At 38.7% G+C, this 121,207-nt stretch overlaps 3 protein-coding genes, 1 long non-coding RNA gene, 1 other non-coding gene and 2 pseudogenes across 12 annotated transcripts; 4 read left to right on the top strand and 3 right to left on the bottom strand.

Annotated features, from left to right (window-relative positions):
- Nucleotides 1-12,260: 12,260 nt before the first annotated feature.
- Nucleotides 12,261-26,882, bottom strand: FBXO43 (F-box protein 43). The gene is given in 8 exon segments (XM_027063531.2): nucleotides 12,261-12,713; nucleotides 12,817-13,020; nucleotides 17,088-17,190; nucleotides 19,950-21,420; nucleotides 25,841-25,869; nucleotides 25,871-25,909; nucleotides 26,112-26,401; nucleotides 26,499-26,882. Coding segments are annotated over 8 exon segments (2,769 nt in total). The 3' UTR covers nucleotides 12,261-12,464.
- A 3,844-nt stretch (nucleotides 26,883-30,726) lies between these two features.
- POLR2K (RNA polymerase II, I and III subunit K) lies at nucleotides 30,727-33,367 on the top strand. Its single transcript, XM_015078037.3, has 4 exons — nucleotides 30,727-30,880; nucleotides 31,471-31,538; nucleotides 32,261-32,353; nucleotides 33,161-33,367. The coding sequence occupies exons 2-4, from the start codon at nucleotides 31,478-31,480 to the stop codon at nucleotides 33,181-33,183; spliced, it is 177 nt and encodes a 58-aa protein (XP_014933523.1). The 5' UTR covers nucleotides 30,727-30,880; nucleotides 31,471-31,477; the 3' UTR covers nucleotides 33,184-33,367.
- A 4,504-nt stretch (nucleotides 33,368-37,871) lies between these two features.
- On the top strand, nucleotides 37,872-107,070 carry SPAG1 (sperm associated antigen 1). 5 transcript variants are annotated; one of them, XM_027064129.2, is made up of 19 exons: nucleotides 37,872-38,011; nucleotides 40,607-40,748; nucleotides 42,545-42,704; nucleotides 49,151-49,276; nucleotides 53,150-53,214; nucleotides 53,814-53,923; nucleotides 54,528-54,633; nucleotides 57,935-58,065; nucleotides 60,079-60,185; nucleotides 64,685-64,844; nucleotides 75,527-75,901; nucleotides 76,225-76,324; nucleotides 81,648-81,800; nucleotides 86,155-86,321; nucleotides 89,480-89,612; nucleotides 91,497-91,623; nucleotides 100,369-100,524; nucleotides 101,496-101,867; nucleotides 101,970-107,070. In XM_027064129.2, exons 2-19 carry the CDS (start codon nucleotides 40,609-40,611, stop codon nucleotides 102,099-102,101), a joined length of 2,820 nt encoding a protein of 939 aa, XP_026919930.1. In that variant the 5' UTR covers nucleotides 37,872-38,011; nucleotides 40,607-40,608; the 3' UTR covers nucleotides 102,102-107,070. The 5 variants fall into 5 exon arrangements, with proteins under 5 accessions (XP_026919930.1, XP_053064383.1, XP_053064384.1 ...); XM_053208408.1 differs by lacking the exons at nucleotides 42,545-42,704; nucleotides 53,150-53,214; XM_053208409.1 differs by lacking the exons at nucleotides 42,545-42,704; nucleotides 53,814-53,923.
- TRNAR-CCU (transfer RNA arginine (anticodon CCU)) lies at nucleotides 54,705-54,777 on the bottom strand. Its single transcript has one exon. It is a non-coding gene; the product is annotated as a tRNA-Arg (tRNA).
- Nucleotides 57,505-70,145, bottom strand: LOC128312866 (uncharacterized). Of its 4 annotated transcripts, none has more exons than XR_008292718.1 (3): nucleotides 69,998-70,145; nucleotides 57,868-58,057; nucleotides 57,505-57,743 (listed from the first exon to the last, which is right to left on the bottom strand). It is a non-coding gene; the product is annotated as an uncharacterized LOC128312866 (long non-coding RNA). The 4 variants fall into 4 exon arrangements; XR_008292717.1 differs by having other exon boundaries at nucleotides 70,003-70,143; XR_008292719.1 differs by having other exon boundaries at nucleotides 57,868-58,014; nucleotides 69,998-70,127.
- LOC106980017 (39S ribosomal protein L39, mitochondrial-like) lies at nucleotides 60,888-64,678 on the top strand (annotated as a pseudogene).
- A 122-nt stretch (nucleotides 107,071-107,192) lies between the features above and the next one.
- Nucleotides 107,193-109,263, top strand: LOC128312815 (40S ribosomal protein S2-like; annotated as a pseudogene).
- Nucleotides 109,264-121,207: the final 11,944 nt, after the last annotated feature.

Genomic DNA, 121,207 nt, shown 5'->3' with positions numbered 1-121,207 from the left:
CAAGGGACTCAAGCCAGAAACCCCGTACTAAGCCAAGTCTACATTGAAGCATTTCTGGAATCCGGAGTCTTCTCTCCACTCCCATGAACAGCAATTGCCTTAGCACAGGCTCCCGTTTGGAGTGTTGTAAAAACTTCCTAACTTGTCCCTTGTCCACTGTTTCCTTCCAGTGGAGTTCCCCTTAAATCCCTTCCCCATGCTGAAAGCCAAGCAATCTAAATGCAAATATGACCTATTTAAACTTTCAGTGGCTCCACATTTGCCTCCTAAGGCGGTATGGGGGACATCCAAAGCCTGCCAGGGTCCTACAAGTATGAGAATGCTGAAGCAAGCAAGGAGTCAGACAATGGATGCTTGTAGAACAAGGAACCATAACACCTGCCTAGCTATATTTATTCCCTTTTCAGTAGTACATAGGCAAAGAGAAAAAACTGTAAACCACTACTTTGACCAACCAAAATCAGAGGGCCAAATGAAGTCAAGGGTGAATAAGTAAATAGAAAGGTAAAGGGAGGTGTGAGGCAAAAAATCATGGAAGGGTTTTGTCGGGTTTTGTCAGCCCTTGCAAGGACCCCAGCTTTCATTCTGTCAAAATGCAAACCATAGAAGTTTTAGGCGAAGTATCATGATCGCATTTTTATGTAAAAGGATCACTCTGGGGGCGGTATAGAGAACGTACCTGAGCACAGGTAGAAGCGGACAGGGGCTGATGGTGGCTCAACCCACGGTGGTAGCAGTGACAGGTTTGAGAACTCAGATTCTGCATGTATTTTAAAGGTAGAGCCAAGCGGATTTCCTGACAAGTTGACTGTGGGAATGAAACAAAGGAAGTAGTTGAGAGTAACTCCAAGGATTCTGGCAGGAACAAACAGAAGGATAGAGGTGCCACCACTGGAGATGAGGAAAGCTGTGAGTGGACCACGTTGTGAGGGAGAGTTTAAGAAGTCTATGAGCCATCCAAGTGAAGATTTTGAACTTGCACTTGATATAGAAGCCCGGAATGTAGGAGATGTGAGTTTGAGAGCTGACATATAAATAGGCTTCTTAGGCATTTGCCTGCGCTGTTTTTGCTGCTAGGGAAGCCTTTTGGCCTTTTTCAAGCAAAAATTTCTCATTCTCCAATAGTAAGCTTGAGTGTCATCTTCTCTAATGTACCTTCCCATGAATTTCTTTCACTGGCCTCTCCTATTGTTCCTGTATCCTTGGTAAAAAAAAAAACTCGTATCTCAAAAACATACTAATATTAAAATAATCTGTACAGAGAGGTGCACCCTCTACCTTCAGTGTCACCTAGCAGACAGTAAACTCCTGGGGATTGAAAGAGATACATCTTATTTCACCCCCAATCCCAACCTCCAACTCACTCTATGGAGTGCTTGCCACTTTGTAAATATTTGTTGAAATATCTTCTCTGCATTGTAGTTATTCTGCACTGTGCCCTGTTCACAGAAAAGATTTGTTTATCCCTGTTTCAGATAACCACACCAATGGGAGGTCAATTGTTGTTTTATCATCAAGTGTGGCTAACACTAATTGCACACTTACTATAGGCCTCTAACAATATCTGTAAGAGACTGGTATTATTCCCAACAGTTTAGGAAACTGAGTCTTCCAGAGGTGAGATAATTTGCTCAAAGACAAACAGCTTTAAAGTGTTCAAGCCGCAAGCTGATCCAGGTCTGATTCCAAAGCCTTGCTCTTTTACAACCATGCTATGTAGACTTTCTTTCTAAAAATAATCTCATGAGATTTAAAAAACAACCCAAGAACGACACTGTAATTTGAACCCAAATGCATAGGTTGTAAGTTATTCTAACGTTTTGGTGATTTTATTTTTCTAACAGCTTTATTAGATGTGGTTCGTATATCATCCAATTCACCTATCTAAAGTGTATGCTTTAGGGGCGCCTCAGTGGCTCAGTCAGTTAAGCATCTGACTCGTGATTTCAGCTCAGGACATGATCTCACGGTTCATGAGTTCAAGCCCCACATTGGGCTCTGCGCTGACAGTGAGGAGGCTACTTGGGAATTCTGTCTCCCTTTCTCTCTGTCCTTTCCTTGCTCACTTGCTACCTCTCTTGAAACAAAAAAACAATAAAACTTTAATAAAATTTTATAAAAAATAAAGTGTACACTTCAATGATTTTTAGTACATTCATAGTTGTGCAACTATCAGCAGAATGAATTTTAGAACATTTTTATTACCTCAAAAAAGTCTCATACCCTTTAGCTATTATCCCCAATTCCTCCTTCCCCCACCCCTAAGCAACCAGTAAACTACCTTCTGTTTCTGTGTATTTTCCTATTCTAGACATTTCATATCAATGGAATCATACCATATGTTGGGCTTTCATGACTGGTTTCTTTCACTTAGCATAATGTTTCTAAGATCCATTCATATTGTGGCATGAATCAGTGCTTCATTCCTTGTTATTGCTGAATAATCTTCCATTGTGCAGATATATCACAATTTGTCCATTCATCAGTTGGTAGACATTGGGTTGTTTCTACTTTTTGGCTATTATGAATGATGCTTCTATTAACAGTCATGTACAAGTTTTTGCGTGGACATATGTTTTCATTTCTCTTGAATATATACCTAGAAGTAGAATTGCTGGGTCAAAAGGTAATCCTGTGTTTGTTTGGCAACTCTTTGTAATTTTACTACCAGTAGCGGATTGAGGGTTCTGGTTTCACCGCATCCTCACTAACATTTGTTATCACCTTTTTTATTACAGCCATTCCACTGGGCGTGAAATGGTTGTTATCTCTTGGTAGGTTTGATTTGCATTACCCTGATACTAGATTTTATTTATTTTAAAAATATTTTATTCTGTCTCTACTCCCCAAACTAGCTAGTTTTTCCAAAAAGGCCTTTGTCTACAACTAGTCTGTTTCACTGTTGAAAACCAATGCAGTCCCAAACCCAAAGTTTATAATGGGAATTACATCTACATAAATGGAATTAAGTTTCTGTTTACTCTGATTCTGCACATATTGTTAGCAAATTTGAAGGATGTGTTTGAGATGCCTTTACTTAAAAATAGACTTTGCGGGGGCACCTGTGTGGCTTAGTCGGTTGAGCATCCAACTTCGGTTCAAGTCATGATCTCGCGGTCTGTGGGTTCGAGCCTGACATCGGGCTCTGTGCTGACAGCTCAGAGCCTGGAGCCTGCTTCCGATTCTGTGTCTCCCTCTCTCTCTGCCCCTCCCCTGCTCATGCTCTGTCTCTCTCTCTGTCAAAAATAAACATTAAAAAAATTTTTTTTGAAAAATAGACTTTGCAGTATACCTGTAATTCAATTTGGGGAACTCTGGAGAGCATCTCAATCTCCCGGTAAAACAGCTAAAATTGTAATGAGAAGCCAACATAACCATGGAACAGAAGTGATGTCATGTTAAGCTGCTGTGGACAAAGAAAAATGATCAGGTTTCAAATATGAGGCCCAAACCAAATGTTTCAAGGGCTGACCTAAATTGCAAAGATTAATTTACATAAAGGCTACTCTGTAGCCTGCTCAGGGGGAGAAGGTACAAGGATTTATTCAGTGATTTTCCCAAGTACTGCTGGAGAGATGTGCTAGGATGTGTATGTGTATGTGTATATATATCTCCCTGACAATCAAAAGTAAACTTTCAGGCATCCTAGCTGTTTAATGATTTAGAAGGACTACTCCTTTCTTGAGTTTGGTGTGGTTAGGTCCCACTTAAGCCAATCCTAAACTTTGTTGAATGTGAACAGGAATAGCACCAAAGGCTAAAATTTGTATTATCACTGTGATTTTAATTCTTAATAGTAATGAGATTTTTTTTTAAATAGCTGAGAGTCTGAATATACAAATGGACAATGACCAGACCATATATGCCAATAGAACTCTGACTCAAACCCCTGCAGCAACCAGTCTTAGAAGCCAGATAACAACCTCTGCAGCAGTAGACCCCGAATGGCCAAGACTTGGTCAGTAACTGCCAGTTTCCCTAATCTTTGTCCCTATTTCCAATTAAGAACCAACCAGAGAAAACCAAGTATGCTTTCCAAACCTATCACATAGGATGCCCTCGAGATTCCAGCTAGCTTGCTTCCCTCTCCCCCATGCCAACAACCTCCAATCAGAGCATACCTGAAGTCTTCCCCCTTTTTCACTGTATAGCTTTCCCCCTCTCTTGCTTGCCTTTGAGTCTCTACCAAATGCGTGTGATGGTGACTGACTCCTTTGCCATATATGTAAGCTCTGAATAAATACCCTTTGCTTGTTCTTATTTGGATTGTTTTCATTTATTTCCACATGGCTAAAGCATATTTTTAATTTTTACACACAAATGAAGCAAAATGACAGAACAGTGCAGTAGATGTTTTCCCTGGCAGCTGGAGGGCAACATCTAATAACTTATGATACCAACCCCCACGGCAGTCCCTAAAGTAGCTGCTGTTGTGGCAAGGAGATCAGAAACACAAACTATAAAATTTATATTTTGTTTCTATTTATATTCTTTTTGATAATAATTACCTTTCCTTTTTATGACATTACATATCTGTATTAGATAACAACTATATATCCGTATCACGTTTAACTGGAAAACAGCGTTGTTTTTCTATTTCTTAACAGTTCATGATTTTTCGAAGAAGGAATATAATTAGTTTAATACTAGGCAGTTTATTAACTTATCCAAGATAACTACCATCTGGACTTGCTGGTTTAGATTTATTATAATTATCAATATATTCCATTACATGACTTTGCTTCTTGCACAGACTGATGAGATCATTCAATTTTTAACCCTTCCCCAGTTAAAGTTTTAAACTCTAATATTGCTCTAGGCTATTGTAGTTTTTACAAACAGAGGATATAGTTGACACTTGAACAACATGGGGGTTAGGGAAACCAACCCCCTGCACAGTTGAAAATCCATGCATATCTTCTGACCCCCCCCAAACTTAACTCCTAATAGCCTACTGTTGATCAGAAGCCTTACCGAAAATATCAAAAGTCAGACAACACGTATTTTGTATGTTATATGTATTATATAATGCATTCTTACAATAAAGTAAGCTAGGGAGAAAGTATTAAAATCCTGAGAAAGAAAATACACTGGGGTGCCTGTGTGGCTCAGTTAAGCATCTGACTTCGGCTCAGGTCATGATCTCCTGGTTCATGGGTTCGAGCCCTCATATGACTCTGTCCTGACAGCTCAGAGCCTGGAGCCTGCTTCAGATTCTGTGTCTCCTTCTCTCTCTGCCCCTCCCCCACTCACACTCTATCTCTGTCTCTCTCTCTCTCTCAAAAATAAACATTAAAAAAAAAGAAAGAAAATAAACTGACAGTACTCTACTGTATCGAAAAAAATCTACATACCTACATATAAGTAGACCCAGTCAGCTTAAATCCATGTTGTTGAAGGGTCAACTGTACTTGAAAGTTGCTTAGAGAGTAGATCTTAAATGTTCTCATCACAGAAAAAATGTTAACTACGTGATGGGATGAAGGTGTTAGCTGATATGATTGTGGTGATCATTGTGCAATATAAAAGTGTATCAAATGTTGTACACCTTAAATATGCACAATGCTTTATGTAAATATCTCAATTAAGCTGGAAAAAAGGGAATATTACTTTTCTTCTTTTATTTTAATATTAGTACAATGTCTTGAATATATATTTCCCTCTTTAAAAAATTTTTTAAGTATTTATTTTTGAGAGAGAGAGAGAGACAGAGCGTGAGCAAGAGAGGGGCAGAGAGAGAGGGAGACACAGAATCCGAAGCAGACTCCAGGCTCAGAGCTGTCAGCACAGAACCTGATGCGGGGCTGGAACTCACGAACCAGGAGATCATGACCTGAGCCAAAGTCAGACTGTGCCACCCAGGCGCCCCAATGTATTTCCCTCTTTTGGTACCAACGCAAAAATATCTCGGCTGCCCTAGTGCATAAAAATGTGAACATCATGTTGTTTGCTTTCTGCATGTGTAATTTTTTACCACTTAATTCTAAAATGATGCATATTTCACCTCCAAAGGCCAATATCTTCTACCCCTAAACACCTAATGTGTGTATACACACACATTTTAATTCAGCAAATGATTATCATATGGTTCATTATCATATCATGTGACAATCATTATTAATACAACAATTAATGTTTGCTCCATCATCTATCATGCACAAGACATTCTGCTAAAGGAGGTGGAGGGGTGAGTAAAACGGTTCTACTCTTAAGGAACTGTTGCTAATGGTAGAAAACTACAAGAATTTAATACAAATTAAGACATGCCAGAAACACTACAACAAAGGTATAAATAAACACTAGATTCAAAGAAGGTAAAAATTTCATCTTGTTAGAGAGATCGTTGAAAATGACTCGTGGAAAGAAACTCAGGATTAGCTGGATTTGATGGGATTTGGTATAGCAAAGGAGAGGGGAAGTGGGAAAAAGCAGAGGGGAGATTTAGGAAACCGTAAGGAGTCTAGTTTGGCTGGAACAAAGTGTATAGAGTGGAATAGTGAGAGAGATTGCTAGAAAGTTAGGACCATTAGGAGATCCTGAGTTCAGCTACATTTTTAATAGGAAGCAACATAATTGGAGCCACATTTCAGTACAAATTACCTGGCAATGGCTATTTAGGACAGATTTAGATGGGGAGGAAGTAAAAGCAAAAAGGCCTGTTAGGAAGCATTTACAGAAACTAGGTAAGCTGTGATTAGGACCTGAACCAAGCAAGCTCCACCTTCCTGCAGAAATGAGAATACCAAAGGGAAATAATTGGTAGCACACCACTGTTCAAACCAGGACTCACCATCATGGCTCTACTGCTCCTTCCACTCCTCTGGCTCCACTGTCCATGATGAGGGAGCCAGGAGGGCAGAGCCATTGGGCAAGTTAAGTACAGACGGCCAAGGCAAAGACCCAGGTGCTAACAAGGTGTTCTAAGTCATCCCAGAAAACAGTGCACTCTTGCAATCCAGCTAAAATATTTTAATTAGCAACTCTGAGTAATAACTATTACCTAAATTTATTATACATGCATTTTTAAAGTTAAGTCAAGGAACATTTCCCCTATCTGGCAATGTCACATTACATCAACGTGAAATACATAAAAGTGAAATGAACTTTTTCAAAGGAGACCCAAAATCACCATAAATGAGTCTTTGGTGCCCCCTTGTGGAATGTTTAGTGTGAGCTTTGAAGTAAGTTACCTTCCACACAGAAACACTAGTGGGTTATTTCCACCTTTTAAGACATTTAAAGTACTTTCTATATAGGCTACATTATTTTTAAGAGACACAACTTAAAATAAGGCCATATAGGGGTGCCTAAGTGGTTCAGTCGGTTAAGCGTCCGACTTGATTCCAGCTCAGATCGTGATCTCACTGTTCGCGGGTTGGAGCCCACATCAGGCTGTTCACTGAAGGTGCAGAGCCTGCTTGGGATTCTCTCTCTGCCTCTCTCTCTTTCTGCCCCTCCCCTGCGTGCATGCACTCTTTGTCACTCAAAAATAAACAAACATTAAAAAGTAACTTGAACTAAGGCCATATAAATAACCTAATTCAAACAAGAAACATAAAAGATCATATGTTGAAAATGTTCAGTACATTTTTGTCCTAAATTTACCATTTGTGTGTGTGTGTGTGAATCATAAATTAAGAAACAGTAATGGAAAAACTTAGCTTTATACGGGGCTAGGTAAGTACCAAAACTGTTTTCTCAATAGCACTTCTACCCTCAACTTTATTTATTAAAGTATTTAAATAGCTGGAATAATTCTTAACATCCATATTTATGCCCATACAAATGTTAGTGCAAAATGATCAGATAACTCTTAAAATGTTGTTTCTCCAAAAAAAAAAAAAGAGAGGTTAGAGTGGGAGAGAGCCAAAACATAAGAGACTGTTAAAAACTGAGAACAAACTGAGGGTTGATGGGGGGTGGGAGGGAGGGGAGGGTGGGTGATGGGTATTGAGGGCACCTTTTGGGATGAGCACTGGGTGTTGTATGGAAACCAATTTGACAATAAATTTCATATATTAAAAAAAAATGTTGTTTCTCCTTATATCACTTACCATAAGTTTCTGACCATTTGTTTTCCAAACCAGGGGATCAGAAATAAGAAAGTCCTCTCTTTACTGGAAATAGGTAGAAGCCAAAAAGAAAAATAATATTCCTGTCCATTGGCTAACAACGCTGTTGAGGGGGCAGACCATTGTGGGAAAAGATTGTTTCCTATCCTAAATCAGTAGAAGTTAAGTACTTGTTGGTTTTCCCCAGATTTAACACGCATTTTTCCCTTATGTCCTTATTAAGCAGAAAAAAATTTAAAAATAAAGTGCCATTTTTAATCATCTATCTTGTTTTGCAATCTTTTGAGGAACACAGAATAGACCTATCAATAATCATTCGGTGAAATTTTACTTGTTACTTTCACTCAATAATCAAAATGTGTAAGAATATAGTAATTACTGGAATGTGTTAATACTTATTTTCATGCCTTGTGTCTTTAGGTTGCAAAGACCTTAGACTGGAACAGTAGCCTTTCTCTGGAACTGAGTTCTCAGATGATAGTATATTCACGTGGTTCATTTAGTTTTCCAAATTATAAAGTTGCAAGGAACTACCAAGATAAGGAACTACTTCATTCAGGCAGAGTTGTTTTTAAATTAGAATTTTTCCCCCAACATGCCAATAGACTTTTCTCTTTTTTTTAAGCTTATTTATTAGTAAATAAATATTTCTTATTTTATAGAGAGAGGGAGAGAGAGAATTCCAAGCAGGTTCAGCGCCGCCAGAGCAGAGCCCAATATGTGGCTTGAACTCATGAGCCATGAGATCATGACCTGAGCTGAAACCAAGAGTCAGGCACTTAACCGACTGAGCCACCGAGGTGTCACTAGATTTTTCTTTAATGGCAAAACAATCTTCCTTTTAAGACATGGTAATTATATGCATATTGAATTTATCACCGGGATCCTGCAAAGAGTTTTGTCATGTAAAAGTGACAGACTCCCTCTGGTGGAATCTCCACTTGTTGCCTGTGTGATCTTAGATTATTCAACCTACTTCTTGGTTTACCTGATATATATAAAAACATAAGATAATAACTGCCTTATAGAGTCACTGTGAAGAATAAATGAATTAACACATGTAAGGGATTTAGAACAGTCCCTATACGTAGTAAATGCTCAATTTAGGATTGAATTTTTTTTTTCCAAGCAGACATCTTTTACAAGCAAGTTAGAGGTTGACTTTATAGTTTCATTCAGCATAAATACTAATGATATCAAGATCATATATTCTATCCTCATAAATGGTATCTTGTCTTATTCTATTCATATTTAGCCAAATGTGTAGCTATACAAATTAGTACAACACTTTTAAAGAGTTTCAACAGTGATTTCATCGTACACCATTTATTTTCATTTCTCTCTTTCATTTCTCTTATAGATAGAAGAAATGGGTTCAGAACCAATAAGTAACTTGCAGAAGGGCACAGCTAGTAAGTAGTTCAGGATATCCACTCAGGCTTTTTGACTCCTAACCTAGCACTCCTATTACATTGTAAGGAAAGTAGCTTCAAAAAATGTGTAAACCAAACAAATCCACTGATTACATGTTTGAAGCTACTTAAGAAATCATTTAGATCCCACTTTTTTGTATAATGAAGCATTAATCACTAAGATCAAATATTAAGAGATTACCAGATCATTAGGATAGAGTTGTAATGATTTACTTGATAAAAGTTGCTAGTGGCACTAAAAAAAATCTACTCGTTCAATAAATATTTATGGAGCACCTTCTACTTGCCTGGCACTAGGCAAGGTCCTAGGGCTGTAATAGTATTTAAATGAAACATGATATAGTCCAGGTCTTCACAGAGTTTATAATCTGATGCAGAAAAGAAAATTAAACAAATAGTTTGAATAAAGTAATCTAAGTACCATCCTATACACAGGAAGCACAGGATGCTATGGCAGACACCATAGGGTAACTGCTCCAGTGGGTTACTGTAATACCTAATAATTTACAATAATTAGGGTGGTGGTGATTATTTTTTGGATAGTTAGAGCCTTTGTTTAATAAAGTTATTCAGGAATACTACATGATTTTCTTCCACTTAACCTACCCCTTAACCTCATTACAAATATAAAACCTACCAATAAAAAGCTTATCTTTTGAATTCCTACCCTGATCTTTTTTTCTTAAGAATTGTTATTATAAAATCATTAAAATATGTGGTACTAAGCCCTTACACTATTTTCCTCATAACTACTTGACCATGATACTCAAATCCCAATTGAAACCAGAGATATAAAAAAATGTGAAACTTCATTGCTAACAGTACCTGTAGTAGACAAAAATACATGTAGATTATTGATTTCTAAAACTAAATGTGGTAAAATCTATGTTTTCAAAAGCAGAGTAAGATAAAATATTACACTTCAATAGACTGGGCAGCCACAAGACCACAAAGGTGATCCCATGGAGAGGGCAATGTAATTGCAACACATAAGACAACTACAAAGTGCTTCCTAATGGACAGGAACTAGGATTCCAGATTCTTACACTGCACTACTTACAATTTCAAGGATAAAGAGGCAAAAGAAATGCTTATCCTTCCTTGTTCATTTTCTGTGATAAAATAATAAAAATCAGTAAGATATGGGGAAATAAACTTTTAAAATTATATAGAATAGAAAATCTTGCATTTCAGCTTTTAAAAACATATAAAATTGGATCTGTGTTTTTTAAGGCTTAAGAAGTCACTTCTGAAAAAAAAAAGGGGGGGGATGGGGAGTTACTTCTGGAATGGCATTTAAGCTAGGAAGAAATTCAGAGCATAAAATAGCAAAAATGTTCATATGACAGAAGATATGATTTGATCTGAGCCACAGAAAGGGAGGTCAAAGACAGATTAAATCAGAGTCATCTTTTATTAAAAGAATCAAGACTGGGAATAAGTTTCCTAAACACAAAGAAAATTCAATGAGGTTAATTAAATGATGTTAATAAGTATATTGATCCTGATGTGGAAGATATCTCAGGAAATTACATAGACACTGAAAACTAAACTTGATTCACATCAGTCAGAAAATGTGATATAAAATTCATGGACTGTGTAACTTATTAAAGACAAGTGACAATTTACTTATATTTATATTTAGCCTCCAAACATTCTTTGTGGAATTAGAAGGGTTATAGATAAAATTTAATATTTAGAAGTTAATTTTTTTAGTGAGTTAAACAACAAATTAAAATTTAGAACAGATTTTTGCAAATATCTCTCTAATTCACACTTTAAAATCGTCTTAAAATAATGCGTAAGAAGAGCTTCATTTTACATCTCTGTGTAGAATGTGTACACAGACATATACACACATCAGTTTCCTAAAGACAAAGAAACTGTGACACTATATTCAAATTTTCCCCTCGTTTTAGTAATTTGTTCAACAACAGAACTTACCTCTTTCTTGTTGCTATTCTACAAATGGAACATCCCACCTCAAACCATTTTTGGAAAGAGGTACATTATAAACAATTTAGTAAATCTGATTATTAAAAAAACCCAATCTTGTCCAACTAGTCCGAATTTGTCACAATACTGATGCCCAGCCTAGATAAAACAAGTGGAATCTGTGATTATGGTTCTGGAATTTTTACGTTTATTTTTATCTACTTGGAGAGATAGAGAGCAAGCAGGGGAGGGACAGAGACAGGGAGACAGAATCCTAGGCAGGATCCATGCTGTCAAGCTCAGGGCCCGATGTGGGGCTTAAACTCACGACCCGAACCGTGAGATCATGACCTAAGCCAAAGTCAAGAGTTGGACGCTTAACCGACTGAGCCACCCAGGCACCCTCATAGTTCTGGAATTTAAAAAAATACTTATGTGAAATGCATGACTTTACTAAGATTCTCATTGTGAATAATCACGTCTAATAATTTACTTTTTATGTCTTCTTAGAAATCAATATGAAGTAAATTTTCTTTAACCAGAAGTCTGCTCAAATATGACACTAAATTGAAAGATTGAAATTATTGAGTGAATTCAATAGAACTTCTGAAAACGTTTTATTTATATTTCATTTCAGATACTCATTTTCCAAATCTATAAGGCCATCTGTCTCAAGTTCAAAATTTGTAATATTATTTGGAAAACTATTTTTAAAAAGTGATCAAAGAACATTTCAACACATAGTGATGAAATGCACAATTTTTAAAGGTTACATAAACAGTTAAATACATACATAAGATAACATTAAAAATTCTTTATTTAAAAACACTGTTATTAAAATGGGTAAATATGACACAGTAAAACACTTTAAAGAAAACAGACATGGATTATGATATATACAAAATAGGAAATAAATCATCATCTGTCATTAATGGGAAAATTTGCATACTTTCAAAATATTCATAATTTTAAGTCAGACAAAACGTTGTTTAGAGGGAATACTTCTTTTATATTTAAAGTCTCTTTAAAGGCGTTTTAAATTCCGCTTACTCTGGGCACTTCCTGGAAGAGCATCTTTTCTATTTCTTGGCTTTGCTGCTCCTCTGCTACATTCTTCAGACCCATGATAAGCACACAAACATAACACACAAAAGTCAAAACCACAGGCTGTGCGGCTACAGAGTCCCCTTTTCTTATATGGCTGGTACTTAGCAGGGGATTGGCACCTCGGGCAAGGTTTTAATGCTTCATCAATAAAAAGTGTTTTGGCAACCTGCAGTGAAAGCATACACACTAAATCTTCCAGTTTCATATAGAGAAACACTTTATGTCAAACTCTGAGTATTTATTTCTAATAATTGATGATAAATACTCACCTTAACATATTCTTCCTGTTTACTACTTGAGTGAGTAACAGAAGAGCTTGCTACAGGTGTCAAAACTTCTCCCCAAGGAGAACGTGTTGAAACTTGTTCTCTCTGAAAACCTGGTATCCTAGCCTGAGCTTGTACAGATCTTAAAGCTGATCGATTTAAAAGATGGAGCCTAGTGGCAGCGTCCTCAACATTTAATAGAGCCCCCTGCGGCAAAAGATGAGAGGGGTCAATACGGTAATATCAAAAGTTCCAGAACAGTTTTCTGATGCACATGTATTTAAATGTTGAAAGTGGTTTCACACTAAATTCCACAAGAATTTTCTCCCTAAGCTTTCCCTTTTGGAAAATTTTTTCTCTCTCATCTAACATTTAAATGTCAAAGAAATATAAATGAACAAAATTAAAACAATAAATGTTAGCTTTAAGTTTGCAAGATTGGTTATTTTTCTCTTTAAGGCATGGGTTGGCAAACTTTTCCTGAAAAGGGCCAGATGGTATATATTTTACATTTTGCAGGCCAGATAGTCACAGCTACTCAACTGCCATTTTAGCAAAAGCAGCTGTAGAGATATGTAAATGAAAGAGCAAGGCTATGTTCCAATGCAACTGACTTTAAAAGCAGAAGTGACGGACAGGATTTGGCCCACAGACTGGTGTTTGCCAACCCTTGTTTTAAGGCAAGGTTTAAGAAGAGGTGAATCTTTTCCAAGTTTGCCACGGGATATCATGGAATTCTCTGAAGGTTTCTTACCTTAGCCACACATCAGAAAAATAATGGGCCTGGTTAGACCATGAAATCCCATTGGCTTGGCTAGTTTTTACATGTAAATACTGGAGTCATTTTTACACTTACATTTTAAACAAGGAGGAAAAAAGGTACCTCTTATCTGAACCGGATTTCCATATTACTTCAATATTCAGCCAAGAAATATTTTCAGTAAGCCTTCTATTTTGTGAAGGTTGATAATTGGCATTCTTAACCAATTATCAAAATACAATGTGAAGCTCCTCGTGTGTCTAACTAAAATTGTGTTTCTTCTCCCTTAATTGTCTCCCTTTCTCACAATTGGCTCCTAACAGTGAGAAGAGTGAAAATATGAGAAATTATAGTAGGATAAGTATAGGAAATAAGGTTAGTTGATCATGAAAAATTCCGTGATTAAGTTTAACAACATATACATAAGTGTGAAGGATAAATATTCATTTTCTGAAATTAAAATGAATACAACTGAACTTTTTCAAGGACTCGATGCATCTCTTTATAGTACATTTGTATAAATAATTTGCAGGCTAGGCCACAAGCACACAACACTGGAGCACACCAAAATTCTGACAAATTTTGATGCAGTTGGTAAACACAGTGTGCATAAATTTAAAAAAATGAAGAGAGATACATTTTTGAAACACATTTCAGCCACAGATTAAACATTCATTTATTTAATAAATATTTCTAGAACTCCTAAAGGTACCAAGTGAATAAAACAGTGTAACTCCTGTCCTCCTCGAGTTAAAATGTGTGCTGCCATCTCGGAACAAAAGGAGGCAAAGCAGTAAACAAAGGCACATGTTCGTGAATGCCAAAATTTTTCAAACATAGTCACATCATGTTGCCAGAAAATATTTAAATGTGAGAGTGAAGTCACCATGTGGTTGTTCATTTCCATGATTATAAAAGAACAGTGAAGAATACAGTAAACTAAGAAATGCGATGGAAAAGGTGTGGTATCCCAATTCTTATGCTCATTCTTATGGCTGCAAAGCAAAGAGATAGAATTGTGATCTTAATACACACAGCTGGTGTGTGCCTTCCAATTTTCACACATAAGGAGCTTTCAGAGATATTACACAAGTATGAGGAAAACCACTAAACAACTTTGTTTTACAATGTTTCTTTTTGGGTTAACGATACACATTAGGATAGCTCAAGTGGAAAGCAACTAGTCCATATCAGAACAGGAGTGCAAAGTGCACAGGGAAGAATGTTTCTAGGGACAAGAAGGAACAGGAAGAATACCTGATTTGTTTGGACTTACACAGAGGAGATTTCCAGTTCTGGTGGATAATAGGAGATGAATCAGGGATCTGTATAGAGAAACACTAAGCAAAACAAAAGAAAGAAACTGGGCAATTATTAACTCTGGAAAAAAAAATGTTATATAGGAAAAAAGGTGTATTCATAGTGTACTGCATGTTACACCTGTCAATAACTCATAATAATCTCGACACATTCTTCATAATGTCAGCACCTAATTCTGACCGACTCCCACATGATGGTGTGGTTACAATGGTGAGACAGGAGAAAGGAATTCAGAGAGACAGGTGGGTGGGTAGGTAGTGGTAGTGGCAGTGAGAAGTTAGAGAACAAACACTCTCTCTAAAAAGTCAAGAAATAGCAGTAAAGGTGTGCTATTTAGAAATGTGGAGGTAAATCTCAGGAGGAACAACTGAAGAGTTGGAGGTAAGTGACTTGGGCACAAGAATCAAGAGTGAGAAGGGATAGGCAGGAGAATGTGTTTTGACCTAAGCCTCACAGTCCAATTGGACTTTTTAGACCATGTACTTGTTTTACTCTGAAAAAAAAATTAAAAAGCAAACGAAAATAAGAAAAAAGTTCAAGTAAGGAAAAAAAGTATAGTCTTTGAGAAACAAAGTTAGAAAAGAAAAGTGGTGGCCAGGATATAAAGACAGAATATTTTATCTAGAATTACCTGAAGTGTTGCAAAACCCAAGCAGGTTTCTTTCCCTGTAGGATGTACAATGTAAATGGAGCTAACAGGTTAATATTATTAGGTGTTTGCTTAAAAACTGTTTTTTTAAGTAGGTCCTCAGCATATAGAGCAGCACTCTAATAAGATAAGAAGAAGGCAGTTAATAATTTCACTATTATAAGCTCCCAGGATCAGAAGGCAGCAGTAAGTAGCCAGGGAGGGGCTGTGAATAAGTTGTAAGGCAATATCATAGGTAAGAAAGTAAAACTTTTCTTCAAAGTCAAATAGAAAGTCAATGTTTAAGTTAACTCAGTCCCTAGTATTTCATTGCTATGAGAAACCCACCAATCTGCGTCTAGGTGTTTATATCTGTTTGTACCATGCTTCATCTCAAGTATTGTATTTTGTCAAATTAGAAATTTACATTATTTATGTTACCTAATGAAATAATAATTTATTAAATACTTTTTACTAGAACAAGAATAAGAGCATGAACTCACAGTTTCTTTCAGTAATGATGGGTAGGAAAAGGTTAAAAGTTGTGTATATAATACATATGGGTGCCAGAGTCATTAGATGCATTACATGAAGTTGTGTCCACAGGAAAAATTAGTCAGCTTCTACAGGACTTTTCCTGTACCCTCAAAGCTGGTCCTCAAATCTTCAAGAAAATATAAGCTTATGATACTTTACCAGTCCTAACCTGCCACGCTGACTCACCTCCAGGCCTTCCTGGATGCTAAACTCTCAGCTGAAACACTCTTCCCTGTCTTCACCTGGCTAACCACTCATTGGTCCTTCGGGTCTCAGTTGAGTTGCACTTTTTCTGAAAAGCCTTCTGTTGATTCTCAAGCATCAAATACTCCGTTTAAATGTTCCAACAGAGGGGCGCCTGGGTGGCTCAGTCAGTTGGGCGTAGGACTTCTGCTCAGGTCATGATTTCATGGTTCATGGGTTTGAGCCCCACGTCGGGCTCTGTGCTGACAGCTCAGAGCCTGGAGCCTGCTTCCGATTCTGTGTTTCCCTCTCTCTGCCCCTCCCCTGCTCGTGCTTTGTCTCTCAAAAATAAATAAGCTTTTTTTAAAAAAATGTTTTTTTAATGTTCCAATAGAACTAATTCTGGCCTTCCTCTAACACACCCATATTATAATCACCTGTTTACTTGTAACACCCACAGGGCATGAGCTCCAAGAGAGCAGAGATCATTTCAAAAAGGTTCACAATTGTAATCTGAGCAATTGGCACAATAATAGCCACTCAAAAGGCTAAATAGAAAATGCTATAAGGATATCTAATTATGAATAAGACCCAGCATAGCACCAGTATTCAAACACTGCACACACACCCAAACAACATAATCCCACAAGACACTCTTGATGTTAGGTTATCTACTCCACTTATGGACTGGAAGGAAATGGAGTTGGGGAAAAGTAAAACATTCGTGAGTGAATGTTTGGTAAATGGAAAAAGTTAAAAGATAGCAGGAAAACCAAATTAGGCTGTCCAGCAATATGAGATTATTATTTTTACAAATCCATTTGAGAAAAGTATTATATACGTTACCTCAGAATCTGTTTTCAGTTGTGAGATGTAAAATTTCCTCCTCCGATTTGCGTTTTTATCTTGAACAATAATTTCACGCCAATTTCTGCTTACTTTCCAAACACTATAACATAAAGGTCAGTTTTATATTGTATATATTCCACAAAATTAACTTTTTTTTTTTTTTTTTTTTGCCAAAGGCAATAAGAAAAACTTAAAGATTCTGGACAATAAATTTAAACCTAAATATTTACATTACAATATGATTTGATCTACATTGTTGTTTCATATTATTTCACCATATGAAAGAATTCCTATTAAAACATTAAATATATGCCAGCATTATATCAATAAATTATCTTATAAATGGTTAACAGACAAACATAGTTTCGTATAAGACCAATATGAGCCCACTGAGAGACTGATTAAGAGGATTTAACTTCAAATGTGACCCAACAATAAAAAAATTAGAACACAACATGCAGGAAATGATTATCATCTATACAGTCCAAGAGGTTTTTTATCTGTTTCTCCTATTAAATCTATAGGAGGAAACCTACCATTGTTGATTAAACAAACGTAAGAACTATCAATAATTCATGAGAAGTAGTAGATGCAAAATAACGATTATTATGATGGCTAGCACTCCAAAGTTCCTATTTTATAAACCAAAGTTTATGAGAATGAAGCAGCTAAAGAAAAAAAACCCCAACTTACAACCAGTGGTTGCCTATTGTCAATAACTTTGGCTATACTAATTATTAAAGAAAAATAATCTTTCAAGTGTTACTCTGCTCTTTTTTTACTACTCTAACTTAAATCACTCAAAGGGAGTAAGACCAGACAGCTAAAAAAAAAAAAAAAAAAAGTCCCTTGTTGTTACAGAGGTAATAAGTACTTGAGTTGTTAAGCTGGAGTACTTCCCAGCTGTCATGGCCACTTCAGTTGCCTTGCCTCTCCCCAAGCCAATACATGGGTCTTATAACAGATTAAGGAGAGAGAAAGGCAGCTAGACACCTATTAATGGGGAAGAAATGAACTATATAATTGGATACTTGCCAGTTATTTCAACTGACCATAATCTCTCACATTACCAAGAATAAACACTACTAACATTATACATGCATTCTACAGTACAAATACTATAAATCTGAAGGGGTTGGGAGAAGAGGTAATTATCAAAATATGATTGAATATCAACTACTCCCACAAATGAGCACCCAAAAGTATTACTCATTTTTTAACTGGTCTATATCCAAATACTCCAGCATATAAAAATAAAATTCCTGTATTTCAGCCATCCCTTTGATTTTATTAAACAACTATCCCATTTGAACATTTTTTTAAAGGCACATACATACAGGTACACTAATCTGTTTATTATCCTACTTGGGTTACACCAAGTACGTTCCTGATCAAGTCTATTTAGAAAGGCCTTAAACCTTAATGTGAGTTTGTGGGACACTATTGAATTAGAAATCAGAGGGCTCAGTTATAGACCTAGATATATTCCTATGTCCTTGAATGACTGCTGGCAGATCACTTAACTTCTCTGGAACTCAGTTTCCTCATCTGAAAAATATGTGACTAGACTAGATGTTTAATGACTAGACTTCCATCTATGAAATTCTATGATTTTCTACAATAGCCTACAATTAATTTGTGGAGGAAAGGTGAAGAAGGGTTCAAATAGAGGTAGTGGCCATAAAAACAGCAAGGATTCTATGAACCAAACTTTTGACATATCCCTATGGAAAAACAAGTTTACAAACTCTCCCACACGTCCTCCCCCAACTGCCACTTGCAGAAGTCCTGTTCCACAAGGCTTCCCTCCTTCCGGCCATGGCATTCCCAAGGGTCTCGTCTTCTGATAGTCCTGCAACTCCCCAAAATTACCAGTATGAACACAGTCTCACTTTAGTCTTTGTAACCCTAGTTCCCACCCTTAATAATCCTAAATATCTGTTTCTCTTTAATTATGTAGCAGCATTCAACATACTGAAATTTCTGTTAGCACAAATTCTTGTTTCTAATTCCTTGAAATTTTCAAAAGCAATTACCTTCCATGGCACTGTTGGCAATGAAAATGAACTAATCCGTATTCCCTTGGTCTCTAGAAAAACTAAGCCCTAAAATGAAAGCTAACCGTCATTTTGTATTCTAGAACTTAGATTCAATAACTAAATGGTATCCTTTGTATGTTGCCCTTTCTTAGTCAACATGACATTTTACAATATTTCTGACCAAGTGTCCTAACATTAATCCAATTTGCAATCTGACAACAGGATGTGGACTATTAAATCATCAAATAATTTTCATGGAATAAAGCTTGCCAGTCTTGAAAATTTAAAGTTCGACTTTTAGAAACTCTCTTCCCAAATGACAGTGCCATGAACCTTACCCAGAAGACTATATTGACGCATCTGAAACAGGATTTAAATTTTTTTTTTAATGTTTATTTATTTTTGAGACAGAGAGAGACAGAGCATGAAAAGGGGAGGGTCAGAGAGAGGGAGACACAGAATCTGAAGCAGGCTCCAGGCTCTGAGCTGTCAGCACAGAGCCTGACGCGGGGCTCAAACTCACGGACTGTGAGATCATGAGCTGAGCTGAAGCCAGATGCTTAACCGACTGAGCCACCCAGGCGCCCCTGAAACAGGATTTTAAACAGAAGGAACCTATGTTACTAAGCTCTAGTAATATAGTAACTTTAGGGAAGTTCACTAAACCACCTTTGATAAAGTGTGAGACAACCAAAGAGAGAGATAATAAAACAAATAAAAAACAGGACAACTGTTCAACTCATAGAAAAGCTTTCCAATTAAAAAAAAAAAAAGTGATAAGAAGGAAGTTTTATTTCAGAAAAAAAAAATTATTTCTTACCTGAATAGGCTTTCTGCAGTCAAGGAATCTAAAACCATAGCAAGAATATGCTTTAAATTTCTGTATTTTAATTCTGTTAAGACGTCCAGTTTCTCTATACCCATTTTCTTGCCAATCAGTCCTGTAAGTATACACTGAAGCACGGCTATTTGCCCCCCATCCCTTTCTTCTAAGAATTCATGTGCACCATTCTGCTGGAATCTTTTTCTTTTGTTTCTCATGAAGAGCTCGTGCACTAACTGCAAGGCTGGGGTCTTTGATAAATTCTTAAAGCTTAACATCTTAGTGTCACTGCTCAGCTGACTCTCTGAGGGGTCTGAGGCAGCTGCTGGTGTTGTTTTAGAGTCAGAGTGGTCAGTCTGCTTTTCCCCTTCTGTCTCAGATTGTGAGCCATGCTCCTCCAGGGTGGACAATCTTCTCAGCCTTCTAAGATGCCTTGACTTTTTTATGGTGCTCCCCACTCTGACAGTTCCCTTATGTTTCTGAAGTTCTTGAAAAGAACCCTCCTGGTCAGAGAGGGAATCTTCTGATTTTTCCAAGCAAAGTGAGTTAAAACCACTGTCTTCAGGTGTTGAAATATTGCCCCTCACTTTAGTTGAAGGGGAGAGCCTTTGACTTGCATTAAATTTAATGTTTGCTACAAGATTACTTATTGGAGTCACACGTATGTCCTCATCTGTCCCACAAGTTGTTCCACTAACAGAGGAGCCCAGAGGTTTGGGATATGTATTCTCATCATTAACAAACAGACTGCTATCACTAAGGTCATATGTGATAGAGTCTCTAAAACTATTGCCCTGAATCGGAGATAGACATTCAACTTCAAACAGGCTACAGTCATCTTTGGAATCATCAACCGTGGAAGTCTTCTGTTGAGAAAAATTAAGTCTCAGTTTTTGACTGCTAGAGGTTGCTTCTTCTGTCTTCAAAGTACTAGTAACTAAAGGACTAAAACTGTTTTGCCGTGGAAGACCTGAAACATGGCTTGGAATATTTTTTTCTAAGTTGAGAACTTGGTTCATACCACTTTCTAGAGAACCATTTTGTGATTCAAAGTCCCCTGTTAGAAGAGAGAAAGATATGTCCAACCTTCTGCGCTGCAAAAATTTTTTCCCACTGAGTTTAGGAGTTTCACAAAGTTCGGGGCTTTTCTCCTTTTCCTTCCTAGAAAAGACACCTCTCTTTTTTTGAGTTGGAGATTCTAAAGGATGAGTCAAGCCCAGATCTGAAGTTTCAGGATGTTCATGGATTAATGGTGGGCCTTTTCCTTTCTTTCCAAATAATTCTTTACCTGTATTCTCATCGTTGCAAGGCTGTAACAACTCATTGTAGCCACTGTCTTGAAATGAAGATGTAGAACAGTAGTCTCTGAAGCTGGAATACGTGAAATTGACAGGAGAGTCCACCTCATTTTCTGCTCCAGGGCAAGTCTGACCTAAATGTCTCTCTGACATCTTCAAAAGCTCTGTTTCTACAGAGGAAAACAAATTTTATTCTTCCTTTGAAATGAGGAGTTTGGCAGCTTACACCAAAATACATTTGTTAGGACTATAGATAATAATAGAAAATGCTATGGCAATAAAAAAAAGTTACTTTAAAAAACAAATCTACTCTAATATATACTCAAGTGTATCTTACTTAAGCCAACTTTTAACATCCTAAAAACCAAAACTTTTGGGTTATACATATTCACAGATTACTTGATAAGCTTAGTCTAAGCACCATGCACAAATATTTTCTTGAACTACACTTGAGAAAAAAAATCTAACGGCATCATTTTTAGATAACCTCATATTAACAGCATTGATGTGCATAATTATAGTTTTAATATTTTAGCTATTTATCTTGGCCTATATCTAGTCAGTTGGATATTTCCCTTCAAAATTCTGGGTTATAAGTAAAGCTGCTTAAACAAACTATATGCTAATTTTTAAACACGTGTCTGGAAAGGTGTCAAATGAGTGCTGTCACTAGATTTAACTGCAATTTGGCTAAGCAACTCCAGGATAATGTTATTCATACTTGTAACATAGGCCTGTCACAGAAATCCAGTCCCCATGACTGCTCTCAACGTCTGAATTTCCAGACTTACTACTTTGAAAAGACTCCCTGGCTTATTGATAAATTACTAATACATTCTTCTTGAGCTATCTAAAATGAACCAGTGCCACATAGACATAGGGCCATTACAAACTTGGCGTGTTATGCTTATTCATGTGTCATTTTGTAAATATTTTGAGACATAACATCCACTTGCAGGCCTGATTTCACAGATAACAGACAACTATTTATGGGAAATGCACCCTTTATAATATTCTTGAAATTGCAAGGACAGAATTCAAGTAAATTACTTAATAAGTTACTCAGTAATTATATTTGTAAGAAACAACACAAGGAAATACTCTATTCCTTAACCTTTTTAAACAGTATTATCACATTCCTTCTTTTTATAAACGCAAATCTTAACCCAGAGGGCACTAAGGGAAGAAAATCATCACAGTTTCTGGTATTTTTCCAGATTATTCAAAGGACACTAAGAAAACTGTCATTCTTTTAAAGTTTTCTCCAGACCAAATGCATGGTTTTTCTCTATTAAAAGATCCTAGGAAGAAAAATTTTAGTTGACTACAATGGGAAAGGAATATATTTATGCCTAGGTTACACCAGTTAAGTATACAAGTGAATGAGTTCTTAAAAACAACAAATCACTACTCCAACCACAAAACAAAACAGTTTCTTTATGGTAAAATGATCACTGGAAGATTATTACTGGGCAAAGTATCTATGTGGTTTTCAACCTTTTAAACTTACATTCAATTTTGGTAAATTTGATACATGTTCTCTTCCCATCTAGATCCCCTCAGATCATGAGAATGGCTGCTATCTTCTGTACGTGCTTACCAGCCAAGATCATCAAACTTTGCTTTCTATAATTTGTATTATATTTTCAAACAAAATATTAAGTTAATGACATATAATGAGCTACCAAATTACACCTCTACCCATGAATATTTCCCCCTGAGAATCATTCTATTAAGTTAAAATTAGGTCGCAAAATCCTTCTAAAAAGAGCAAATGTAACAATTCGACGTCACCACTAGGTGTCTCACAGTGCTAGAATCTGGGAAACCGAGGCAAATTGTTAGAAACAAAATGGGGATGCAGATATAATCCTCTCCCCCCACCAACCATAGGCCACTTGATACAAACACACACACATACATACATATACATATATATATATATGTATAAATCTAATTTCTTCTGTTCATCTATACATTCGAAGTTGCCTCCAATGTGTTTTTTTCTCTGCTGTCATCATGTTCATCTTTCCATTTTCCCAAGATGTTGGTCTTAAGAAAAACTTGGCTGTTCAAAACTTAATTTTTAAATCTTTTAAACAGACATGCAGAATTATGAAATTCCCATTGACATATTTAATTTTACCGACTCAACAGTTCACTGATTAATCAAATGAGCCTCCTTAATACTCATGTTTAAAAAATTGTTAAAGCTTATTTATTTATTTTGAGAGAGAGAAAGTGAGAGAGAGAGAGAGAGAGAGAGAGAGAGAGAGAGAGAGAGAGAGAAAGTGAGCCAGCAGGGAACAGGCAGAGAGAGGGAGGGAGAGAATCCCAAGCAGGTTCTGTGCTGTCAGCACAGAGCCCAATGCAGGGCTCGATCTCATGACGATCCGTGAGATTATGACCTGAGCCAAAATCAAGAGTCAGAATCTTAACCAACTGAGCCACGGAGGCACCCTCTTTGAATGTTGAGAACATTTATCTCTACAGTGCTCTCAAGAAAGAAAAAAATTGGCAAGGATGGGGAGAAAAGGGAACCTTCATGAACTGTTGGTGGGAATGCAAATTGGTTCAGGTACTATGGAAAACAGTATGGAGGTTCCTTAAAAATTAAAGATAGAACTATCAAACGATCTAGTAATTCCGCTTCTGGATATTTATCCAAAGAAAAGGAAAACACTAATTTGAAAAGATGTATGCACCCCATGCTCATTGCAGCATTATTTACAATAGCCAAGATATGGAAGCAACCTAAGCGTCCATCAATAGATGAACTAATAAAAATAAGGTACATATATGCAATAAAATATTACTCTGCCATAAAAAAAAAAAACTCTTGCCATTTGTGACAACATGGATGGACTCATAGGGTATTATGCTGAGAAGAATGAGTCAGACAAAAACAAATACCATATGATTTCACTTATATGTGGAATCTAAGAAACAAAACAAATTAACAAACAAAACAGAAACAGACTCATAGAGAACAAACTTGTGGTTGCCAGAGGCGATGAGTAGGGGGTGGTCTAAATACGTGAAGGGGATTAAGAAGTACAAACTTCTACAGCGACATGCAGAAGAATGAACCTGGACCACTTTCTTACACCATACACAAAAATAAACTCAAAATGGATGAAAGACCTAAATGTAAGACAGGAAGCCATCAAAATCCTCCAGGAGAAAGCAGGCAAAAACCTCTTTGATCTTGGTGGCAGCAACTTCTTAACATGTTTCCGGAGGCAAGGGAAACAAAAGCGAAATTTATTTTGATGGGACCTCATCAAAATAAAAAGCTTCTGCACAGCAAAGGAAACAATCAACAAAACCAAAAGGCAACCGACAGAATGGGAGAAGATATTTGCAAATGATATGTCAGATAAAGGGTTAGTATCCAAAATCTATAAAGAACTTATCAAACTCAACACCCAAAAAACAAATAATCCAGTGAAGAAATGGGCAAAAGACTCGAATAGACACTTCTCCAAAGAAGACATCCAGATCGGTAACCGACACATGAAAAAATGCTCAACATCACTCATCATCAGGGAAATACAAACAAAACCACAATGAAATATCACCTTACACCTGTAAGAATGGCTAACATTAACAACTCAGGCAACAACAGATGTTGGCGAGGATGCAGAGAAAGAGGATCTCTTTTGCATTGTTGGTGGCAATGCAAGCTGGTGCTGCCACTCTGGAAAACAGTATGGAGGTTCCTCAAAAAACTAAAAATAGAACTACCCTACGAGCCAGCAGTTGCACTACTAGGCATTTATCCATGGGATACAGGTGTGCTGTTTCCAAGGGACACATACACCCCCATGTTTATAGCAGCACTATCAACAATAGCCAAAGTATGGAAAGAGCCCAAATGCCCAGTGATGGGTGAATGGATAAAGATGTGGTATACGTATACAATGGAGTACTACTCAGCAATCAAAAAGAATGAAATCTTGCCATTTGCAACTACGTGGATGGAACTGGAGGGTATTATGCTAAGCGAAATTAGTCAGAGAAAGACAAAAATCATATGACTTCACTCATATGAGGACTTTAAGAGACAACACATGAACATAAGGGAAGGGAAACAAAAATAATATAAAAACAGGGAGGGGGACAAAACAGAAGAGACTCATAAATATGGAGAACAAACTGAGGGTTGCTGGAGGGGTTGTGGGAGGGGGATGGGCTAAATGGGTAAGAGGCACTAAGGAATCTACTCCTGAAATCATTGTTGCACTATATGCTAACCAATTTGGATGTAAATTTTAAAAAATAAAAAAAAATTTAAAAAAAGAGGTACAAACTTCTAGTTGTAAAATAAGTCATGGCAGTGTAATATATGCCATAGGGAATATAGTGAATAATGCTGTAGCAACTTTTTATAATGACAGATAATAAATAGACCTATCAAGGTGATCACTTTGTAATATATAAAAATATAGAATCATTGTGTTGTACACCTGACACTAATATTGTATGTCAATTATAATTCAATTTTTAAGAACGCTTGTTAGAGAATGAAATACTACTTAACTATATAAAAAACAAATTTTCTTCATTTGTTAAATTGGAAAATCTTACCATCAGTAAATCTTGAGCTCTTAGATGTCAGTTATGAGGGCTTCCAAACAAGAAAATCTTTCACTCTGCCTTTAAAATTCATGCCAGAGTAATACCACTTAAAGAGAAACGTGCAGCAGCACGTGGCTGCTAAAATCGGAAAGGTACATAAAACACATGCTGCAGGGATTATTTCTAACATATGAAAAGGCCTAAATCACTTCGAATTTCCTCCAGCTTTCCAAATAATAGTAATTTCAATATCCTGGTTTTCTCCAGCTAGTCTCGGAACTGAGGAATCTTCCCGAAATCGGGTTTTTGAAAATGCAGTGTAAGCCGCAGCGCTGTCATTGACTTCCCCAAGGTGCTATCGGCGGGTGGGTGGTTAACGGTCTCACCAGGGCGTCCTTTGGCCCCGCTCGTCCCTCCCCGACCTTCCCAAGGCCAGGCTGGCGGCGGCCCGGGGTCGCCTCGGTTCCGCCGCCACGGCTCAGGACCCAGAACGCCACCGAGAGGCCGAGGGCGGGTGGGCGTCACCAGGGGCGGAGCGAGCGGGCAAGAGGCCGGCTTCGGGGCCCCTCTCTAGTCCCAGCACCTAGAAAGCAAAGTGGGCCCCGGGCCGGCGGACGACCAGAGGCCCGCTAGCGGGCACACACCTGGGCCCCCCACTCCCGCCCACCTGGAGACCGAGGCGCGCCCGCACCGACCGGGCCGCGGGGCCAGGCGGGAGGGGAGACAGGCAGCCGCCGCTGGGTGCGTCAGGCAGGAGCCGCCGCCTCGCCCCCAGGGATGCCCGGCTATGGCAACCCCCACGCCACGTTCGCGTGGGGCCGCCGAGATTCCCTCCTTCAGTTTGAACTGCCCGCCCTGAGTAACCGCTACGCGCCGCCGCGCCACCGCGCCGCCCCGCCTCGCCCCGCGCCGCCCCTTCCTCCAGCTCCGCGACGCCCCCGCCGGCCGCCCGGCGATCCGCAGGCTCTGGTCCGGCTTCTCCCAGAGGAGTCTCGTCCTTTTCCCACCCTTCCACCCCCACCACAAGCGCAGCCGGGCTTTCTAACTTCATGGGCTCTGTCTCTCCCCATTCTCACTTTGGGAAGCATTGTGTATCCAAGCTACTAGGTCCTGCAGTGAGATGCCAATAAAAATAATGTAGGTGAACGTTTGCTTGACAATGTTTCCGAGATAATCAGGTATAAAAAGCAGGTTACAAACCAAATGATGCCTTTTAGAAGTATAGATACACACAGGATACAGATATACACAAGATGAGGTCGGAACGGTATGACTTTCCAGTATCTCTACACGGGATTATGCTTGATTATGCTAGACGGGATGTTTTATATTACTCATTGGGCACCTATTCTATGCCAGGCTCCATCCTTCTGCTCTTGGCAGCTTCATACTAGTCTCCTTTATCTGGCTGTTTTCCCCTCTGCCTTTTCCCTACATGAGGCATCCTACCTCAGCATTTTATTTGGGGGGGGGGGAGGCTTTACCATTATGTGCTTACATAATTCTCATGCAGAGTTTCACCCATTACTTTTAAGCCAGTAATAGCAGCTACCACCACTCTCCTCCAACTGGACATTTCTGTATCTGGATGCCCTTTAGCCATCCAAAATGGAACATATCCAAAGTCAAACTCACTAACACCTATTAAGCTCTGCTCTATGTGCCAATCACTGGGCTAGGTACTGGGAAAGCAAAGATGAGTACACCACAGTTACTGGCCTTAAGGGGTTCACAAGTGCTGTAAGGGAGGAACAGTAGTAGTACTAAGGAAAGAGGACCAACTAACCCTAAGGAAGAAGAGGGGGTGGAACTAACTTTATAAAGACCATGACTTTGGGATGGGTTTTGAAGCACAAGTGGCAATTTAAAAGTCAGACAACAGGTGATTGCAATCTCAAAACAAAATGTACAAGAGCAGGAAAACTGAAACAGTTGGGAAAACTATAGTTTGTTATAGCTAGAAACTAAGACTTATTTGAGGAAAGACCGAAGAAAATTCTTGAGAAGGGGAAGAAGCCAAGTCATGGAGAATTTTGGATGCATTTAAGAGAAGTTTATCCTCTAGGCCATGCAGAGCATTTTAGAAAGATCACTCCCATGGCAGAGTGGAGAACAGAAGGAAAAGAAGTGAGGGTGGTTGCAAGGAGACCACTTAGGAAGCTACTACATTACTCTGGAAGCCAGTGGGGCTGAAGAAGCTGAATTCAGCATATTCAGTCAACAGAATCAACTGCATGGGGTGGGGGGAGCACAGAGAACAGGTTTGGAAGAAAATAAATTGAATTTAGTATGTGGTTAGGGGACCTCGGTGGCTTAGTTGGTTAAGCATCCTACTTCAGCTGAGGTCATGATTTCACAGTTCATGGGTTTGAACCTTGTGTCGGGCTCTGTGCCGATAGCTCAGAGCCTGGAGCCTGCTTCGAATTCTGTGTCTCCCCCTCTCTCTGCCCCTCCCCTGTTTGCACTCTGTCTCTCTCTCTCAAAAATAAACATTAAAAAAAATTTAGTATGAGGTTGTTAAGTTTGAGGTACCTGTAGGACTTAAGATTAGGAATTGATGAATTACATATGTTTCAAGATAGCACCTGTCTGAAGCTGCCCCCATACACCCAGGTAGAGTGAATAGTGCTCTCTCTAGCTCTTCAAACAAATCTCTATGACAGCCATTTTGCCTTTCTCCACACAACATTTGCAATCCTCTGCTGAATTTTCTCCATGTAGTTTATCACCTTCTAAAATACCATATTATTTACTTATCTTGTTTAATGTCTGCTCCCCACTCCTACTTTAATGTAAACAGGGCAGGGAATCTTGCCTATGGTTTTAAAAAATTCACACAGTCCCAAACACCATTTAAACGCTGCCCTTTTCTTTCTCTATTTTTTTTCAGATATTACGACTGAAGAGCAGAAAAGTATATAACTCCCTTCTATCATTCAAAGAATAATCTTTACCTCCCCCCCCCACCAAAAGTGCAAAAAGGAACCGAGTTACATGTAGCTTGTCCTGACTTTACTCACATACCCCAAATATAAATCACTCACATTTTCCTATTCTTTACCCACCACAGTCCTTGGCCTTTTTGTTTCCCTTTCTGGATTGGATGTCATCCCATTTCTTACCTCAGTAGTCTAAACCCATCTATTTCCCACAAGATCTAATTCTTCTTTTGGGGACCATCCAGCAAAACATAATGAAAGACTTTTCCAATCACCAAGACATTCAAGCTATGCAGGTATATTTAAAAGAATACGATCAAAGAAAATGAAAAACAGAGATTCAGGAGGAATATAGCAACTTGCATCTTCATAACCATATTACGAGGAGTTAAAAGCACTAGTATCCAAGATAACAAGACATCCACCCTCATTGGGAGAAGGCAGTACAGCGGTATCTGGCGCATATTAAGTGCTCAAGAAAAGTTAGCTGTTACCAATGATAATAGCTTCCACGCTCCCTACTGATCCTAAAACTATCGGTTCCTGCTAATTGGAAAAAGGGTGTTGGAGTGAGAACTAGCATCTACATGGACTCTTGTTGAAATTCTGGATTTCCTTGACACCACTTGTAATTAATCTACCCTTCCATAGGGTCCCAAGACCCATTTGTGTTCTACATGTGTTGATCCATTCTGATCTCCATAGACTGTGTTATGTGCCAGAATCATCTTGATACCTCAACTGGAGAGTCAGAATCCAGGAAAGTTTGCAATGATTTGTTAAACTTTCTGGATCAATCCATTATCTTTCTCTTATGATAACAATAGTTTTATTTAACAATTCTTGTAGTAAAGCCTATTTTGACTGTTGTATTGAATTACCTTCTTCTCTTTGGTTGAGAGGAGGGATATTTTGTAAGAGAGCTAATGGTCAAAATATTTATGCTGTATGTCATCCTGTCTGTGAAGGAAGAAGCAGGAAAATCCATTGTTTTCCTGGAAATTAAAAAACTGGCAGCCAGGAAGACTAGGAATATGAAGTAGTTGTATCCCCTATGCTGGTCTGTAGAGGTGTAACCAGTTGGAACTCCTCAAAGCAAAAGGTGAAGCTCAAAGTTCTCACGTTGCTGGGTGGAAGACTGGAAAGCAGTATATTCTGCTTAATAACAAATCAAAGACAAAATAAATCAAAGATATTAACCTGTTTCTCTGCTGAACTATAATCGTTATTAACAACTGATCATCCCCTAGATTTTAGTTACTTCATTTTCTTCCTCCTTCTGATATAAAACGTCTGCTATGAAAGAAGCAAACGAATGTAAATGTTGTGAATCAAACTGATATTAATCCCATGATATTTTGATCTCTCAAAAAACACACCTCCACTGAGCAGATCGTTTGTTTCATCTAGGGAGGAATACATGAGATGGAAGGAAGGTCAGTAAATAGTTACTGCTACCAATATCCCTTAGTTTTAGGTAGAATTAGTTGGTGTAGCTGCCCTCATACCCACCTTTGCTTTAAAATGAGTAAAAGGAGTGGGTCATGACAAAAGCCTATGAAAGTTTCGAAGAGCAAAAATGAAATTATGCGAAAGATAGGGGCAGCTGCTTCACTGGTCCAGCACAGGTATCAATCCACTGGAAAAAACGTAATTTGAAAAGTGCTTTTCTACGTGAAAATCAGTGATGGGAGTTGTTGCCGTTGTGTACCTCTGAGTAACGGCTAACCTAGGATTCCAGGGGCACTTGGCATTTTCTTTTAACCCTCAGCCCTCCTGGAAAAGTGTTACTTTCTACTGACTTCCTTAGAGAAACAGACTTCCTCCGATTTGAGGAACTATTGGAATGCTTTGCTTTCCTTAAAAACGAAATAAACTGGGGCGAAACAAGAAAGCCGCAGAAACTAACACAAAAGTTCAAGCTTTGCCGCCTGTATGCAATCCGGGTTCTCGGCCACGCCTGGGACGGAAGGGGCGGAGACTCCATGCATCATATGCCAGCGCCGGAAGTTGGTTGAGACACAGCGACGAGCCGTAATCCGGTTAAAGCGCGGAGTGCGAAGCTTCGCCGCGTTACGTGCGTAGGGAATTGGCTGGTTGGGATTAAGAGGTGGGTATTTGGGTTGAAACTGGAAAGACCCTCAAGGTTAAAAAGGTCCGGTATGGAAATCGGGGGAAGCTGGAGATTGAGGAGTGAATGGTGTTAGTACTTTGGTTTCGTTCAGTTTAGTTTGGCTTTTGGGAGTTACTCTTCTTAACTTCTGTTCGCATGTTTTCCTATTGAGGGATATAGTTTTTTGCTTTCTGCTAAAGTTTGGAAAAACAGGACTTGTGTTAGTGGAACGCGAGCTTTGCAGTCAGATTCCAGTGCCCCTGCCTCTTAGTAGCTGCATGATCCTGCGCAAATTAATTTACAAGCCTGGGTTTCTTCATCTGAAAAGTAAGGGCAGTACCTCCTAGGATTGTTGTAAAGATTATAATGAAATAACATGTGTAAAATGTTATCGTGTCCGGTTTGGGGGTTAGCGCGCAATACATTGTGTTTTTGTTTTGTCCTTTAGCTCTACCTATACAGTTTGAAAAAGTACAGGTTAGGAATTGGGACTTTTTTAGATTTCCCTGAGAAAAAATGAGGTATGGTTGGATTTGCAAGGAGCCCCTTTGAGATATTCAATATTTGAGTCTGTGATTTGATTTCAGACTATCAATGGATACTCAGAAGGACGTTCAACCCCCAAAGCAGCAGCCAATGATATATATCTGCGGAGGTAAGGGCACTTACATACATAAAGTGGGAGTGTTTTACTTCAGTTTTGAAATAATTACATTATACTTAGTCTTAAACAAGTCTTTAAAGTTACAAAGCAGAACACCAGCAACCCTGAAAAAACCTCTCATTAAGAGCTCATTTACTCACCAAGAAAAAGTGCAGCGCCCAGTACTCTTTTTTCTTTCCTCCTTAATATGTTGGTTGTTAAATAACAAAAGTTCAACTGAGTACATTTTAAAGATGTGATAGGCTTTATTAATCCATTCATGAATCTGGCAGCATCCTGTCTAGCAAGTAGATGAGAACTCCAAAGGGTTACAGAAAAGGAAAGGTTTGTAAAGGTAGAGAGGAGTGGAAAAATGAAAATTATTAGCGAAGAATCCTGTGTTTAAGGTAAGGTCACCCTTCTAAGAGGAATGGAAAAATCAGTAAATTTCCTAGCACTGACAAGGAAATTCCCATATTGACTGGTCAAAGGTTGCGTTTCTGCAGGGCTGAAACTGCAGTTAGGTTAGGTGTTAGGTCTTGGTTTACTGATTTGGGGCCTCAACCCAAGTGAGGCCATTTGGGGCCTGTAGTTTTCTTTTTAACATGGCCACAGCACCATACTCTTGAGATTGAGTACATTTTAGTGCTTTGGGTGAAAAATACAGTTAAGATAATTTGCTTGTCTGTAATATTTTTCCTCTAGACATTGAATAAACATGCTTTCTTTTTTAGAATGTCACACGGAAAATGAAATAAAATCCAGGGATCCAATCAGATGCAGAGAATGTGGATACAGAATAATGTACAAGAAAAGGACTAAAAGATGTATCCTTTTAACTTGTTAAATATGAAGTAGATGGAAGTGAAGAATAATGCTTGGGTTGCTAGTCAAAGACTAATTTCTGGTAAATGGTAATGATTTTTGGTCTACTTACCAAAAAAAAAAAAAAAGCATGATTAGGATTTTCATAATCATTTTTATTTTCATAATAATTAATTCAGATGCATATACTAAATATATACTAGATTTTGGATCTCATAAGTCTATTTTTCAGGCTTCTATATTTAACTTATTTTACTTATACTCATTTTTGAGTTTGAGTTCATGGACAAACTAAATTATACAAAGAGAAATACAAATACTGTATATGAATGCTACCTTATGGAAAAAGCGAGGCTTACACATTGGCCATAAGACTGAGAGTACATTGTTATGTGGTAACTACAAATACAATATTTTTTAAACCAGTAAGTTACCTTGCCAGCATTGCTTTAGTGTTTTTTGGTGCATTGATCTTTTGTATCATGGAAAGGGGACTAATGAAAATTGAAATCTTTTTTTGTAGTTCTTTTCTAGTTGTTATAGTAAATAGTGAGTTCCGTTCTTTTGTGTATTTTATTTTATTAAAGTTATTTATTTAATCTCTACACCCAACGTGGGCCTAATTAAGCATCACATGCTGTTCCAACTTAACCAGTTAGGCACCCCCCCCCTTTTTTTTTTTAAGTTTATTTAATCTCTGTTTTTTGTATTTTAGATCACATAACTAGCAAATAGAAAGTGACTTGGAAGTGTTAATCTTTCATGTAATTTTTAAATATGTGTTTTGTCCTTAACTCAGTTTAATACAGTGGTGGTTTTTGATGCTCGATGAAACATGGAATTCAGAAGATTATCTTTATTTGGACTTGGACTTGCTGTTAATGTTGTATAGCTTTTGATGAGTGTATTTATCTTTATGAATACAACTACATACACATGATTTCGTTTTAAAATTCATCTTATATTTAGGGATCTATTAATAATGTCTATAAAGAAAAATTCTTTGTTCAATTACATTATTTATAATTTCCTTTTTTTTTTTAATGTTTATTTTTGAGAGAGTACGAGCAAGGGAGGGGCAGAGAGAGGGGGATAGCATATCTGAAGCAGGTTCTTGGATCTGTGCACTGACAGCAGCAAGCCTGATGTGGGTCTCAAACTCAAGAACCGTGAGATCATGACCTGAGCCCAAGTGGGACGCTCAACTGTTTCAGCCACCTGGGCACCCCTAATTCACTTTTATTGTATGTGTAATCTGACACATAGGGAAAGTTAAAAGTGCTTCCCTAAATCACACTTTTAATCAAGACCTAGAATCTTGTAGGGGCCTTGTTGAGAATGAAGTTTACCAGGGCCCTGTGAAGGTCTGATTAAGTAAGTTCCTTGGAAACTACTGTTTGACATCAAATTTGTAAACCCTCCAGCATCATTTTGTATTGAGTATACCAGTGTACTTACTGTCACACATATAATGCATGCATTATTTTGAGTTATATTTTTCATTTGTTACTTGGTATAGGCCTTCTGATAAAATGCTTAACTATTTTTTAAATCTTGGGTGAGGGAAAAGAAACTTCAATGGTTGTTTCTGTAAGGCAAAGTCAACCCTAAGTAAAGTGGATGAGGCAGACTATTAAGGTAGGTGTAGTTTCTGAGGTGCAGTCATTAAGGTAAAAAATTCTGCTTTCAGGATATTAAAAAAGGGACTAGTTTACACTGAACTGTGGTTGGATGTTTAAAACTTTTGCCTTGATCTTAGGGATATGGATACTCAGACACTCCATCTGTTCCAGGATTCCATCACTATGGAATGTCCTCTGATAATCATTTCAAAGAGTAGATACATTCCACCTTCACTAATAGCTATGTGTGTCTGAAATTCAAAATCTTCATCATGCCATTTAAAAAAAAAACCCCCTGTGTTTCTACCACCGTCTTTGAATATTAAGTTCTGTAAATTTATCATGTGCTGTACAAAGTACTACCATGCTGAAATTTTTAAAGAGTGCTTCCTAGGTCTAGGTTTTCTTTAGCCATGGCTTTCATAATTTTGTAATTCTGCTATGTTCCTTGACCTTGTCTCTTTTAGATAAAAGAGTCCCAATAAATATGATACGACAGTCCCCTAAAAAACTCCCAACACTTTGGATAATGTTGCTGTTAACTTTTTTATTTCATCTTAGGTCTTTTACATATTGTTAGTTTAATTGAATATTGTTAGCTTGTTAATTAGACAGTGGTTTAATGGAAAAAGTATTACCACTGGAATCCAAGACCAACATTTCAATCAGTCACCTCTTTGTGTCCCTTTCATCTATAAAAATGGAAGTAATTTTACCTCTTGCCTTTTTAAGGAAAAAAAAAAAGACAAAAGATATATAATTGCTTTAAAAGATTCTTTTGAATAGTGATGTATAAATATAAAAATCAGTAAATCTGAGCTTAAAGTTGACATATAACTTGTTGCCTACTTAAACTGCTTACCAATGACTATGGATATGTATGTTCATGAAAAATGCATGGAAACAGGTTCAAATCCAGCCTTGCTACTCAGTGACTGGCCAGTTCATTTAACTTCAGCTTCATTGTCAAAATGGAGGAATTTATGATGGTCAGTACAGTGCTTTGAGATTCTGAAGTTACCTTCAGAGATTGAAGTTATGAAAAATTTAAAAATAGTAGATGAAATCAGAAATGGCCACTCTTAATAAAATACATAAGGTATGAAAGTGTAAACTGAGAAGATGTAAAAATGAGTTGCCTCTTCACATATACAAATCCATGGACACTTCCACCCCTCCTAGAACAATTCTGTGTAGAAAATTGGTCAAGGGGGACTGGCTCTGTGAGCAGAGGGCTGGAGGATGAGAAGGAACCTGACATAGCAAGACAAGAGGAAGGAGTATCCCTGAAATTGAGGAAATAGCCAGTATAATGGCTCAGGGATTGAAAGTAAGCTTGCCTTGTTCACACTTCAGAATGAAGCCCTTGTGATACACACTTTGAGGTAGGCAGGGAGGCCTGCTCACTTACGGTCTCGTGATGGGAGTAAGCAGGAGAGTGATACGGATTAAGACTTAACTTGAGCTGTTCTGTAAGAATGGACAATGTAGGAATGGGTGATGGATGGGCAAGCTAGTTAAGGGCCACATGTAAATAGTTCAGGATAATAATGATGGCTGAGCCAGGGTGGTAGCTGTGGAGGGAAGTAAGAAGTACTTGGTTGTAACATAACAAGTTGAGGTTAATGAGACTTATTGGTTAGTACTTAAGAGCTTAGTAAACAGTATGGACTTGGTAAAAGGCTTTGGGTTCAGATATCCACAGTGTCCTTTATTGACTGGCCGTGTGACTTCACCAGGATTCGCTTTCCTCATTTGTAGTATAGGCATGAAATAATAGCACCTACCTCAGAGGTTAGTTGCAAAAGAAAATCCATAAAAGCTTTTACCCTAACAAATGTTAACTATTACCACCATTACTGTCTAAGTATTACTGTTTTCCACAAAGATGATTTTGTTAGTTTTAGGATTAGTCTTCCAGCTATGGGCCTTGCTGTCTCCATACTCTTGAGATTGCTCTTTCTGAAATACAGATTTCATGGCCCTGTCCTGCTGAAAATCCTCAGTAGCTCTCCATTTTGATAAAGTCAAAACTATTGGGAATGGTATATTTGATTCTTGATAATATGACTCCTTTTCTATCTCTGTCACAAGTTCAGCCCACTTAAACCACTTAATCTTTTGGTTCTAAGGAGATCTCTGCAGTTCCTTAAGCAGGTAACAGGACTTATTTCTTTCTTATCTGTCCTTTCCCATGCTTTTCCCCCTGCGTTGAAATGATCTTTTCTGGTGTTCTTCACCAGCATCAGAATTTTGAAGGATTGTTTTATAGTCCACTAGTTTCCAATATCGTTGAGAAATCCAAAACCATTCTTCTATCTAATTCTTTGTGTGTGATGGCTTTTCTTTCTGGAAAATTAGAGTTTTCCTTGCCAGTGTATCGAAATTTTATAATATGTGCCTTGGTATGGGGCTCTTTTCCACTGTTCTGGTCACTTGGGTGGGTACTTTCAACCTGGAAAGTAAAGCTCTTCAATTCTGGGAAATTTTCTTGAATTGTTTAGTAACTTCCTGCCCTCGATATTTTCTTCTCTCTAGGTCTTTTTTTAAAAATCTAATATTAGACTTCATTGACCTGACTTTCTCATCTTTCCTTTTCCTTTGTTTCTTTGCTCTGTAAAAGGTGCCTTCAATTTTTCTTTCTTTTTTTTTTTTTTAAAGTAAGCTCTACACACAACATGGGGCCTCAATTCATGACCCCAAAATCAAGAGTCACACGCTCCACTAACAGCCAGCCAGGCACTCCTCAATTTTAGTTTCTAATCCATTTATTGGGATTTTCATTTCTGGTATAATTTTAATTTATACAAGGTTATCAGTTTTTCTTTAAAAATATATTTGAATATATATACATTCAAAGAAAAAGTATATATCCATCCTTGTTTCTTGGATGCAAGTCTTTATGAAGATGATAGTGATAATTTTCTTTTGCCTACATAGTCTATTCCAGTCATTTTACTTTTTATCCTACTTGTTTATTCAGCATAAATGTATATACATAATTATAACCAGAAGAAAACAGTGAAAAGAAAATTACAGGGCATGTGGAATTACAACCATTTCACCGAATATTTAAAGGATTTCTCCCATGCTGGAAGTTAGAATAGCCAGTGTTTTAAACCTAGGACATAGTTTTGAGTGAAGTTTGTTGGCTGGAATGAGGTGTGAAATGATTATGCATGAATTGGGGCATGTGATGGCGTTCTCCATGACAATTTAATAAAGCTTACTAAGGATTATGCTAAAGTTTGAATCTGTCTATAAATATCAAATTTAACATTCTCTAGCACTGGCAATGGAAATAATAATAAATGTATTGTTAATCATGTTTTTAGCAGAGTTTTTACCACTATTGGTGCCTGCTAAAGGACTGTAGATTTAATTTAAGTGCAGAGAGGAGGGCGAATTGTATTAATGAATTCCTGTTATGTGCCAGGCACTAATCTGAAATTATAAAGTGAAATATATTTCCCCACAAATGATATCTATTGTTTTATTCATTTGGATTGTATTGTGCCTTATTTGCTTTTGTATCCCGGTGCCCAGTACAGTGTCTGACTCAACCAGCGCTCAGAAAATGTTGAACACCTGCAAAGGAAGGCAGAATCTTTCATTTACTCTTTTGTCTAAAGGGGAAGGGCTAAATCTGGATTGCCTTGTAGATATCCTGAACATTTAATTATATCTCTAAAATTGAAATGGAATGGTTATCAATTTACAGTTCTTGGTAGTTTTAACTATCCAGAACTGTAACGGCGTTTTAACGCCATCAAAAACGAATGCAAAACAGAAAGGGAACCCTCTCACTTGGACTCTTAACTTCTCCCTGATGATCTGTGCCGGTAAAGCTGGGCGCGGAGGCCAATCGGTGCGGCAGATCGAGGGCCAGCCAATCATTCGCAGAGGCTCTAGTCCCGCCCCCGGCGCTCAGCCTCTGGCCTTTGGGTACCCAGGCGGGGCGACACTCCCCCCATATCGGCACCTGCGGTGAATTGTGTAGCGGTCTCGTCCTTCCACAACGCTGGGTCTGAGAGCCAGGTGAGTACCTGCCGGCCAGGAGTAAATTACATCTTCCCATCGCAGTTCCCTCAGGGAGCTGGGGTGAAAGGCGGACCCTAAGAAGCAAATGTACGGTCGGACTCAACTGAGGGAGCGAGTTATGGGATGAACAAACGGGCTTTAGTTTCCTGCACGGTGGCCGATGTTGGGACGGGGGTTGCTGGGGTCCGCCGGCGGCGACCAGAGCTGGGGAATGGGGAGCAATCTCAGTGTCCTCAAGGGTCCGTTGACCTTTGGGTTGGCTGTAGAGCTGAGGGTTCCCGGCCTGTCCCTGACCAGCCTCCCCCGCCCCTCGGCGGCCGCGCTGTACACAAACCGTTGCTATGGCTGAGGAAGCCATTTCCTTTCGGTCTCCGCCTGCAGGGGGCGCTCGGCCCTGTGGTTTCTGGAAAGAAGGTGCCCAGGTGGAAGAAAACCGGTTTTCTTGTTGCGCATCACACTTTGCACTGGAGGTTATTTCTGCCCGCTGATTAGGGAATATGGGAAATGGATGTGGATCAGGATGATGATGAAGAGATTAAATCCAACTAGGACCGAGGTTTTTCCTAATCAAATTCCAAACAGATGTGGAAAGGTTCAAATGAGAGCGAATATTGTATGACTTCCTCTTTGGCACTTGAGAATTAACATTTAGTAAGATGCGCATTGTGCCGGAAAACAACCCAAACAAACATGGTAGTTTTCAAAAAGGATTTTCAGGGAAATGTTAAAACTGTGCAGAATGAAATTCATTTGCTTAGGTAAGAGATGGCTCTGCTATTTCAAATGCTTTTCACTGCGATTTCTTCAAATCGTGAAATTTCAGGGGTTGCAAGATAAATTCAATTTGAGATCATGTATTTTAATCCTGTTGGATGTTTTTAAGTTTCTCCCATGAAAGATCCTCCAACTCTTTGGAAAAATTCTACTAATGCAACCCATTCTTTTCTGGGCAGCGGCAATCATTTAAAAGTTCTTCATGTTGCTCTCCAGTAACTTCTACCCTTAAGGCTGTCCTTGGGACGGGACATATTCATCATCCTGGGCCTTGCCAGTATAGTGTGCAAACCATAATCTCAGTTCTCAGTTGGATTTCATCCAAGAGCTGATGAACTGTCAATCCCTTTTCTATGCCCAAGTCAAGGCCAGCAGGAACATGGAGGACCAGAAGCACCTCTCTTTCTGCAGAGGTCTGATGTAGGACCAGAATCCCAGAGGGCAGGCATGCTGGAGGAAATACTCCTGGTGAATTAGACCCATTGCTACTTAATTGTTTTAAAATTTATAAACCAATATGTTTTACTGCAGTGTTTTTAAACATTTTTGACAATGACTCATGATAAATTTATTTGCAACATGTGCATGTATTTCCACACATTTGTCATTTGTATAGACATGAAATAAAAGTTTTTACAAAACAAGTATTTACTTTAATGGTATGTGAAGTAGTCAGATATTTTTGTTGCTGTTCTGTTCTGTCGCATTGTAAGACAGTGCTAATCGCAACTCACTAAATTGATTGCAGGGGTTGCCACCTGCAGATGAAAAGCCTGGGTGTGATGCTAAGTATGTAGGCTCTGTAGTTGCCAACAGAGATTCAAATCGCCAGTTCACTATTTAGTAGTTACATGACTTCGAGCAGGTTACTTAAAATACCAACTTCCTTATCTGTAAAATAGTAATTATTAATTCCCCTCTCGAGAGTGGTTTTGAAGATTATGTGAGATAATCCATGGCATACAGTAACTTAGATCCCTAAGTGTTAACTGTTATTACAGCACTTTACTTAAAATAAAACCTACCTGTTACAGTAGTTGAAAGATTAAATGAGGTAATGTATGTAAAGTTCTTAGGGTGGTGCCCAGCACTCATTTAGAACTGTGTATTTTTTGCTGTTATTATTATCATCATAATTAGCAGCAGTATCCTTAAAGTGAAACTGTCCAAGGCCCCCGTTCCCATTTCAGCTCAGCATTTCTTTTTTTTTTTTAATTTTTTTTTTAATGTTTATTTTTTTTGAGAGAGAGATAGAGTACGAGCAGGGGAGGGGCAGAGAGGGAGACGCAGAATCCAAAGCAGGCTCCAGGCTCCGAGCTGTCAGCAGAGAGCCTGATGCGGGGTTCGAACTCGTGAACCATGAGATCATGACCTGAGCTGAAGTTGGACACTTAACCAACTGAGCCACCCAGGTGCCCCTCAGCAAGTGTTTCTTAAAGGTCTAAGGCACTACTTATGTTAGTCCTGAATATATGATGATGAATAAAGTAAGATCTCACAGTCTAGAAGGGAAGACAAAAATACATAATTAAAATACATGCCGCGAGAAAGGTATGGGCACAGTGCCATTAGAACACAGATCTGGGAGCTGTTCGTTGATGTGACAGCAGCAGGGAATGTAAAGGCAGGGAATGACTTAACTGTTGTTATCAGGGAGAGAGAGTTTAAAATGAGCAGCCTTCCTTCTTAGAAAAAACACAGCTCCTTTTCCATAGACTTGAAAAATAAATGTTACAGAAATGCCTAGATGGTTACTACTATCCAAATTAAGTCTTACTATGTATATACTTCATAACTTTTTTCTGTGCTACATTTCAGCCATGACTACCAAAGATTATCCATCATTGTGGGGTTTTGGAACAACAAAAACATTTAAAATTCCCGTTGAACATTTGGATTTCAAGTATATTGAAAAATGTTCAGATGTTAAACACTTGGAAAAAATTCTTTGTGTGCTCAGGTAAGCATTCAAAAATCATTTTATGTTTCAGTGTGCCAATTATATTGTGCCTTCTGAAAGTTGAAACTCTCAGAAATATTGCAGAAATTTTTCAAACATTGATGTTGGTTTTTTTGTTTTGTTTTGTTTTTCCCCCAAGTTAGGTTCCAAAATCATTGTTTTGATCCAGTGGTTAGTTTGGAGGGTTCTGGCTAGGTCTACTTCCAGCATGCCATTTAGGCTCATTAGTATTCAAGAGGATATTTTTCTTGCTTCCTCCACGTTTTCTAGGAGAAGGTAAAGTAGCCGTGGGAGTAGCCATTAGGAGATAAGGTTAGCTCACCAGCCTACCGGTTGATAAAGTTCTTTGGTACTCTCCCCCTCCATACTATCTGCCAACAAAGATGCCAACTTACTGTGAGCTGGTCACAAGGAGAGGATGACGGGAAGATCAGGAAGTAGGACCAGAAGGCAGGGGATCTGGGCCTTCTCAGGGGGAGGACCCCGTGGTGGTGATTGTTAGACTTTAATATACATCAGATATGGTTGTTAAAAATGCAAATTTGAGGGTCCCATTCCCAGAGATCCTGCCTCAGGAAATCTGGAGTGGGGCCCAGGAACATATGTTTTTAAACAAGTGCCTGGCTGATTGACATGCAGGTGGTCAAGGGAGCCCATTCCAAGAAACACTGCCCTGTGGCATACCAATCTGTGCCACCTATTTTGGATGTCATGGGGGGTTTTCCTTTCCTTCCTAATATTGCAGAAGCACTTGTGGAGCAGGAATTACTCCTTTTGAGCACATCAGTAGTATTGCTTTTGCTTGGTGGCAGTTCTGTATTTTTTCCCTTGTGACCCCCTTCCTCATCACTGTGTCCTCTCCTTTTTTTCTCTGTTAACACCTTCAGCCTCCTGTCCTCCCTAAGCATCCCTGCTTATGCCCAGGCAGAGTAGATGTCATAACCTCATCATTTCTGAAATGGAACGATGAAAGATATCATATTTTTCCTTTTTTTCTCAGCAGTGTATGCACCTTTTCATTTATGTTTGGTCAAGGACTGATAAAGCAAATGAGAAGTTTGCACGATGGAAGAGTTTAAAAGCCACGTTATGTTGGTTCTAAGAAATTCTGTGAATGGCTTAATTAAATTACATTGCATTGGTTTGGAACTTATTTTAAAAATTTTAATTTGAAAGTGGGATTTTTTTTCAATTTTTCTAAAAATTTAAAAGTAAACGGACTTACAAGAGAAATGGAAAAGATTGATTTTCCTTAAACAGCCATGAACAGAGTTTTCCATTTAACTCTCTAGGAGTGAATTCTGTTCCTGGAATGGTTGGTTAGAGACGTGTTGTTCTGAACCCTTCCTTCGCCATTTTCTTCCTATCCCTTTGGGGGAAAAAAATTGAGCTACAAACTCCTCCTTGGAAGGGAAATCCAGTCTCACTGTGTGCCTATCTCTAATATTGAATTTCCATTTGTAAGTTAAAATTATCTTATGTAACAAAGTGAACACATGTTACAGAGGAGAGAAAATGTTACTTACTCAACTTTCAAAGTGTGTGATGGAAACTGGTGTCTTTGGGGCTCCATGTTTTCCTTCGCAGCTTCACTCCATAGAGTAACGTAAAAATGGAGGTTGTGCTGGTTGAGGAAGGGGAGTGGGGAGCCCACACTCCGGCCCTCATCCCTGTGCAGGGGCTGCCCTGGAGATCTCCACAGAACCCCTCTGCTCCACAGAGCCCAGCCTGTAAACCACCAGACTACATGATCTCTAAATAAAGTGGTAACTCCAAAGTCTGAATTTTTTTTAAAGGTCTGGTGAGGAAGGATATTATCCTGAACTTACGGAATTTTGTGAAAAGCGCCTTAAAGGCTTGGCTCCTGAAAGTAGAGCTTTGAGGAAAGATAAGCCTGCAGCAACAGCATCCAGCTTTACAGCAGAAGAATGGGAAAAAATTGACGGTGATATAAAGGTATAGAGTGACCCCGGTTTTTGTGGGTTTTGTGACATTGTCACATTAAATATATGTCCACTTCACTTTTCCAAAATCGTAGACTTCTTTCCTTTTTTGTCAGTGAAGGGCTTTTAGTGGCAATCACTTACGTAGTATTGGTTGCTTCTCATACGCAGGAGAATATTGTGAATGTGTATGTTTGTGTCTGTACATCCACGTGTGTATTTTGTTTTATTTTATATATTTTTTAGTGTTTATTTATTTTTGAGAGAGAGGGAAAAACAGAGCACAAGTGGGGACGGGCAGAGAGAGAGGGAAACACAGAACCTGAAGCAAGCTCCAGGCTCTGAACTGTCAGCACAAAGCCCGACGCGGGGCTCGAACTCTCGAAGCAGGAGATCATGCCCTGAGCCAAAGTCCGACACTTAACTGACTGAGCCATCCAGGTGCCCCACGTGTGTATTTTAAATGGCTGAACAAAATTCTATCCTATCAAAGAAAAATAATTCACTCAGCTTCTGTAAATAGAGCTCTACAAACATGTTGATTTATAATTTCTTTTGTACCATCCTGGTTATTTCCTCAGGATAAATTATTAGTATTCAAGCTGCTTGATCAAAGGATTTGAATAATTCTAAGACTGTTGAAACACATTTGCATATTCTCAGAAAAGTTGTGCCTTTTTGCCAACAGTATATAAGAATGCCCGTTTAAGGCATTCTTCACGGGGGCCCTTGGGTGGCTCAGTCGGTTAAGTGTCTGACTTTAGCTCAGGTCATGATCTCGTGTTCCGTGAGCTTGAGCCCTGCTTTGGGCTCTGTGCTGACAGCTCAGAGCCTGGAGCCTGCTGTGGATTCTGTCTCTCCTTCTCTCTCTGCCCCTCCCCTGCTTACTCTCTTGTGCACACGCTCTGTCCCTATCTCTCTCTCAAAAATAAATAAACATTAAAAAAAATTAAGCTCTTCTTCACTGGATACTGTAATCATTTTTTAATCAATTAAATAATTGAAAACATGATAAGGATGTATTTGATTACTAGCAACATTAAATTTTTTTATCAGTTGAATTTCTTCTTTTGTTAATAGCTATATCTTCAGTGATTTAGCTTTATTGAGGTATAATTTACATTCAATAAAAAATAGCAATGGTCTACATTTCACTGAGTTTTGACACATGTATATGCTATAAAACATTTCTATTAGCCTAAAAAGTTTTCTTGTGCCCCTGTGTAGTCAGTGCTGACTCCACACCCTGGTCCCTGGTAACCGCTGATCTGCTTTCTGTCATACGGATTTGTCTTTTCTAGACTTTCCTATAAGTGTAGCCATACAGTATGTGTGGTCTTTTGTGTCTTCTGTCATTTGGCATCATGCTTTTGAGATGTGTCTACATTGTTGCATGTTCACAGCTGGTTTCTTTTAATCGCTGAGTAGTATTGAATTGTGTGGGTATCTCACAGTCGTTTATCCACTTTCCGGTTGAGCAAAATGTTTTCCAAAGTGGCATTCCTGCCAGCAGTGTATAAAAGTTCCTGTTGCTGGGGTGCCTGGGTGGCTGGCTCAGTTGGTTAAGCGTCTGCCTTCAGCTCAGGTCATGATTTCATGGTTCGTGAGTTGAAGCCCTGCATCAGGCTCTGTGGTAACAGCTCAGAGCCTGGAGCCTGCTTCGGATTCTGTGTGTGTCTCTCTCTCTCTCTGTTCCTCCCCCACTCATGCTGTCTCTCTCTGTCTCTCGATAATAAATAATCATTAACAAAAGAAAAGTTTCTGTTGCTCTGCATCCTGGTTGGCAGTTTGTAATGCCAGTTTTGTTAATTTTAGCTATTAAGTATGCCGTGGTGTTTCATTGTGGTTTTAATTTCCATTTTAATGACTGACTTTCCTGAGTGTCTTTTCATGTGCTTATTTGCCATCCATAGATCTTCTTTTGTGAAAAGTCTTGAAATCCTTTGCCCATTAAAAAAAAATTGAATTATTTGTGTTCTTATTGAGTTGTAACACGCGTATCTTTCATTAGATACACCTTTTGCAGGTATTTTCTATATCCTGTGGATTCCCTTTTCATTTTTTTAATAGTGTCTTTGGAAGAGCAAAGGTTTTTAATTTGATGAAATCAATTTTTCTTTTACAGTCTGTACTTTGTGTCCTATTTAGGAAGTCTTTGTCTAATAATCCCAGATCCCCAAGTTCCTTCATATGATTCTTCTAGAAAGTTTCTAGCTTTAACTTTTAAATTTAGTTCTAGGATCAGTTATCATTTTTGGATACACACATACAATATAGGTATTCAAGGTTTCAAGCACCATTTAATGAAAGATTATCCTTTCCCCATGGAACACCTTGGTAGCATTGTCAAAAATGAATTGACCGTGTATGTACGGATCTATTTCTAGACTCTCTCTATTCTCTTTCATTAATCTAAGTGTCTCTCTTTACTCCAGTACCTCATTCTCTTGATTGTGGTAAGGCTTATATTAAGTCTTAAAATTGGATAGTACAAGTCCTCCAACTTTGTTCTCTTTTTTCATCGTTGTTTTAGCTCTTGTAGGTCCTTTGCTTGCCAGTTACTACAAAATAACTTGCTTGTCTTTGGGTTGGGATTGTGGTGAATTTATGAATCAATTTTGGAATAATTGACATCTTAACAATATTGAAATTCTCTGATCCATGAACATCATATGTTTTCTGTTCATTTAAGTCTTCTTTAAAGTTTTGTCCCAGTATCTTGTAGTTTTTTTTAGTGTGTAGTTCTTGCATATTTTTTAAATTTATTCCTAAGTATATAATATACTTTATGCTATTGTAAAAGTTAATGTTTTTTATTTTTTAAAATTTTTAAAGTTTTATTTATTTATTTTGAGAGAGAGAGAGCATGCGTGTGGGAGGGGCAGAGAGACAGGGAGAGAAAGAATCCCAAGCAGGCTCTGCTTTGTTAGTGCAGAGCTTGATGAGGGGCTTAACTCACAAACTGTAGGATCATGACTTGAGCTGAAATCAAGAGAAGGATGCTTAACTGATTGAGCTGCCCAGGCACCCCAAAGTTAATGTTTTTTAATTTCAATTTTTTTTGCTTATTCTAAGTCACTCTAGTCATGAAATTTTATGTATGTACTATGTATTTATTTATTTTTGGTATGATAAAATACATATCACACAAAATTTACCATCTTAGCCATTTTTAAGTGTACATTTCGTTAATGTTATATTCACATTGTTATATTCAGACATGAAAAAAAATTCTTTAATTTTTTTAAAGTTTATTTATTTTGAGAGAGAGAGTGTGAGCATGAGTGGGGGAGGGGCAGGGAGAGAGGGAGACAGAGAATCCCAAGCAGGCTCCATGCTGTCAGCGCAGAGCCCGACACGGGGCTCAATCTCACAAACTGTGGGATCATGACCTGAGCAGAAACCAAGAATCACACGCTTAACTGACTAAGCCATTCCAGGTGCCCATTATATTCAGAGATTTTTGAGTATACAGTTCAGTAGCGTTATATTCATCTTGTATAATCAATCTTCAGAACTTTATTTTATAAAACTGAAGCTCTATACCCATTAATAACAGTTCTCCCATTCCCCGTGCCTTCAGCCCCTGGCAAACACCATTCTACTTTCTGTTTCATAAGTTTGACTAATGTAGATACCTCATATCAGTGGAATTTTAATTTCATTTTTATTTGTCCATTGCAAGTTTATAGTTTATGGTCTTCTTATATTGACTTTGCATCTTGCAATCTTGTTACATTTACAAATTAGTTCTAGTAACTTTTTTTTAGATTCATTGGAATTTTTTATATTTAGGATCATGTTATCCACAAATAATAAAAGGTCTCCTTTGGCTTTTCCAGAATGGCTGCCTTTTATTTCTTTTACTTTCATTATTGCACAGGCTTGGCTCTCTAGTACAATGTTGAATAGAAATGGTAAGAGCAAATATCCCTTCTATTCATCCTTATTTGATGAGAATTTTTATCATGAATAGTTGTAGAAGTTTATAAATTCTTTTCCTGCATTGAGAGGAAAATAAGATTTTCTTTGTAGCCTGTTAATAAGGTATATTATGTGCACTCTTTTCAAATGTTATACCAGTCTAGCACTCGGGGATAAATTCTACTTGGTCATGATGTGTCTTTTTTATATATTGCTGGATTTAATTTGCTAAAATTTTTTGAAGTATATTTGTGTCTGCAGTCATGAGAGTTCCTAGTCTGTAGTTTTCTTGTAATGTTGTTGTCTGGTATTGGTAACATGGTAATGGTGGCTTTTTAGAATGAGTTGGGACGTGTTCTCTCTTCTTGAATTTTCTAGGAAAGTTTGTGTGTAATTGCTGTTATTTCTTCCTTAAATATTTTCCAGAATTCACCATTGATACCATCTAGGTCTCAAGTTTTCTTTATAAGCAAGATTTTGACTATGAATTAAATTTCTTGAACAGATATACAGTGCTATTCAGGTCATCTTTAGTGTTCTCTCTCTGTATGGCTCCCTCTTCTTGGCTCTTTTGCACCCCGTATCTCTGCAGTCTTTGCCTCCCTGAAGCCTGCACTCTGTTCCTCTGAATTCAATGAGACCGCAGGGCTGTTTGGGTTGCCCTTCCCTATGTTGTAGCCTGGAAATTACAGGCAGTAAATTGGGACAGATGCAAGACTTACCTCATTTGTTTCCTTTCTTTCAGGGATCATTGTCCTGTGCTACCTATTGTCCAGTGTCTGAAAAATCATTGTTTCATATATTTTATCTGGTTTTCTAGAGTTAAGCAAGAGGGTGAATCCAGTCCCTGATACTCTATCAGGGCCAGGAGGAGATATCCCTTTATTGATTTTTCTATTGCTGTGTTTCTTACTAATTTGTAAGAGATCTGTCGTATATAGTCTAAATTTTCTTTCAATTTGTTATTAGTCTTTTAAATCTTGTGTGTGGTGTTCTTCATGTTTATTCATTAAAAACATTTTATGTAATCACTCTTCTTGGTTTTATCTTTTATTATCTTTTCTTGCATTGATATTTAGGAAAACTTCCTCTCCACCAGATACATATTTGCTGTGTTTCCTCAGAGTTCTTTGTGGTTTCCTTTTGCTGAAGAGATAACTTCCTAAAATGGATTCTGGAGAAATAGTTCTTTGTTGTTTTACTTTATTTCTTCAGCATATTTTACTGGGTTGGATAATATATTTGAAGACAATTTTGAGGAATATGTATTCTCTAACCCAGAAAGCTACATTTTTAAAAACTTTCTCATTTTGCCATTTTATTGACTTGAAATTGAAAATCTGGTAATTAATCTACGAGTTAAAATAGTAGTTTATGTCCAGAGTTCTTTGGCTTTATTTTCCAGGGAAAAACAGCTTAGTTTTAGTTGCAGAATCTGCTTTTTCCCAACCGTGTGTTCTTTCTCAGTCACTTCTTGATTTTGTCTCCTCATCTCCCTTTCTTTCATGCTTTTCCCTGCCACTTCTCCCTCTCTGTACTGCTGCCCCCTGCCCCCCTTCTCTCTTTCTTTCTTCCTTTGTAATTCCTCCTCTTCCTTTTCACCTTTCTTCCCTTACTGTTTTTCTGTTTCTTCTTCTGTTTCACCTGTCTGCCTCCTTTTCGTCTCCCTGCCTCCTGATGCAGATGATATAGTTTATCACTGTATCAACCATGTCTAATTTAATATGGTTTGACATATATTAGACCCTCACTATATAGCTGCTGAATAATAATAATAGAATTTCACAGATAACAAAGAAACCTCTCAATTTCTGCCTAGAACCTGTAACAGTTCAGTTTAATAAACATTATTACGAGCCTGTTCTGTGCCAGGCACTGTGCTAGGTTCATACATCACGAAGATGAGACGAAGACATAGGTTCTGCCTCCAAAGGAATTTACAGAATGTGAGAGAGATGAACAATACATGGATGATTTTAAATCTCTGTGCTAATACATGGAGGAGGAGCATTTCGAGTCCAACCAGGAAGTTCAGGAAAAGCTTGTTTGAAGGGATGAGAGTAAGCTTGCAAGATAATGAAAGTAGGAAAGGCAGCACCGTGTGAATGTGTGTAACACTTAAAAATGGTTAAGGTGATACATTTTGTTTTGTGTATTTTACCACAATTTAAAGGAAGAGTAGATTGGGGCGCCTGAGTGGCTCAGTTGGTTAAGGGTCCAACTCTTGATTTTGGCTCATGGCATGATCTCACAGTTGGTGAGTTCAAGCCCCACATAGGGCTTTCTGCTGATGGCGCAGAGCATGCTTGGTATTCTCTATCTCCCTCTGCCCTCCCCTACTCATGCTCTCTGTCCTTAAAATAAATAAACATTAAAAAAAAATAAAATAGCAGAAGAACATCACAGATAGAATGGCATGACCAAATAGTCCCCCCAAAAAGGAACACTTAAGAAACTATGATGATGTATAGTCCTTTCTAACACCTGGTTAATTACTTCAAACTGTATGTTCATCTTTCTTCTCCCTTTTCTCAGAGTTGGGTATCAGAAATTAAAAATGAAGAAAATAAAATATACTTTCATGAAACTGAAACATTTCCAGTGGTGGAAGATAATTTGCCTCCAGTTCGTGGTTCAAACAGCCGTCTTCATGTTAGTAAGGTAGGCTATTTTGGTGTGGGGGGTGGGTGGGTACGGGGGGAGACGATTGTTGTTTATTGAGGGCGCTAGCTCAGTTTAATCAGAGTAACCACAGTGTGATGTCCTCTGAGAGTTGGGGGTTATCCTTCAGCTGGCCGTGTGCTATTGCCTTCTTGAGTTGGCTGTGTTTCATCACCTGGTGATCAAAATGAAATGCCATTTCCCTTTGAAGACTTGCATCTTGAGCTTACCGCCTTTCTTCATTTTTCATTTGTTATGCCATGATCTTATGTGCTCATAAGATCTAATTCAGTGTGTGAGCATTTCAGGGAATAATTTTATCTGTCCAGTAGAAGCATAGAGGAAATAATTTGTAACATAATTAACTATGGACTTAAAGTATTCAAGCAGTTATATATGTCATTCCTCTGTTTATTGCATATTTTTCCCCCTTATTTCCCCAGCCCCTTGTGATGATTTTTCTGTGGTTGATCCCTATTTTGTTCTGTAGGCCTGTCCTTTTTAACCCATGGGTTTCATAGAGAAAAAACCTGTTGGAGTTCTAGGTCCATTTATATATATTTTTTAATGTTTATGTATTTATTTTGAGAGAGAGAGAGCAAGAGAGAGGGTGAGTGGAGGAGATGGAGAGAGAGAGAGAATCCCATACAGAGCCCAACAGCACAGGGCCTGACACAGGGCTTGATCTCACTAACTGTGAGATCATGACCTGAGCCGAAATCCAGAGTCAGATGCTTAACCAACTAAGCCACCTATGTGCCTCCGGGTCCATTTATACTTAACTTCAGGTTACAACTGAGCTTCTGAGCATCCACCTGACTCGGATATTATAGAATCTAAGCCATTGTCTCACAGGCATTGGGAGTCTCTGGGCTCTTACATGGATCACACATTCCATTCCCTCTCCCCCCAATTTTTTTTTATTCCTATCATTTGTGGAAGATTGGCTACCCAGATCTCTTCATTCTGGATTAACTCGTTATTGTTATTCTCATTTCTTCTTTGAATACTCAATTTTATTTAAAAAACATCCATAGCTCTTCATCACACAGCTCTCTGATAATTAACTTTCCTGCGTCTTTTTACTCCCCATTAAGAATAACTCATGTAACCAAGGTACACAGTAATATTGTAAGGATGCCACTGTCTGTAATCAATAAATTTGTTTTTATTGGACACCCATTTTGTGCTAAGTCTGTGCTGTAAAAATGTAACAGGAGGTTATATAGTTCAGTGTGGTATTGTGATTATGAAAGTATGATCCGTGGATCCTGGGTGTCTCAGAGATCCTTCCAGAGGGTCTAGAAAGTCAATGCTATTTTAAAAAATAATGCTAATTCTTTGTCTTTTTCTCTGTGTTGACATTTGCAGCAGGTGCAGCTGCTGGTGTCTTAGCACAAATCAAGGCAGTGAGTGGGACCAAACTATACTAGTAGTTACTTTTCTCCACTGCTACCCATTTACAGTAAACATTCCAATTTAACTTAAAAATGTCTTCTATGAAACAACAAGACTTCTTTATTTTGTTAAATCTTGAGTCTTGAGGACTTATCTTTTTACTATTCTGTGTGACAAAATATGAAGTATTCAAAAAAATGCTTCAAGAGCCGCCAAGGTGGCTCAGTCAGTTAAATATCGACTCTTGATCTTGGCTCAGGTCATGATCTCATGGTTTAGAGGATGGAGCCCCGTGCATCGGGCTCTGTGCTAACAGCATGGAGCCTGCTTGGAATGTTCTCTCTCTCTCTCTCTCTTTCTTTCTCTCTCTCTCTCTCTCTCTCTCCCCCCCCAACCCTCACCATGTCAAAATAAATAAATAAACTTAAAACACACACACAAAAAAACGAAAAGCACTTCATGGTGAAGAGAAATCTAGGTTATTTTGAGATTTGTAGGTTGAGTTCAGTTTGCCAGCTTAAGTAACCACTTTTTCCTGGAACAGTTTTTTTTTTTTTTTTTTTAACGTTTATTGATTTTTGAGACAGAGACAGAGCATGAACGGGGGAGGGGCAGAGAGAGAGAGGGAGACACAGAATCCGAAACAGGCTTCAGGCTCTGAGCTGTCAGCACAGGGCCCGACGTGGGGCTCAAACTCATGGACCATGAGATCATGACCTGAGCGAAGTCGGACGCTTAACCGACTGAGCCACCCAGGCCCCATGAACAGTTTTTAACTTGAAAGAGTGATTGACAGACAAATTGTGGTTATTCAGACTTGGGTGTTTAACAGACACTGTATTGAAAATGAATCAAGTGGGAGTGTCACTTTAAGGAAAAGAACTGACAGTGGTTTTTGCTAGTGATAAAATCTGAGCTTTCAAGTGCAGCTTAGAGTATTTCACAATCTTATATGGCTCTTAAATAGTTGTGACAAAAAAATTTCTCCTTAAGGGGATACTTAAAGACTTTTCTGATGAGCTCCATGCAGATATTAACAGATACGATTTTTATTTTTATTTGTTTACTTTTTAAATGTTTATTTTGGGAGGGGAGGGGGACAGAGGATCCAAAATGGGCTGTGCACTGACAGCAGGGAGCCCAGCGCTGGTTTCAAATTCACCAACAGTGAAATCATGACCTGAGCCGAAGTGGGACTCTCAACCGACTGAGCCACCCAGGTGCCCCAAGATTTTTAAACTGTATAATGAAATGTAGGAATATTTGGAAGATCTGCATAACTCCAAGTGACCGATGCCCAATATTACAAAATTGTGCATAGGTAAATGACCCATTCAAAGTGGTTTCAGATTGTGACTAACTTTTAAGAAACCATTTAAGAAACTGTTGAGCATTATGGCTATTGTTTGCTTTCCTCTCTTTCCCTTCTGGTGCTTGTAGGGGGCATGTGACCGAGGTTGGGCTGCTGAATGGCAGGGAGCTAGTGCCTGCTTAGGGATGGGCACCTGACCCAAGCTAGCCAATCCTGAATCCTTCCCTGGGATTTCTCTAACTGAAGTTAGAGAGGAGTCATTCTCCTTTTCCTTCCTTCCTTCCTTCCTTTCTTTTTTTTTCCTTTTTATAAAGACTTTAATTTTTTAATTTTAATTTTAGAGAGAGAGAGCATGTGATTGGGAGAAAGGGAAAGGGGCAAAAGGAGAGAGAGAATCCCAAGCAGGCTCCATGCTCGGCGCAGACCCCAACTCGGGGCTCAATCCCATGACTCTGGGATCAGGACCTGAACCAATCAAGAGTCGGGTGCTCAACCGACTGAGCCACCCAGGTGCCCTCTCCTTTTCCTTTCTGATTGGGAGTCCCGTGAGTTTATAATCCCACACTGCTTGTGGCCACTATGCCTGCTACGTGGAAAAAGAAGAGCCAGCGGGGAAAAGGAAATCAGTAGGCAGAAAGAAACAGGGACTGGGGACAAGGGGAGAGTGGAAGAGCTGCAGAGGGTATCAGAATCTTCTGTCTAGCAATACTGCTGCCTCTTCATCAGTTTGGTCACATAAGCCAATAGTTTATTTTTTTAATAGAATTAGTCCCAGTTGGGAATCTGTCATTGGAAACAAAACTATTCTAATGCACCAAAGTAGTTAATCTTATTTCTCCAGTGCCTAGGTTTTAAAAGACTGAATGATAGTTCATTACTTTTTTGTTACAAGAAAATCCCTAAAAATGAAATTTCACACGTGTAAGTTTTTAAATTTTATGTATGTACTTAAAGTCCTATAGATCACCCCCAGAATTAACTACCAATTTAAAATCCTTTTTTAACATACTGTATGTTATAGTTACAATACTGGAGTTGTTATAACTTCAAGAGTACCTATTTTTCTAATTGGTATATCTTAATCCAATACTTCACATTGTGTTTATCATAAAATCTAATCTTATGTTAAATATGTCTCATAAAATATGATTTTATTCTTTCAGGAAAAATATTCTAATAGTAGACCAACTAAAAGGAAAATCCCAAGGGATTATGCAGAATGGGATAAGTATGTTTTATATTTCTTTATACAAAACTTGTCACTGAAAAATTCTCTATCATAGAATATTGTAGTAATCTCTTAATTATTATAAATCTGAACTACCAAGTTACTTTGGCAGAGTACTAAGAGTATCTGGTCTAAGCACTTTTGATCTTCATTTTTCACTGAATAAATATCTATAGCATCCTTTTGTTTATAAAAGCAACCAAAAATAGGTAATCCTATGCACACTGAAAAGAAAAAGGAACAAAAATTTTAAATAGATAAATTAATTATAATTTTAATTACAAAGTTCTGAACAGTTTCGGTCTGATTAACATGTATATCCTCTTCCCTCTCTCTCTGCTCCTTCCCTGGTTGCACTCTGTCTCTCTCTCTCAAAAATAAATAAACGTTAAAAACAAAACAAAACAAAAAAACCCCCATGTAGATCCTCAATGAGTTGCATGGTTTCTAAGAGTGAAACAGGTAATTTGTGGCATAAACCTATTACACATTTTCAGAATATGTCTCTAAAGGCACAGTGGTACAACTATAAGAATATCAATAATATATTTTATTTTCTTAGAATGTACATTTTTTCAGTTTTTTTCCTTTCATTTAAGATTTGACGTGGAAAAAGAATGTTCAAAAATTGACGAAGATTACAAAGAAAAAGCCGTAGTAAACAACAAGTCACATTTGTCTAAAATTGAGACAAGAATAGACACAGCAGGTAATTGGGGAAAAATAAGAATAATTTAGTAGTCTTTACAGTTTACATTTTAAAAATTATAGTAAAAGCTATTAGGTCTAGAAGGTCTAGAAGACCTGCTTTTTAAGCAGTACAGATTTCCATTAAAAGTTCATGGATTTTCTCCTAGAGTTGACCACCTCTAACAAATTCAGTTCCATCCTTTAACTACCTAATTTTATGAGTAATAGTTACACTAAGGTTTAGTAAGACTCAAAAATATAAGTATAAATCTATGTTTTTACTATAATTTTTCACTTTTTTCAAATCCTCTTTTTCTCCAGATACCTCATTTTTTTTTTCCTTTTACCTCAAAATAAAAAGATATAGCAGTTTGTTTTCATTTGAAGTCCATAGGTGTATAGCTCCTTTAAAGTGAAGTAAAACCAGTAATAGAAAAAATCTAAACACTCACAAATTGTGATGATTTAAAGAAACATTTCCTAAACTTAAGAAACCTTCTATTTCCTTTTATTTCCTTCACAATTTACTGCTTCTGTTGAAGTAAGCATTCTTGGATTTAAATTTTTTAAAAATTCTATTCAATTATATATTTTTTTATTTATAGTAGATCATTTATTTCTAGGTCTAACTGAGAAAGAAAAGACTTCCCTTGCTACTCGTGAAAAGGAAAAAGGAAATGAAGCTTTCAACTCAGGAGATTATGAGGAGGCTGTGATGTATTATACTAGGTGAGCAGATTTTTCTGTGATTTATGTTGCTTTTTTTTTTTTTCTTTTTTTTTTTTTTTAAGTAGGCTGCAAGCCCAACATGGGGCTTGAACTCATGACCCTGAGATCAGGAGTCACATGCTTTACCAACTGAGCCAGCCAGGAACCCTTTGTAGTGGTTTAAACTTCCCATTAAAAAAGAAAAAAAAAAAAGATAATGTTTCTATTTAATTGTTGAAATGATATAAATAAAAAGTCTTTCAGAATCATTTAAGATATTATACTTATGATTTATCATAAATTTACTTGTGTTTGGTTTCTTAAATACTTTTTCTCAACCCTTTAAGCTCCCCACCCCACCCCCAGTTTTGACAGAGGTCCTAACTTTCCTATTTGACAGAGAAAATAGAAGGCATCTGAATGGAACTCGACAGAAAGTCCATATAGCATAGAGGTTAAGAATTCAGGTTCTGTAGTCATACTGCCTAGATTTAATCATGACACTTATGATACTACCTCCCACCACAGGGTCTTTGCATATGCTGGGTCTCTGTGTAAAATATTCTTTCCTTTTCTCATTATCTAGTTAATTCTAACTTACCTTCAGATCTCATCCCATGCTTTACTTCTTTGGGGGAAGTCTTCCTTTACCTCCCAGACAAGGTTAAATCTTTACCCTACTCCACTCCTCCCCACCCTTGACCCCCAATTTATACGCTCTTGTAGCAGTCTTGCCTCTCCTTTTTTTTTTTAATTTTTTTTTTGACGTTTATGTTTTTGAGACAGAGAGAGACAGAGCATGAACAGGGGAGGGGCAGAGAGAGAGGGAGACACAGAATCGGAAACAGGCTCCAGGCTCTGAGCTGTCATCACAGAGCCCGACGTGGGGCTCGAACTCACGGACCGTGAGATCATGACCTGACCCGAAGTCGGACGCTTAACCGACCGAGCCACCCAGGCGCCCCCAGTCTTGCCTCTCCTTTGTGGTACTTATTGGAGGTATAATTTAAGTTCGTGTGATTTGATAGTAAGTAGACTGTAAGCTCTGTCAGAGCATAGTGCCCTTGTCAGTTTTTTTATACTTTTGTATCCCCAGTGTCCAACAAAGTTCTTGGTTCATAGTAGATGTTCAATAAATACTTATATGAGCTTTTGAAGCTCTTATAGTCCATGAAAAGTAGACTAATTTCCTAAAACATTGTTACAAACTAATTGTGCTTATAGAATCCCTTACACCATCTTAGAAATAAACTCTCTACAAACTTTTATCCAGCTTTGAAAAGAAGATTTTCTTTTTCAATGTTGTGTCTCTAAAGCATTTTATCTCCTCTGATTAGGTGGACATACAAGGTATGTTCTTTTATTCAGTATAGTCTTCCCCTTTCAGATAGATGGACATCAATACTGATGTTGTTCTCTTTTTGTAGATTTCCACCAGTGGAGTATCTTAGTCTATTATAGGGAACAAAATTTTTCTTGTCTTCTTTTAAGAAATCATAGAGGGAGGGGCACCTGGGTGGCTCAGTCAGTTAAGCGTCCAACTTCAGCTCCGGTCATGATCTCACAGCCCGTGAGTTTAAGCCCCGTTGGGCCTTGTGCTGACAGCTCGGAGCCTGGAGCCTGCTTCAGATTCTGTGTCTCCCTCTCTCTCTCTCGGCCCCTCCCCTTTGTACTCTGTCTCTCTGTCTCTCTCAAAAATAAACATTAAGAAAAAAAAATTTAAAAAAAAAGAAATCAAAGAGGGAAAAAGTAAAGCGGCATGGCATAATGGCTAAAGGAACTCAGACTGCCACTTTCTGACATCGGGCAGATTCCTCACCTCTCTTGCCTCAGTTTTCTCAGTGTGATGACGCTGGTGTAGTGCCTACTTTGGAGCAGCTGTGAGGACTAAATAAAGCAACATACTGAAAGGCAGGATAACACGGTAGTAACAATAGCAGGTGCTGGAGTAGACTGGGTTTGAGTCCTGATTCTCATTTACTAACTTGTGGCCTTGGGCATGTTAATTAGCCTTTCTGTTACATCATTTTTTTTCATCCGTAAAGTAGGAAGAGCAGTAATATGTCTTTCGTGGATTGTAGTGAGAATTAAAGGAGCTTAGTGTTGAGTGCCTGGCACGTGGGAAGTGCTCAGTGTCAGGTACTTGTATTAGTTATTCTTACTTGTATTTTCTGTGTTTGGTCTCTACCCAACCATGTCATTGCTTTATAATTATCTTTAATGATCTTAGTAAATTGCTACTTTTTCTGGCTCTTCCATTTTCATCTTCTATTCTTCTGGATTTAGAAAACTCAACGCACCAATACCCTTATCTTTCCTATACTTCTGAGTACATTATTTCACAGCATTCCAAATCACCTTTTTAAACAGCAACCAAGTAGGTTGTAAGTTCCTTCTCTCATCAGTTATTTTGCATTCATACTCTTAACACAACAAAATGTGCTCGTAAAGTCTGTATTCCTCAGTTACTACTACTCACCTGTTTTTCTTCAGTTAAACTTCTCAGATTAAATTATGAGCATTGCCTTAGAGTTAAATCTTTTAGATTATAAGCTAAACTCCTGTTTTTAGATTATAAACTAAACTCAACATAATAGCTTAATAAAGGGTATTAGTTGTGATTGATTGCTCCATTTTTTTTGTACTAGGAAATTGTCTCTAAGGGGTCAAAATATGTATTTGATGTTAACTAAACTGGTTTTTTAGGAGATCTATGGGCGTTTAGGTTACCATGTCACTTGTGAAGCCAGAGCCAACCTTAAACTGCTTAACTGGATATTTAAGCATCTGTGTAAATAGTGATTCAGTATGTTTACAGAGCTGTATTTTATTGCTTTTGATCCTGCAGGCTGTATTAGCTTGCTAGGACTGCCATAACAAAGTGCCACAGACTGAGGGGCTCAAACAGAAATGTATTTTCTCACCATCCTGAAGGCTACAAATCTGATCAAAGTGTCAGGAGGGCTGGCGTCTTCTGGGCCCCTGTTCTGGCTTGTAGGTGACTGTCTTCTCTCTGTGTCTTCAAGTGGTCTTTCTTTGGCATGTGTCTGTGTTCTAATCTCTTCTTATAAGGACACCAGTCATATTGGACGAAGGTACACCATCATGACCTCATTTTGACTTCATCATCTCTGTAAAGACAACGTCCAAATATAGTTATGTTCTGAGCTACTGGGGATGAGGACTTCAGCATGAGTTTTGGGGACACAATGCCACCCATGGCATGGGCTATGATTGTTCTCTTTACAACTTTACCTGAGTTTCTCTATCTTCATATGTTTTCCTCTGGTCAACTTGTTGCCAATAAGTGTCTCTCTTGTAGGAGTATATCAGTGCTTCCCAATGTAGTGGCCTATAACAATCGCGCTCAAGCAGAACTCAAGCTACAGAACTGGAACAGTGCTTTTCAGGATTGTGAAAAGGTGTTGGAGTTAGAACCTGGAAACTTAAAGGGTAAAAACTATTCATAGAATGCTTTAAATTTACATCAGGATTTGTTGGACCATTTGTACACACTGTAATTATACTAAGAATATTTCAAATACACTCTAATTTCTATATGTGAATCATCATCTTCATAAAGTGACTTTTAACTTCAAGTTTAACTTAGAATTTGAATTCCTGGTTATTTGTATTGAAGTAGTTAATAATGCCAGGGGTGTGAGTTTGGTAGGAGCAGAGAGAGAGGGAGGGAGACACAGAATCTGAATCAGACTCCAGGCTCTGAGCTCAAACTCACAAACCATGAGATCATGACCTGAGCCGAAGTGGAATGCTTAACCAAGTGAGCTACCCAGGCTCCCTTGTCTTTTTTTTAAATCTTCTATTTAATGTTTATTTGTTTTGACAGAGAGAGAGAGAAAAAATGAATGAGCGGGGGAGGGGCAGTGAGAGAGGGGGACAGAGGATCCGAAGCAGACTCTGTGCTGACAGCAGAGAGCCTAATGTGGGGCTTGAACTCACGAACCATGAGATCATGACCTAAGCAGAAGTCGGATGCTTAACCGACTAAGCCACCCAGGTGTCCCAATATTTGCCTTCTTGTTACTTACTTATCAAACTATCTTTTTATCCAAAAAATATCTAAGTGTAATTTAATACAGATTTTCTAACATTTATTAATATAATAAGCCCACACCAGAGCTCTAGAACCTTCTACCAGTGACTTTGTGGGCATTTCCACTTATATGTCCATAGACATTTTAAATGTGTCCAAAACCAACTATATGTTTTCACCAACACCAGCACTCTGTTCTGATTTCCTGTCTCTGTGACTGCACAACTTTGCCATGGTCTAAGTCCAAGGTATACAAGTCAGACTTTGCTTTCCTTTTCTGTTATTAAGAAGCAATCACTCCACAAGGGAGTAACATAATTTACAATAGACTCTTTCTATTTCTTTAAAAAAAATTTTTTTAATGTTTATTTTATTTTTGAGAGAGAGAGACAGAGTGTGAGCAGGGGAGGGGCTGAGAGAGAGGGTGACACAGAATCTGAAGCAGGCTCCAGGCTGTGAGCTGTCAGCACAGAGCCCGATGCGGGAGTCAAACTCATGAACCATGAGATCATGACTTGAGCCGAGTCAGACGTTTAACCAACTGAGCCATCCAGGCACCCGGACTCTATTTCTTTAAGTGTTTATGTATTTGAGTAAATATAAACACTTAATTTTTTTCACATGGAATGTAATCTTTTGTGACTGTGAACATGGGTGTGCAGAAACCAGAGGTTCATGGCTCATTCTTTTTTTTTTTTAATATTATTTATTGTCAGGTTAGCTAACATACAGTGTATACAGTGTGCTCTTGGCTTCGGGAGTAGATTCCCATGATTCATCGCTTACATACAACACGCAGTGCTCATCCCAAGTACCCTCCTTAATGCCTATCACCCATTTTCCCCTCTCTCCTGCCCCTACCTCATCAACCCTCAGTTTGTTCTCTGTGTTTAAGAGTCTCTTATGGTTTGATTCATGGCTCATTTTAAGACTAGAAGCAAATTGGTCAAATTTACATTTTAAAATAGCATATTAAAATATATCAGATATAAAATGCTCACTTTTCAAAATTTCTAAGCCTGATTCTTCTCAAAATAATAACTATACAAAGTTCTCTCATTATACCTGGATAATGATGGGGCTATAAAGGCATTCATTATCAGTTTTAAATAGTTACCAAATTAGGGGCACCTGAGTGACTGTTGGGTAAGTGGCCGACGTCAACTCAGGTTATGATCTTGTGGTTTGTGAGTTTGAGCCCCGCGTCCGGCTCTGTGCTGACAGCTTAGAGCTGGGAGCCTGCTTCAGATCCTGTGTCTCCCTCTATCTCTGCCCCTCCTCTGCTAGCTCTCCCTCTCTCTCTCTCTCTCTCTCAAAAACAAATAAACATTAAAAAAAGAAAAGAAAAATATGTTCTAACCATGCTAGTGTACATTAAAAGATATAACTTTTTCTCGGTAAATTTTCAGCTCTTCTACGCCGTGCCACTACATATAAACATCAAAACAAGCTCCAGGAAGCTATAGAAGATTTGAATAAAGTACTGAATGTTGAACCTGATAATGAGTTGGCCAAAGTAAGTGCAGAAAGTGATTCCTCACCTAATTCTATTATTTCTGTATTTATGTTAAAATGATATCAGTCTTGCTGGATGAATGATGTTGAGAATTAGGTCACAGCTTTAAAAACTAGGTATATCCCAAACACCCTAAAGTGTTAATATCTATTTGAAGTGGAAGAAAGCAGGCTTTTAAATTGTCCAAAACTATAAGCCTACTTCTGAAGGATAAATATTTATTTATTGATTTAGATATATAACATTGTATAAGGTGTACATATGTTGATTAGATACATTTATGTATTGCAATATGATCACCACCTTAGCTTTAGCTAAGACCTCTGTCATATCACATAATTATTTCTCTTTTGTGGTAAGAACAATTAAGATCTAATCTCTTAGCAGCTTTGAAGTTTAGGATACAGTATTGCTGACTGTAATCTCTATACTATGCATTAGCTCTCCAGAACTTATTTATCTACTCATTTCAAGTTTGTACCCTTAAACAACATCTCCCCAGTGTCCTTACCGCACCAGCCCCTGGTTAAAACCATTTTACTTTCTGTTTTTATGAATTTGGCTTTTGCAGATTTCACATATAAGTGATATCATACAATGGGGATATTTAATTTTTCTCTTTCCTGCAGTGTTGTAAGCAATGCTTTTCTCTGAGCCAATCTCAATTTATCATGCAGAGTGGTATGGAAGTTTCCTAGGTAGGATTAGGCACGCGCTCCATGGCCATAGAAGAGTGCATGGTAAGCATAGCACCACTGACAGTGTTTGCTGCCTGACTGAGCAGACTGATTCATATATGCACTCTGGGCTCTGTTTTGAGGCCTAAAGAGTAGAGGTAAGTGTTGAGAACAGTGAGGGGTCTGAGATTTTACCCTTCTTGCAAATTAACAAGCTAGCCTAGCAGAAGAAGCAAGACTTCTGGGTTAGACACAAAGTATTGTGTTATTCACACTATAGCAAACTGATGAGCTTCAAGTTCACGTCAGTTGCCCTGGCCCCCAGGTGCCCCAGGGAGGTGCAGAGTGGCCCAGATAGATGCTGCACACTCAGCAAGTTTATATCACGGCCAAGGAATCCCAAATTTAGGAATCCCCCATCTTTTATAGTGGAATACAAGCAAACCTATCCAAAATTCTGTTCCAGAGGGAAATATCTTTATTATACTGGAGAGCAAATATACCTCTCTCTTTTCTGAAGGGAAATACTCTCTGTTTTCCAAAGCTGTTCTCAGTACAAACATCCTCAAAAAGATAGTCCGGAACAAATGTCATTTATTGCCTCTGCTCACAACAGATTTAGAAATATGAGAAACCCATGGAGAAACTTTCAGCAGTAAGTGGTCGCTGTTTCCACATGCACCTTTTGGGTTATCTGTCTCACTCTCTCAGTAGCAGTTAATGTCCCTGGTGGATTTATCAAGTCAGCATTTCTGTGGATTAGGTTTAGGGCCCAGCTGAAAAAAATACGTCTTTTTCCCATAGTATTTCCATTTTATGGTGGTATATTTATTGAAAAGTTTGTATGACAATATTCTTAAAAATTTTTTCTTGTTTATTTATTTTGAGAGAGAGAAGGAAGGTGCATGTGAGTGGGAAAAGCAGAGAGAGAGAGGAAGAAAGAATCCTAAGCAGGCTCCATACTGTCAGCACAGAGCCCAACACGGGGTTCAATCCCACGAACTGTGAGATCACGACCTGAGCTGAAATCAAGAGTCAGACACTCAGCCAACTGAGCCACCCAGATGCCCCTCTCTAAAAAAAATTTTTAAACAAGCAGAACCACCTTTAATGTCACTACCCAATATAATTTCATATTTACATATTAACTTTCAAGACTTAACCATTTATATTTTAACTATATGCAAAGATTAACTCAAAATGGATCATATACCTCAGTGTAAAACCTAGAATATAAGAGTTCTGGAAGGAAACATAGGATAAAATTCATAAAAGAAAAAGTTGGTAAATTGGACTTCATTAAAATTTAAAACTTTTGCTCTCTGAAAGACATCATCAGAAGAAAAAACAGGACAAACCACAGACTAAGGAAAAAAATATTTTCAAATTGTATATCCAACAAAGGACTTGCATCACGAAAATACACATGGTCCCCAACGTACAATGTTTTGACTTACAAGTTTTTGATTTCCTAATGGTGCCAAAGTGATATGTATTCAGTACAAACTGTACTTTGAATTTTGAATTTTGAATTTTGATTTTCTTCCGAGCTAGCGATACGCTGGGCAGGGGCAGTGAGTGGCAGCTCCCAGTCAGCCATGTGGTCACATAGGGAAAGCGAGACACAACTGTTCTGTGCCCATACAGCCACTGTGTTTCTCACTTTCAGTATTCAGTAAATTACATGAGGTATTCATCACTTTATTATAAAATAGGCTTTGTGCTGGAGGATTTTGCCCAACCATAGGGTAATATCAGTGTTCTGAGCACGTTTAAGGTGGGCTAGGCTAATAAGCTACAATGTTTGGTAAGTTAGGTGTATTAAATGCATTTTCAATTTACGATGGGCTTATTAGGACATAACCCCATTATAAGTTGAGGAAGAACTGTTAAGTTCTTCTCAAAACTCAATAACAAAGAAGCAAACAAGCAAATAATGCAGAATGATCTCTTTAATAAAGAGAAAAACAGGCAGTTATCATTAACTCCTCAAACTGAGAAGACTGAATTTAAACACGATGAGAAAACTGACCCTGGCACTGTCTTTGTGACGAATAAAAACATTTCAACTCCTTATAGTTGTGCTATCCATTTAAGTGAATGATCCTGCAGGAAGTCAATTCTGGGTCTTGTGGATGGACAACCTGGGGACATGTTTAAACCTTTGACCACATCCCAGGAAATTGAATTCCTTACTTTCAAAGATCATGGTCCAGTAGAAATGAATAAGGCTTATTAGCATTCTTGTGCCATGATGGTGAGCATTCAAAGATGAATGTGTGGTCAGTTTGGTCAGAGCTCCAGAGGTCTCTGTAATCTCTGGAGCCTTCTGCTATGATGCAGTTCTGGATAAGAGACGTGATAAGTGGATGCCAACAAAAGAGAACCTGTGTTCCTTCACAGAAGATGCTCGTGTTTTAATTTATAAACATCTTCCATTTGAAACTCTGGAAGTGGAAACAAAAATGACATTAGAGATATTTCAACACAGCATGTATAAAATGGATTTCACAGAAGAGCAGTCATCTCAGAACCCTGAGAGAATAGTCAAGCTACACAGATTGGTCACTTCATTGATGTGAGTGAGGGTCCTTTTAGTCCAAGAACAAGTATTTGTTTCCATTAGGAAGTGTCAGCAGTTCACAATCTTCAAACCACCCAGTTGAGTCTTGTATGAAGAATCCAGGGTCTGTCTTTACCTATACACTTAAGAGCACATGTTACAATATGGGATAAGTCATTGGAAAGATCTTGGAAAATGCTAACTGAAGCTCAAACTAAACCTACAGAGGAAAATGTACCGACCTAGCAACTTCCTAAAATGTAAATATGTATGGTAAATTAAAATACATATTTTCCTGTGAAAAAAATAAACTTAAAATCATACACCTACCGTATGATCTAACCATTCCACTCCTATGTATTTACCCAAGAAAAATGCAAGCATATGTCAATACAAAGATTTATGCACAGATGTTCATAATGGCTTTTTTATTGCCAAAAATTAATAACAGCCTAAACATATTTCAATAGGTGAATGGATAAATTGTTATATCCATACTATAGACTACTACTCACAATAAAAAGGAATGAACTGATAGAGATATACAACAGTGTGGGTGAATTTCAAAATAATTATGCTGAGTAAAAAACAAAGTACATATAGTATGATTCTATTTATATAAAATCCTAGAAAATATAAACTAACCTATCATAACAAAAAGAACAGCTGATACAGGGGAGGGCCAAAAAGGAGATAGTTGAAAGAAACAGGAAGAAACTTGGGAATGATGGATATATTTATTATGGTCAAAAGCTATCAACATGTGCATTTGAAGTATACAAGTTTGTCAGCTATACCTCTGTAAGCTGTAAAAAATTGGGGGAAGGGAGGGAAGAAAAATATTTTGATATATGTGTATTTTTCATTCTAATTGGCATAAAACATGTAGAACTTTTAACATTACTTAAAAAAAATGAGTCATGATTTTGTTTGTATAAAACTGTGTCTCACTGTGTATACATACATGTAAAAATATATGTAGAAATGTCAGAATGTCAGTGTTATCAGAGTGGTAGGATTTCAGGTGGTTTCTTTCTTTTTCATGCTCATTATGCTTTAAGTTTTTAACCATGGACATGTATGATTATAATCAGACAAACCAATGAGGTTGTTTGAAAAAGGAAAGAAAGGTCACCATAAAAAGTGTTATCTTAGATATCTTTATTCACTTTTTAATATCTTCATATTCCTACCTGACAGGATGGTTATGTTTTTAATTAAAGGAAGAAATTTTCTTTAACATGGTGGTTATGTTGCAGAAGACCTTGTTGGAGGTTGAAAGAGATCTGAAAAATTCTAAACGTGCACCTAAGACTGAAACCAAAGGGAAGAGAATGATAATCCAGGAAGTAGAAAACTCAGAGGATGAAGGTGGAAAGGACAGCAGAAGAAAACATGAAGACAACAGCGGAGATAAGAGTAAAACATCTTTTCTCTTTTGGTTATGCAAAAACCTCCCTTTTTATATGATGAGCTGGCTCAAATTTTCTCTTTCTATCAAAATTCTTAGTCTACCAAACTCTTTCTAGCTTTACCTTATAAATTCACAAGCAAGTTTTTTCTTTATGTTTTTCCTAATATAATCTTCCAAACCCATTTTTCTTCTTAACCTGGCACTCTTCTCTGGTGTTCAATTCCTGATTATCATGGTATACTGATAATATCAGTAATATTATCATATTATCCATGTACCAGCCATTTGCAAGTTAACCTTAACCTTAACCTTTACCTTTCTCCTAGATGATTGTTCCGTATATATCTACTTGGTTGTAAACAAAATATGTTGCCTTCACAGGAGTATAGGACAAAGATGAATGCATTGTTGGGAAATTGCTACATGTGCCTCTCAAAAAATTTTTTTATATATGCAAAAGAAATAGGCATAATTTCACCTCTGGTATAACTTTTTTAAAAGAATCTAGACTAGGTAAACTTTTATCTTCATAATACAAAATAATGATAGTTACATCAGCTTTAAGGGGGAAGATCCACCTACTCCCTTGTGGGGGGTAGGGGGGTGGGTGGGCGGCTCTACCCCCTTCTGAGAGTAGCCTCCCACCCCCCACCCCAGCATTCAAAGGGAAAGCAACAGTTTTGAAAATCATTCATGGACAGAACTCAACTTGGCAAGTAACTGACAGAATATTTTAATTTTGAAAGAGAAATATAAAATGTTCATTCAACTTAAAAAAGTAAAGAGGTAAACATAGTTATTTTTTCAGTGACAGAAATATAACGTAAGATATATAGCTCAAGACAATATATGATCAGTGAAGACAGGGTAAAGACAAAGGGACCGAAAAAAAAGGAGGAAGAGAAAAAAGGAAACAGAGTAAGAGCACCAGGGAGATAGGAAAAGAAGAGAGGGCATCAAAAGGATTAAAAAAAAAAGAAAAAAAAAGGAGACATTAAATAGTTTTTCAAGGATTGAGACTCACCTTTCAGCCACTTTAAATAAATTCTGGCAGCAAATATTGTTCTACAGGTTTATATTCATCTAAAGGTGTCAAGCCAAGTGTCTTAAAATTAAAGGAGATCATTTAAAATCTTGTGTGGGGGGCCCCTGGGTGGCTCGGTCGATTAAGTGCCCAACTCTTGATTTCGGCTCAGGTCATGATCTCATGGTTCATGGTTTCAAGCCCTCTGGGCTTGCGGTGCAGCACCTGCTTGGGATTCTCTCTCTCCTTTTCTTTCTGCCCCTCCCCATCTCATGCTCACTCGCACTCTCTCTCAAAAATGAATAAATATTTAAAAACTCTTAAAAAATTTACATATAGTGAAAATGGAGTTTTTTGGTATGCAGTTCCAACATGTATATAATTTCATGTGACAGCCACCACCATCAGGGTACAGAATAATTCCATCACACCAAAGACTCCTTGCTCTCCTTTTAGCCAAATTCTCCCCTCACCTCAAACCTTGGTAACCGATGATCTGTCATAATTTCTTCAAAAGTTTTTTTTGGGGGACAATACTATTTCTCCTTTCCCACAGTGACTGTTACGCCACAATTGTTAGACCACTTAGTATTGTCCCACAAGTCCTTGAGGCTTTTTTCCTTTTTTTTCTTACGATTGAAAAGTTTCTATTGATCTATATTCAAGTTCACTGATTTTTTTCTTCTTTGATCCCAAATCTACTGTTGCTCCCATTCAGTGAATTGTAAATTTTGTTATTGTGGTTTTCCACTCTAAAATTTCCATTTTTTAAAAATCTTACATTTCTCTGCAAAGTTTTTAAGTCTTTCTGTCCATTTTGGGAGAGTTTGGCTTTATTTCTTGGACATGGTTATAATAGTCACTAAAAGTCTTTGAGTATTAACATATGTGTTATCTGGGGTTTGGCATTACTTAATTGTCTTTTCCCCTTGCCAAATGTTAATATTTTCTCTCTTCCTCATTTGTTAAGTAATTGTGTACTGTATACTAGCAATTTTAAATATTATGTGGTTTTCAGTCTTGTTTAAATCTTATGGAGAATTTTTTTAAAGCAGTTAATCTGATTAGGTTAGGGTAACAGTTTTCCTACCCAACTTCTGTGGAATATGGGGTTTTTTTTAAGTTTATGTATTTATTTTGAGAGAGACAGAGACAGCACAGTGGGGGAAGGGCTGGGGGGTGGGGAGGGGAGAGAGAATCCCAAGCAGGCTCTGTGTTGCCAATGCAGAGCCCGATGTGGGGCTTGAACTCACAAAACTGTGAGATCGTGACCTGAGTCAAAACCAAGAGTTAAGACACTTAACCAACTGAGCCACCCAGGCATTCCTGTGGAATATGGTTCTAATGTCAGTTTAGTTTCAAGACCTTTGCAATGCTATTTGGATCTGTCCCACCTGTACACAACTCTGTGACTAGCTGGGGTCTGGGCAGTGGTCTCCTCCTGTGATTCCGGTCTCAAAATTTTCAGAATGACGTTTAGGGTCACTTTATGCATATAGATCACCTGGAGGGTGCGTCCAGTCCATATACAATTCTTTGCAATTGTTTTCTTGAGTTCCCTTCTCTCTGTGATTCTTCTCTACTCTTTCTGGTTTCCAATGGTTTTCCTTCCCATTCCTCTAGCTAGAAAGCCAGACTTTTAATTTCCCCATTCTACCGCACACTTCCCATGACTGTGTGCCTCCAGGACTAAACAGCAACAGGACAGAGAAGAAAAGCAATGGGGAAGAATGCTTGGGACACAGCTTCTCTGACCAGAGATAAGAGTTTAGGTACCTACTTGGCTGCTGCTGCCTCTGCAGCTGCTGCAGGATTGGCTGGGGGCTGGGACTGGATAGAAAGGAAAAAAGGAAAAACCAGGTTTTCCCCAACTCTCTCTCATAGGTGCCAGCTAACTTGTTGCTTTAGATAAACTAAATAGAGGGCTTCTCCTGAAGCTCTTTCTCCCCACACCCAGTGCAGCAGTTCTGGGTTTTAGATGGCCTTTGACCCAGGTTAGGAGATATCAGAGGAAAGAAAAAACAGAAACTCACTGCTGGTTTGGTGGTATTTCAGGTTCTAGTTCCTTTTCCCAACTGGGCTGCTACCATTTACTTTTCGGTGTCCTCGTGTGCCTGCTGCATCAATTCTGTTTCAGATTTTTAGTTATATTCAGTGGGAGAGATGGGTGGAGTGTGTTTACTCCATGTTGACAGGAGCTGCCTTTCTCATTACTAGTTTTTTTTTTTTTTTTGAAAGATTAGCACATTTGAAGAACTATGAAAGTGTTTTATATAGATTATTTTATTTAATTCTCAAGAAAGCTATAATGCAAACTTTCATAGATTAGGCAATGGAAGCCTAGACAGTTCTAGTTATTTGCCGCATACGCACTGGCTGTAAGTCACGTGGCTAGGATATGGCCCTAAATCTGTGTGACTCCAAAGTCTATCTCATAAAAGTGGTTACTGGATGCCAACTAAGAAAGTATACGTTCTATACTCTATAAAGTCCAGACTGAACATCACCAGGCTACACTGTCAAAGAAACAGATGTAATTTGGTGTTTATCTCCCTTGTGCTCACTGACTCTTATCAGAGGCTGAACCTATGTTGAGGAACAAGTGAGTTAAAAACCAATGTGATCATTTTTGATTAAAGGAGCATAAGAACTGAGTAGACATTTTTCCAAAGAAGATATTCACATGGCCAGTGGATACAGAAAAGGGTGCTCAACATCAGTCATCAGGAAAATGCAAATCAAAGCCACAATGAGATGTCACCCCAAATGTGTTTGAATTGCTGTCATCAGAGAGATAAGAAATAACAAATGTGGGCAAGGATGTGGAGAAAAGGGATCACCTGCTGACTGCTGGTGGGAATATAAACTAATGGAGCCACTATGAAAAACAGTATGGAGGTTCCTCAAAAGATTAAGAATAAAACTACCATATGGTCCAGTTATCCTATTTCTGGGTATATGTTCAATAGAAATGAAATCACTATCTTAAAGAGGTATCTGTACCCTTTTGTTCTTTTCAGCATTATTCCCAATAGCCAAGACATGGAAACAACCTAAGTGTCCTTCAGGAGATAAGTGGATAAAGTAAATGTAAGACACACACTCACACACACTAGAATATTTTTAGGCCACACAAAAAAAAAAAAAAAAAAAAAAGAAGCAATTCCTGCCATGTGCAAAAACATAGGTGGACCTTTAGGACATTATGCCAAGTGAAATAAGTCAGCGAAAGGCAAATACCGTATGATCTCACTTCTGTGTGGAATGTAAAAAAAAGCCAAATTTGTAGAAATAGAGAGTAGAACAGTGGTTGCCAGGAGTGGGGGCATGGGGGATAAGTTGGTTAGAGTGAAAACTTCCAGTTGTAAGATGAATAAGTTTTGGGGAGCTAATTTACAGCATGGTGACTATAGTTAAAAATGTGGTATTATATACTTGAAAGTTGCTAAGAAAGTATATTTTAAATGTTCTCACTACAAAAAAAAGTTATGTAAAGTGATGGATGTTTTAAGTAACCTTACTATGGTAATCATTTTGCAATATACGTATATACATATTTATATGTGTATATATGTGTGCATGTATATGTATATATATAAAATCATCACGTTGAACACTTTAAACTTACACAAGGAATGTTATATGTCAATTATGTCAATAAAGCTGGGGGAGGGAGAGATACTAAACAACCCTCCTCACAAATAAACATAAACAGGGAAGGGCTAATCATTAAACAATGAGTAATAGTCTATGATTAGTAATCTGAGTTAGGATTGTTATGTAGTATCATTTAATAGGTTCATAAGATGTTTCTCTCTGAGTTAGGTGGTTATCCCTAACATTAGAACTACAGAGAAGCAATATTCTCATTCAGATTTCCAAGCAGCTAGAGCTTTAAGGGAACCATATCTGATCTTGTCATTCGTGCCCCTCAATAATTATTTTGTAGATAAGTGAATACTTAAAAATATGTGAGATTCCGAAAACAAAAATGTCTTGAGAGGAATGTAAATGTTAAGACCAGTTAGTTCCCTTTTATCAGGAAAGCAAATCCATAGGTGGAATAAATGGCTAGAAGCACAGAGGTAGTCCTTTTAAGATGAAATCAAATCAATGGGGCTATCTTATGCTCACCTTACCGAGTTCCATTGTTAGAGGTCCTGGAGCCTTGGACAAGACAGGAGAAATCGAAGTCACTTCTAGGAAATAATGTGAAAGCCCAGAGGGATGTTATTAGGATGGAATCCTTGCATGTGTTTCCCCATATCACCACATTCCGAGAAAGAATTCCTAGTCATTATGGGGTATGATGCAGGGAGCCCTGAAGGCCATGGAAAAATGCAGCATTTAGTGTTGTTTAACCTCGGCTGATAATGTTGCTCCCTTGCGAGCACCACTTGCGTTGGCCAGGCCCAGTTCATCCCGACTGAGGTATAACATAACCAGTGGATTTGACTTAATAGCTGACAGTTATTGAGCACCTACTCTGTATCAGGTACTGAGACAAGACAAATGATAGGTTTCCTTCACCTGCCCTTCCAAGGACCAGTATGAAGAAATATCTATATGTCAGGCTGATTAGGTCTGGGGATTTGAGTTTCTGGGCTTTTTTGGGAACTCCCCATCTATTTGTGTTTTCTCTCCCTACTGGAGAGCATTTAGATGTGACCATCATCATACAACTAGCTGTCAGAGGCTTTAGTATTTATTTTGTCTTTTTACAGAGTCTGTGAAGCAATCAGAGGAAATTAAGCATCTAGCCCCTCTTTAGTGCTGTTGCTTATTCCCCACTTAAAAATGAAATATAAGAAAATTAGATAGTAACTCACAGAAGAATAAAATACAGTTATTTTTCTTGTCCTGGAGTCAGTGGGATCAGGAAGGTGGAAGGGTAGGGATTTCAAAGAGTTAATAGACAAAATCATGAAAAGAAAGGTAAATGATGTTGACTGTAAAAGTGAAAAACCTGTATAAGTCAGATGTTATAAAAAAAATTAAAATACAAATGACAAACTAAGAAAAATGACAAGCAGTTGATAACCTTATAATATGAAGAGCTTTTAAAAAACAATAATCAAATGTTAAAATAGCCCAGTACTGAAATGAACAAAGTGTATGAACAGATAAATCACCAATGGATAAATTAAGTGATCAACAAATTTTGTATTGCTAATAAAAAAGGGAAAAGATTCCTTTTCTCTCCCATCAAATTGGCCAACATGGGGGTTTTAAAAAAAAAAAAAAAAGAAAGAAAGTATCCTCTGACTCATCAAGGGTAAAGTGAAATAAGCATTCCTTTTTTTAAATTGAGATAGGATACATATATCATGAAATTCATCCTTTTCAAGTTCAGTGGATTTTAATATATTCACAAGGTTGTGCAACCATCAACACAGTCTAATTCTGGAACATTTTTTTATCATCACAAAAAGAAATGTCATACCCATTAACAGTCACTTCCATCACCCCTCCCCTGACAACCACTATTTTCTGTCTCTGTGGATTTGCCTGTGCTGAATATCTCATATAAATGGAATCATACAATATGTGGTGTTTTATGTCTGGCTCCTTTTACTTAGCATAATAGTTTCAAGGTCCATCCATGTTGCAGCATGTGTCAGTACTTTATTCCTTTTTATGGACAAATATTCTATTGCATGGATAATACTACACTTTATCTGTTGATGTACATTTGGGCTGTTTCCACTTTTTTTGTCTATTATGAATAATGTGGCTATGCAAGTGTTGTGTTTATGCATGTGTTTTTAATTTTAATAACTAGGAGTAGAATGCTGGGTTACATAGCAACTCAGTGTTTTAACTTCTCTAGGAACTGCCAGACTATTTTCCAAAGTGGCTATACCATTTTATAGTCCCACCAATATATGAGGATTTTAATTCCTCCACATCCTTGAAACACTTGTTACAGTTTACTTTTTTGATTATAACCATCATAATGGGTGTGAAGTGGTAACTCCTTATGGTTTTGATTTGCATTTTTCTAATGACTTACTATGTTAACCAATCTTATGTGTTTATTATTATTTGTTTAGCTTCTTTGGAGGAATGTTTATCAAGTTCTTTGCCCATTTAAAAATTAGATTGTCTCTTTATAGTTGCATTATAAGTGCACTTTATATAGTCTGGATACTAGACCCTTGCGCACAGTTTCTCTCATTCTGTGGGTTGTCTTTTTACTATCTTAATAATACCCTTTTATGCACAAAAGTTGTTAATTTTGATGAAGCTCAATTTATTTTCTCTTTTGTTGCCTGTGCCTTTGATGTCATATATAAAAATCCTTTGCCAAATCCAAGGTCATATAGATTTACCTTTATGTTCTCTTCTAAGAATTTTATGGTTTTAGCTCTTATATTTAGATTACTAACTTATTTTGATTGATTGATGTAGGAAGGGGTCCAACTTAGCTTTTTTTTTCCCCCTCAGCATGTGGAAATGCATTGTCTGAACACCATTTGTCAGATTATTCTTTCCCCATTGAATGGACTTGGACACTCTTGTCAAAAATCAACTGGCCATAGAAAGGTTTGCAGACTCTCAGTTCTATACTGTTGGTCTAGATGTCTATCCTTATGTCAGTACCACACTGTTTTGATTACTGGAACTTTTAGTAAGTTTTGAAATCAGAAGTGTAAGTCCTTTGATTTTGTTCTTTTTCAAGATTGTTTTGATTATCCTGGACTCCTGTAAATTCCATATGAATTTGAGGATCAGCTTTTCCATTTCTGCAAAAAAGCCTGTAAGAATTTGTTAGGAATTATGCCAGATCTGTAGATAACTTTGGGTACCTTAAAATTAAGTCATCCTATCGGTAATGAAGAGATGCCTTTCCATTTGTTGGTTTTCTTCCAGCAATGATTTGTAGTTTTCAGCATACAAGTCTTTCACCTCCTTGGTTAAATGTATTCCTAAATTTTATTCGTATGACGCTATTGTAAACGGGACTGTTGTTGTAATTGTCAGATTGTTCATTGCTAGTATATCTTATACCCTGAAATTGCTGAATTTGCTTTTTAGTGTGTGTGTGTGTGTGTGTGTGTGTGTGTGTGTGTGTGTGTTATACACACACACATATATATAAACACACACATACAAACACATATGCATAATATAAAATATATATAATAATATATAACAATTATGTCATCTGTTAATAAATGGTTTTACTTTTTCCCTTCCAATATGGATGCTTATTTTATTTTATTTTTTAATTTATTTTATTTTTTTCTTGCCTAATTGATCAGGCTACAATTTCCAGTATAATGTTGAGTAGCTGCAGTGAAAATAGTATCCTTGTCTTGTTCCTGATCTTCAGGGGAAAACTTTTAGGACTCTACCATTGAATATGATGTTGACTGAGTTTTTCATAATTGTACTTTATCAGATTGAGAAATTTCATTTCTGTTCCTAGTTTTCTGAGTGGTTTTCTTTTTTTTTTTTTTTTAAGTCATGAGAAGGTGTTGGATTTTGTAAAATGCTTTTTGTTTTTACTTATTTTTATTTTTTTAAGTAGGCTTCACACCCAGCGTGTGGAGCCCAACACAGGGCTTGAACTCATGACCCTGAGATCAAGACCTGAGCTAAGAACAAGAGTCAGATGCTTAACCAACTGAGCTACCCAGGCGCCCCAGGTGTCCCTGTAAAACACTTTCTCAATGTCAGTTGTGGTCATGTGGTTTTTCCCCTTATTCTATTCATGTGTGGTGTGTATATTGATTTTGTACTGTTGAACTACTTCCTGAGAGAAATCCCACTTGGTCATGGTGTATAATCCTTGTATAGGCTGTTGGATTCGGTTTGCTATTTTTGTTGAGGAGTTTTGCATCTACCAACTACCCAAACTATTGAAGGCTACTGAAGTAAGTCCTTGTGGCTTTAGATCTAATGGTTCTCTATAGGCCTTATATAGTTGACACTGCTGGCCATCCATTCCTTTGATATTTGTTACTGTTGAGTCCTTTCTCCCTGAAATACTCTTTCTTGGTTTCTGAGGCAGTACTCCCTCCTGGGTTTTCTCTCATTTCTATATACTTCTCCATCCCATTGGAGGTTTTTCTTCTGATCATCCTTTAAGTATTAGTATTTTTTAAGAATCCTTCAGAAGATCTGAGTGACCTCATCCATACCCAAACTTCAATGATCCTGTTTATATCAGCAACTCCCAAGCTAATTAGGACTTATCTGAAGAGTCAAGATAAGGGCACTCCTCTGAGCTACTTTTGGAGCCACCTCCTGAACAACTCCTCTGGAATGTTCCACAGTTCAGTACCGCCAGAACTCACAGGTCTTTCATGTTTGGGCCTCTGCTTACCTTTGTAGAGACTAACAAAGCTGTTCAAAGACATTTCAATCTTAAGGGAAGAGGTATGACTTTCAGTTCATTTCCCTGGAATCCCATAATCCAGTTATGCTGATTTCTAGCTCTTTTGCTCCAGGACATTCTTTAGCTTTTTCCTTGTGTCTTTGTTACCCCATTTGTAAAGTGGGGATGATAATACTTGGTTTGAGGATTAATGATTATGTAAAGATATTGACCCGTATTAAGTTCCAAATAAACTGCAGCTATTTAGTAATAGACAGACTTGAGGGGATAATGTACAAGGTAATAGAAAATAGTACTAAATTGTCTTGTTTCTGCTGACACTGATCTATGCTTTTATCTGGTTTTATGCTGGGAGGGGACTTGAGCAGCAGATACCAGATGAGGAACACTGGAGCCTTGCTCTAATAATCTTACTGGGTCCAATCTCAGGATTTATTGCTATAACAAGATCTTTTTATTGTGTTCATAATGAAGCCAGTTTTGGTTATTACACTTGTATGTGTGTTTTTATACTCAGCGCTTGCCTTAAGGTGAGCATCCACTGATTTTCATTTAAATATTTGTGGTTTTCTTTTTCCTTTCGTTGTTTTTAACGTTTATTTTTGAGAGAGAGAGAGACTTTGAGCGGGCGCACACACAAGCTCAAGCAGGGGAGGGGGAGAGAAAGAGGATCCAAAGTGGGCTCTGAAATCTTTCAATTAAGATCAAAGGAATTTACGTTTGCATAAGCATTGTAATGGGAAATTTATTGTTTTTAAGGCTCCCTTTAAAAACTTGGTACCTATTTTATATCACTTCTTTGCTAAATTCATTTTTAAATGATTTAATCACTTGGATTTTATTTCACTTTCGCATTATCTTTTTCTCCTAGTCCTTTAACGTAAGAAAATGGTACTCTGACGTTGGGTGCAATTAACTATTGTATTCAATGTTTAGTAACTTCATTCGTAAATTGTAAATGGGAGAAGGGTACACATATTTTGTAAGTTGTAGCTCGCCACGTATGCTTTGACATAGGGAATGACTTTGGACAGCGGTTCCGCCTCGAACCCGTCGGCGTTTAACGAGTTAACTACGGGGCGGCTTCCACGCACGGCCGGGAGGACCGGGCCAGGCGGTCAGCCCCGGAGCCGACCTGCCCCTGGAAGTGCCGGGAACCGTGCCTCCACGCCCGCGGGGGCGGTGCCCGCCGGGCCTTTCCCGCGACCCGCCCCCTCGGGCGCTGCGCCGTGCGTCTGCGCAGACACCCCCGCGGCAGCCGCGGTAGGTAGTTTCTCCTGATGATGCAAACACTCACTTCCCGCATCAACTTCCCACAGAGGGCGCGGAGCCGGCGGGAGCCAGGAGCGCCGCGGAGCCGTGCGCCATGGGCAACATCCAGAAGAAGCTGACCGGCAAGAGCGAGGGTGGAAAGCGGTCGGAGAGGGGCGCGCCGCGGCGGGGTCGGTCGCCAGGGGCCGGCGCGGACAAGCGGGGCCGACCGCGTGCTTCGGCGGCGGCGGCGGAGGGCGGCGCCAGCCGGCACCCTGGTGGCGGGCGGGGCGCGGGAGACCCCACCGCCGCGCCCCCGTCCCCCGCCGCCCCTCTCGGCCCCGCCGGCCTGAAGAGCCAGGGCAACGAGCTGTTCAGAAGCGGGCAGTTCCCCGAGGCGACCCTCAAGTACTCGGCGGCGATCGCGCAGCTGGAGCCTGCAGGTAGGCGAGCAGCGCCCGCGCCTCCCCTAGGGCTGCGGCTCACGGGACCTGCCGGGCCGCCGCCCGGTGACAGGCGCTCGCGTGCATGCGTTCCTTCATGCGGAACAGACCCAGGGCGGGGTGGCACCGACCTGGGCGGGCAGCACCGTGGAATGCGTAGTGTGTGCGCGGGCATGCCACTACGGGCACGGGCCGCTCCCGGGGCGCCGCATTATGGGCGGCCTGCAGGACTGCAGTGTCCCTGGAGACCTCAGTCGTCTTGTGCTGGTGAACTGTGACTGCGCTAATGGATTTTAACCGTGTTTAATTAAATGTGATTTTAGGAAGTGGAAGCGCAGATGATCTAAGTATCTTATATTCAAATAGAGCAGCGTGTTACCTAAAAGAAGGAAACTGCAGCGGCTGCATTCAAGATTGTACCAGGTAAACTGCCCATTTTCAGGTTTCTCAAGAGAGTTTTACCATTCCAGTGTGATGAATGCAGTATTTAATTGCTTACTAAATTTTTGCATGAATCTGATTTCTTAAGACACTTTTTTAAGACATGTTAATTGAATTATACATGGAAGTCATAAATTCTTCTCTTTCATAAACTTCTAACTGAAGACAGTTAACAGAAGACTGCAAACTTTTTTCATTTCTACAGCCACCACCTTAATTCACGCTCTTTTCATATCCTAGACTACTGGACAAGCCTTCCATGTAACCTCTTTGCTGCCTCCAAGCCACTGTAGTGTCAGAACAACTTTTCCTGAAGCATTATTTTATGTTTCAAATAGGCATTCAGTGGCTCAGTATGGTGTTCCAGATAATTATAGGCTCCCTTTTTACCACGTTGCCCCCTGAACAAGCTTTCTGCTCTCATTTGGTCCACTGTCTGTAATGCCCTCTGCACATCTTTGCTTCTGAAATCCCTGCTCAACTAACCCCTCCCTCTTCTTTGCCTTCCTAGTCACTTGAATGGCTATAACCCTTGCACTGTCACTCTCACACCTGTGGGTACTTGTGTCATCCACTACACTGAATATTGAGCTCTGTGAGGACCAGAACCATATTTTACATACAGCTTTGCATCCTTCAAGCACTGTGGTCACCCATGTTACTCAACAAGTTACATACTGAAATTGGTGAATATATTTACATGAATAAAAAGTACTGTTTTCTTCCACTATCAAGGAGTAAACCTGCTTCAGGAGCCCTTTGGAAAGAAGCTACTATTAAGTATCTAGCAAATAAATTGTATGTCCTGGTTTGATGTTCACAGTCCTGGTTTACTCTTGTGTGGTAAAATTATTACTGTCACCCTTTTTCACTCTCAAAAGTCCTAGTTTGAACAATAATTTATGTGGATAACCTTCCAAGAAGATGAACAGTTTAGGGGCGCCTGGGTGGCTCAGTCAGTTAGGCGGCCGACTTCGGCTCAGGTCATGATCTCGCGGTCCGTGAGTTCGAGCCCCTCGTGGGGCTCTGTGCTGACAGCTCAGAGTCTGGAGCCTGTTTCAGATTCTGTGTCTCCCTCTCTCTCTCTGACCCTCCCCCGTTCATGCTCTGTCTCTCTCTGTCTCAAAGATAAATAAATGTTAAAAAAAAAAAAAAAGATGAACAGTTAATTATTTTTCATTGATAGTATCAGTATATTGATATGGGTAAAAACTTATAATATCTGTGCCTGAATTTTTTAAAAAAAGTGTTGAGGGGCTTGGATTTCTTTTTCCCAATTTTATGTATTTAAAAGTAAATACTGTATATGTTCACTTGGGCCTGACTGTAGACCCCATCCACTGTTGTGCTAGCTCACACTAATTAATTGTTGTATTTTTAGAATTTTGTGAGCTGGTTGAAGTCAAATTGGTAGCTTGAAATCTACCAATTTGTTTGGCATACTAATACTGTGAAAATTAGCAAATCCCACAAATCTGGGGTTTTCTCCCTAGGAGGAGAGCCGGTTGTTCAACATTCACCACTGCCCATAACTAACCAACAAGACCATGTGAATTTGTGGAATATCAAGCACATTGTGATTTGCAGTTATGAACCTTGTAGCTCAAGTGTCTGTTGCTAATACCTTTCAGACTGGTCTTAGGTCTTCCTGCAGTAAGCAAGTTCAGGACTTTAATTAAAACTTGAGACCCCTAGGGGTGCCTGGGTGACTCAGTTAGTTAAGTGTCTGACTTTTGGCTCAGGTCATGATCTCATGGTTCGAACATCAAGTCCTGAGTTGGGCTCTGCACTGACAGCATGGAGCCTGCTTGGGCTTCTGTCCCCCTCCTCCCCAACTGACGCTGTGTGTGTGTCTTTGTCTCTCAAAAACTAAACTGTAAAAAAACAAAAACTTGAGACCTCTATAGTTAAAGCCACTGCAAAACAAATGGACTCACTTTATCCTTAAGTGAGATGGTTTAAGATGGCAGACATAAAATTTGTTGTGTTTCAGTGTCGATCTGGGAGGAAGTCAACGATGGGATTCCAGCCATGGTGTCTAGGGAGGCTAGAATGGAGGTTTGTCTTGAAGAAGAGCAGGAGATGGCCTTCTGGGGAGGGAAGTGGCAGTGGTTTATTTAAGATGTCCTTAGATAAGAGCTGTGTTGTAGGCCAAGGAATCCTGCTCTGCTGGTCAGTGCTGACCTCCGTAGAGGCCGACCTACTTCGGTGTTTTCTTGATACCTGGTTTATGAGTCCCAACATAAGGGGTATGAGATAATTTTACTCCAGAGCGGTGAGTCTCAAACTCGTTTTAATGCCAGAGAAACCATGATTGGCTTTTGCGAACATGTTGAAATCAATGTATTTAAATCTGTGTGAACTAGGAATCATTTAGTAGCAGAAATAGGACTGTATTTTCTTTTCATCTCAAGAAGATTGCATACATTTTAATGGAAGCCTATTTAGTTTTTCACTTAATTGTCTGCTCTTTGGAGAGTTGTTTTTTCTGCCATGAGCCCTTATTACAAGGCAAGTGGTAGCTGTAGTCAAACATTGAAAAAGAAAAACTCACGGGAGCAAACTTTAAAATAAGGAGCGGAGGGGATCCTATGAATTAGCTTTCGTAGATTGACCTATGATCTATACCTTTGTATGCATTTTGGGAAGAAAATGTTTGATTTTATGTGTCTGAATTCCTGGGGCCTGTTCTGAAGCACTTGCTCTAAGGTTTGTCCCGGGGTGTGCTGGGAGAATCACTACTGGGAGTATAAGGGGTATTGGGAGAGCTCAGGGAGCTCTGGGCCCTGCCCGTCTCCTGGCCACAGTATCTCCATGTTTCTTTTAGACTTCCAGGTGAGCCATGAAACAAGGTTATGATGCCTAAGCTGAAGTTTAAAACCATTATCCTAGAAATTACCTTTGTCGTCTGTTCTCAGGATTCTTTATCACCTAAAAAAAAGTCTTCACTTTTCCCATCTGCCAGAGAACTTTTTTGGGTTCTCTAAACTATACCAAAATATCTTTCAGTGACTTTCCATCAAGGGTATTTTGACAGGCTCAATAAAAATGAATGTTGCCTGATAATTCTTCGCTTTTGCTCCTCTGCTGCTCTCTGCCAAGGTTCAGATTAGAAGACTCTGTAGGGCCTTAAAAGTGTTAATTTGAATAGTTAAGTTTTTGTAAGCTCTGGTTTAAAAATTCTCTGTGTTTTTATGAATGAATGCCTTTTTTTTTTTTCTTAGCAGAATTTCCATTTATAAGCTCGTATTCATTTTCAGGCTTGTGGTTAAAGAGAAAAAACCTTGCATTTACTAGGCTGGGAGTGCTAAAAATTAATGCATCATCTCACGCAGTGTTACATTCCACGCCTACCTCAAATCCATCTTGAGTGGCTAAATAGCACCTTGGGCATTGGAAGTCTGTGGTGAAATGGGGTAGTTGTGGGGAAATGAGGTAGTTGTGTAAGTATTACACGTATTTACAATCCCTCTTCATGCCATTAATATCCCCGAAGCATGAAACTAAGCTAGATTTAAGGCAGTGGTACTAGTGATAGATCCTGATGCTCAGAGATCTGTTTTCTAGTGTTTAAAAGCTTTTACTTGATCTTAATTTCTAAAATAACTTTTGGAGTGGCTCAGTCGGTTAAGCATCCGACTCAAGTCATGATCTCATGGTTTGTGAGTTCGAGCCCTGCGTTGGGCTCTGTGTAGATACCTCAGAGCCTGGAGCTTGCTTCAGATTCCATGGCTCCCTCTCTGCCCCCTCTCCCTATTGTGCTCTCTCAAAAATAAATAAATGTTAGAAGAAATTTTTTTAAGTTAAATAAAATAAAGTAACTTTTACTGTTTACAAAAGTAATATGTATGTGTTACAGAAAAAAATTTTTAAACCCAGTACAGTACGAAGGAGATCATTAAAATAACCCATAATCCTAACACCTGGGTGGAACAAAATGTGTTATTTTTTAAAGAACTGAAGCTAATTAATGACAGCCTCTATGGTACACAGCCCGGGAATGCACCCACACGTGCAGTTGAGTATGACGTGGAGAATTGTGAAGGAGTCCCAGTGGCAGATGACTCCAGTGAAGTTCCTTTATTTATAGTATTTTTGCACTGTTTTGTGGTAGAAAGAGCATTGGTTCAATCAGGTGTTTGCTGAAGTGCTTCCTCTGGCCCAGGCATTGATCTCCACACTGGGAATATAGTGGTGCTTAGGACAGGCAGTGTCCTTGCTTTCCTGAAGCTTAAATTCAAAAGAACTGACATGTGGGCAGATGGCCCCATGTCTCTCCATCCCCTCACCTGCAGAATGAACGTGGGACTGTTTACCCTGCCGGCTTGTGAGAATGTCTACAGTGACCAGCACACGGTAGATGTCCTGTCAGAGCTTGCTCTTTGCCAGGTCACTGTAGACAGGAATAGACAGTAGATCCCCAAGACTGCTGGAGGAAAAGTAAAGCAGCCCTCACTCGTGCTTTTCCTGCAGCTGATCTATAAGCTGCATGGAACAGAAGAGTTAACCAGAAGAGCAGACCTGCCATCCCCAGGGTGGACAGTCTGGTGCAGCAGATGCTCACTCATGGGTTATATAGAAAGTGGGCTCTTCCGAGGATCTGTGCACACCATACTTTACAATTTTTGTTAAGTTTGTTAAAACTAAGTTTGATAGTTTTCATTCATAAATTCAATCTTTTGATTGTATGTTCTTGTGATGTTAGAAATACTTTGTAGCCTAAAAAGTGCAAGATGAAAATTCATGATTTATAAGGAATTCTCATATACTTCCTTGATTCCCTCCAGTTTATTTTTTAAGCCCTTTGGCAGCAAGTAAATCATAATAAACTGTATGAAGTTCAGAGAGCTGATTTTCAAAATGTATTGCAAGCTTCTGTGGTTCTGTGCTAAGGTGCCTTGTTAAACACATAGGTGTAGATAAAAATTTTCCTTTTAATCCATCAGTAAGTAACAATCTTTTGAAAGCCTACTTTGTACCTGGTGCCACGGTGGGCTCTGTTAGGGCACAGGGGAGGGGAGGGGCATTGGAGGGGGTGAGACACATTGCCTGCTGCCAGGGAGCTCAGGCTCAGTGGGGGAAAGAGTAAATGCCAGAGTGCTTTGGAACTGTTTGAAATGAGGTATGCAAGTTTGATTGCTCTTCTACTCTGAGTTTGCCTTTCTAGTATGTTCCTAGGTCCCCAATATGGACTGGCAGATACGTAAAAATATTTCTGAGAGTCCGGTACTGTAGTGTACATTCAGTTAGTATAAGTTAAAAAGTAATTTTCAGAACAAGTGACATGTAATATTTTTGTCTTTAGGGCTCTGGAACTTCATCCATTCTCCATCAAACCTCTTCTTCGACGAGCAATGGCCTATGAAACTTTAGAGCAGTATCAGAAAGCTTATGTGGATTATAAAACGGTGTTGCAAATGGACTGCACAATCCAGCTAGCGAATGACAGTATTAACAGGTAACCTAACCCGAAGCAGTGCCTGAGGTCTAGTTGTTTTACAATGGAGCTACATTTTTCTCTTCCCCACCTGCAAGAACTACCAAAGTGTAGACTCTTCTATTATTTACTTTGCATGAATGATCGCCTTCTCTCACTCCCATCAAAACCAAACAGTTCTTTCTCTATAACTTAATTTCTAACTGTCCTGCAGTACATTTTGAGTTGTCCTCTGACACCTTTGTATTTATTTGTTTCCTGGTCCATTTATTACTGTTCAGTAATTATGGTTTTTTTTTAACTTAGGGTACAGATCTTTGCTGTTCTGAGCGCACAGCATTTAATTTCAGTATTTATAAATATCTGTGGAGTTAGGAAGTGTTTTCAGTGATGTTGTAAATCAGTACTAATTATAGGACAGGATCCAAAAATGTAGTGAAAACTGCCATGTTGAATCTTCTTCTCCTACAGGGTTTTTTGCACATGCTCATTGGCACCACATCTGTCAGTGGAAACATATCTGTTGTTTCTCCTCAGGAGAACGGATGTCTTCATGAGCCTGCTAGATATTTGTGTTATATGCCCTTTAGACACTCATCTAGGATGAGTATTAACTTACAATGGTGAAATAGCAAAGAATTTGGATCTAATTTATATTATGACCTATTTACCCCCTGAGTGAGCATGGGAAGGTAAGAATTTCCAGACGTCAAATGGCTTTCAGGTGAAATTTGAAAATTACTAGTGGGGCAATATTTCTAATTATGTATAATATTTTCTGATTCCATTTGTCCAAAGTATAATCATGTGTGTTACGCTGTGCCCCGTGTTGGTCTAGTGTACCATGTCCCCCACCCCCCCACCACCTAAAGAGACAAAATGGGGAAAAATAATATAGTCTCTGTATTTAAGCAAACCAGAATATAGTTAGATGAAAAAAACACAAGACAGGTTATCTCCAACTGTGAAAAATGGTTAGGAAGGTGGGGGTTAACAGGCCAGGCCACCTTTGTGTAGACTTCACTTGTTGGAGAGAGAGTGCCTGAGGTGGTCTTTGAAGAGCACTGATGGGACATGAGGAGACCTTGAGCAAAATTTTAGGAAATGAGAGTGGCATGTTTTAGATTAATTCATTTTATAAAATCATGCCTTACCTTCCTACATTATTTCACCACACTTTGGAGAAAACTGTCGGAAAGATCTGTATGTAGAGCCAATGGCCATCTCCTGGAACGTTCACTCTCTGGTCACGTGGAACCTGTCTAAAAGGGATATATACTGTTTATTGGATCTAGAGTGGGGCTAGCTGGAACCTTGGGCATTCACAGACTCTTTGATCTTGATCTTGTAAAATCAGGCAGCATCACGTGGGAGCTCTCCAGCCATTTGCCCTGTGGCACAGCTGCCTTGCCAAAGTGTCATCTACTGCCACATATATGCTTGAAGGTACTTTTCTTCTTTTTTGTCTAGTTAATTCCTTCCTGTCTATCAGGAGAGGGTCTGCTTCCTCTAGGGAATGACTTTCACAGATACACCCACCTCCTGCCTCACCATACATGTATTTCAGGCTCTCTTCCCAGTGACCCCAGAACACTGTGCCTTTTATTACACAGCTTCCATATTATTTGTAAATTCTCTGTCCCTCTCTTTTTGTAAAATTATTTTTCTCTCATTCTCCTGGAAGTTCTGTGAGGTCAGGAATTGTGTTTTATCCATCTCTGTAGTTGAAGTACCTCATACAGTAAATATCCTCAGTAAAATGTGTTGAATGAAGTCATTCCCTAACAGCGTAATTCACTCCTGTGCTCTGCTTTGAATTTGCCCGTCCTGCTCTGTCTGGTCATATCCAAGGTAGTTGGGGAAAGTAGAATCCTCTCACGGTTAGAGGTTCTTGTGAAACAAAGTTGGGAAGGCCCCTGAGTAGCTGACAGAGAGGAAAGGCCTGTTGAAAGGTATTTTAGGAAATAACAGTTCACAGTGATAAGGCTGGAAGGTCTGAAGGGAAAAATCTATATCTGACAGGCTGTAATTACATTTCTGAACCTGCTGCACTATATAGTTTTTAAAAGTGAAGTACAATTCACAGAAGGGAAAACTATTTTAAAATACACGATTGAGTGGCCTTTTAGCACATTCACATGTTGTATAACCACCACCTCGCTCTAGTTCCAAAACATTTATCGTCCCAAAAGGAAATTCTGTTCCCATTAAGCAATCACTCATTTTCCCTTATCCCAGTCCCTGGAAACCACTAATCTGCTTTCTGTCTATGGACTTCCCTATTCTGGGTAGTCCCTATAAGTGGAGTCCTAGAGGAGGTACCTTTTGTGTTTGGCTTCTTTCACCTACACAGTGTTCTCAGGGTTCATTCTTGTTGTGGTATATGTGAGTGCTTCATTTCTTCTTATAGCTGAATAATCCATCATATGGATATATATCATTTTGTTCATTCATTCATCAGATGGTGGACATTTGGGTTGTTTGCATCTTTGAGCTGTTGTGAACGGCCTGCTTTGAACATTTTGTGCATAGGGTTTTGTTTATATACCTGTTTTTGGTTCCTCTTGGTGTATACTCAGGAGTGGAATTGCTGGGTCATATGGGAATTCTATGTTTAAACTTTTTGAGGATTGTGTTATACTTTTTATATGTCCTCATGAAGGTCCTTTTACATAAATTGACTTGTAAGTTTTTTTTAATTGGTTCTTACTGATGTTTTATAAGAAGGTGAGGAGGCTTTTTTTTGCTGTATTTCTTCTATAAAATATCAATTTTTAAAATTTCACTGTTCCTTTTCATGAATCCCATATTTATGCTTTTCCATGTGAGCAACAACAGCTTTTTTTTTTTTTTTTTTTTTTTCCGGTTTAAACATCTGTGCTTATTTTGTTTCTGTCTTTCATTAACCATATTCCTCTCTTCCTCTCCAGGAATCTTATATGTTAAATTTCCCTGCATATACTTATTTACTCCCTGGCAACACATCATCTCTTTTCAGCTGCTTCTTCCTTCCTCTCTGCTGGTAATACAAGTTTTGCTTGAAAATTCTTTTTTCTAAAGCTTTTCTTTTTTTTTTCTGCATTTGTGGGTGGTTTTACATTATTTTTTAAAAAAAATTTTTTTTTCACTAAAATATGTGAGAGTTGGTTAGCATAACCAATTTCAGCATAACTGAAATTTCAGTTTAAAAAACTGGGGAAAAAGTATGTGCATTGTATTTGTGTCTAGATAAATAAAAACTGTTCGCACAAAAAGTACTATTGAGTTAACTAACTTGAATGCATTCTCCTAATTACCAGTAAACCTTCTCAGTCTTGGGGCACACCTTTTTTTTTTTTTAATTTTTTAAAAATGTTTGTTTATCTTTGAAAAAGAGAGGGAGAGAGACAGTGTGAGCTGGGGAGGGTCAGACACACACACACACACACACACACACACACACACACACACACATAGAATCTAAAGCAGGCTCCAGGCTCTTAGGTGTCAGCACAGAGCCCGATGCAGGGTTTGAACTCACAAACTGTGAGATCATGACCTGAACTAAAGTCGGATGCCCAGCTGACTGAGCCACCCAGGTGCCCCGGGGCACACCTTTTTGAAACCAGTTTCATTTCAAATACATGATTCAATTTTGTTTTAAATCTAAATATATTTTGTGTGTTTAAAATGATGACACAGTGATAATCGGAGATGTTAATCTGAACCTTTTGATGGTCATGAGTAAATGTCAGTAATACAAGGGCCCTTGTATTAGACTCCAGTATCTTGTCCCTTCATCATGATGTGTTTGAAAACGTAGTTAATGGATAATTTTAGAGGCAAAAAAAATACAAGGTAAGAGTATCTTAGCAATATGGAAATGTTTTAAGAAAAAACAGCATTCCACATTACAGCTTGTCCTCATCACTTTCGGCAGCTAGTCTTGAACACCTGTCTTTGGTGTATGGTTTGGGCATAGAAATTCTGAAGTGCTTTTGGTTATTCTCCAGAGTAATACATTATCAATTTAATAATTACATTAAATGTTATGCAAGACGTTTCTTTTAGGCCTTCTAAATTTTGCTTTTATCTTTCACTTTTTCAAAAAAAATACAGTTTTATTGCATCTACATTAAAAATATTTTTTGAACCAGTTAGAAAGGCCTTCACTTTTTTCTTCTACAAAAAGGATCTAAAGTTAACATAGTTTTTGGCAACTTTTAAAAGTCCTTCTAAAGACCATTTAAAGGTCTGTGGACAGCAGACAGCTTAAGACTGTTTTCTGCAGGGAAGTACACAAATGCAATGTTTGTAAATCTTACTCTTGATTTGAGCTTCATGGATATAAAAAACAAATGGCATGATTAATCAAGAAAATTCATTTTCTTTTTAGGATAACAAGAATTTTAATGAATCTGGATGGACCAAGCTGGCGGGAGAAGCTGTCACCCATTCCTGCTGTGCCCACTTCCACGCATTTACGAGCTTGGCAGCCTGCCACAGAGACACCCCCAGACCAAGTGGGAGACTCCTGTAGCCATTCCCAGCCTGGCATCACAGGTAGGGGAGGCCTACAATCCTTTCTCGTGCGGGTTGTCTTGAGCTGTGTGTATATCTTCTCGGTAAAGCAGAAGGAGAAGGACATGAACTCAGGCATCAGACCCAGGTTTAAGTTAAAGACCCTGTTCTCCCCCTAACTAGTCTTAAGTTGTTTCATGCATCCAGTGTCCTAGTGTGTATGAAAGGAGGAAATGTAACTATCTCATGGAGTTCTTAGGAATAAATGGAGATGTGCATACAAAATAATAAAGGTTAAGTTAGCATAATTATTAATAAGAAAAATAGCATTAGTTTACTACTATGCCTATATGTGGCAGGGCTAAAATAATAAGATTGGCGTGTTTGAAATAATAAAGTAAAATCCTACAATGTAAATATCTAGCAGGTATTTTCTTCTGCCTTATATCATAGTTGTTAACATATCTGCATTCCCTTAGTACCTACCTCATCACGTTGTACAGTGTTTAATAAGTGTTGACTTTACTCTTGCTTTCTGCATAAAGCCATTGAGGCCCCATTTCTCCTGCCTGCTTAGGAACTCTATGTATATCTCCTTGAGCCTCATCTTGTAGACACCCTGAGATTCCTGAGTCATGATGTTCCAGTGGCTTCTCTTAGACCCTCACCCTCTTCAATGACTAGAAAGAAGATGCAGGGAACATCTGCTGAGGCTTCAAGATTATTTATTTATTGAAATGCTTATTTATTTATTTTGAGAGAGAGGGAGAAAGAGCGTGCGCACGTGTGCCAGCAGGGGAGGGGCAGAGAGAGAGGGAGAGAGAGAATCCCAAGCAGACTTGGGGTGAGATTGTGACCTGAGCCAAAATCAAGAGTTGGAAGCCTAACTGGCTGAGCCACCCAGGTGCCCCAGGGCTTTATGATTATTTAGCAGTCCTTGGAAAATCATGGGGCTCTCTGGTTTTCTAGAGTTTGCCATTAGAGCCTCGCACAAAGCATTTGGTCAGTAAAGGGTAGCTGTTTGTTAACAGTGAATATACTAACTGTACCGTAGATATGGGATAGCTAATTATAAGCACAAGTATAATCAGCTCTTTCTGTTCATTTTTATGTGATTATTAGAATAGATACCGAAGGTTTAAAAACACTGGGGGAGGAAAAGCTTAAGGAAAGTTTTTCAGCAAGTTATATAAGCCCTAAAACAGAGTAATACTCTGTTTATGTTTTAGGGCTTATATATGCTAGATTTATGGGGGGTGTCATTGGCCCCATTGTATGAGATCTTTTGAAACATGACACATTAGAAATACTCTGTGATTGGGATGTCTGGGTGGCTCAGTCGGCTGAGCGTCTGACTCTCGGTTTTGGCTCAGGTCGTGATCTCAGGTTTCAGCAGTTCAGGCCCCGTGTCGGGCTCTGTGCTGACGGTGCAGAGCCTGCTTGGGATTCTCTCTCTTCTTCCTTTTTCTCTGCCCCTTCCCTGTTCGTTCTGTCTCTCTTTAAATAAATAAATAAACTTAAAAAAAAATTTTTTTTAATATTCTGTGATTTAAAGTAAAAGATGAGAAGTTACTACTTCATGCCATTGTGCAGGGGACAAATAAGATTACTGTTAATATTCCAAGTTTATATTACAAGTTTAGTGTGTTAAGATTTTTAGATTATAAAATTTAAAGATATTTTAAATTTTAATTTATGGATTTTTATATCAGGTGACTCCATTGGGTAATTTACACAGATTTAAAACTTTAGATATTCATACTTTATGTGTGTTAAAAAACTTTGATTGCAAGTAACAGAAAATCTATTGACAGGTTGTAAGGAATGGTTTTGGCTCATGGAACTGAAAGGGCTCAGGCAGGCCCTAAAACCAGGCACAGCTCATCAGGGCTCAAGTTCTGATGGAAAATAATAGAACCGCAGCAGTTTTAGGCTTCATGTGTGCACTTAAGAATGTCTAAAGGGAGAGAGACGCCATTGCTTTGGGTGGCATTAATTTAACAATAAATTAGCAACATTAATTTAACAATGAGAAAATATGTTACACCTAAAACCCTAGCTTTTTTATCCTGTTCCTTTCTTGGCCCAGAATCTAATGGTAGTTACTCTAATGGGTCATGTGTCCATTCCTGAGCCAGTCCCTATGATGAAGGAATGGCATGCCTGGATTGGCTTAAGCCTGAGTTCTTGATCAGTGGAGTCAGCTTCCCCTGAACACCTGGGGTTAATAGGAGAGGGGTGATAGCTGAATGAATATCAAGGCACTCTTAGGAAGGGGAAATGGATCCTAAACAGAGAGTCAGCCATGATCACTGCATGATAACAGGTAATGTAATAGTTGGGACTCTCTCTTTGAAGATAACAGAAAACCCAACCCTTTATGGCTTAAGCAATAAAGGTTGTTTACTGGCTCGTACCATGGAAAAGTCCGCAAGTAATGTAGCTGCAGGGATGGTTGGATTCAGGATTCGGAGATTCTTATTTAGCTCTCTATCTTGACCTCTCTCTTGCTCTTTTCAGCCCATTTTTAGACACACAGACTCTCTCCTTGTATCATCGGATGGCAGAATAGCTCCTCCTTTCCTCCTCATTTTCCACTGGAAAGAGCCAAGAATTTTCAGAAGCTGCCACAGAAATCTTAAGTGTATCTTATTGGCTCTCATAGGCCCATCCCTGACCAATTAGATTATTGTGGCTAAAGAAATACAATGTGCTGATTAGTAAAAAAATAAAGATTACTCCAAATGGTAGGGCTAGGGTACGGTTTGCTTTACCTAAACTACAGGACAGAGGGTGGAGGAGGTGTGATCTTCCAAGGAAATGTGGGGCCAGATGTCTGCCTCAGGCATGAACAGGTTTGTTTGTTCATTTTTCATGAAATAGTTTTCCCACCAAACACTGTAGATGTTTGTATCTTCAGCAGAGGACATACCAATATGGATAAAATAATATAATTACTTATATTTTATTTTCTAATTTGAAAAAATATTGTAATAATTGTGTAATTTGTACTTACAGCCAATTTGTCTTTTTAATTTGTATACCAAGTTTTGTTCCACGTAGACTTCAGCTCTGCATGTTATGTGTGGTCAGGTTAATTTGCAATAGAATATCTACTTACAGATGTACTGAAGATTTTGTAGAGGTGCTTATATGAATCCTTCCTCTTTTTTTTTTTCCCCTTGGGGGGTGTCCCATAGATGAAAAAATGTTTAAAACCCTTAAAGAAGAAGGAAATCAATGTGTAAAGGACAAAAAGTATAAAGATGCCCTTAGTAAATACATTGAATGCTTAAAGATTAACAACAAGGAATGTGCCATTTATACAAACAGGCAAGTTCTTTGTAACTTTATGTATTTCTTACGTTCATTTTTTTTAATTAAAACATACAGACAAATTAATTGCCAAATTTTTTTCCCATAATTTTGACAATTTATGTAGCATATTGTCCTAGGTGAGTATTCTTTAAAGAGATGGGGCCATAGAAGTTCCAGAGAGATGGAAAGCATGAGGCGGGCTGGGCGTCTGGTTGATCTGCGACACAGGTTCCGCAGGCCATCCTCGCCGCCCTGACGTTGCTGCACTGTCCCGTCTTGGCCGTTTGGACCCACTGTGGCTTAGTCAGGTCTGCACATCATCCTCCGTGTAGGAGCAGGAGTCACCTCCCTTTCAAACTAGTTCTTAAGTGTCCTTTTTCTCTTGAAGTCCTAAGAGAGGGGACCAGCATCCTTCAGTGCATAGCAAGAATAGGCAGATTGTTCTGGAAAGCTGTTTAGAGGCCATCTATACCACATAATGGTAAAAGATCGCTCTAGAAATCTGGTGATTGGGGAATTTTAGGAGTAAGTAGAGTCTGGGGTGATGAGGAAGAAGGCTTAGTTCCTAAAGAGCAGGGACTCCCAGCACAAGATTTCCTAGCTATTTCAGATGAATTCTTTTTAATTTAACTTCTCACTGCTTTGTTTTTGTACATGTTTTCCTCTATTGGCAACCATTTTGCTAAAAATTTTGTCATTAACTCCAACAGGTAGTTTTCTACTCTTCTTCTGTTCAGTCTCTGCGGTTCTGGGCATTAATGGCCACTCAGTTTTCCCTGGAAACCGCCTCTCCTCTTGGCATCAGTGCAGACACTCACTTGCCTGGCTCTTTTCTTCCTCTATGGGCCTTTCTTTCCCAGCCGTTCTCGGGGTTCTGAAGGTGTAGGTCCCTTTTTCACTCTGCATGCTCTCTGAGCCATTGCATCCTCCCTTCAGTTCCATTACCTTTCAGTTGTGTCCCCCCCAAATCTCTGTGTGGGCTCCAGACCTAAGCACTCCGCTCCTCTCTGCCTTCCTGACCGATGTGTCCCTCTCCTAGTGTGTCTGCAAGCTCAGATGTCCTACTTCTAAATTCCTCTTGGGGGAGCCTTTCTCTCCGCCCTCCTCTTCACCCATGTCCCATCACCACTGTCTCCTCTGAGATGTCTGCTACCCCCTCCACAGAACAGACTTGTTCCCTCTCGTCTCATTCTCTGAATTGCAGCACGACTAATCTTCCTAAAACATGGTGAACATGTTAGCCCCTATTTGAGAACCCATTGGTGGACTTGCTGGAAGCTCAGGATAAAGCTCAGGCTCCTTGCTCTTCCCCATCTGGCCTGACCGCCCTTCTACCTCATCCCTGCACCCAGCCAGCCATATGGCACTTAGTTCATCAAGAGTACCTTGCTCTCTGTCTTTCACTGTGAGACTCTGCCGTTGCTGGGCCATTGGCCACCCTCTCCCCTCCTGCATCTTAACTCTCAGCCCAGTGCCTTCACACTGGATAATTCTCACCTCCTACTCTGGGCTTCAACTTAAATGTAACTTCTTCTGGGAAGTCTTCCCCGATTACTCTTGCCTTTGCCTCAGCCCCACCAGATCTGGTAAGATTCTCAGCTGTGTGTTCCCAGAGCATCCTGTTCAGATTTTATTATGTTTGCTTATTTTAATTGTCTCTTCCACTTAGACTATAGCCTTCTTGAGGGGCCTGAGCTGTACTTGTTTGCAGTTGTATCCCCAGTGCCATAATTCTGTATATTGCAAGAAAATGCCATAATTAGAATAAAATGTTAGGCTTCAATGAGACAGCCAACAGACTTATTGAGCTATGTTCTGATTGTTATTAACTATCTAAATTTATAGTGTTATCTTTGCATTTCATAATACGTAATTGCTTTCATAATTACATTCTACCAGAGCTCTGTGTTACTTGAAGCTGTGCCAATTTGAAGAGGCAAAGCAGGATTGTGATCGGGCACTTGAGATAGATAACAGGAATGTAAAAGCGTGCTACAGACGAGCTCTGGCTCATAAAGGACTCAAGGTGAGGAAATCTTCATTTTAATAAGTAAATTTCAGCTCTGAAAACAATATGTGGTTTTTATGAACATGAATCTTGGGAGTGAGATTATCCTGGGATTTAATCCTGGTTCTTTGCTAACCAATCCTGAAAGCTTAGAATAGGCCTCAGATTTCCCCTACCTTTAATGTGGAGCTAGATATTTTCTAAGATTCCTTCCAGCTCAAAAATTATTATTTTATTTCCGGATTTTCCGAGGACTTTTGTTAGTTAATGATAGATCCATTTTATGGAACAGGAAGGTATGTTACTGAATCACTGAAGGCAGCCACTGGATTCCTCCACCAAAGGATTGAGGTGTCTGTGGGGTGGGAGGAAGGCATCAGAATGGAAGCTTGGTTCACCAAGCGAAAGTTGGTAGAGACATCAGAGACTGGTGATTTGGGCCTTAAACTGGCTGCTTTAGAGTGGCATTCTTCTCTAAGAAAACCACACCATTATTTGCAAAGAAAGTATTGTATAATTACACTTTTCTTTAGGCTGATTCTTCTGCATGGAAAACTTGAATGAATGTACATATTTGTACAAAGTAATGTCACAAAGAAAAGTCAGAACATACTGGGCTATGGCATTTCTTGAAATTGTTATTTCTTAAAAATCAACTTGATTAGGGTCTAATACAATGAAATTCACACATTATAAGCTTTCACATCTTTTAATTTTTTTCTCTTTAGAGGTTTTTTTAAATTGAGATACAACTGACAACTAACATTGTATTAGTTTCAGGTATACAGCCCAATGATTTGATTTGCACAATGATCACCAGTAAGTCTAGTTAGCAGCCCGTCAGCACACATAGTTGAAATTTTTTTTCTTGTGATGAGAACTTTTAAGATCTATGCTTGTAGCAACTTTCAAATATGCAATACAATATTATTAATTGTATCACCATGCTGTGCATTATATCCAATGAGTTCTTTCTTTCTTAACTGGAAGTTTGTGCCTTTTGAGCCATTTCACCTACTCCCCAGCCCTTGTCTTGCCTCTGACAACCACCAGTTTGTTCTTTGTGTCTGTAAATTCAGTTCTGTTTTTGGTCTTGTTTTCTAAATTTCACGTACAAGTGCAGTCATAAGGTAATTGCCTTTCTCTGTCTTACCTCACTTTTAGCATATGCCCTCAGGAGCCATCCATGTTGTTGCAAATGGTAGGATTTCCTTCTTTTGTATGACTGTAAATAGACCACATTTTTTCTATCTGTTCATTCATTGATGGACACTTAGGTTGTTTCCATGTCCTGGCTGTTGTAAGTATTGCTGCCGTTAACACAGGAGTGCAGAGGTCTTGCAGATTTCATGTTTTCATTTCCTTCAGATAAATACCTAGAGGTGGAATTGCTGGATCATATGGTAGTCTTATTTTAGTTTTTTGAGGAACCTCCATACTGTTTTCTTTTTTTTCTTTTTTCTTTTTTTTAATTTTTTTTCAACGTTTTTATTTATTTTTGGGACAGAGAGAGACAGAGCATGAACAGGGGAGGGGCAGAGAGAGAGGGAGACACAGAATCGGAAGCAGGCTCCAGGCTCTGAGCCGTCAGCCCAGAGCCTGATGCGGGGCTCGAACTCACAGACTGCGAGATCGTGACCTGAGCTGAAGTCGGACGCCTAGCCGACTGAACCACCCAGGCGCCCCCATAACTGTTTTCTATAATGGCTATATCAGTTTCCATTCCCACCCATAGCGCACGAGGGTTCCCTTTTCTCCACATCCTCACCAGCACTTGTTATCTCTTATCTTTTGGATGATTGCCGTTCTGACAAGAGTGATACCTCATTGTGCGTTTGATTTCTATCTCCCTGCTGGTTAGTGATGTGGAGCATTTTTTCATATACCTGTTGGCCACCTGTATGTCTTCTTTGGAAAAATGTCTGTTTAGTTCCTCTGCTCATTTTTTAATCAGATTATTTTTTCGATATTGAGTTCTGTGAATTGTTTGTGTACTTTGGATAACTGCTTATTAGATACAGGATTTGCAGATATTTTCTCCCACTTGGTAGTTTTCATTTTGTTGATGGTTTCCTTCACCGTGCAGAAGCTTGATGTAGTCCACTTGTTTATTGTTGCTTTTGTTACCTTTGCTTTTGGCATCAAATCCAAAACCCAAGACCAGCATCAAGGAGCTTACCACCTATGTTTTCTTCTAGTAGTTTATGGTTTCAAGTCTTATGTTCAAGTTTGGTCCATCTTTTTTTTGTTGATATTTGTATGTAGTGTAAAGACAGTGGTCCAGTTTTCTCAACAGCATTTATTGAAGACTGTCCTTTCCCCAGTCTTGGCCCCTTTGTCATAAATTAGTTGACCATTTATGCATGGCTTTTTATTTCTGACCTCTCTGTTCTGTCTTACTCATCTCTGTGTCTGTTTTTATGCCAATACCATACTATTTTAATTACTGTAGTTTTGTAATGTAGTTTTATTTTTTTTTATTTTTAAAATTTATTTATTTTTGAGAGAGAGAGACAGAGACAGACAGAGCATGAGCAGGGGAGGAGCAGAGAGAGAGGGAGACACAGAATCCAAACCATGCTCCAGGCTCTGAACTGTCACCACAGAGCCCGATGTGGAGCTCAAACTCGTGAACTGCGAGATCATGACCTGAGCCGAAGTTGGACGCTTAACCAACTGAGCCACGCAGGCACCTCTGTAATGTTTAAAATCAGGAAGTGTGATGCTTCCAGCTTTTTGTTCCTTTTTAAGATTGCTTTGGCTATTTGGGGTGTTATAGTAAGTTTTAGGATTGTTTATTCTATTTCTGTGGAAAATGCCACTGGAATTATGAATAGGGATTGCATTGAATCTATAGATTGCTTTGGGTAGGGTAAACATTTTAAAGGTATTATTTTTTCCCATCCATGAGCATGGAAAGTCTTGCCATTTATTTCTGTCTTCTTCAGTTTGTTTCATCAGTGTGTTATAGCTTTCAATGTGCAAAGCTTTCACCTTCTTGGTTAAATTTATTCCTAGGTATTTTATTCTTTTTGATGCAATTATAAGTAGAATTGTTTTCTTAATTTGGTCATTGACTTTTGAATAATGTAAATTCTCGTGTAGCCATCACTCCAGTCAAGGTAAATATTATTTACATCTCTCTAGGAAATTCCCTGTGCCCATTTTTCTTTATTCCCCTTATTCTGCCCCCACTCCCAGGCAGCCATTCATCTGGTTTCTATCACTGTAGATTAGTTTTGCTTCTTTTTGACAGTAACATAAACATAGTCCTATAGAATTTACTGTTTGACTTTTTTTTTTTTTTTTTGCTCAGCATAGCATCTGAGAGTTAATCTGTATTATGTGAATATTAGGAATTCTTTCTTTTTTAAATTTTTAAAATGTTTTTTATTTATTTTTGAGAGAGAGAGAGAGACAGAGCGTGAGTAGGGGAGGAGCAGAGAGAGAGGGAGACACAGAATCTGACGCAGGGTCTAGACTCTGAGCCACCAGCACAGAGCCGATGTGGGGATTGAACTCATGAACCTCGAGATCATGACCTGAGCCAAAGTCCGATGCCCAAACGACTGAGCCACCCAGGCGCCCCAGGAATTGTTCCTTTTTTATTGCTAATTTTTATTACTGATTATACCACAACTTTTTTTTTAACATATTCACCAGTTAATTACATTCAGCTGTTTCTAGTTTGGGGCTATTAATATAGCTGCTATGATTTTTCCCCGCCCACATGTTATGAACTTGTTCATGAATTGGTACAGCAAGAGACCAGCTGTGAGTAGGAGTGGGGATGGAGAGAGATGGTCAGATCATGAAAGGCCCGAGGGTCATGCTGTGGTGACTAGGCTTGATCCTGAAGGTGGTGGGAACCCCTAAAGGCTATGTGGTCAAGGAGGGCACAGTGGGTCAGATTTGCCAGCAGTGTGGAAGGTGGATCACTGGGGACCCAGCATGGAGTAGGGAGATTGGTTAGAAGCTACCAGGTCAGCTGCCTGAAGGAAGGTAATGGCAGAGGGAAGAGAGAAGGCCTATTAGTTTGCCGGGGCTGCCATAACAAAGTACCCACATCATGGGTTAAACAACAGAACTTTATTTTGTTAGAGTTCTTACGGTTCTTAATCTTGAGATTAAGGCGTCAGCAGGGATGGCTCCTTCTGAGGGCTGTGAAGGAAGGATGTGTTCTAGCCCCTCTCCTGGGCTTGCGGTTGGCTGTCTTTTCCCTGTATCTTCACGTTGTCTTCTGTCTGTATATGTCTGTCTTCCACTTTCCTCTTTTTTTAAGGACACCAGTCATATTGGATAGGACCCACCCTAATGATCTCACGTTAACTTGATTACTTCTTTAAAGAACCTATCCCCAGGGGTGCCTGGGTGGCTCAGTCGGTTGAGCGTACAACTCTCGATTTCGGCTCAGGTCATGGTTCCCGGGGTCATGGGATTGAGCCCTACATCAGGCTCTGGCACTGACAGTGTAGAGTCTGCTTAGGATTCTCTCTCTCTCCCCCCTCTGCCTCTTCCCCGCTTACACTTGCTTGCTCGCTCTCTAAAAAATGAAAAAGAACCTGTCTTCAAATTACATTCTGAAGCATACATTCTAAAGTGCTATGGGTTAAGACTTCAGCATGGGAATTTTTAGGAGGGGAACACAATTAGCCCGTAACAGAGAGATTAACTGAAGTAACTGAAGGTCGTTTGAAAGTAAAGTCGACAGGACCTACTGAGCAGATGGACAGAGGAAGGAACAAAGGTGGTACCTCCAGGGTTACTGGCTTGGGTAGCTGAGTGGTGCAGTGCAATAATGGAGGGTATTCAGGAGGAGGGAGAGGCTTAAGTGGCGAGGGGGATAGTTAGGTTTGACGTTACTGAGTTTGAGGTAATTCTTTTAGTTCCTGCCCATCACTGACGGGGAAATACTAAAAATGTATTCTGTAAAACCTGGTTTTGTTGGGAGAGGGCGGTCATGTTTTTCTACAGTGCAGCATATGAGCTATGCTCGTTGCTCCTTGAGGAGTCAGGACTTTCTGCATCGTACATGCACTGAGGTTGCCGCGTGGAGGCTGTGCTGTGACCTCCAGACCATTGGAGCCACGCAGCTGCCTGCCCTCCCTGTCGCCCCTCCCAGTTTGTTACAAAGGATGCAGATGAACAGCCGGGTAAAGAGGTGTGTCGGCCCAGGTCCAGAAGGGTCCTGAGCACGGGAACTCCCGTCTCCATGGAGCTGGGGTGCGCCACCTTCCCTGCAGGTTTATGCCACGGTGCACACGTGACCTGACCCCCCCCCCCCCCGACCCGACTCCTGCTTTTTTTTGTTAGCAACACGCTCATTTATAAACCTCATGTATAGATTCCTTAGATGGTATGTGGCACCATGAATTAAGAGAGGCTTCTTCAAAACTCCCTCAGCTTTCTCTGAGCTTGATGAATTCAGGTACGTGAGGGTAGGTGTGTGTGATGACTCACGAGTGTATGCGTTTCCAGACTCTTAGAGCAGGTTTACTCCAGGCTGGTTGCCTGACTCTTGGAACTTGTCTTCCTGACACAATGTGAGAGGTGTACCTAACGAAAGACTTTTTATACTCCTTTGGAATGCATTCTAGAAATTGTACTCTGCAGAAAGATGATCCCAAATTTGAGTAATCCAACCCACTAGATTATGAGGCCGGCAGTTTGTTTTTCTGGTTTGATTTCCTTGCAGTTTTGTTTATATGTCCTGTAGTTTGAGTTATGTGCCAAGCGAATTTAGTTTCAGTATCTTCAAAAGCGACAACTGCTTACAAAACGCACCAGAAGTCATGCCTGGATCCACTTCCTTGGCGTGTCTGGGAGGGGCTGGCGCAGAGGCTCACGAGGAGCAGGTGCCCTGCCTATAGTTAGTAGCACGCGCACACACATGCCAGTTTTAAAAATCACGGGGCTTTCACTTAGAATTCCTTTTTCCCCAAGTTTTTGTTTAAATTTCAGTTCACATACAACGCAATACTAGTTTCAGGTGTAGAATTTAGTGATACAGCACTTAGTGTAACACCTGGCGCTCATCACAGTAAGCGCCTAGATCCTTGATCCCCAACACCTAGTTCACCTGTACCCCCATCCACCTCCCCACTGGTAACCATCAGTTTGTTCTCCAGAGTTAAGAGTCTTCCTTGGTTTGCCTCCTCCCCCACCCCCTGTGTTCATTTGTTCAAATTCCACATGTGAATGAAATCATATGGTATTTGTCTTAGAATTTCTTTCTTTAATCGAGTGCCGCTTACGTACGTGCTAGACTGTGGGAGCGGAGTGGTAAATAAGACATCGTGCTTGCATTAAGGAATTTGCAGCCAATTAATTGGGTATGCTAGAAGGCCAAAAATATCAAAAAGTAACATAACTCTTATTACAGTTTAAGTGCATCTATTAATATATATATTATCACAAACACATGTGATTATATATATATATTTTTTTAAGGCCTAATGGTATAATTAGCAACTTTGAACGTCTTCCTTTTTGCCAGAGCCATATTTTTCTCTTCGTGTATGCTCTGCTCTTCCTTCCCGCGTGGCTGTTTGTCTTCAGGTCTTGTGTTCTCTGACAACTGTGTCAAAAGACGACTCCTTTGGGGCGCCTGGGTGGCTCGGTCGGTTGAAGGTCCGACTTCGGCTCAGGTCATGATCTCACAGTCTGTGAGTTCGAGCCCCACGTCGGGCTGTGGGCTGACAGCTCAGAGCCTGGAGCCTGTTTCAGATTCTGTGTCTCCCTCTCTCTCTGCCCCTCCCCTGTTCATGCTCTGTCTCTGTCTCAAAAATAAATAAACGTTAAAAAAAAAAATTAAAAAAAAGACTCCTTCCTCCTCGTTAGTATCATCGGAAACCTTGGTTTTCTTACTTGTATTAGTGATAGTCCATACTTACTCATTTGTTTACTTTTTTATATTGTTTCCCTTCATAAGACAGAAACTTCCATAAGGGCCAGGGCCAGGCTGCGTGACCATTTTTGGGATCTGGCCCGCGGGCCCTTGTCTTCCAGTGTCTCCACTTTCCTGGCTCTTTTTCTCTTTACATTTGCTCGCCTCTGTTTTAACTCTTATCGAAGTGTATTTCCTATTTTCTTAGGTCTCCTTCAACCAGACAGATTGCTCTTTATGCATAGATTTTTCTTGAATGGGTTGAAAAACCATACATACTGACTCTGTGACTGGTGGACTTTCATTTCCAAGGCTGTAGCTCACAAATCTGTTTTCAGGCTTCTCGCTAGGATTCCACAACTGTATTCCTGTTCACTTTCTGGTCATTGCTGCCTCGATCATCCCAAGAATTATCTCTCTGTGCCTCAGTTCCCTGACCTTTTAAATGGGGCAGAAGTTAGTATGTACAGGGCTGCTGTGAGAGTAAACTAATACTTTCAAAATGCTGAGAATGGTCAGAGTTAGCAGGAACTACCTCAGCTTGCCCTGCTGCCCCACTTGCTTGCCTTTCGGTATGGTTCCTAGCATGAACACTTAGGATGGAAATACGGTGTCATTTGGGTTTTCTGTAGCTGGTTCCAGCTGTACTGTTGTGACACAATGGTATGTGATTTGTTCCTAATAGTTTATAATGTACTATCGTTTGTAAACAATTTACCTTTTTTAATGAATTTGAGCAGATTTAAGTTTATCTGTTTAAACAAATCACTTTTGCGCAGTGTCCTGCTGGACAGAGGGAGAAGGGATGTGGCATCACAGCTAGTCCTCCAGGAACGTCACGTAATCACAAGCTTAGCTTCCTGTGCCCCAGCCTCCAGAGCAGGCCGTTATTGGTAGGTCATGAATACTTAGGGAGGTTATACATCATTGCAATTCTTTGCCTCCTCACAGAATTAACTTTGGCTTAATCAGAACATTGGTGTAGTCTGTAGTTCTAGAATATGGCCTGTCACATCAGACTGATTTTGTGGCCTCTGTCTCAGCTACCACATTCTGCTATGCGTTTAGATGCCTTTTCTTTGCCCTCAACCTCTCCCAGCGTATTGTCTGACTCGATGGAAGAATAAATGTCGACGCTAGCCTATTTGAACAGTATACAACTTTGAAGGGTTTTATGGTACAGGATACGATGTGACAGCTGACATTTGTATCACCCTTTATGAAAGTTAAAACCGCTCGTATTACTACTTCATTTATGCTTGGTACAGCTTTGTGAAAACTCGAGTAGGAAAGCTTTTGTTATCCTTAAAGATGAGAAAACTGAAACTCAAGAGGTTAAATAAGTAGGATTTTGTTCTTTTTTTTTTTTTTTCTTTTTTTAAGTTTATTTTGGTGGGGGCGGGAAAGACAGAGGCAGAGAGACTGAATCCCAAACAGGCTCCACACTGTCAGCACAGAGCCTGACTTGGGCTCAGACTCATGAACCGTGAGATCGTGACCTGAGCCGAAATCGAGATTCGGACGCTTAACCAACAGCCACCCAGGCGTCCCGTTCCAGTTTTTTAGGTAGGTACTAACATGAGGCTGTTCGTTCATTTCGCAGACAGCAAACGCCTCCTGTACATCCAGGACTGATGGTTGTGATACACAAGTGAACTGGAGTCTAAGTAAGAACTCCAGATTCTGTGCTCGCTTTTATGGGTTTTAATATTTCAGTCCAAGACTACTTTGGGGGCCTGACTTTGTAATCTGGGCACTACAGGGAGCCCACCGCACACATTCTGCACCACTCCGCCCCTCAGTCTCACTCCTGCTTGGGTTAATCTGTGCCTCTTCTTTTGTCATAAAAATTATTTTCTCTGCCTTTCTACTTTCAGGATTATCAGAAAAGTTTAAACGATCTCAATCAAGTTCTTCTGCTGGATTCAAGTATTATTGAGGCAAAGATGGAAGTGGAAGAGGTAACCAGACTCCTTAAGGATAATGCATCATTCAACAAAGAAAAAGAGAGAAGGAAAATTGAAATTCAAGAGGTATTTGTATTTGATTAACTTTGAAAGTACTCTTTGGGGATTTCGTAGATGCTAAAATCCTATTTCTCTGAGTTCTACAAAAAAAAAATTATTTTCTTTTTACTTGGATGTCCAGTAAAGGCATTTTAACCAGTTATAAAGACAAAACTTTCCTTTGCTATAATTAGCCACTGTAGATCCCAGCTTGTGTCCATCGAGGGTTCTGGGAGTCTGCATTCCTGAGGTTTCTCCTTTCTCTCCCCCAGCCACCCCCACCTGGCCTATAGTTTGCATTGTTTCTGCTCCAGATTGCTCTGGAAGCCTATTTGCTTCAGGGTACACCTGGAGAATCCTGACAGGACTCATTCAGTGTCAGTGGCCCTGCCAGCCATACCCCATAGGGATTTTTTTGATTGATCGAGACCTTTTTAGCACTCTGAAACAAGACTGGCCTAATCGGAGATTTTGGAGTATCCCAGAATCAAACTCTGTGTCTTGCACTCTAGCTTTTTCGTTTGGCATCTGTGAAGAATGTCAGCTCATGAATTCCTGTGTCCTTGTGGATGCAAATATCATATCCCATTTATCATACATTTCCGCTAAGAGTAAGAGGCGAATATGTGAGAGAAACTAGAAGTATTTTCCAAGGAGGGAAGAAAAAATATTTTAAGTTCATGTCTCTGTTAAATGTGAGGAAATATTTGTCACGAAAAAGAGGTAAAGTTGTTATAGGTCTTCTTTCATAGAAAACTAAACCTCATGATCATATTTTCAGTGTCAAAAATTTTTTAAACTTAAAAACATACTTTCATGAATGGATACTTAACACTTCCTAAAAAGAGTAGCTTTTCCTATTCATTATAAAGTATACACTTTTTTCACTTAGAATTTGACTAAAATAGAGTCTACCAGTGTTTTTCAGTTCTTTCCCATTTTAATAATTTGTGCAGTGGCTGTTGTGTCACAGTATAATTTTTTTTTTCCTCATGAAGGTGAACGAAGGCCATAAAGAAGAGCCTGAAAGGACCTCTGAGGAGGTGTCCAATGACTGCTTTGCCACCAGGAAGGAGGACACAACCAATGGGCCACCAGCATACTGTGAAACACTCCCGATCGCCAGGCCTACCAATGCCTATGAATTTGGTCAGGTTATAAATGCCATCAGCACGAGGAACGATAAAGAGGCCTGTGCACACCTTTTAGCCGGCACTGAACCGAAAGATTTGCCAGTGTTGTTGAGTAACAAACTTGAAGGGGATACATTCCTCCTCCTCATTCAGTCTCTGAAAAATAATCTTATTGGGAAAGATCCTTCTTTGGTGTATCAGCATCTTTTCTATCTAAGTAAAGCAGAAAGGTTCAAGGTAAGTGGCAAAACAGAGATACTGATTTTTGTTTTAGGGTATCTGTAACTTTAAAATGTTCATTTTTAAATGGAGCTAATACAGTTTTTCTCCTTCTTCCAGATGATGTTGACACTAATTAGCAAGGGCCAAAAGGAGCAAATTGAACAGCTCTTTGATGACCTCTCAGACACACCAAACAAACATTATACTTTAGAAGATGTACAGGCCCTAAGAAGGAAGTATGAGCTTTAAATCAAGGCTATTGTTAGATTTCTTCCATGCATGTATGAGTTCCAGTAGTGCTAATGGGATGGTATTGTAATAGCGTTGCATGGATAAAACCTGGTTTCGAAAAGATCCTTTGGTTTGGACTGTAAAATATTTTATGTATTTTTATATAGAGAACATGTATATTCTACGATATGCTTTTATTAGTTGTAAATATTTTCCTACGTACCAGAGCTAACATCTTTATATTTAATAATAAGTATATTTGGAACTTGTTCAAGTACGTTTTAATTTACATTCTAAATTTTCTTTTAATAACTCGTTAAAAATTTGAGTTCCATTCTTTTGGGCCATAAAGGATTCCTCTTAAGTTTGATAGAAGTGTATTTCTTTAAAAGTGAAAATCATTAACAGTGATTATTATATCACCTTTATTTCCTGCTATGATATATATATAAATACTATTTTATACTACTTCTGGATTACAATCCACTAAGGTGAAATGTAACACTTAAATCTTACAATACGAAATGATTATTAAATAAATTATTAACTTAGAGCTACAAGAGAACTTCTTTTCTTACGTGGAAACATTGCCTAATAATTAAAGAACAAAAATTGGCAAAAATTTCTACTACTTACTACTTTTTACTAGATTTTAAAGTGCGGTTTCCCAAACAACTGTATAAAAGCAGACTAAGCCTGCATTGTCCCCTCCACATTTTCCCCAACGTTTAGATGTTGTCTTCACCCTTTTTTCCCGCCCCCTCCCCCCAATTTATTCCCTCAACGGAAAAGTGAAGTCTTATTAAAATCTCCTTTGTTAACTGGGTCAAAGTAAAGGTATTTCTTACAATAAAACATTCAGGTCTCTATCAATGTACTGTCATTTATTGCTATAGTTTTTATCAAGTTCTTTTTCTGGAGCATTCTGTCTTGAGAAGTGAGTATCACAGGTGAGTATCACTTTCATTATTTGCATATTCTTTAATCTTTTGGAATTAATAGAATTTTAAAAAATCATTGGGGGTAAATGGTATCTTTCAAACTGACATTTTTCTTTTTAACTCTTTGTTCATTAATGAAAAGCTGATTCTCCTTTTTTAATGTTAGTAAACTTTACAGTAGAGACATAAAAAGGAAACTCTTTTGTTGACAGTTACGTACCCAGCACCTAGCTGCACGGGGCTGTCTGGCAGTGGTCACCTCTCCTTCAGAGGAGGTGGAAAGCTGTGAGTGCCCCGCGGTGCCAGTTGTGTGGGTCATGGCTGGAGAAACCCGTTTCTGTCCAGTGACAGCCAGGGTACTGAAGTGGGAACTTCATGACTGAGGGGAGGGAGGACAAGGTGAAGGAACTGTAGATAGGAATATCAAAGAGCATTAAAAGAATGCAGTTCCTCAAGACTTCAGCAGGAAGTCTGCCCATATGCCTCTGGGAGTATCCCACTCAAAGACCTCCCCACCAGATTGCCCCACTGGGTCCACAAGCCTCCCCAAAGCCCTGAGTTAAATTCACGCCACCTCTCACTATGTGCTGGATCCCCGTGCGTGCTCCTGAGCGGGGCAGTGAGAGCAGGCCCTGTGATGAGAGTTTTCTCAGAAAAATGGACCAAGAGTCTGTGGGCAAGGGAGAAATCACACACTAGAGCTGTGGAGCTATAGCACCACCTTCTGGAAAACAAAAGGTTCCAGCAGCTAGACTTGAGTTACAAGAAAAGATGGAAAAGTTTAAGAATTCTGCCACTAGAGGGAGCAAGAAGAGTGGAGCAGGTTCACCCATTCAAAGGCTGAGGACACCTCTGACGTAGTGACACCAGTGATAGTACCTCATCTGCCGGCAACCAGTGAAGACTCGGGAGGCGTCTGTTACTTCAAATGTGAAAATAGCCATGCAAACGTACAAGGAACATGAAAAAATATTTCACCCTCCAAAAGACACCAATAATTCAATGACTACACACAAAGACATAGGATGTTGCAGATCTAGCTGATAAAGAATTCAGGATAGCTGTTTTGAAGAACACGACAAGCTACAAGAAAACTCAATGATATTAGGAAGGAAAACATGAAATCAACAGAGAGAAATTACAAAAAAGAACCAAATTCTGGAGTTGAAGAATTGAGTGAATGAGATGAAGACTACTATAGCAAGCCTCTGTAGAATAGAGTAATTGGAAGACAGAATAAATGACTTAGAGAATACAAATTCTCAAATGATGCAGAAGACCAAAGGGAGAAGGGGGGCAGAAAATGTAGTTTGAAAAATAATTGAAAATTCCTCAAACCTGGGGGAAAGGACTTGAACATCCAAAGTCACAGGGCTCACATAGATCACCGTAGTATCTTAATGTGGAAACACCTCCCAGACATCATACAAGGAAACCACCAAAAATCAATCCTAAAGACGGCTGGGGGAGTGTAACTTACAAAGGAAGCCCCATTAGGCTGTCCACGTATTTCTCAGTGGCAAAACCCTAGAATGACCTTCAAAGTCTCAAAAGATAAAAACTTTCAGCCAGAGTTACACTTCAGCGATGAAGGAGAAAGACTTGCCCAATAGCCAAAGCTGAAAAAATTTATCACCACTAGGTCTACCCTGCAGAAATGCTGAGAGGAGTTCCTCAAGCTGAAATAAAAAGATGCTAATCAGTGACATAAAACCATCTTTACACTGGTAAAGGTGAAAAATACTCAAATTTAGAAAACTCTAATTCTATAAAATGGCATATTAGCCACAACTATAGTATACCATCTTAAAGAATTAGAATTTTCTGAATTTGAGTACGTTTCACCTTTTCCTTTAGGAAAAGAGTATTAAAAATAACTTGCTACTATAATTTGCTGACAGTACACAATATAAAAAGAAATCTGATGTCAGAAAATATATATAAGAGTAAAAGATGAATAGACCCTTTATAGACAAATGAAGATAAGTTCCTATCAGCATAAAATGGACTCTTCCATGTATGAAATGTTTTATGTAAACGTCATGTTAAAAAATTTAGATTCACAAAAGATAAAGGAGAAACCATATATACTACTGTGGAAAATCAATTTACAGAGTTGAAACAGAAGGAGAGGGGAACAGAAGGGAGGAAAGAACTGGGGAAAAGGAATGATGGAAATATAGAACAGGAAGGCAACCAGGAAGATGGCAGTTGTAAATCCCTACATATCAATAATTACTCAATGTAAATTGAATTCACCAATAAAAAGGCACAGAATGGCTGGATTAAAAAAAAAAAGACAACTATATGCTCTGTACAAGAGACTCACTTCAGCTTTAACACACATAGGTTTAAAGTGAAGGGATGGAAGAAAATACTACTTGCAAGTGAAAACCAAAAGAGCAGGGATTACTGTACTTGCCCTTAGACCAAACAAACTAAGCCAAGAGTGGTAAGAGACAAAGAAGGTCATTATATAATAAAGGGGGTCACTACAGTCAGATGATACAATAATCGTAAACTGTATGCACTCAACATTGGAGCACCTAAATATATGAAGCAAATACTAACAAATCTGAATGGAGATGTGGAGAATAGAATAATAGTAGAGGACTTTAATACTTCACTTAGAGCAATGGGTAAATCATCCAGACAAAATCAACAAGGAAATGTTAGAATTACATCATACTTTGGACCAAATGGACCTAATGGTCATATAGAACTTTCCATCCAATAGCAACAGAATATATTCTTCCCAAGTACACAACGAACATTCTCCAGGATAGATTATATGATAGGACACAAAACAAGTCTTAGCAAATTTAAGAAGATTGAAATCTATCTTCTGACCACAATGGTACGCAACTACAAGTCAACAAAAGGAAAGCTGGAAAATCTGTAAATAGTGGAAACAACACAATTCTGAACGAGTGGGGTCAAAGAAGAAATTAAAAGGGAAATAAAATTTATCAACTGAAAATGGAAACAGCAAACCTGTGCAAAAGCAGTTCTGAGAGGGAAGTTTAGAATGATAAATGCTTATGTTAAGAAGTTAGATCTCAAACAGCCTCACATTACACCTAAAGAGCTATAAAAAGAACAAACAGCTCAAAGCTAGAGGAAGGAAGGAAATAAAGATCAGAAACGAGACAAGAAAAAAATACAAAACAAGAACAAAACATTTTTCAAAAAGATAAATTGACAGACTATTAGCTAGACTAAGAAAAAAAAGGCAAAATCAGAAATGAAAGAAGAGACATTACAGAAATACATTGGATCGTAAGAGTCTACCATGAACAGTTGCATGCCAACAAAATAAGTAATTGAAGAAATGGATGAGTTCCTAGAAACACAGAATTCACCAAGACTGAATCAGAAAGAAACAAAATCTGAACAGATTAATAATAAGAGATTGAATTAGTAATCAAAAGCCTCCTAACAGAAAATTCCAGGATCAACTGGCTTCATTGGCAAACTCTACCAAACGTGAAGAAGACTTAACAATCCTCAAACTCTTCCAAAAAATTGAAGAGGAGGGAATACTTCTAGGCCAATTCTGTGAGGCCAGCATTACCCTGATATCAAAGCCAGATAAGGACCTACAAGAAAACTAAAGACCCGTATCTCTGATGACTGTAGATCTGCAAATTCTCCACAAAATATGCTAACCAAATTCAAGAACACATTAAAAGGATTGTATACCATGACTATGTAGGATTTATCCCTGGGATCAAGCGTGGTTCAACATGGGCAAATCAGTTTCATATACCACCATTTAATAGAATGAAAGATAGAAATCACACAGTCACCTGAACAGATGCAGGAAAAGCATTTGACAAAATATCCTTTCATTTTAAGAACTCTACAGACTGGAAACAGAAGGAACATACACAATAAAGGCCATACATGACAAGCCCACACCTAACTTGCTCAGCAGTGAGAAATCAAAAGCTTTCCTCTAAGATTAGGAACAAGACAAAGATGCCCACTCTCACCACTCCTAATACAAGTGTTGGGAACCCTAGCTAAAAGAATTAGGCAAGACAGAAATAAAAGGCATCCAAATTGGAAAGGAAGAAGCAAAAATTTTCTTGCAGTTTATGTTGTATATAGAGAAAATCCCGAAGACTCAAAAAACTATTGGAACTAATCAATAAATTTAGTCAAGTTGCAGGATATAAAATTGACAAAGAAATCAGTTGCATTTCTGTAACCATAAGCATCTGAAAAAGAGGTAAAAACTATCCCATTCACAGTAGCATCAAAAACAAAATACCCAGACTAAATTTAACCAAGGCAGGTCTGTACAGCAAACACTACAAGACATCATTGAAAGAAATCAAACCTTACACAAATGGAAAAGGATTCCATGCTTATGGATTGGAAGAATTAATATTGTTAAAACGTCCCTGTTACCCAAAGCCATCTATAGATTCAATGCAATCCCTATCAAAGACCCAATGGCATTTTTCACAAACATAGAAACCAAACCAAACAATGACAAAACCCCTAAAACTTGTATGGAACCAGAAAAGAGCCCAAATTGCCAAAGCAATCATGAGAAGAACAAAGCCAGAGGCATCACACTTCCTGATTTCAAACTATACTACAAAGTTTTAGTAATTGCAACAGCATGGTACTGGCATAAAAACAAGACACACAGACAAGTGGAAGAGAACAGAAAGCCCAGAATTAAACCACTACATATATGGTCAACTAACACTCAACAAGGCAGCCAGAATACCCGGTAAGGAAAGGATAGTATTTCAACAAATTGTGTTGGGAAAATGGTATAAACACAGAAAAGTGAAACTGGACCCCTCATCTTATACCACTCACAAAAATTAACTTGAAAAGGTCAAAGATTTAAGTATAAGACCGGATACCGTAAAACTCCTAGAAAAAACAAACAACAACAAAAAAACAGGAAAGAAGTTCCTCAATATTGATCTTGGCAATTTTTTTTTTTTAATGTTTACTTATTTTGAGAGAGAGAGCATGCAAGCAGAGGAGTGGGCAAAGGGAAAAGAGAGAATCTGAAGCAGGCTCTGTGCTGTCAGCACGGAGTCCAATGTGGGGCTCAATCCCATGAACCATAAAATCATGACCTGAGCCAAAATCAAGACTCAGAAGTTCAACCAACCGAGTCACCCAGGTGCCCCAATCCTGGCAATGACTTTTGCACATGACACCAAAAGCACAAACAACAAAAGCAAAAATTAACAAGTGGGACTACATCAAATTGAAAAGCTTCTGCACAGCAAAAGAAAACAAAATGAAAAGGTACAGAATCGGAGAAAATCGTTTGCAAAGCATATATTGGGTAAGAGGCTAATATCCAAAATATATAAACATTTTGAGAAAACGCCAAGTGGCGGATGGCACTGGTGTTAGTTAGACCTGGAGGGCCTGGGGGCCCTGGAATGGGAGGTCATGGTGGCTTCCACAGAGGCTTGGGCAGCAGCATCCAGGGCTGGGGTTACAGCTATGGTTGGGCCATGGCTAAGACCAAGGCCAAGGCACTCGTGGAGGCAAGGCTGAGGACAAGAAGTGGATCCCCATTACCAAGCTGGGCTGCCTGGTCAAGGACATGAAGATCATGTCCTTGGTGGAGATTTCTCTCTTCTCCCTGCCCATTAAGGAATCTGAGATCATTGACTTTTTTTTTGTCCTAGGGGCATCCCTCAAGGATGAGGTTTTAAAAATTATGACTGTTCAAAAGCAAACCCTTGCTCGCCAGTGGACCAGGTTCAAGGTATTTGTTGCCAGCAGAGATTACAATGGACATGCTGTTCTGGGTATTAAGTGCTCGATGGTAGCCACAGCCATCCATGGGGCCATCATCTTGGCCAGGTTTTCCATTGTCCCTGTACGTCGAGGCTACTGGAGGAACAAGATCCACAAGCCCCACACCATGCCACGCAAGGTGACCTGCTGCTGTGGCTCTGTGCCAGTGCACCTCATCCCTGCCCAGAGGCACTGGCTTTGTCTCAGCCTCTGTGCCCAAGAAGCTACGATGATGGCTGGTATTTATGACTGCTACACCTCAGCCAGGGGCTGCACTGCCACCCTCTGGGCAACTTTGCCAAAGCTGTTTTTGATGCCATTTCCAAGACCTACAGCTCACTTCTGACTGTGTTTACCAAGTCACCTATCAGGAATTCACTGACCGTCTTACAAAGGACCACATCAGAGTCTCTGTGCAGAGAACCCAGGCTCCACCTGTCACCAGCATATAGTTTTATACAAGAAAAATACACACACACACACACACACACACACACACACACACACACAATCCGCACACACCCTCACACTACTCAGTAATGAAAACCAATCCAAATAAAAGATAGGCATTTTCCCAAAGAAGATTTCAAAATGGCCTAGAGGTTACATGAAAAGATGCTTAACATCATTAATCACAAAATCACAATGAGGTATCACCGCACACCTATTAGAATGGCTGTCCTCAAGAAGACAAAAGAAGCACTGGTGAGAAGGTGCACAAAAAGGAACACTTGTACCCTGTTAGTGGGGTTGTAAACTGCAGCCGCTATGGAAAACAGTTTTGAGGTTCCTCCAAAAAACTAAAAATAGAACTATCAATATGATCCAGCAATTCCACTGTGGGTATATACCCCAAGAAATGAAAACAGGATATTGAAGGTTATGCAATCCCATATTTATTGTAGCATTATTCACAACAGCCACGATATGGAAACAGTTTATGCCCGTCAACTGATGAATGGATAAAGATTATACATACCCATACACAACAGACAATGCAATGTTATTCAGTCACAAGAAGGAAATCCTGCCATTTGTGACAACATGGCTAGACCTTGAGGACATGCTGAGTGACATAAGTCAGAGACAAATACCGTATGATATCACTTTTATGTGGAATCTTAAAGCCAAACTCCTAAAAATAGAAAAATAATAGTTACTACGTAGAACTACCAGGTTGGGGGAACAGGAGAGATGTTTACGTGAACGAACTAGCACTAGAAGATCAGGCTAAGTCGTAGAGAACTAATGCACAGCATAATGACTGTAGACAACAATATTATAAGCATCAAACTTGCTAAGAGACTGATCTTAATTATTCCCACCACAGAAAAGAAATAATTATGTGAGGTGATAAAGATGCTACCTAGCAGTACAATATATAAGTGTACCAAATCAGTTATGTACACCTTAAATTTACACAATATGTCAAACATTTCAATTAAAAAAAAACTACCGTACTTGGTTTTGAGCTTTGTGCTAGGCATGTGTATCGTTTATTACACACTAATTTAATTCTTATAACAACTCTGTTATAGATGAGGAAACTATGGCACAGAAAAAATCACAGAGAATGTATATTAAATCCCTTAAATTAACAAGGGTTACGAATATTGCAAGTAGTTGATCCAAGATTCAAATCTTTGAACTTATGCTGTTTAATGGAAAGTATTAAACATAATGGAATAATTAGTAAGGTGCCTGGTCTTTAAGTTACAGCTTGTAGAGGCAATGAACATATAAACTACCAATCTTGTTAAACCAATAGAGATGTAATAGTGATTATGTAGAGCAAGAGAAATGCCCAGTACTGCCTGTGAGGTTAAGATAGGTTTTAAGGAGATAACTGTGCAGCCTGAGTTTGTCATTTGGATGAGAAGAGGGTGTGCCAGGCAGAGGAAAGAGGAGACACAAAGGCATCCAGATGCACATCGAAGGTGCATGTTGAATGCAAGTGTGAAATGACGGGGCGTGTTTAGGGAACTACGTGTACTCTTAATCTTAGAGGAGCAGAATGTCTATGTGATAGGCCTGAAGGAATGATAGTTGGATAAAACAGAAAGCTGTATGCTGCATATAAAATGGTAGAAATAGAGTTTTAGTTATAGATGTGGTTCCTCTGTGAGTCAGTCGTTGCCTGGTTTTCTTCCCCTTCTCGGCATACACAAGATGGGACTTTTCAAACTCTGTGATTGGTTAGGGACACATGACAAATCCTGCCAACAGAGTAGAGGTAGAAGTGATGTGTCCCTTCTGGGCCCAAGTACACAACAGCTAGTACAGGCCCTGCATGGTCTTCACCCTTGCTACAGTGACTGAGAAAGGCCTCACATTCCAGTTAGTGGGTTGTAAGAAGACGACAGCTCCATCATCAGCCTGATTCTTTGAGTGTTGGTCTGAAGCGGATTCCTACCAGTCTGCATTGGACAGACAGCATGAATGAGAAATAGTCCTTTTTTTTTGTTAAGCCACTAAGACTTTTGGATTGTTTAAAATTATATCCAAAGACTTGGATCTGTTTCTGTACAGTCTTTCCTGATCTCTCAATCCGTTAAAACCAACCTCACACTGTTCATCTCCACATGAATGCCTCATAGACACCTCAAATGTAATAATGCCCCACACTGAACTCTTGGTTCCCTCAAACTTAGGTTTCACTTGTTCTTTATCTTGGTGAAAGATACCAGCATTCATACTCTGGCCTAAGCTAGAAACTTCAGATTCCTCCTAGACTTTTCTGGCTCTTTCAATCTCCGCATCCAATATTCATTCAGGCAAACTGTTTTATTACCCAGAGAGGGCACATTCACTCAACATCGACTGCTTTTGCACCAGACGTTTCCCTGCTCTTCTCTCTTCCTTCTTACTTCCCAAAACCACAAAGCTAATTCCCAGGCATCCTTTAAAATCCAGTTCAAATGTCCTCTCCCAGAGGCTTTTCCTCACCTGCCTTGGCTGAGTTAAGTGATCTTTGTTTTCTCATAGTGCCTTATGCATAGCTCTACTATAGTTTTAACCACTGTTTTTGTGTTTTGATCTGTGATCATGCTCAGCTACCTAACCTTAACTGAAACAACAGGCCATCTCATCTAACTGCTCCAATCCACTCCCCTTTTGACTAATGACCAGATTTTCCCTGTTCCTTCTCTTTTAGAAAGTAATTTTCCCCCTCTTCTCTAGTGCTGATCCCTCATGCTATCCTCCCCTCTCTTCAAGGGCTTTCCTCCCAGAATAAATCCATCTTTTGCATATTTCCCTTTCAATTACAGCCTTCCTCTCAGTCTCCAAACCCACTCAACTCTTCCTCACTTAAAGTCCTTCTCTCAATCTCCCAAGTTTCCATCCTTTCCTACACCATATTTTCAAAAATAGATAACTTCTTCCATTTTTCTTTCCTACCTCCCAAATTTCCTTTTTTGAAAGAAATTTGGCCTCTATCTCCCAACACTATTCAAACTACTGCCAACAACATTTATCAGATCCAGAAGCTTTTTCTTTGTCATAAAACTGGGTTACACTGTGGCCTGAAGAGGTTTTTTTTTAAGAGAGATCCTCATCTAACTCCACTCCATTTACATTGAAGTCCAAATAAGAACACAACAGAATATTATGCAGTCTGAAATGCTGATGAACCGTGACTGTACTGGTTCTGCTCTTATGCTGAGATTGTGGGCAAAGGAGGGGAAACGTGAAAGGTAAAGCGGCAAAGCCTTAAGGGCAGCTGCAAGACTGAATCTAAAATGGCTATTTTGGTTCTGAGTTGCTCAGAATGATCAATAACGTATCCAGGCAATTTCAGAGAGCACCTTCTTCATGAGCAAGATCTCAGAATGCCAAGAGCTCTGTAAGTTGACACTGCAACATGATGGACAGATTGAGAATCTGCTGTTTGTCAGGAAAACTTTCATTTCCACTTCTTAAATGCATTTTGGTGAAAACTCCCTTCACGTGACCAACTTGTGGCGCCTCACTGTTGGAAATGTGCTCTTCACTAGAGGACTTCTCAGGAAGAAGTATTAAGGGCTGATGGTATTTGTGTGCAAACAGAATAATTAATCATGAGTTACAGATCATTATTTTACAGCGATTTCAAAGATATGTTTTATACTTGTTTTTCTAATATACTATTTGCCATCTAGGAACAAGATGTAGCAAAGTATGTTCACGTTTGGAATGTGTTTTACTCTCTCAGCCAGTTGCCACCACTCAGACCACAAGGACCCCCCAAAACCGACGCAGAAGTCCTGCCTCTCAGGTCTCCACACAAGGGATCTGTCTCCAGAATGTATTGAATTTCTTCAAGTTCATAGGTTTTGATGCCTTTTGCCACACGTCAAAGTAAAGAGATGGTTGAAAGTTAATCGATGGTACAAAGATCAATGAAAAACAGGAGATAACTGCCTCTTCTCTTTTTCTCTGGGAAACTACTTTAGAGCATAAACCTGGAATTAAATCCTAACTCTGATACTCAGGAGTAATGAGCTCATATAAAACTCTGTATAATCTCAAGGATTTTAGGTTCCTCATCTGCAAAATGAGGAGGGATATCTTCCTACCGTTCAGGGTTGTAGTATGATGTAGTTTATGTAAAATACCTGGCGGTACTTAGTACTTTTATCTTTCCTTCCATGTTTACAATTGCTCTCTTCCGATATGTATATCTCATCTATGTTGCTAGAAAAAGAGAGCTCTTTTCAAGTATTATGGACACAATGTTACATTAAAAAAAGTATTATGGACACATTCATTATTCACTTACTGGGTAAGAGATATACATTAAGACCCCTCCAATAGAAACAATACAGCCAGAGAAGTGACTAGCCTTGGATAGCTGTTACCATCTCCTGGGAATTAGTCATGACAAAGTCAAGAAATTACTCCACAGGTTGAGCAGCAGAGAATCTAACAACATATGCATCTTTCTTTTCCAACCTGTCACTGTTTTGAGGTGTGTCAACACAAACAGTTGCATATTCAGAGTCTGGCATAGGCGGGTGGGTGCTTAGTAAATGTTCAATAAATGAATCTAGAGGACACTGCCCTAAAAAGGTGCTCTGGTTAACAAAATTCAGATTAGAGAAGTTCCTATTATTGACAAATTTATAATGCTCTTCTAAATATTTCTCAAACAGTGGTTCTTAGAATATTTGCTCAGAATTACTTGAGAATCTTGAGTCCAAGGGGCTGGGAACTTAACTTTTAAAATCTCTCTTCTAATTCTTAGGCAAGTTGGAATATACAACCCAATATGCCAGAAGGCAAGTTGTGCAATTACTAATACCTGAGTTGCACAAGCATTGTAAGTGAACTAAACTACTCAAGACCCTCTGAATAAAGTATTGTGGAGGATAAGTAAAAAGGACAGTTTCTGATTTTAATGAGCTTATGACTAATTTGGAAGAAACAAAACCAAGTTCCAGAGGCTCTAGTAGGGGAAACAAAAGCATCAACGCAGTGTTTGAGTGTCAAAGTTATTACAAGGGCCAAGAGGAATAAATCAAGAACATTTTCAGGAGAAAGCAAAGTCTAAGCCAGGTTTTTGAACAGACTTGGGTGGACGAGAAGAAAGAGCTCAGTATGATTAAATTACTTTTCTGCAGAATTTTCAATATCAGAAAGCAATACAAACCTAGTAATAATAACTCTGCTGCTGGAAGCTTCATTGTGTAGCAGGCAGAAGCCAGACAGGAAACTCAGGAACCAAACTGACTTGGTTTTCTGTTTTTCCTTAGGGTTCAAATAGTGACCTGTCAAATCCAAAAACTGCTAAAAATTGAACCCTACTGGCTACCTTACATTTGATCTCTTCTATGTCGGCTTCTTACCTGAAAACAGGACCAAATATTTACTATAATTAATCAGTGGGTTGGGAGGAACAATTTTAATCCTAATTCATATGTGTGTGAGGACAAGGGCAAAGATTCAACTAGAATGGTTATAATAAAACAGACAAAAAAAAAAACCAACAGACAGACGATAACAAACGTTGACAAGGATGTGGAGGAATTAGGAAGTATACATATTGCTGATGGGATTGCACAATGATGCGGTTGCTTCGGAAGTCTGGCAGTTCTCCAAAAAGTTAAACAGTGTTACCATATGACCCAACAATTCCACTCCTAGTATTATACCCAAGAAAACTGAAAACATGTTCACACAAAATCCTGTACACACATGGTGATATCATTTATAATAGCCAAAAATGTGAGAACCCACTGGTCTATCAACTGATGATAAACAAAAATGTGTTATAACCATACAAAATATTATTATTCACCCATAAAAAGCATGAAGTACTGACATATACTACTCCATAGATGAACCTTGAAAACACTAAGTGAAAAGAAGCCATACATAGAAAAGCCACATATTATATGAATTTTATGTGAAATGCCCAGAACAGACAAATCTATTCAAACAGAAAGTAGCTTTAGTGGTTGCCAGGAGCTAAGAAGACCATGAGGGATGGGGGTCGTGGGGGGACCACTGGGGAGATGGGAACTGGTTGCTAGTGGATACAGGGTTTCTTTTTGGGGTGATGAAAATGTTCTAGTATTAGGTAATGGTTATGGTTGTATAACCTTGTGAATATACTAAACATCACTGAATTTTACACATTAAAAATGTTACAATATGTGAACTGTATCTCAATTTTTAAAATTGAAGCAAAAAAAAGCAAACCACTCAATTCAAATAATAACTTACAAGTAAACTCTGGGGTCCTCCAATCAATCCAAACTGGCCACCCCTTTAAGCTTGTCAAGATTTTACCAAAAGGAATAAAAGGTGAAGATGGAAGACTACTTAGACTGGAAACAAGGTAAGGATGTCTCTTTTACCAGTCCTATTTAATATCTTACTAGAGATTTAAGTCAATAGGTCCAAAAAAATAAAAAAATGTTGCTAATGGCATCTAGATTGGAAAGAAGGATATAAAACTATTTGCAGAGACATGATTGTCTATGTACAAAAATCCTATGGCTGTACTAAAACTCTTTAGAGCTAATAAATGACTTACAAGTTTGTAGGATTCAAGAACAATCTACAAAAATCAATTGTATTTCTATATAATAGTAACAATCAGAAATTGAGATTTAAAAAAATATCCGTATACTGGAAACTATAAAGCACTATTGAAAGAAATTTAAAAACTTAATAATAAATGGATAAGCCATGTTCATGAATCAAAAGATTCACTATGGTTAAGATGCCTATTTCCCCCAAATAGATCTATAAATTCCATGGAATCACAATAAAAATCCCAGCAGGCTTTCTGGTAGCAATCTAGAAATTCCAATAGAGAGGTAGCATTTAGATCAGTGGGAAAGGATCGATTATTTAAAAAACAGTGCCTTCACAAAAACAGCTTTCCATTGGAAGAAAATAAGATTGGACTTCTACATTATAGTAAACAAATTCAAGACAGATTAAAGCAAATGTAAAAAATTTAAAAATCTCACAAGAGGGGGCGCCTGGGTGGCTCAGCTGGTTAACTGTTCAACTCTTGATTTCAGCTCAGGTCACCATCTCACGGTTTGTGAAATCAAGCCCTGTGTCAGGCTCTGGGCTCTGCACTGACAGTACAGAGCCTGCTTGGGATTCTTTCTCTCCCCCTCTCTCTGCTTCTCCCCGGCCTGCATGCTTCCAGTCTCAAAATAAACATTAAAAAAAAAAAAAATCTTCCAAGAAACCTAGGAGACTGTAAGTATAATTTAGGAGCAAAGGAGACCTTAACTATGATGGGAAGTTCTGAAATATAGAATTAGATAACAGAACTTTCATATAGCAAAATTGTGTGTGTGTGTGTGTGTGTGTGTGTGTGTGTGAGAAGTGTGTATGAGAAGCCTCTGAACTATCTTTGCAACTTATCTTTATAGTCTAGAAACATTCCAAGTAAGTTTAAAATAAAATGCACGGCAGGGGCACCTGGGTGGCTCAGTCTGTTGAGGATCCAACTCTTGATTTCAGCTCAGGTCATGTTCTTATGGTTTGTGAGTTCAAGCCCCACATTGGCTCCATGCTAACAGTGCCGAGCCTGCTTGGGATTCTCTGTCTCCCTCTCTGCTCCTCCCTGCTTGTGCATGTGCGCTCTATCAAAATAAACAAATAAACTTAAAAGAAAAGAAAGATTCAACCTAATAAAATTCTACATTGTTTATAACATGTGCAGCAAAAAAAGTTAATAAAGCAAATGGCCAAATAATAGACTTGGACAAAAATATAACCTGTAACAAAAAACTAATAGTTATATATAATGCATAGATAATTATAATAACTGTAAATATATAATAGCTATGATAAAGATCCCTTTCAAACTGAATAAAGAGAAAACCCCCTCCAAAAACAGGCAAAAGATATAAAAGTCAGTTTAGAAAACAGTACATCAAATACCACCAATTCTCCTCCTACAAAAAGATATACAAATTCACTAGTGACCAGGGATACATAAACATAAAATCAAATAATACATATTACTTTATGCCAAATAGTCTTGTAAAAACTATAGAGCTCTAATATTTACTATTCGTTGAATGCAGGGGAAAGGAGACTCACCTATTGTTAGTGGAACTGTAAATATTGATGGCCTTTTTTAAAAAAGGGAATTTGATAACCTTATTAAATTTAAAACTACATAGACTTTGCAACCTAGACATCGGAAATCCATGAAACTATCTCCCATAATTAAACCTACCAGAAAATAAGGACTTACATGAGGGGCTGCCTGCACACTTTTGTAGAGGAGTGGGGTGGGGTGGGAAACAAAAGAGCCAAAGAGAATGCCCATCATATGCAGCCATTGAAAAGAATGAGCTGGAGCTGTACCAGTTGACTTGGGACTAATTTCTGTAAGATATTGAGAAAATCAAGAAAATGATCAATGTATATATGCATTGTGCATGACCATGTAACATGGAGAAAACTATGCTATCATACATACTTGCTCCTTTGCAGGGATTATGGGGGAAGGTAATGTAGAAAGGAGGGGCTGCGAAAAGGTGGAGCCAAGAAAAAAGGGAAAGAAGGGAAAAAAGGGCTGAAAGGGAAAGTAAATTCTTTTCTGTGCATTCTCTGAAACCTGTTTGCACATTACCTCTCTAAATCAACAAATTTCTTTATCCAGCTAAAGTATCATATTTCCTACAATAAATGACAATACAACAAGCCCCCAAAAGCAAAATTAAAATGCCTTGGCTAAAGCAACCCTGAAAAATGCTGTTCCAGTTGAGGAGGGAAAAAAGGCAGGAGAGCTGCAAATCTCCTTGCAGCTTGCAGCCCAGACACCAGAAACATGTAGGGTGTGCCTTCCTCAAAGAAATCACGGCTGCCTTCATGTTTTATTAAAAACTAAAAATGACTTTAACAGCAGCTGCCCCTCAAGGTCCTGAAACCCTGTTTCAAAGTATCCTAGAAACTTACGTTATCTCTATCTCCATTCCCTCCACAAACTTAGAAGTATATAATCAGTCACTCCTCACAACCCTAGTGCAGCTCCTTCTCCCCATGGGTCCTGTCCCTGTGCTACAATAAAATCACCTTTTTGCACCAAAAATGTCTCAAGAATTCTTTCTTGGCTGTTTGCTCACGAACGCAAAACTTCCAAATTTCATCATAGTGGCTGTCATACACCTACATTTATGAACGTACGTGATATAAAACCTTATTAAAAGTGACTGCTTTTTCAGTCACTGTCTTTGTTTCCAAAAACTTGTTCTAACAATGTAATGAAGAGGCTGGTACCAACTCTGAGGCCTAGGCCCACAAACATTCTCATTGCCGCTGCTCAGTTATTCTGTCCCATCATAGCAAGCTTATCCTCAATCTCCTCTTCAAATATAAAGTACTTATTAGTACATAACTTATAGGAAAAAGAAGACATGGTCCTTATCCTCAAGAGCCTATAGTTTCTTTCTTTCTAAGATTTCTCTTGTCCCAGTATTCTGAATTCAGAATTTGGAGGCACTTGGTATACCTGTGCTATGAAGCATCTAAGTTTTACCTCCTCCATGCTGGATAAAAGGTAGTTGAAATAGGTGTTCCAATTATTAGGCAAAAGGCTGGAAAGAAAAACAATAAAAGCAAAACTGTCATTACCATAGAGCCAGAAAAATTCACAGATTCTAGGATTAGTAAACTCTTACAGAAGAAAGCCTGCCACTCCTTACTGCTCATGTTATATCGATAAAGATGAACTGCTTCTCAAGCTGAAAATCTCATTTGCTATAATATTAAAAAATAATTCACAATGCCCAGATAGCCTTAACAACAATTTTTACCAAACATTCAAAAGAGATATAATTCCAATCCTATGCACTCTGATACTGAAGTTTATCCCAGAAGGTTTGTATAATATTTGAAAAATCAAGTTCATATTTTAACCATATTAACCCTTAAAGGAATAAATCACAATTATATGACAGATGTCCCTTCCAATAGCAGTCAATAAAATTCAACATATTTCTCAAGGTAAAAACTCTTGGCAAACTAAAAGACAACTTAATAAACTTGATAAAGGGCATCTACAAATTTATCCACACAAATATCATACTTAATGGTTGTTATTCAGCACCTTACACTTGAAGTCCTAGCCAGTGCAAATGAGCCAGAAAAAGAAATACATGATAGAAAGATCAAAGGGGAAGAAACAAAACCGTTTGAATCCTGGCTTTGCCACTTACCAGCCATGTCACCCTGGACAAAATACTTAACTCTGTGCCTCTGTTTCCTCATCTATAAAACGGGGACAATAAATACCTCCTTCAGAGAGTTGTCTGAAGAGTAAATAAGTTAATATTTTAAAAGTATGTAGAAAGTGTTGGACAATTCAGAGCACTGTAAAAATGTTAGATAAAAAAATAAATTATTCACACATGACGACTGTGTACACAGAAATGTCAAAGAAGCTTAACTACTGGAATTAAAAGTTATATTCCCTAGATATGAAATTACACAAAAATCAGCTGTATTTATATATACTATCAGTAACAAACAGAAAATGGCATTGAAAAAATATAAAGTTCCCCAGGAATAAAATTTAACAGAACACACAAAAGACCTCCACAGGGATAATTATAGACCCAATGTAATCCCAACTAAAACTGGCGGAATTCAACGTTACTCTAAAGTGGTTATGGAAATGTAAAGTGTCAAGAATAGTCAACACACTCTCCAAGAAAAACAAGGTGGCAGATTTGTCTTACTAGATGTCAAATACCAAGACTGATGTCTAAATAGTCCATTAACTCACCTGGGAGAAGATCTCTTTCTGCAATGCTCATCCATTTGGTTTGGATCTTTTAGATCTCTACACTAATGTTATCTAAGCAGAAATGCTCTGTATAAAACAGCACTACCCAATACCTCTAGTCCCTTTATTCCACACTTCGTGTTTTTCATAACACCCATCATCTGACACCATTTTAAGCTATGTGTATGTTTTTCATGTCTCTCTCCCCCAACTATAGTAGAAGGTCATTGAAGCCACGGTGTCTGATACAATGCTGTATCTCCAGTCTACTTTGTTACTTGGTTGAATAAATTGGCAGGAATCCCAAAAATTCTGACTAGCATATGAAATACAATGATTAAATTTGAACTAAATTTAAAACCTGCAAACTCCCTTTCACTATTCATCTATTAAATGATGGTTACCAAAACACTGTAACTCTCCCCAAGTTTACAATACTATTCTGAGCATTCAAAACCCACCAGTATGTAAACATTGGCTTTTAGCAATGATAACTCATGCTTCAATGAGGGAAATAAATAAAACAAGCCTATTAAAAGGAACCATATAAAACGTAGCCCTGAGAATCCTAATAACTCTGGCTATAAAGGCAAAACGATCAGAGAACAGGAGGTTAGGTATTTTGCTCATGTAGGAATTAATAGCTATGATGGTTTTCAACATGTATTTTATCCTTTGGTGGTCAAAGTTTACATTTAACTAGACAATATGCTGTGGAAAGTCTTACATATTTACAGATTAACTCAATTTGCAGTGAAAATAATAGTGATGGATTGTGTAAATTTTCCATAAAAGCAGATTCAGTGCTCTGAGGCTGGGAATTTGTATATTTAAGAGAATCCCAGTAAACTGGTGGTCTACATAACGAACAGTAATGCCATTATAATCTTTGTATTCTTCTCTCTCACTACTGTGACTTTTCCCCTGTAGGCCTTAAAAAAAGCAAACTACAAATGGTCTTACAAAGATTTTGGTGAGTTTAGGCCTGCTTGAACCCTGGAGTATTCTCGTGTTTTCAGGGTTGAGCTCCAGGGGAATTTGGCTTGGTCCTAAATTAATCCAAGTGTGAAGGATCCGTGGGGGATGAAGGAACTTCTGAAACCAGTGGAAAGGTTTAGACCATTTTTTCAAGTGAGACTGGGGCAGTACTT

The sequence above is a fragment of the Acinonyx jubatus genome, chromosome F2 (assembly GCF_027475565.1).
Source record: "Acinonyx jubatus isolate Ajub_Pintada_27869175 chromosome F2, VMU_Ajub_asm_v1.0, whole genome shotgun sequence".
Classification (NCBI taxonomy): Eukaryota; Metazoa; Chordata; class Mammalia; order Carnivora; family Felidae; genus Acinonyx; species Acinonyx jubatus.
Note: the sequence above shows the minus strand (reverse complement) of the source record. Positions and strands in the feature narration are given on the sequence as shown.

Excerpts from the sequence above, each read along its gene's own strand:
- POLR2K (XM_015078037.3), top strand. The coding sequence starts at position 31,478 with ATGGATACTCAGAAGGACGTTCAACCCCCAAAGCAGCAGCCAATGATA. Across the intron at positions 31,539-32,260 it reads AATGATATATATCTGCGGAG|AATGTCACACGGAAAATGAA; the intron begins GTAAGGGCACTT and ends TTTCTTTTTTAG. Across the intron at positions 32,354-33,160 it reads CAAGAAAAGGACTAAAAGAT|TGGTGGTTTTTGATGCTCGA; the intron begins GTATCCTTTTAA and ends AGTTTAATACAG.
- SPAG1 (XM_027064129.2), top strand. The coding sequence starts at position 40,609 with ATGACTACCAAAGATTATCCATCATTGTGGGGTTTTGGAACAACAAAA. Across the intron at positions 54,634-57,934 it reads GCTGTGATGTATTATACTAG|GAGTATATCAGTGCTTCCCA; the intron begins GTGAGCAGATTT and ends TCTCTCTTGTAG. Across the intron at positions 100,525-101,495 it reads GGAAAATTGAAATTCAAGAG|GTGAACGAAGGCCATAAAGA; the intron begins GTATTTGTATTT and ends TTCCTCATGAAG.